Source organism: Camarhynchus parvulus, unplaced genomic scaffold, assembly GCF_901933205.1.
Source record: "Camarhynchus parvulus unplaced genomic scaffold, STF_HiC, whole genome shotgun sequence".
In the NCBI taxonomy this organism is placed as follows: domain Eukaryota; kingdom Metazoa; phylum Chordata; class Aves; order Passeriformes; family Thraupidae; genus Camarhynchus; species Camarhynchus parvulus.
The window spans coordinates 1-113,690 of record NW_022148677.1 but is presented as its reverse complement, the minus strand read 5'-3'; the positions used below and the strand labels follow the sequence as shown (position 1 = coordinate 113,690).

At 61.9% G+C, this 113,690-nt stretch overlaps 13 protein-coding genes across 13 annotated transcripts; 6 read left to right on the top strand and 7 right to left on the bottom strand.

The window, feature by feature from the left end:
- The first annotated feature begins 675 nt into the window (after positions 1-675).
- Positions 676-6,777, top strand: KEAP1 (kelch like ECH associated protein 1). The gene is given in 10 exon segments (XM_030970769.1): positions 676-923; positions 926-972; positions 974-1,276; positions 1,803-2,201; positions 2,254-2,293; positions 2,371-2,485; positions 2,487-2,906; positions 3,762-3,967; positions 5,213-5,389; positions 6,587-6,777. Coding segments are annotated over 10 exon segments (2,103 nt in total). The 5' UTR covers positions 676-718.
- A 247-nt stretch (positions 6,778-7,024) lies between these two features.
- Positions 7,025-8,302, bottom strand: SPC24 (SPC24 component of NDC80 kinetochore complex; the record flags this gene model as incomplete). Its single annotated transcript, XM_030970767.1, has 4 exons — positions 7,025-7,217; positions 7,302-7,378; positions 7,457-7,552; positions 8,184-8,302. Coding segments are annotated over 4 exons (444 nt in total), but the record flags the coding sequence as incomplete, so codon positions are not given.
- A 9,377-nt stretch (positions 8,303-17,679) lies between these two features.
- On the bottom strand, positions 17,680-23,738 carry BEST2 (bestrophin 2). Its single transcript, XM_030970766.1, has 9 exons — positions 23,632-23,738; positions 23,279-23,458; positions 23,104-23,198; positions 22,190-22,324; positions 20,152-20,306; positions 19,427-19,504; positions 18,899-19,051; positions 18,201-18,389; positions 17,680-17,880 (listed from the first exon to the last, which is right to left on the bottom strand). The coding sequence occupies exons 2-9, from the start codon at positions 23,428-23,430 to the stop codon at positions 17,680-17,682; spliced, it is 1,158 nt and encodes a 385-aa protein (XP_030826626.1). The 5' UTR covers positions 23,431-23,458; positions 23,632-23,738.
- Positions 23,739-24,819: 1,081 nt separating this feature from the next.
- GET3 (guided entry of tail-anchored proteins factor 3, ATPase) lies at positions 24,820-32,259 on the bottom strand. The gene is made up of 7 exons (XM_030970771.1): positions 32,084-32,259; positions 31,386-31,533; positions 30,486-30,634; positions 29,476-29,608; positions 28,551-28,658; positions 26,432-26,629; positions 24,820-24,973 (listed from the first exon to the last, which is right to left on the bottom strand). Exons 1-7 carry the CDS (start codon positions 32,245-32,247, stop codon positions 24,842-24,844), a joined length of 1,032 nt encoding a protein of 343 aa, XP_030826631.1. The 5' UTR covers positions 32,248-32,259; the 3' UTR covers positions 24,820-24,841.
- Positions 32,260-32,480: 221 nt separating this feature from the next.
- On the top strand, positions 32,481-33,855 carry TRIR (telomerase RNA component interacting RNase). The gene is made up of 3 exons (XM_030970773.1): positions 32,481-32,756; positions 33,048-33,125; positions 33,725-33,855. Exons 1-3 carry the CDS (start codon positions 32,502-32,504, stop codon positions 33,830-33,832), a joined length of 441 nt encoding a protein of 146 aa, XP_030826633.1. The 5' UTR covers positions 32,481-32,501; the 3' UTR covers positions 33,833-33,855.
- A 984-nt stretch (positions 33,856-34,839) lies between these two features.
- TNPO2 (transportin 2) lies at positions 34,840-52,393 on the top strand. Its single transcript, XM_030970765.1, has 24 exons — positions 34,840-35,037; positions 35,960-36,123; positions 36,829-36,904; positions 37,026-37,175; positions 37,951-38,057; positions 38,136-38,269; positions 38,807-38,888; positions 39,407-39,529; positions 39,617-39,735; positions 40,431-40,491; positions 42,399-42,564; positions 43,255-43,407; positions 44,086-44,311; positions 45,130-45,301; positions 45,763-45,849; positions 45,945-46,052; positions 46,146-46,304; positions 46,388-46,475; positions 46,549-46,647; positions 46,755-46,850; positions 47,858-47,933; positions 48,841-48,940; positions 51,359-51,481; positions 52,257-52,393. The coding sequence occupies exons 2-23, from the start codon at positions 36,025-36,027 to the stop codon at positions 51,464-51,466; spliced, it is 2,589 nt and encodes an 862-aa protein (XP_030826625.1). The 5' UTR covers positions 34,840-35,037; positions 35,960-36,024; the 3' UTR covers positions 51,467-51,481; positions 52,257-52,393.
- Positions 52,394-52,849: 456 nt separating this feature from the next.
- Positions 52,850-58,987, top strand: DHPS (deoxyhypusine synthase). Its single transcript, XM_030970764.1, is given in 21 exon segments — positions 52,850-53,119; positions 53,172-53,430; positions 53,696-53,835; positions 54,525-54,547; positions 54,549-54,654; positions 54,741-54,853; positions 54,929-55,020; positions 55,097-55,245; positions 55,340-55,453; positions 55,544-55,633; positions 55,725-55,790; positions 55,889-55,958; positions 56,018-56,610; positions 56,700-56,861; positions 57,351-57,472; positions 57,566-57,662; positions 57,826-57,912; positions 57,988-58,093; positions 58,171-58,274; positions 58,366-58,491; positions 58,568-58,987. Coding segments are annotated over 21 exon segments (2,991 nt in total). The 3' UTR covers positions 58,670-58,987.
- On the bottom strand, positions 58,984-60,936 carry WDR83 (WD repeat domain 83). Its single transcript, XM_030970777.1, has 9 exons — positions 60,803-60,936; positions 60,371-60,491; positions 60,180-60,285; positions 60,020-60,068; positions 59,786-59,912; positions 59,638-59,705; positions 59,454-59,562; positions 59,261-59,375; positions 58,984-59,190 (listed from the first exon to the last, which is right to left on the bottom strand). The coding sequence occupies exons 1-9, from the start codon at positions 60,903-60,905 to the stop codon at positions 59,038-59,040; spliced, it is 951 nt and encodes a 316-aa protein (XP_030826637.1). The 5' UTR covers positions 60,906-60,936; the 3' UTR covers positions 58,984-59,037.
- Positions 60,937-60,974: 38 nt separating this feature from the next.
- Positions 60,975-61,831, top strand: WDR83OS (WD repeat domain 83 opposite strand). Its single transcript, XM_030970774.1, has 4 exons — positions 60,975-61,042; positions 61,163-61,268; positions 61,513-61,610; positions 61,695-61,831. Exons 1-4 carry the CDS (start codon positions 61,008-61,010, stop codon positions 61,759-61,761), a joined length of 306 nt encoding a protein of 101 aa, XP_030826634.1. The 5' UTR covers positions 60,975-61,007; the 3' UTR covers positions 61,762-61,831.
- A 385-nt stretch (positions 61,832-62,216) lies between these two features.
- MAN2B1 (mannosidase alpha class 2B member 1) lies at positions 62,217-75,336 on the top strand. The gene is given in 24 exon segments (XM_030970763.1): positions 62,217-62,612; positions 62,950-63,052; positions 63,880-63,936; positions 65,741-65,934; positions 66,696-66,828; positions 68,896-69,006; positions 69,009-69,037; positions 69,679-69,795; positions 69,884-69,966; positions 70,044-70,164; positions 70,234-70,312; positions 70,441-70,550; positions 70,648-70,755; positions 70,845-70,961; positions 71,039-71,251; positions 71,374-71,471; positions 71,565-71,682; positions 71,745-71,863; positions 71,951-72,052; positions 72,611-72,776; positions 73,333-73,548; positions 73,933-74,082; positions 74,996-75,098; positions 75,176-75,336. Coding segments are annotated over 24 exon segments (2,850 nt in total). The 5' UTR covers positions 62,217-62,537; the 3' UTR covers positions 75,304-75,336.
- A 27-nt stretch (positions 75,337-75,363) lies between these two features.
- On the bottom strand, positions 75,364-80,002 carry TRMT1 (tRNA methyltransferase 1). The gene is made up of 11 exons (XM_030970770.1): positions 79,884-80,002; positions 79,651-79,799; positions 79,494-79,577; positions 79,337-79,406; positions 79,125-79,259; positions 78,868-78,953; positions 78,201-78,309; positions 78,022-78,098; positions 77,805-77,924; positions 77,447-77,558; positions 75,364-75,437 (listed from the first exon to the last, which is right to left on the bottom strand). Exons 1-11 carry the CDS (start codon positions 79,968-79,970, stop codon positions 75,381-75,383), a joined length of 1,086 nt encoding a protein of 361 aa, XP_030826630.1. The 5' UTR covers positions 79,971-80,002; the 3' UTR covers positions 75,364-75,380.
- Positions 80,003-83,689: 3,687 nt separating this feature from the next.
- MRI1 (methylthioribose-1-phosphate isomerase 1) lies at positions 83,690-88,721 on the bottom strand. Its single transcript, XM_030970772.1, has 6 exons — positions 88,554-88,721; positions 87,035-87,279; positions 86,003-86,175; positions 85,092-85,268; positions 84,221-84,445; positions 83,690-83,934 (listed from the first exon to the last, which is right to left on the bottom strand). The coding sequence occupies exons 1-6, from the start codon at positions 88,683-88,685 to the stop codon at positions 83,804-83,806; spliced, it is 1,083 nt and encodes a 360-aa protein (XP_030826632.1). The 5' UTR covers positions 88,686-88,721; the 3' UTR covers positions 83,690-83,803.
- A 293-nt stretch (positions 88,722-89,014) lies between these two features.
- Positions 89,015-97,029, bottom strand: CCDC130 (coiled-coil domain containing 130). Its single transcript, XM_030970775.1, has 6 exons — positions 96,974-97,029; positions 96,798-96,858; positions 94,982-95,124; positions 92,648-92,820; positions 90,638-90,776; positions 89,015-89,428 (listed from the first exon to the last, which is right to left on the bottom strand). The coding sequence occupies exons 1-6, from the start codon at positions 97,020-97,022 to the stop codon at positions 89,091-89,093; spliced, it is 903 nt and encodes a 300-aa protein (XP_030826635.1). The 5' UTR covers positions 97,023-97,029; the 3' UTR covers positions 89,015-89,090.
- Positions 97,030-113,690: the final 16,661 nt, after the last annotated feature.

Genomic DNA, 113,690 nt, shown 5'->3' with positions numbered 1-113,690 from the left:
CCCGGGGTCCCCAAAATGTCCCTGTGGTGTGAGGGGGGGGCTGCGTCCCCTTCCCCGCGCTCCGTGCCTCAGTTTCCCCTCTCGAACCCCCCAAATCCCACTCCAGGGAGTCCCTGTCCCCCCTCCCCACCCTCCGTGCCTCAGTTTCCCCACTCCAACCCCGTTTTTCTCTCCCCACAGCCTCTCCATCACCCCATAACCCACTCCAGGGAGTCCCTGTCCCCCTCCCCACCCTCCGTGCCTCAGTTTCCCTGCTCTAACCCTGTTATTTTTCCCCCCAAATCCCACTCCAGGGAGGTCCTGTCCCGCTCCGTGCCTCAGTTTCCCCGCTCTAACCCTGTTATTTCCTTCCCAAATCTCACTCTAGGAGGTCCTGCTGCCCCTCCGTGCCTCAGTTTCCCCCACTCCAACCCCGTTTTTCTCCCCCCACAGCCTCTCCATCACCCCATAACCCACTCCAGGGAGTCCCTGTCCCCCTCCCCACCCTCCGTGCCTCAGTTTCCCCGCTCTAACCCTGTTTTTTTCCCCCAAATCCCACCCAGGGAGGTCCCCTCCGTGCCCAGTTTCCTACCCTCACCCTGTTATTTCCTTCCCAAATCTCACTCTAGGGAGTCCTGCTGCCCCTCCGTGCCTCAGTTTCCCCCGCTCTAACCCCGTTTTTCTCCCCCCACAGCCCCTCCACCCGTCACTCCGGCCGCCTCCCACCGCCTGTCCCGCCATGTCCCGCCCGTCCCCGCCGCCCCCGGAGCTCGCGGCCGAGGTGACGCCGTCGCCGTGCTCGTCGCTGTCGCGCTTCACGCTCTCCGAGCACCCCGCGGCCGCGCTGGCGGCCATGAACGAGCTGCGCCTGCAGGGCCAGCTGTGCGATGTCACCCTGCGCGTCCGCCACCGCCGCGACCTGCCGCCCACCGAGCTGCGGGCGCACGCGTGGTGCTGGCGGCCGCCAGCCCGGTCTTCCGGGCCATGTTCACGGGCGGGGCTGCGCGAGCGGGGCCTGGCCGAGGTGCCCATCGAGGGCGTGCAGCCCGGAGCCATGGCCGGCCTCGTGGAGTTCGCCTACACGGCGGCCGTGGCCGTGGGCGAGCGCTGCGTGCTGCCGCTGCTGCACGGCGCCCTCATGTACCAGGTGCAGCCCGTGGTGCGCGCCTGCTGCGCCTTCCTGGGCGCGCAGCTGCACCCCAGCAACGCCATCGGCATCGCCGCGCTGGCCGAGCGCCTGGGCTGCCTGGAGCTGCTGCAGAGGGCGCGGGAGTACATCTACATGAACTTCGCTGAGGTGTGGGGGTTTGGGGGTTGGGGGGTTTTGAGGGGTTTTGGGGGGCTTTGGGGTGGTTTAGGGGTCCTATCAGCAATGGGGGTACAGCACAGAGGGACCCTGGGCTGCCTGGAGCTGCTGCAGAGGGCGCAGGAGTACATCTACATGAACTTCGCTGAGGTGTGGGGGGGGTTTTGGGGGGTTTGGGGGGATTAGGGGTTCCATCAGCAATGGGGAGACACCATGGACTGAGCACCTGGGCTGCCCGGTGCTGCTGCAGCGCACACGGGAGTACATCTACATGAACTTCGCTGAGGTGTGGAAAGGGTTTGGGGGGTTTTGGGGGGTTTGGAGGGGTTTTGGGGTCCTATCAGGGATGGGGGACATGGTGAACAGACCCCAGTGAGCGCCTGGGCTGCCTGGAGCTGCTGCAGCGGGCGCAGGAGTACATCTACATGAACTTCGCTGAGGTGGGTATGGGGGCTTTGGGGGGTTTCAGGGTCCTGTCAGCAATGGGGGGATCATCCCCTCATCTTTTCCCCTTCAGGTCTCCAAGCAGGAGGAGTTCCTGTCGCTGTCCCACTGCCAGGGTGCCAGTTTTGGGGTCGGTTTTGAGCCGATTTTTGTTAATTTTGCCATTTTTCTCCCCCTTTTCCCCCAGGTCTCCAAGCAGGAGGAGTTCCTGTCGCTGTCCCACTGCCAGGGTGCCAGTTTTGGGGTCGGTTTTGAGCCGATTTTTGTTCATTTTGCCATTTTTCTCCCCGTTTTTGTGCAGGTCTCCAAGCAGGAGGAGTTCCTGTCGCTGTCCCACTGCCAGGGTGCCAGTTTTGGGGTCGGTTTTGAGCCGATTTTTGTTCATTTTGATATTTTTCTCCCCGTTTTTGTGCAGGTCTCCAAGCAGGAGGAGTTCCTGTCGCTGTCCCACTGCCAGGGTGCCAGTTTTGGGGTCGGTTTTGAGCCGATTTTGCCAATTGCCATTTTCTCCCGTTTTTGTGCAGGTCTCCAAGCAGGAGGAGTTCCGCGCTGTTCCAGGCGCTGGCGCGGCTGCTGAGCGCAGCAGGACGAGCGCGCGCGCGTCCGGGGTGTTCCAAGCGTAGCGTGGCGTGCTGCAGCAGGACCGGGGCGGCGCGGCGCGTCCACGCGCTGCTGCGCGCCTGCAGCGCTCACGCCGCGCTTCCTGCGCGCCCAGCTCCGCCGCGACCTCGGCCGCGACGCGCTGCGCTACCTGGCGCGTGTTCCGCGACCTGTCCCTGCACAAACCCACGCCGGGCCACCCGCCCTGCAGGACGCCCAAGGTGCGGCAGCTCATCTACGCCGCCGGCGGGTACCTGAGGAGGTCGCTGAGCACGCTGGAGGCGTTCGACCCCGGGCGGGGCTCGTGGCTGAGGCTGGCCGACATGGAGACGCCGCGCTCGGGGCTGGGGGGCTGCGTGGTCGGGGGACTCTTCTACGCCGTGGGGGGAAGGAACAATTCGGCCGAGGGCAACACGGACTCGGCGGCCGTGGAGTGCTACAACCCCGTGAGCGGGCGCTGGGCGCCCTGCGCCGCCATGAGCGTGCCCAGGAACCGCATCGGGCTCGGCGTCATCGACGGGCTCATCTACGCCGTGGGGGGGTCGCACGGGTGCACGCACCACTGCTCCGTGGAGAGGTGAGAAATGGGGCTGGGGGGGGTAAAAATGGGGCTGGGGGAAATGGGGCTGGGGGGTCCCATGGGTGCACGCACCACTGCTCCGTGGAGAGGTGAGAAATGGGGGGAGAAATGGGGCTGGGGGGTAAAAATGGGGCTGGGGAAATGGAGCTGGGGAAATGGGGCTGGGGGGTCCCATGGGTGCACGCACCACTGCTCCGTGGAGAGGTGAGAAATGGGGCTGGGGGGGGTAAAAATGGGGCTGGGGGAAATGGGGCTGGGGGGTCCCATGGGTGCACGCACCACTGCTCCGTGGAGAGGTGAAATGGGAAATGGGGTGGGGCGGAAAATGGGGCTGGGGAAATGGGGGGGGTGAAAATGGGGCTGGGGGAAATGGGGGATGGGGAAATGGGGATGGGGGAAATGGGGATGGGGGGGCCATGGGTGCACGCACCACTGCTCCGTGGAGAGGTGAGAAATGGGGGGAAATGGGGATGGGGGCGTGAAAATGGGGCTGGGGGGGTAAAAATGGGGCTGGGGGGGTAAAAATGGGGCTGGGGGGGTAAAAATGGGGCTGGGGGGAAAGTGGGGCTGGGGGGGGGGGTAAATGGTTTTGGGAGGAGCCACATGAGGGTATCCAATAGGGAGCTGAACCCTTTTGGGGGGGGTCCCAGGGGGTCTCACAGTGGGGTTTGTGGGGTCCCTGGGGTCTCTGCCCTTTCTAGGGGAGGGGTCTCGGTGCTGAGGGGTCTCACTGCGGGGTCTGTGGGATCTGGGGGGTCTGTGGGGCTGCTCTGTGCCCCTCTGGGGGTCTCCCAATGGGGTCCGTGTCCCCCCGGGGGGGTGCCGGGCCCTGAGCCCGCCGCGCCCCCCCAGGTACGAGCCCGAGCGGGACGAGTGGGCGCAGGTGGCGCCCATGGGCACGCGGCGCATCGGGGTCGGCGTGGCCGTGCTGCACCGCCTGCTCTACGCCGTGGGCGGCTTCGACGGCAGCGCCCGCCTGAGCTCGGCCGACCGCTACCACCCCGAGAGGGATCGCTGGGAGCCCATCCCGCCCATGGCCACCGTCCGCAGCGGCGCAGGTGCGGCCGGGCAGGGGTCTGGGGGGGATTTGGGGGTTTGGGGGGTTTATGGGGGCTGATCCCACCCCGAGAGGGATCGCTGGGAGCCCATCCCGCCCATGGCCACCGTCCGCAGCGGCGCAGGTGCGGCCGGGCAGGGGTCCCGGAGGGGTCTGGGGGGTCCTGGAGGGGTCCCAGTGGGGTGTTGGGGGTCCTGGAGGGTCTCAGAGGGGTCTGGGGAGATTTGGGCGCATTTGGGGAAGATTTGGGAGGTCCTGGAGGGGTCTCGGAGGGGTCTGGGGGGATTTGGGAGGGGTCCAGGTGGGGCTGGGGGGTCCTGGATGGGTCTCAGAGGGGTTTGGGGGTCCTGGAGGCGTCCCAGTGGAGTTTGGGGGGTCCCAGAGGGGTCTCAGAGGGGTTTGGGGGGTCCTGGAGGGGTCCCAGTGGGGTGTTGGGGATCCTGGAGGGGTCTCAGAGGGGTCTGGGGGCATTTGAGAGGAGTCCCAGTGGAGTTTGGGGAGTCCTGGAGGGGTCCCAGAGGGGTTTGGGGGATCCTGGAGGGGTCTCAGGCCATTTGGGAGGGGTCCAGGTGGGGCTGGGGGGTCCTGGATGGGTCTCAGAGGGGTTTGGGGGTCCTGGATGGGTCTCAGAGGGGTCTGGGGGGTCCTGGATGGGTCTCAGAGGGGTTTGGAGGGTCCTGGAGGGGTCTGGGGCCATTTGGGAGGGGTCCAGGTGGGGCTGGGGGTGTCAGGAGGGTCCCAGAGGGGTCTCGGAGGGGTTTGGGGGGGATCTGGAGGAGTTTGGTCCTGGGCGGGGTCTCTGGGGTCGCTCACTCCGATTTTGGGGGTCCCGCAGGTGTGTGTGCCCTCGGGAGCTGCCTGTAGGCCATGGGGTGGGGGAGTTTGGGTTGGTTTTGGGTCAGTTTTGGGTCAGTTTTGGGTCATTTTTTGTTAGTTTTTCTCTATGAGTTTCTGGGGGGGGTCTCTGGTTTCTGGGGGGTCTCTGGGGGTTTCCAGGGGTGCCGAACCCGATTTTGGGGGTCCCCAGGTGTGTGTGCCCTCGGGAGCTGCCTGTAGGCCATGGGGGGGAGTTTGGGTTGGTTTTGGGTCAGTTTTGGGTCATTTTTGGGGTTTTGTGTCATTTTTCGTTAGTTTTTCTCTATGAGTTTCTGGGAGCTCTCTATGAGTTTCTGGGGGGGGTCTCTGGTTTCTGGGGGGTCTCTGGGGGTTTCCGGGGTCGCTCACCCCGATTTTGGGGCTCCCCCAGGTGTGTGTGCCCTCGGGAACTGCCTGTACGCCATGGGGGGGTACGATGGCACGCAGCAGCTGAGCAGCACCGAGCGCTTCCAGGCCGACACCGAGACCTGGAGCTTCGTGGCACCCATGGGGCAGCGCCGGAGCGCGCTGGGGGTGACGGCCTTCAGGGGCAGGATCTACGTCCTGGGTATTGGGGGGCACTGGGGTTGGGGGTCCTGGGGGGGTGAGGGGTCCTGGGGGGCATTGGGGGCTTTGGGGGGGCAAGTGAGGAGTTTTGGGGTCTGTTTTACCCTGGGGGTGACGGCATTCAGGGGCAGGATCTACGTCCTGGGTATTGGGGGGCACTGGGGGGGAATTGGGGGGTTTTGGGGGGCAATTGAGGGGTTTTTGGGGTCTGTTTTACCCTGGGGGTGACGGCATTCAGGGGCAGGATCTACGTCCTGGGTATTGGGGGGTACTGGGCAGGGGGCTTTGGGGGTCCTGGGGAGCATTGGGGGGCACTGGGGGGGCTTTGGGGGTCCTGGGGGGCATTGGGGGGTCCTGGGGGGTGGGGGGCATTGGGGGGCTTTCGGGGGGGCAATTGAGGGGTTTTTGGGGGTTTTGGGGTCTGTTTTACCCTGGGGGTGACGGCCTTCAGGGGCAGGATCTACGTCCTGGGTATTGGGGGGTCCTGGGGGGGAACTGAGGGGTCCTGGGGGGGATGTTCTGGGGTCCTGGGGGGGTTTGGGGGGTTTTGGGGGGCAATTGGGGTTTTTGGGGTTATTTTACCCTGGGGGTGGCGGCATTTTGGGGCAGGATCTACGTCCTGGGTTTGGGGGCACTGGGGGGGAATTGGGGGGTTTTTGGGGGGCTTTGGGGGGCATTTGGGGGGGGGGGTTTTGGGGGTTTTTGGGGTCTGTTTTACCCTGGGGGTGGCGGCATTTTGGGGCAGGTCTCCTGGGGTATTGGGTCCTGGGGGGGAATTGAGGGGTTTTTGGGGGATGTTCTGGGGCGATGTTTGGGGGAGTTTTGGGGTGGTTTTTGGGGTATTTTGGGAGGGTTTTTGGGGGATGTTCTGGGTGGGTTTCTGGGGAATTTCTGGGGTGGTTTTTGTGGGATTTCTGGGGCAGTTTTGGGGCGGTTTTTGGGGCAGTTTTCGAGGGAGTTTTGGGGCAGTTTTTGGGGTATTTTGGGAGTGTTTCTGTGGGATTTCTGGGGCAGTTTTTGGGGCAGTTTTGGGGCCGTTTTTGGGGGAGTTTTGGGGTATTTTGGGAGTGTTTCTGTGGGATTTCTGGGGCGGTTTTGGGGGCTTTTGGGGCAGTTTCCGAGGGAGTTTTGGGGCAGTTTTTGGGGTATTTTGGGTGTGTTTTGAGGGGCTCCCGGCTCACCCCTCACGCCCGGGCAGGGGGCTACGACGGCCACTCCTTCCTGGACTCCATGGAGTGCTACGACCCCGCGGGGGACGCCTGGACGGCGCTGGCGCCGCCGATGCCGTCGGGGCGCAGCGGGCTGGCCGCGGCCGTCACCGTGGAGCCCTGCCCCCCCCCGGAGCCCCCCCCCGGGGACGAGGAGCCCCCCCCGGGCGGGCCCTGCTGACCCCGGTGCCGCCGGGGGGGGGTTGGGTGGGGGGGGGGGGGTGCAGCCCCCGCACCCAAAATTCCGGAATTTTCCCCCAAAAATCCCCCCCACCAAAATCCATCCCCCCCGCCGGCGGCAGGGGGGGGGGGCACTGAGACCCCCTCCCCAAATAAAGGTCAAGGGGCTTTTCCCTCGCTCTCCTCAAGGCCACGTTTGGGGGTTTTGCTGATTCCCGACCACAAGAATAATAAAGAGATTTGTGGTTTAATGGGGAGGGGTCTCACGCCCTGGGTAACAGTGAGGGGGTCACGGTGCCAGCGGCTCCCTGGGCAGCACCGGGGGTCTCCGGGGTCGCCACTCGGTGGGCACCAGCCCCCAGAGGAAGTCGCTGACGAACGTCCCCGAGTGCTGAGCCCCGTCCAGGTCCAGGGGCACGGCGATGTCAGGGCCGTAGTGAACTGGGGAGGGGGCAAAACCCGGCGGGGTCAGGGGCTGGGGGGGTCCCTGGGGGGGTTTTTGGGGGGGGTTTTGGGGTCACTCACCCCCTCGGATGCGCCCGGGCTCGGCGCTGCAGTCCCAGTCGATCCGGCTGATCTCGTAGTACAGCTGGGCCACGTACCTGGGGAGGGGATTGGGGGGCTCAGGGGGGGTTTGGGGGGTGCTTGGGTGGGTCTGGGGGGGCTCTGTGCTCACTCACACGTCGGGAGGAAGGCTGTGCTCATCCTCCTCCTCCTGGTTCTGCTCCAGCTGCTGCAGCTGCGCCTGCAGCTCCTGCAGGGCCCGGCGCAGCGCCGTGGGGGGGTCAAGGCAAACAAAAAAAACCCCCAAAATCCCCCCAAAAAACCCCAAAATCCCCCCCCCAAAAAACCCCAAAATCTCCCCAAAAACCCCAAAATCCCCCCCAAAAACCCCAAAATCCCCCCAAAAACCCCCAAAATCCCCCAAACCCTGCCCCAAAATCCCCCAAAACACCCCAAATGCCCCCAAAACCCCCAAAATCCCCCCAAAACCCCACCCCCAAGGGTTCCCCAAAAACCCCAAATCCCCAAAAACCCCCAAAAAATCTCCCCAAAACCCCACCCCCAACCCCTCAAAATTTTCGGGAACCAAACTTTGCCCCTGGCACTACTCAGGCTGCCCTGGGCTTGGCACAGCGCTGTAGGGGAGTCAAGGCAAACACACACCCAAAAAACCCCAAAATCCCCAAAAACCCCAACCCCCCCCCCCAAAACACCCCAAAATCCACGGGACCCCCAAACCCAGACCCCCAGGATTTTGGGTTTTGTCCCTGGTACTGCTCAGCCTGCCCTGGGCTTGGCGCAGCGCCGTGGGGGAATCAAGGCAAACACACACCAAAAAACCCCAAAAACCCCAAAATTCACCCAGAAAAACCCCCAAATCCCCCCCCCAGCCCCTGAGGATATTGGGTTGTGTCCCTGGCGCTGCTCAGGCTGCCCTGGGCCCGGCCCAGCTCCGTGTCCAGCTCCTGCCCGCGGCCCCGGAGCCGCTGCCCGGCAGGGGCGCCCGGGGCCGGGCAGGAGCCCCCCCCTCGGCCTCGGCCAGACCTGGGGGAAACGGGGGAATTGGGGTTTTTCTGGGTGAATTTTGGGGGTTTTTTGGGGTTTTTTTGCCCCAGGGGGCACCCAGGGGGCAGGACAGGGGGCTGGGGGGGCACTGGGGGCGTTTTGGGGTCACCCACACTGGGCGGATCCTGGGTGAGCCCTGCGTGTCGGTGGGGGCTGCTTTGGGGTGTTTGTTTTGGGGTGTTTGTTTTGGGTTTTGGGATGTTTTGGGGTGGTTTTTTTGGGGTGTTTGTTTTGGGTTGCTTTTGGGGTGTTTTGGGGTGTCAGTGGTGGCTATTTTGGGGCTGCTTTGGGGTGGTTTTTTTGGGTTGTTTTGGGATGTTTTGGGCTGTTTGTTATGGGGTGTTTGATTTGGGTTTTGGGATGTTTTGGGCTGTTTGTTTTGGGCTTCGGGTCTGTTTTGGGGTGGTTTTTTGGGTTGTTTTGGGTTGCTTTGGGGTGTTGGTTTTGGGCTGTTTTGGGGTGTCTGGGGTGGCTATTTTGGGGCTGTTTTGGGGTGTTTGTTTTGGGGTGTTTTGGGATGTTTTGGGGGTGTTTGTTTTGGGTTGTTTTGGGGTGTTTTGGGTTGTTTTGGGGTGTTTGTTTTGGGTTGTTTTGGGGTGTCAGTGGTGGCTATTTTGGGGCTGTTCTGGGGTGTTTGTTTTGGGATGTTTTGGGTTGTTTTGGGGTGTTTGTTTTGGGCTGTTTGTTTTGGTATTGGACCTGTGCCAGCTTTGGGGGGCCTGTGGGCGCTGTTTTTGGTTGTGAGGGGTTGTGGGTGTTTGCGTTTGGGGGGCCGGCGCAGCCCCCGCCGCAGCATCTCCTCGGCGCAGCCCGAGCTCAGCTCCCGCAGCAGCTCCTGGCTCAGCGCCTCCACCTCCTCCACCGGCGGGAAACGCGCGGGCTCCTGCGGCGGCGGCGGCGGGAACGGCAACGGGAACGGGAGAAACGGGGGGAAATGGGGACGGGGAAGCGACAGGAACGGGCATGGGGAGATAACGGGGATGGAGAAATGCCAGGGAACGGGGACAAAACGGGAGAAACGGGGAGAGAACGGGGATGTTGAGGGAAAAGCGGCACCGAGGCCTGAGGGGGCCCGGACCCCCCCCGACCCCTCAGTGCCCGCACCGGAACCGCGTTACCTCCCTCCATCCCCGGGGCCAGCTCGCCTCCCTCCCCGCCCGTTTTTCCCTGTTTATTCCCCATTTTCCCCGTTTTTTCCCCATTTTTTCCCCGTTTTTTTACCATTTTTTCCGCTCTCTCCCGGCGCTCCCTCCCGCGCGCTGTTTGAACCGGGCGCCGCCGCCCCGCGCATGCGCGGCCCCGCCCCTCTCCCAGCATTGGTTCCGCCCACTCCCCCCCCGCTCTCCCCGCGATGGTTCCGCCCGCCCCGTGTGTCACCGCGTCCGCGTCCCGCCCGCCCCGCGGCCGCGGCGCTTTGGTTCCGGGCGGCGCGGAGCCTCTCCGGTGATGGCGGCGGCGGCGGGCGGGGCGAGCCGCGGGCTCTGGGGGCGCCTGGGGGACACGCGGCTCGGTGAGGGGGGCACCGGAGGCTCTCAGGGTGACGGGAATTCGGTGGGGGGCCGGACCCTTGCGGGGGCGGTGCTGCGGGGGGGTTCCGGTGAGGGGGCGGGGGCGATTCGGGCCCCCGGGAGGGTCTGGGGGGGGTTCCCGTAACCCAGGGGGGGTCTCGGGGGGTCCCCAGCCCCTCCCATTGCCCCGGCTGGCCCCGACTTGGCTGTGACCCCCCGTGACCCCTTTGACCCCTCGTGACCCCCCCGAGCCCCGTTCCCCGTTCTTCCCGGTTCCTCGTTCCCCCCGGGTTCCCCGGTTCCCGGTTCCCGTTCTCCCGCAGCTCTGTGGCTCCACGCTCTCTGATCCCCGGTTCCCATTCCCGTTCCCGGTTCCCGTTCCCGTTAACCCCCGTTATCCCCCGTTAACCCCCGGTAATTCCCGTTCTCCCGCAGCTCTCTGGCTCCGCGCTCTCCTCCGCGATTCCCGGTTCCCATTCCCGTTATCCCACGTTAATTCCCGTTATCCCCCGCAGCTCTGTGGCTCCGCGCTCTCTTTCCCGTTCCCATTCCCGGTAACCCCCGTTATCCCCCGTTAACCCCGTTAACCCCCGTTCTCCCGCAGCTCTGTGGCTCCGCGCTCTCTCCCGTTCCCGTTCCCATTCCCATTCCGTTATCCCCCGTTAACCCCCGGTAATTCCCGTTCTCCCCCCAGCTCTGTGGCTCCGCGCTCTCTCCCCGTTCCGTCCCATTCCATTCCGTTAACGCCCGTACGGTAATCCGTTCTCTCCTGTCATTCGTTCCTGTTCCCCCCGTTACCCGGTAATTCCGTATTCTTTCCCCGCTCTCTGGCTCGCGCTCTCCTCCCCATTCCGTTCCCATCCCGTTATCCCACGTTAATTCCCGTTATCCCCGCAGCTTGGCTCCGCTCTCTGATCCCCGTTCCCATTCCACCCCGTTATCCCCCGTTAACCCCGTTACCCCGTTCTCCCACCTGTGGCTCCGCGCTCTCTCCTTCCCGTTCTTCCCATTCCCATTCCCCCTTCCCCGTTAACCCCGGTAATTCCCGTTATCCCCCGCAGCTCTGTGGCTCCTCTCTCCTTCCCCTTCCCATTCCCGGTAACCGTAATCCGTTCTCTCCGCACCTGTGGCTCGCGCTCCCCCCGTTCCACCGTTAACCCCGGTAATTCCCGGTAATTCCCGTTCTCCCGCAGCTCTCTGGCTCCGCGCTCTCCTCCGCCATTCCCGGTTCCCATTCCCGTTATCCCACGTTAATCCCGTTCTCCCCGCAGCTCTGTGGCTCCGCGCTCTCTGTTCCCGGTTCCCATTCCCGGTAACTCCGTTATCCCCGTTAACCCCCCGTTAACCCCGTTCTCCGCAGCTCTGTGGCTCCAGCGCTCTCTCCGTTCCGTTCCCATTCCTACTCCCATTCCGTTATCCCCGTTAACCCCGGTAATTCCGGATTTTTTTTTCTCTCCCCGCAGCTCTGTGGCTCAACGCTCTCCCGTTCCCGTTCCCATTCCGTTACCCCCTTCAACCCCCCGTTCTCTCCTCAACCACCAGTTGGCCAAGCCCTCTCCCGTTCCCGTTCCCATTCCGTTAACCCCGGTAACTCCCGTTTCCGCTTCTCTCCGCGGCTCTGTGCCGCTCTGCCTCGCGATCTTTCCCCCATCGCGTGCCGCCCCCTCCTCCCCCCCCCGTCCACGCGCGGTGGCCCCCCCCCCCCCCCGGCTGCGCCTGGCGGCGCTTCCCGTGCCGGACTCTTCGAGCCGCGGCGGCGGCGTGGGGCACCGCTCCTGCGCATAAATTGCCCCGCGCCACGTGCAGCGGCTTCGTTAAGCGCAACGTGCGCCCCGCGGGCCCGTGGGGCCGCGGCGGGACGCGGGCGGCCGCTGCGCCCGGCCTACCGGCGCGCGCCGCATTCCGCGGCCGCGCGCCCTGGGTGACCGCTTGGGGCGCTTCGGACCTGGGGCTCCTGGGCCGCTGGTGGCTGCTGGGGCTGCCGCTGCGACCATCAACGCCGGGATTAGCGCTCCCGCCAGGCCGCGGAGGATGGAGCCGGGGACCTCCCGAAACGCGAAACAACGGCGCTGCACCGGGAGCGCGCCCCGTGGTGCTCAGCGAGGCGGACATCGGGGAGGACGGCGAGTGAGGGGTTAATAAAGGGCTTGGTGCGGTTCGAGGGTTGTGGTGGTTGGTGTGGGGTTTGTGGTTAAAAAAGCCACCAGAGAAACCCAATGGAAACGCAATAAAAAGGCAATAAAAATCCCCCAAAAAAGCAATAAACCACCCCCAAAAAACCCCAAAAAACCCTTAAAAAGCCAAAAAAAAAACCCAAACCAAAAAACCCCAATAAAGTCCCAAAAGCCCACAAAAAACCCAATGAAAACCCAATGAAAACACAATAAAAAGGCAATAAAAATCCCCAAAGCAATAAACCACCCCAAAAACCTAAAAAAAACCCTTAAAAAGCCAAAAACCCCAAACAAAAACCCCAATAAAACCAAAACCCAAAAACCAAGAAACAAGAACCAAGAAACCAATGAAACACGATAAAAATCCCCAGAAAAACCCCTTAAAAAGCCAAAAAAAACCCCAAACCATAAAACCCCAATAAAGTCCCAAAACGCCCACAAAAAACCCAATGAAAACCCAATAAAAATCCAATAAAAACCCCCAAAAAGTCAATAAACCACCCCCAAAACCCTAAAAGCAAACAAAACCCAATAAAGTCCCAACACACCCACAAAAACAATGAAACCCAGAAAACCCCCCAAAAAACCAATAAAACCACCCCAAAAAACCCAAAAACCCTTAAAAAGCCAAAAACCCCAAACCAAAAAACCCCAATAAAGTGGCGCCACAAAAAACCCAATGAAAACCCAATGAAAACACAATAAAAAGGCAATAAAAATCCCCAAAAAAGCAATAAACCACCCCCAAAAACCCCCAAAAACCCTTAAAAAGCCAAAAAAACCCCAAACCAAAAAACCCCAATAAAGTCCCAACACACCCACAAAAAACCCAATGAAAACCCAATGAAAATCCCCCCAAAAAACCAATAAACCACCCCAAAAAATAAAAATAAAACCACAACCCACACAATAAAAGGCATCCCAAAAACAATAACCACCCAAAAATAAAAAAAAAAACCCCAAACAACCAATAAACCAAAAAACCACAAAACAAGAACCCAATGAACCCAATGAAACAATGGCATAAATCCCGAAAACAAAAGCCAAAACAAACCATAAAACCCCAATAAAGTCCCAAAACGCCACAAAACCCAATGACCATAAAATCAAAAACCCCCAAAAAGTCAATAAACACCCCCCAAAAACCAAAAAGCCCAAAAAACCCCAATAAAGTCCCAACACACCCACAAAAAACCCAATGAAAACCCAATGAAAATCCCCCCAAAAAACCAATAAACCACCCCTAAAAAACCCTAAAAAAAACCCTTAAAAAGCCAAAAAAAACCCCAAACCAAAAAACCCCAATAAAGTCCCAAAACGCCCACAAAAAACCCAATGAAAACCCAATGAAAACACAATAAAAAGGCAATAAAAATCCCCCAAAAAAGCAATAAACCACCCCCAAAAAACCCCAAAAAACCCTTAAAAGCAAAAAAAACCCAAACCAAAAACCGCCAATAAAGTCCCAACACACCCACAAAAAACCCCGATGAAAACCCAATAAAAATCCAAAAAAAAACCCCCAAAAAGTCAATAAACCACCCCCCAAAAAACCCTAAAAAAGCCAAACCAAAAAACCCCAATAAAGTCCCAACACACCCATGAAAACCCAATGAAAACCCAATGAAAATCCCCCCAAAAAACAATAAACCACCCCCAAAAACCTAAAAAACCCTTAAAAGCCAAAAAAACCCCAAACCAAAAAACCCCAATAAAGTCCCAACACACCCACAAAAAACCCAATGAAAACCCAATAAAACAAATAATAAAACCCAAAAAACCCCTGAAACAAAACCCCAAACCATAAAACCCAATAAAACCAAAACACCCAAAACCAATAAACCCAAAAAAAATGAAAATCCCCAAAAGTCAAAAACCACCCCAAAAACTCTAAAAAGCAAAAAAAACCAAAAAACCCCCAAAACCAAACAAAAACCCCAATAAAGTCCCAAAAAAAACCCCGATGAAAACCCAATAAAAATCCAATAAAAAACCCCAAAAAGTCAATAAACCACCCCCCAAAAAACCCTAAAAAAGCCAAACCAAAAAACCCCAATAAAGTCCCAACACACCCACAAAAAACCCAATGAAAACCCAATGAAAACGCAATAAAAACGCAATAAAAATCCCCAAAAAAACCCCCTTGAAAAGCCAAAAAAAACCCCAAACCATAAAACCCCAATAAAACCCAAAACACCCACAAAAAACCCAATAAAACCCCAATGAAAACGCAATGAAAATCCCCCAAAAGTCAATAAACCACCGCCAAAAACTCTAAAAAGCAAAAAAAAACCCAAAAACCCCCAAAAAAACCAAACCAAAAAACCCCAATAAAGTCCCAAAAAAACCCAATGAAAACCCAATGAAAATCCCCCCAAAAAACCAATAAACCACCCCCAAAAAAACCTAAAAAACCCTTAAAAAGCCAAAAAAAACCCAAACCGAAAAACCCCAATAAATTGAGACTTTTTGGATGTTTATTGAGATTTTTTGGGGATGTTTTTGGGTGGTTTTTGGGTTTTTATTGAGATTTTTGGGGGTTTTTATTGACATTTTTTGGCGTTTTTATAGAGGTTTTTTTGGTTTTTAATTGACATTTTTGGGTTTTTTTATTGAGGTTTTTTTGGGATTTTTATTGACATTTTTGGGGTTTTATTGAAATTTTTTGGCGTTTTTATTGAGATTTTTTGGCATTTTTATTGACATTTTTGGGTTTTTTAATTGACTTTTTGGGGTTTTTATTGACATTTTTATTGACATTTTTTGGGGATTTTATTGAGATTTTTCGGGTTTTTTAATTGACTTTTTGGGGATTTTATTGCCATTTTTTGGGGTTTTATTGAGATTTTTTTGGGGTTTTTATTGACATGTTTATTGACATTTTTGGGGGTTTTATTGACATTTTTATTGCCATTTTTTGGGTTTTTATTGCCATTTTTGGCTTTTTATTGCCATTTTTGGGGTTTTTATTGCCATTTTTTGCATTTTTATTGCCATTTTTTGGGGTTTTTATTGCCATTTTTATTGCCATTTTTTGCATTTTTATTGCCATTTTTTGGGGTTTTTATTGACTTTTTTTGTGGTTTTTAATTGACATTTTTTGGGGTTTTTATTGCCATGTTTATTGACATTTTTGGGGTTTTTATTGCCATTTTTATTGCCATTTTTTGCATTTTTATTGCCATTTTTTGCTTTTTTGCCATTTTTTATTGCCATTTTTGGTTTTTATTGCCATTTTTTGGGTTTTTATTGACATTTTTTTGCGGCTTTTAACTGACATTTTTTGGGGTTTTTATTGACATTTTTATTGCCATTTTTGGGGTTTTTATTGCCATTTTTTGCATTTTTATTGCCATTTTTTGGGGTTTTTATTGCCATTTTTTGCATTTTTATTGCCATTTTTTGGGGTTTTTATTGACTTTTTTTGCGGTTTTTAATTGACATTTTTTGGTTTTTATTGCCATTTTTTGCATTTTTATTGCCATTTTTGGGGTTTTTATTGCCATTTTTTGCATTTTTATTGCCATTTTTTAGGGTTTTTATTGCCATTTTTATTGCCATTTTTTGCATTTTTATTGCCATTTTTTTGGTTTTTATTGCCATTTTTGGGTTTTTGTTGCCATTTTTTGGTTTTTATTGCCATTTTTGGGTTTTTGTTGCCATTTTTTGCATTTTTATTGCCATTTTTTGGTTTTTATTGCCATTTTTTGCATTTTTATTGCCATTTTTTGCATTTTTATTGCCATTTTTGGTTTTTATTGCCATTTTTGGGGTTTTATTGCCATTTTTATTGCCATTTTTGGGTTTTTATTGCCATTTTTTGCATTTTTATTGCCATTTTTGGGTTTTTATTGCCATTTTTTGCGTTTTTATTGCCATTTTTTGGTTTTTATTGCCATTTTTTGCATTTTTATTGCCATTTTTGGGTTTTTATTGCCATTTTTTGCATTTTTATTGCCATTTTTATTTAGGGTTTTTATTGCCATTTTTGCATTTTTTTTTTTTATTGCCATTTTTGCATTTTTATTGCCATTTTTTGCAGTTTTATTGCCATTTTTTGCGTTTTTATTGCCATTTTTTGGTTTTTATTGCCATTTTTTGGTTTTTGTTGCCATTTTTTGCATTTTTATTGCCATTTTTTGCAATTTTATTGCCGTGTTTTGGTTTTTGTTGCCATTTTTTGGGTTTTTATTGCCATTTTTTGCATTTTTATTGCCATTTTTTGCATTTTTATTGCCATTTTTTGGATTTTTGTTGCCGTGTTTTGCTGTTTGGTGGCCGCGGTTCGGGGTCCCCCTCAGAGCCCCAGCCCCGCCCGGGGCTGCAGCGGCCGCTGCTCCTGGGGCTGCCCCGGGGGGGGCTCGGGGTCGCTCTCGGGGGGGGGGTCCAGGGGGTCCCCGGGGGGGTCCCCGAGCTCCTCCAGGGGCTGCAACTGCAAATCCTCCTTGGCCAGCCTGTGGGAACGGGGGGGGAACCCCAAAAAAAACCAGAAATCGTCCCCAAAATCCTCCCCAAAAACCCAAAAATCCTCCCCAAAAAAACCCAAAAATCCTCCCCCAAAAAAACCCAAAAATCATCCCCTAAATACCCCAACATCCTCCCCAAAAAACCCAAAAATCATCCCCAAAAATCCTCCCCCAAAACCATAAAAAATCGTCCCCAAAACCGTAAAAAATCCTCCCCAAAAAAACCCAAAAATCATCCCCTAAATACCCCAAAAATCCTCCCCAAAAAACCCAAAAATCATCCCCAAAAACCCCAAAGCAAAAATCCTCCCCAAAAACCACAAAAATCTTCCCCAAAAAACCCAAAAATCATCCCCAAAAATCCCCCCCTAAAACCCCCAAATCCTCCCCAAAACCATAAAAATCCTCCCCAAAAAAAACCCAAAAATCATCCCCAAAAATCCTCCCCAAAACAACCCAAAAATCATCCCCTAAATACCCCAAAAATCTTCCCCCAAAAATTATCCCTAAATACCCCAAAAATCCTCCCCAAAACCATAAAAATCCTCCCCCCAAAAAACCCCAAATCATCCCCTAAAAACCCAAAAATCCTCCCCAAAACCATAAAAATCTTCCCCAAAAAAACCCCCAAAATCATCCCCTAAATACCCCAAAAATCCTCCCCAAAAAAACCCCAAAATCATCCCCAAAAACCCCCCAAAACCAAAATCTCCCCACAAAAATCCTCCCCCAAAAACCCAAAAATCATGGGCGGGGGTCCTCCCGAAAACCCCAAAATCCTCAAAATCCCACCCCTTACCCAAGACTCCCAAAACCCAAAAACCCCAAAAACTCCCCAAAGTCAAAAAAGCCCCCAAAACCATAACGGCCAAAAAAGCCCAAAACCCAAAAAAAAAACTATCCAAAATCCCCCCCAAAACCCAAAATATCCCCTAAATACCCCCAGGACCCCCCAAAACCATAAAAATCCTCCCACACACCAAATCATCACCTGGGGGCAAAAACCGCGCAAACCTGCGCAAAAAAAACTTCCCCAAAAACCCCAAAAACACCTAAATACCCCCAAAAAATCCTCCCCAAAAATAACCCCAAAACCCAAAAATCCTCCCCAAAAATCCCTCCCGCGTTTTGGGGGGGGACCTGGGGAGGACCGGGGGGGACTGCCCGATTGGGGGGGGGCACCTGCTCACGTGACGTCGAGGCAGACCGCGGGGGGCACCGGGGGGGCACGGGGACGGTGGGGGGCACCGGGTACCCAGACCGGGACCCCCCGTAGGCTCGCCACGCCGCATCGACACCTGGGGGCCCGGGGCACCTGGGTACCTAGGGGGGGCACCTGGGCACACCTGGAGGTACCTAGAGTCACCTCTGATACACCTGGGGGGCACTGGGGGGCACCTGGGCACACCTGGGGGCACCTGGGGGCACCTGGGGGATACACCTGGGGGGACACTGGGCACCTGGGGGCACCTGGGGCACACCTGGGGGCACCTGATACACCTGGGGGGGCACTGGGGGTACCTGGGCACACCTGGGGGCATGGGGGATACACCTGGGCACACCTGATACACCTGGGGGGACACCTGGGTACCTGGGGGGGCACTGAGGGTACCTGGGGGCACCTCGGGCACACCTGGGGGCACCTAGAGTCACACCTGATACACCTGGGGGGGCACCGGGGGCACCTGGGGTCCATCCCTGACACACTTGAGGGCACCTGGGGGTACCTCTGATACACCTGGGGGTACTTGGGGGCACACCTGGGCACACCTGGGGGCACCTGTGCCCCCCCTGACCCACCTGTGCCCCCCTCACCTGGAAGTTGCGGTCGATTAGGGTGTTGGTCTCGAAGTCGTCGTCGTCCTCCCCGAAAGGGTTAATGAGCTGCTCTGCCACCTGCGGGTGCCAGCACGGGGTCAGGTGTGCCCAGGTGTGTGCCCAGGTATGCCCAGGTGTGTGCCCAGGTGTGCCCAGGTGTGTGCCCAGGGTGTGCCCAGGTGTGTGCCCAGGTGTGTGCCCAGGGGTGTGCCCAGGTGTGTGTCCAGGTGTATCCCAGTTGTACCCAGGTGTGCCCAGGTGTGTGCCCAGGTGTGTGCCCAGGTGTATCCCAGTTGTACCCAGGTGTGCCCAGGTGTGTGCCCAGGTGTGTGCCCAGGTGTGTGCCCAGATGTGTGCCCAGGTATGCCCAGGGGTGTGCCCAGGTATGCCCAGGTGAGTGCCCCAGGTGTATCCCAGTTGTACCCAGGTGTGTGCCCAGGCCCCCCCCCAGGTGTATCCCAGTTGTACCCAGGTGTCCCAGTTGTACCCAGGTGTGTGCCCCCCCCCAGGTGTATCCCAGTTGTACCCAGGTGTGCCCCAGGTGTGCCCAGGTGTGTGCCCCCCCCCCCAGGTGCCCCCTGGCGCACCTTGAGCCATCCCACGTAGAAGAAGAACTGCAGCAGGGTGAACACGGGCACGCCCAGGTCCAGCTCGTGCCCGGGGTAGCCCTGGGAGGGGTCCAGGAACTGCCGCCCCACCAGGCAGGTGAGGAAAAAGGTGTACACGGCGATGGTCACCACCTGAGGGACGGACAGACACACGGACAGGTGAGGACAAAGGTGTAGGGCGGTGGTCACCACCTGAGGGACGGACAGACACACGGACAGGTGAGGACAAAGGTGTACAGGGCGATGGTCACCACCTGAGGGACGGACAGACAGACGGACAGACGGACGGACGCGGGCACCACTTGCTGGGGGGGCACCTCTCTGTCACCCCCGTGGCGCCCGCTGCCATTTCCACAGGTGTCCCCAGGTGCCCCCAGTGCCCCCAGTGCCCACCTGGTTGCCCCCCAGTGCCCCCCAGTCCCCCCCAGTGCCCCCCAGTGCCCCCAGTGCCCACCTGGCTGTCCCCAGTCCCCCCCAGTGCCCACCTGGGTGCCCCCCAGTGCCCACCTGGGTGTACACCAGCGGCACGCTGATCCAGTCGTAGTGGAACAGGAGGCTGCAGTGGGCCCGGAACCGGTTCAGCTCCTGGGGGGGGATGGGGGGGGTCTCAGGGGGTCCTGGGGGGTCCCAGGAGGGTCCCTGGGGGGGGTTCAGGGGGATCTCAGCAGGGGTTTGGGGAGGTTTAGGGGGGTTCAGGGGTGTCCCGGGTGTTTAAGGGGGTCCCAGGGGGGTTTTAGGGGTCCCGGGGAGGGTTCAGGGGGTCTCAGGGGGTTCAGGGGGTCCCAGGGGGGTTTTAGGGGTCCCGGGGAGGGTTCAGGGGGTTCCGGGAGGGTTTTTGGGGGTCCCAGGGGGGTTTTAGGGGTCCCAGGGGGGTTCAGGGGGTCTCAGGGGGGGTTCAGGGGGTCCCAGGGGGGTTTTAGGGGGGTCCCAGGGGGGTTTTAGGGGGGGTCTCAGGAGGGGTCTCAGGAGGGTCCCTGGGGGGTTTTAGGGGTCCCAGGGGGGGTCTCAGGGGGGTCCCGGGGGTGCCGTCACCTCCATGAGCAGCTTGAGCGCGCAGGGGGGTTTCAGGGGTCCCAGGAGGGGTTCAGGGGGTCCCAGGGGGTTTTAGGGGTCCCAGGGGGTTTTAGGGGGTCCCGAGGGGGTTTTAGGGGGGGTCCCAGGGGGGTTTTAGGGGTCCCAGGGGGTTTTAGGGGTCCCGGGGGGTCTCAGGGGGGTCCCGGGGGTGCCGTCACCTCCATGAGCAGCTTGAGCGCGCAGTCGTCCCCGATGCGCCCCTCCTGCCGCGCCCGGCCCGCCAGCGCCCCGAACCACACGCACGGAACCCAGAACTTGTTGTAGGGCGAGCGCAAAGCCTCGAGGCGGCGCCGCTCCTCGCGCGTCAGGAACCCTGCGGGACGCCCGGGCGGTGACGTCATCACCGGGCTGTGACGTCACGGCCGTTATGAGCCGTTATGTCATCCCTGAGCTGTGATGTCATCCCCGAGCTGTGATGTCAGTCCTGAGCTGTGACGTCACCCACTGAACAATGACCTCACCCCTGAGCCGTGACGTCATCCCCGAGCTGTGGTGTCACTCCTGGGCCATGATGTCATCCCTGAGCTGTGACGTCACACATGAGCTGTGACATGACACCTGAGCAGTGACGTCACTCCCTGAGCTGTGACGTCACCCCTGGCCCGAAGCGCAGTGGGCATGGTCACATGCACCAAGTACAATGGTCACTCACAGTAATCACTCAATGGTCACTCATTGGTCACTCATTGGTCACTCAGTGGTCACTCAGCGGTCACTCAGCGGTCACTCAGTGGTCACTCAGCGGTCACTCAGTGGTCACTCATTGGCAGGGTCACTCACGGTCACTCATTGGTCACAACGTAATCACTCATTGGTCACTCAGGGGTCACTCAAGGGTCACTCAGGGGTCACTCATTGGTCACTCACAGTAATCATTCAATGGTCACTCAGGGTCACTCAGCAGTCAACGGTCACTCAATGGTCACTCAGCGGTCACTCAGCGGTCACTCAGTGGTCACTCAGTGATCACTCAATGGTCACTCAGGGGTCACTCAGCGGTCACTCAGGGGTCACTCATTGGTCACTCATTGGTCACTCAGGGGTCACTCAGCGGTCAGTCATTGGTCACTCACAGTAATCACTCAATGGTCACTCAGTGGTCACGGGTCACTCAGCGGTCACTCAGCGGTCACTCAGGGGTCACTCAGGGGTCACTCAATGGTCACTCAGGTCACCACTCACGTAATTGTCACCAGGGTCACTCAGCGGTCACTCAATGGTCACCAGGTCATTGGTCACTCATTGGTCACTCAGCGGTCACTCAGCGGTCACCAGCGGTCACTCATTGGTCACTCAGCGGTCACTCAGCGGTACCAGGGTCACTACAGTAATCACTCAATGGTCACTCATTGGTCACTCATTGGTCACTCAGCGGTCACTCAGCGGTCACTCAATGGTCACTCAGTGGTCACTCAGTGGTCACTCAGGGGTCACTCATTGGTCACTCAGCGGTCACTCAGTGGTCACTCAGTGGTCACTCAGTGGTCACTCAGCGGTCACTCAGCAGGTCACTCAGCGGTCACTCAGTGGTCACTCAATGGTCACCATTGGTCACTCAATGGTCACTCATTGGTCAGCGGTCACTTAGTCACTCATTGGTCACTCAGCGGTCACTCAGCGGTCACTCAGCGGTCACTCATTGGTCACTCAGCGGTCACTCAGCGGTCACTCAGCGGTCACTCACAGTAATCACTCAATGGTCACTCATTGGTCACTCGGGTCACTCAGGGGTCACTCAGTGGTCACTCATTGGTCAATCATTCAATGGCCACTCATTGGTCACTCAGCGGTCACTCATTGGTCACTCACAGTAATCACTCAATGGTCACTCATTGGTCACTCATTGGTCACTCAGCGGTCACTCAGCAGTCACTCATTGGTCACTCAGGGGTCACTCAGCGGTCACTCAGGGGTCACTCAGGGGTCACTCATTGGTCACTCATTGGTCACTCAGTGGTCACTCAGCGGTCACTCAGCGGTCACTCATTGGTCACTCAGCGGTCACTCAATGGTCACTCAGTGGTCACTCAGCGGTCACTCAGTGGTCACTCAGTGGTCACTCAGCGGTCACTCAGCGGTCACCATTGGCCTCAGCGGCACCATGGTCGGTAGGGCACTCAATGTCACACGCGGTCTGGCCGGCACAGCGCACCCGGTCCACAGCACCACAGATCACCGGTCACCAGGGCCGGTCACCAGTGGCACCAGCGTCCCAGCGGCACCAGCGGCCCACCGGCCTGCACCAGTGCGGGAACCGTTTGTACGGCGGCGGCCGGCCCGTAGCACGGAACTGCCCCCACCAGCGCTCCAGCACCAGCGCCACGTAAAAACCTGCGGGCAACGGCGGCTGGGGCGGCTGGGGCGGCCCAGGGCCGTCGGGGCGGGGAATGGAGGGAATGGGCGCGAATGGGGGATAGGAGGAATGGGGAACTGGGGAGTGGGGGGAATGGGGGTGGGGGAGCTGGGGGGGGGGAGTGGGGGAATGGGGGGGATGGGGGGGAATGGGGGGAATGGGGGGAGTGGAGGGACTGGGAGGATAGGGGGGAATGGGGGGAGGTTGGGGGAATGGGGGGAGTGGAGGGACTGGGGGGATAGGGGGGAATGGGGGAGTGGGGGGGAATGGGGGGAGTGGGGGGAATGGGGGAGTGGAGGGACTGGGAGGATAGGGAGGGAATGGGGGGACTTGGGGGGAGTGGGGAACTGGGAGGGAATGGGGGGAATGGGGGAATGGGGGAACTGGGGGGAGTGGGGAGAATGGGGGGAGTGGGGGGATAGGGAGGGAATGGGGGTACTGCGGGGATAGGGAGAGAATGGGGGGAATGGGGGAGTGGGGGGATTGGGGGTACTGGGGGGAATGGGGAACTGGGAGAACTGGGAGGGGGCACAGGAGCTACTGGGAGGGGCAACGGGAGGGGCACTGGGGGTACTGAGAGAACTGGGAGGGTACTGGGAAGACAGGGAGCACTGGGAGGGGCACTGGGAGGGGAATTGGGGGCACTGGGAGAACTGGGAGCACTGGGAGGGGCACTGGGGGCACTGGGAGGGGCACTGGGGGGCATGGGGAAGTCGTGGGGGGTCCCGGGGGTCCCGGGGGGGTCCCGGGCTCTCACCGAGCACGAAGGACACGGGGATCAGCTCGGCCGATTTGTCACAGTACAGCACCAGCTTCTCGAAGAGGCGCCGCTGCTCCTCGGACAGCAGGAACCTGGCGGGACACGGGCGCTGTCACCGGCCCGGCCCCCCGGTGTCCCCCCCGGTGTCCCCCCCGGTGTCGCGGCGTCTCACCGGTAGGCCAGGCTGAGCCCCAGGTAGGCGGTGAGGAAGAGGAGCAGCTCCCGGTAGAGCAGTTTGTAGATGCTCCCGCGCCACAGCAGCAGCAGCCGCGAGAAGCCCCCGAAGCGCGCGGTGGCCACGCGGGACGTGTAGGTGACGGTCATGGGGACGGACGGACGGACAGACGGACACCTGAGGGACACGTGGACGTGTAGGTGACGGTCATGGGGACGGACGGACGGACGGACGGACGGACGGGACACCCGAGGGACAGACGGACACCTGAGGGACACAGACGGACACCGGAGACACCGCGGGGGACACGTCGGGGACCCCCCGCTCCCTCCCTTTGTCCCCCTCCTCACCTGCGGCCACCGGGGCTCCGAGCTCCGTGACCACCCCCGGCCCCGGTTCCGTGGTCACCGCCCCGGTCCCGGTCCCCGTTCCGTGGTCGGTCCCGGTTCCGTGGTCGGTCCCGGTTCCGTGGTCACTCCCGCTCCGGTCTCTGCGGCCACCCCCGGTGCCGGTGCCGGTGCCGCCGCCCCGCTCCGGCCCTTAAATCGCGGCGGGGCCGGGCCAACCCGCGGGGGGCGACCCCGAGGGGACATTGTGGGGGGAGGGGACACTGGGGGGGGGACACGGGGACAAAGTGTGGGGGGGGGGGTCGGGTCCTGCTCCGGCCCCCCCGGGAGTGACCGCGCCGCTCCGGCCGGTCCCGAACCGGCCCCGGGGGGACGAGGGGGGTAAATTTGGGGACAGGGGGGTAAATTTGGGGTAAATTTGGGGCTGAACGGGTTAATTTTGGGGCCGGGGGGGGTTAATTTGTTTCGGGCCCTCCCCCCCCCGCGGCTCCGGTGGCCTCGCGCCAGCGCCGGGGGCAGATCCCAGCGGGGGAGCCCCCAAAACAGCCCCGCACCCCCCCTGCCCCCCCCGGGCCCCCCCCCACCCCCATTAATCCGCTGTTAATGAGGCGCCCCCGGGGCCGCGGGCTCGGGGCCAGCGGTGCTGACGTCACCGCCCCCAAAATCCGTCCTGACCCCCCCAAATTCAACAAGATCCCCTGAAAATCCATCCGGACCCCCCCAAAATCCATCAAAATCCCCCCCCAATGCATCCGGACCCCCCAAATTCCATCAGGACCCCCCCAAATTCATCAAGATCCCCTGAAAATCCATCTGGATCCCCTCAAATTCATCCGGAGCCCCCTAAAATCCATCAGGACCCCCCAAATCTGTCCAGACCCCCCCAAATTCATCAAGATCCCCTCAAAATTCATCCGGACCCCCCCAAACCCATCCGGACCCCCCCAATTTCATCCGGACCCCCCCAAACCCACACCCCGCACTCATTTTTTGCTTCTCAAATTTATTATTTACACGCCCCCCTCCGGGAGGGGGTCCCACCTCCGCCCCTTCCCCTCCCCAAAATTTGGGGGTGCGCACAGCCCCGGGTGGGGGAGGGGACAGGGCAAAACCATCCCCCCCCCTCCGGGGGGGGGCATAAATAGGGGCTGTGCCCCCCCGGGAATGAGGGGCGGTTTTTGGGGTCTGGGGGGGTTTTTGGGGGTCGGGGGGGTTATTTGGGGCTGGGGGGTTGGTAGGGGTCCAGCAGGAGGGAGCTGAAGGTGTTGACCTTGTCCCCCCCCCGCACCTCGTGCGGCAGCAGCGGCAGCTTCACGATGTGGAAATCCTCGTACAGGTCCTCCATCTGCGGGGGGGGGGGCAGCGATGGGACCCCCGAAATCCCAACCCTGGGACCCCCGGCCGAAATTCCCCGCCCCCATCCCCGTTCTGGCTCCTCCCTCAATGTGGGCGGGGCCAACACCATAAAAACCCAAAAATCTCCATAAAAATCCAATAAAAACCCCAAAATCCAACCCTGGGACCCCCCGGTTCAAAATTCCCCGCCCCCCATCCCGGTCCCGGCTCCTCCCTCAATCTGGGCGGGGCCAACACCATAAAACAAAAAATACCTCTAAAAAACCCAATAAAAACCCCAAAAAACCCCAGTTAAACCCAAAAAAGCCCAATAAAACCTAATAAACCCCCCCAAAAAAACCCAAATAAAATCCCAGTAGAACCTCAATAAAATCCCAGTAAAAACCAAAAAAAACCCCAAAAAGTCAATAAAAACCCAATTAAAAAAACACCAACAAATCCCCTGGAACCTCCTTCCCCCTCCCCACACCCCCAGGTGCGCTCACCTGGTCCAGGTACTCGCCCTAAATTCCTTCTTAACCCTTCAAACCCCTTTTTAACCCCTTAAACCCCTTTTTAACCCCTTTTTTCCACCCCTTTTTAACCCTTTTTTAACCCATTTTCCACCCCTTTTCACCCCTTTTTAACCCCTTTTAACCCCTTTTTTTTTTAACCCCTTTTTTCACCCCTTTTAACCCCTTTTTTCACCCCCTTTTAACCCCTTTTTTCACCCCTTTTTACCCCTTTTAACCCCTTCTCGGCCGCCCAGGTGTGCTGACCTGGTCCAGGTACTCGCCCTAAACTCCTTTTTAACCCTTCAAACCCCTTTTATCCACCCCTTTTTTTCACCCTTTTAACCCCTTTTTTCACCCCTTTTTTCCACCCCTTTTAACCCCCTTTTTCCACCCCTTTTAACCCCATTTTCCACCCCTTTTAACCCCTTTTTTCCACCCCTTTTTCCACCCTTTTTAACCCCTTTTCCACCCCTTTTAACCCATTTTCCACTCCTTTCTAACCCCTTTTTTAACCCCTTTTACCCCTTTTTTCACCCCTTTTAACCCCTTCAAACCCCCTTTTAACCCCTTCTCGGCCGCCCAGGCATGCTGACCTGGTCCAGGTACTCGCCCTAAACCCCTTTTTAACCCTTCAAACCCCTTTTCCACCCTTTTAACCCCTTTTAACCCATTTCCCACCCCTTTTCACCCCTTTTCCACCCCTTTTAACCCCTTTTTCACCCCTTTTAACCCCTTTTTAATCCCTTTTCCACCCATTTTAACCCCTTTTAACCCCCTTTTAACCCTTTTTTCACCCCTTTTTTCCACCCCTTTTAACCACCTTTTAACCCCTTTTAACCCATTTTCCACCCTCTTTTAACCCCTTTTTTCCACCCCTTTTAACCCCTTTTCCACCCCTTTTAACCCCTTCAAACCCCCTTTTAACCCCTTCCCGGCCGCCCAGGCGTGCTCACCTGGTCCAGGTACTTGGCCTGGATCTTGTGGCGCGCCTCGCACATGCGGCAGGGCCGCAGCGGGTCGGGGAACACGAGCTGGTTCACCACGATGTTGTGCGTGTCGATGCGGCACTTGGCCAGCTCCTGGATCAGCCGCTCGGTCTCGTAGAGCGACAGGAACTCGGCGATGCACACGCAGATGAACGTGGTCTGCTCCTGGGGGGACAATGGGGACATTGGGGACATCATTGGGGACATTGGGGACATTGGGGACATCACTGGGGACATTGGGGACAGCATTGGGACACAGGGACACAGGGACAGGAACTCGGCGATGCACACGCAGATGAACGTGGTCTGCTCCTGGGGACAGCGGGACAGCATGGGGACATTGGGGACATTGGGGACATCATTGGGGACATTGGGGACATTGGGGACATTGGGACACAGGGACAGGAACTCGGCGATGCACACGCAGATGAACGTGGTCTGCTCCTGCAGGGACAATGGGGACATTGGGGACATCACTGGGGACATTGGGACACAGGGAACTCGGCGATGCACATGCAGATGAACGTGGTCTGCTCCTGGGGACAGCAGGGACAGCATTGGGGACATTGGGGACATTGGGGACGTCATTGGGGACATTGGGGACATTGGGGACATTGGGACACAGGGACAGGAACTCGGCGATGCACACGCAGATGAACGTGGTCTGCTCCTGGGGGGACAATGGGGACAGCATTGGGGACATTGGGGACATTGGGGCATTGGGACACAGACACAGGACAGGAACTCGGCATCACTGGAGATGAACCGCGGTGGCGGCCTGGGGGGGACAATGGGGACAGCATTGGGGACATTGGGGACAGCATTGGGGACAGCACTGGAGACATCACTGGGGACATTGGGGACATTGGGGACAGCATTGGGGGCATTGGGGACATTGGGGACAGCATTAGAGTCATTGGGGACATCACTAGGATCATTGGGGACATCATTGGGGACAGCACTGGGGACACTGGGGACATTGGGGACACAGGGACAGCATTGGGGACATGGGGACATTGGGGACATTGGGGACACAGGGACAGGAGCTCAGCGATGCACACGCAGATGAACGCGGTTTTCTCCTGGAGACATTGGGGACAGCATTGGGGACATGGGGACATTGGGGACATTGGGGACAGCGGCACAGTGACACCACAGCCAGAGGTACAAGGACACAGGGACAGCAGGGCAGAGGACACACGGACAGGGCTCTGAGGGCTCTGTGTCCTCAGCCCTGTGCTCGTGCCTTATCCTGTCCCCATCTCTAGCACTGTCCATGCCCCGAGGGCTCCTGTCCCTGTCCCCATGTCTGTCCCCATGTCTGTCTGTCCCTGCCCGTCCCCCCGGGCTCCATTCCCCTCAGGAATGTGCCCAGACTGGCTCAGCCCTGTCCCTGTCCCTCCCCAGTCCCTCCCAGTCCCCCCATTCCCCATCCCCTCCATTTCCCCCATTCCCCCCAGACTCTCCCAGTCCCCCCCAGTGCTCCCAGTCTCTCCCAATCCCCATTCTCCATTCCCCCCCAGTCCCTCCCAATTCCCCCCAGTCCCCCCATTCCCTCCCAGTCCCCCCATTCCCCATCCCCTCCATTCCCCCATTCCCCCAGTCTCTCCCAATCCCCATTCCCCAGTCCCTCCCAGTCCCTCCCAATGCTCCCAGTCCCCCCAGTCTCTCCCAGTGCCCCCAGTCCCTCCCAGTGCCCCCAGTCCCTCCATTCCCCATCCCCTCCATTTCCTCCATTCCCCCCAATCCCTACCAATTCCCCCAGTCCCTCCCAGTACTCCCAGTGTCCCCATTCTCCATTCCCCCCAATTCTCCTAGTTCCCCCCAGTTCCCCCCATTCCCCCCAGTTCCCCCCATTCCCCCAGTCTCTCCCAATCCCCATTCCCCAGTCCCTCCCAGTCCCTCCCAGTGCTCCCAGTCCCCCCAGTCTCTCCCAGTCCCTCCATTCCCCATCCCCTCCATTTCCTCCATTCCCCCCAATCCTCCCAATTCCCCCCAGTCTCTCCCATTCCCCACCCCCCAGTTCCCCCAGTTCCCCCCAGTCCCCCCAGTCTCCCCCCGTTCCCCCCACTCCCCGCGGCCTCACCGGGTCCTTGAACTGCTCGCTGACCGAGCGGATCACGGGCAGCGTCTCCTCCAGCTTGGACGCCAGCTGGTCGGCGTTCATGTCGCCCAGCCCCAGCATGTTACACATCTGTGGGGGGGGGCAGGGCTGGGAGACCCCCCCGGGAGCCCCCAGACCCAAATATCCCCTGCAGGACACCCCCGGCCCCAAATCCCACCCCAAATCCCACCCCAGAACCCCCCAGCCCCAAATCCCACCCCAAATCCCACCCCAAACCCCCCAGCCCCAAATCCCACCCCAAATCCCCCGCCCCAATCCCACCCCAAACCCCCGGCCCCATCCCCCCCACCCCGCCCCCATCACCCCAAACACCCCAATCCCACCCCATCCCACCCCAAACCCCACCCCAAATCCCACCCCAAATCCCACCCCAGAACCCCCAGCCCCAAATCCCACCCCAAATCCCACCCCAGAACCCCCAGCCCCAAATCCCACCCCAGAACGCCCCCAGCCCCAAATCCCACCCCAAATCCCACCCCAAATCCCCCCCGGCCCCAAATCCCACCCCAAATCCCCCCAGCCCCAAATCCCACCCCAGAACCCCCAGCCCCAAATCCCACCCCCAGAACCCCCCCCCCAAATACCCCCCCCCAAACCCCGCCCCAAACCCCACCCCCCAAACCCCCCAGCCCCAAATCCCACCCCAGAACCCCCCAGCCCCAGCCCTCACACATCTATGGGGTGGGCAAGTGTGAGACCCCCTGGGATCCCCCATGGGAGCCCCCAGCCCCAATCCCACCCTAGGACCCCCGGGACCCTCCCCAGCCCCTTCCCCTGGGACCCCCGGGACCCTCCCCAGCCCCGAATCCCCCAGGACCCCTCCCCAGCCCCAAATCCCTCCTGTGACCTCCCCCAGCCCCAAACACCCCCTGGGACCCCTCCCCACCTGCGAGATGAAGGGCGATCTGGTTCTTATCTCGAGCGGCCCGCCTCCACGATGGTGGGGAATGAGCAAATGAGCAGGGCCCGTCCGTCGTGAGACCCCAAACCCCACCGAGAAGTTCATGCCCTTCACCAGCCCTGGGGCGCCGCGGGGGCCCGGGACCCCTCCCCACGCTCAGGTGAGAGTTACCTGTCCGCTCAAACCCATCCTGGGAGCCCAAATCCCACCTGAGACACCAAATCCCTCCTGAGACCCCCAAATCCCACCTGAGATCCCCAAACCCCTCCTGAGACCCCCAAACCCCTCCTGAGACCCCCAAATCCCACCTGAGACCCCCAAACCCCTCCTGAGACCCCCAAACCCCTCCTGAGACCCCCAAACCCCTCCTGAGACCCCCAAATCCCACCCCACGCTCCCAGGTGCGCTCACCTGGCCCAGATACTTGACCTAAACCCCTTTTTAACCCCTCAAATCCCACTGAGCACCCCAAATGAGAGCACCCCACCCACCCCCAAACCCCCTGCCCACTCAAACGCCTTTTGAACCCCCCCCCAAAGCCCCTCCCAACACCTCCAGGTGAGCCCAGGTGAGCCCAAGGTGAGCCCAGGTAATACCCCCCCATCCCCAGGTGAGCCCAGGTGAGCCCAGGTAGGTAATCCCCCATCCCCAGGTGAGCCCCCCATCCCCAGGTGAGCCCAGGTGAGCCCAGGTGAGCCCCAGGTGAGCCCCCCCATCCCCAGTAATCCCCAGCCCCAGTGAGCTCACCAGGTGCAACCCATGACCCCTGGCGTAGGTCAGGCCCCAGGTGAGCCCAGGTGAGCCCAGGTAATCCCCCCCAGCCCAGGTGAGCCCCCCCAGCCCCACCTCATGACCTCGGCGTAGCTCATGGCCCCAGGTGAGCCCCAGGTGAGCCCCCCCAGCCCCAGGTGAGCCCCAGGTGCCCCAGGTGAGCCCAGGTGAGCCCCCCCAGCCCAGGTGAGCCCCCCATCCCCAGTAATCCCCCCCAGCCCCACCTCATGACCTCGGCGTAGCTCATGGCCTCGTCGATGCCCGGGAAGGCGCTCATGGCCTCCTGCATCATCTTCTTGCCCATGCTGAGCACGTTGTCCTCCTCGAAGAACTCGTCCGGCAGCTCGGCCACGCCCAGGCTGGGGTCGATCTCCTGCCGGGGACACGCAGGGGACACGCTGGGGACAATGGGGGGACAGTGGGGACATTGGGGGGACAGTGGGGACACGCTGGGGACAATGGGGACAGTGGGGACAGTGAGGGGACAGTGGGGACACACAGGGGACAGTGGGGGGACAATGGGGACATTGGGGGGACAGTGGGGACACGCAGGGGACAATGGGGACATTGGGGACATTGGGGGGACAGTGGGGACACACAGGGGACAATGGGGACACACAGGGGACAGTGGGGACAGTGGGGACAGTGGGGACAGTGGGGACACGCAGGGGACAGTGGGGACAGGTGGGGACAATGGGGACAGTGAGGGACAGTGGGGACAATGAAGGGATACTGGGGACATTGGGGGCATTGGGGACACTGGGGACAGTGAGGAGACAATGGGGACACTGGGGACAATGAGGGGATATTGGGGACACTGGGGACAGCGCGGGGACAGTGGGGACATTGGGGACAGTGAGGGGACATTGGGGCATTAGGGATGTTGGGGACATTGGGGACACTGGGGTGACATTGGGGGCAATGGGGACACACAGGGGAGATTGAGAACATTGGGGATGTTGGGGACATTGGCGACAGTGAGGGGACATTGGGGACACACACGGGATGTTGGGGACATTGGGGACATCCAGGGGCATTGGGGATGTTGGGGACACTGAGGGACATTGGGGACCCCCCCCCCCCCAGGACCCCCCCAAAACCCCTGTGTGCCCCCCGGGCCGCACCATGGCGAACAGGTTGTCGTAGCCGGTGACCTTGGTGGGCACTTTGGAGAACTTCTGGTCGAAGGCGTCCGAGATGTTGTGCGCGGGGTCGGTGGAGATGATGAGCACGCTCTCCCTGACCCGGGCCAGCTGCACGGCCAGGCTGCAGCTGGCGGAAATTGGGGAGGGGTCCCACGGGGGTCCCGCAGCGCGATCGGAGCCCCCCGGGCTCGGCTCCCCGCAAAAACGGGGCAGGGGGATCCCTGGGGGCTCCCCCGAGGTGTGTGCGACCCCCAGCGCCTCCCGGGCCGCTTCCCGGTGCCGTTAGCCCGCCCTAATCCCGGTATCCCGGTCCCGTTATCCCACCCCGGTCCCGGTGATCCCGACCCGTTCCTCCCGCCCCATCCCGATCCCATTTACCCCTTCCCGATCCCACTACCCCATTCCAACCCCGTTATCCCGCCCCGGTCCCGTTATCCCGTCCCGGTCCCACTATCCCATTCCCACCCCGTTATCCCGCCCCGGTCCCGGTGCTACCGTCTGCATCCGGTGCTCCCGTCCCGTTCCTCCCGTCCCGTCCCGTTCCTGCCGTGCCCATCCGATCATCCCATCCCGACCCCGCTATGCCATCCCGACCCCGTTATCCCGCCCCGATCGCCGCCCGTGCCGTTCCATCGCGGGGCCGCTCCCGGTGCCCGGTGCCGCTCCCGGTGCCTCACCTGCACGTGGTCTTGCCCACGCCGCCCTTGCCGCCCACGAAGATCCACTTGAGGCTGCGCTGCTCGATGATGTTCGCCAGCGTCGGCTCCAGCGGCTCCACGTCGGGCGCGTCCTCGAACTCCTCGGGGCCCTCGGCCGCCCACCCGCCCGCCGCTGCCGCCATCTTCCCCGCGCCACCGCCCGCCGCGCGCTGATTGGCCGCCGAGCCGCCGCGCCCTCCCTTTTTCCGTTTCCCATTGGTCGCCTCGCCTGTCAATCCTTGCTGGAGGCGGGGCGTAGCTCCGGGAGCCCCGCGCGTTGCCGGGCAACGCCGCCCCGCCGGCGGGGAGCTGCTGACGTCACCAAGAGGCGCCGCCGCCGCCGCGGAGGTCGCGCTGATGTCATCGGGCGGCGCCGGCGGCGGTGGCGGCGGACAAGATGGCGGCGCGCGGTGAGGACCGGGAGGCTCCGGAGGCGCCTTCGCCGCCCCCGCCGGGCCCGGGCGGCGGCGTCAACGTGTTCGCCAACGACGGCAGCTTCCTGGAGCTCTTCAAGCGCAAGATGGAGGCGGAGGAGCAGCAGCGGGAGCGCGAGGCGGCGGCGGCCGCGGAGGCGTCCGGTGGCGGCGGCGGTACCGGCACGCAGCGCGGCGGGGCTGACGGCGCCAAGAGGAGCGGCGGCACGCTCAGCTTCGTAAGGACGCGGCGGCCCGCGGGCCCCTCCCGGCTCCGCTCCCGCCGGCCCGGCCCGAACGCGTGAGGGGAGCACGGCCCCGGTACCGATCCCGGAGCTCCGGTGCCGCTCCCGGGGCCGCTCCCGGGGCTGCTCGGCCGTGCCCGGAGCTGCTCGGTGCCCATCTCGCTTATCCCGGTGGCTCCGCGCGCTCCCTCCGGTTCTTTCCCTCCCGAGCCCCGGTTCCGGTACCGGGCGGGTTCGGGGCGGGTTGGAGCTCCCGGTAACGGGGCAGGTTTGTCCCTTCCCCAGGTGGGGCGGCGGCGGGGCGGCAACAAGCTGGCCCTGAAAACCGGAGTGGTGGCCAAGAAGCAGAAAACGGACGAGGAGGTGGGGCCGGGAACCGGGGCCGGGGGGTTGAAAAGGGGGGGGCCGTTGGGGGATTTGGGGGCCGTTTGGGGGGGGCCGTTTGGGGGTTGGAGAAAGGGGATTTGGGGCTGTTTGGGGGGATTGGGGGGGGGTGATTTTTTGGGGCTGTTTTTTTGGTGATTTTGGGGTGATTTTGGGGGGCTTTTTGGGTATTTTTTGGGTGATTTTGGTGCAATTTGCGATTTGTGGCTGATTTGGGGCTGATTTTTGGGGCTGGGTTGGGGTGATTTGTGGGGCGATTTGGGGGGGGTGATTTGGGGGTTTGGGGGCGTTTTGGGGGTGATTTTGGGGTGATTTCTGGGTGGTTGGGCTGATTTCTGGCCGATTTGTGGCCGATTTGGGGGTGATTTTTGGGGCGATTTGGGGGCTGATTTTTGGGGCTGATTTTTGCGGTGATTTTTGGGCTGATTTCGGTGCGATTTGGGGGGTGATTTTGGGGGGGGGCTTTCCGGCTGATTTTGGGGGTGATTTTTGGGGCGATTTGGGGCTGATTTTCGGGGCTGTTTTGGGCTGATTTTTGGGGCTGATTTTTGGGCTGATTTCGGTGCGATTTGGGGCAGGTGCTGACGAGTAAAGGCGACGCCTGGGCCAAGTACCTGGCGGAGGTGCAGAAGTACAAAGCTCACCAGTGCAGCGACGACGACAAGACGAGACCCCTGGTCAAATAACCCCGGCCCCCCCCAACCCCTCCAAAAAAAAAACCACCCCAAAAACCCGCGGGGGGGTCGCAAACCCGGCCTGGACCCCCCCCCCACAAAAAACACCTGCTCAAATAGGCCCCGCCCCCTCCCCAAAATGAGCAGTGGGGCGGGGCTGCTGGCCACGCCCACCCCCCGAAATTATCCAATGAAACAGCGCTGACCCCCCCCCAAAAAAATCAAACAGTGAGGGGGGGTCCTGGCCCCGCCCACCCTGCAAAAATGCTGAATTAATTAACACTGACCCCCCAAATTTATGTGCGTGATGGGGGCGTGGCCTAAATGTGGCCACGCCCTTTCCCCAACAACGCATTTAAAGGTGGGGACCCCCCAAAAATCCCCGGGACCCCCCCGAGCCCCCCTGTAAATACCTATGGAAAGGTGGGGGCCCCGCCCCTTTTGTGCGGGCCACGCCCCTTTTCTATCGCCCCGCCCCAGCTGGATTTGATTGCCAGCGCTGCCCCCCGCCTCCCCCAGCCGCGTTTTGGGGGAATTTTGGGGGGGTTTGGGGGGGGCGGCGCGGAATTAAAGAGCTCTGAGGTTTCGGAGGTGCTGAGGAAATTTTTTTGGGGGGGTTTTGGGGAGGGGGAGCCCCCCAAGGTGCCCCCCCCGTTGTCACCTCTGTCCCCCCAGGGTCAAGGCTTTCTTTGGCCTCCCAGTTGTCCCAGTATGGGGGGTTTACTGGTTCGGGGGGTTCAGATCAATAAAGTTTGGGGGGACAACTGTGCTCTGAGCCCCCCAGTTCCCCCAGGACCGCCCTGAACCCCCCCAGTTCCCCCTCTCCACTTGGTCCCACCCCGCCGAGGGAGGGTTTGTTGTCCCCCCCCACCGTTGCCCCGCAATGGTTTCGCCTGCGCGCGGTGCACGCTGGGATTTGTAGTCCCCGCCGCCTCCCGAGGACTCAGCGCATGCGCGCTGCAGCTCCCTCCCCTTCCTGCCGGCGCTGCTCCTCCTTTTCCCCCGGAGGCCCCGCCCCCTTGCGCACGTGACGCGGCCGCGCGGGGCGGACGGTGGCCGGCGGGGGTCACGGGGGGCAGCGGCGAAACCCCCCCGGCCGCGCTCCGACCCCCCCCGGAACACCGGGACCCCCCCCCCCAAAAACACCGGGAACCCCATTCCCCCATTCCCCACCCCCCAAAACCACACGGGGACCTCCCCCGGAACTCAGCGGGCAGGTACCGGCAGCGCGGGGGGCGGCGGGAGCGGCGCGCGGGGCCTGAGGCGGGGGGGGGGGGCGCTGAGGGGAGAATGGGGGGGAAATTGGGGAGGGGTCCGGGGGGGGTTTGGGGGTCTCGGGAGGGGGTGGAACGGAGGGATCGGGGCACGGGGGTGGTTGGGGAGTGGGGGGGGGGCGTTGTGAGAGGGTTTGGGGGGGCGGGTCGGGGTTTGGTGGGGGGTCTGAGGGGATTTATGGGGGTCTGAGGGGTTTGAGGGGGTTTTAGGGGGGTCTGAGGGGTTTGAGGGGTCTGAGGGGGGGCTTGGGGCGCTCTGAGGTGTTCGGGGGGGTCTGGGGGCGGCCGGGGGTTCAAACCGGGGGGTGCTGGAGGTCGGGGGGTGATGAGGGGGGGGTTTATCGTGGGGAGGGGTCGCGGGGGCGGTCCCGGAGCGTCCCCTCCCCCCCCCGTCCCGGTTCTCCCGCCATTCCCGGGCCCGGCCCCACGTGCGCCGCTCCCGCCCCGCCCCCGCTCCTCCGATGGGGGGCACCGAATGGTCCGGACCTCCCCCCGACCCTTCCTCACATTTATCGACCCCAGGACCCCCCCCCGACCCTTCCTCACATTTATCGACCCCAGGACCCCCGCGCCCCTTTCCCCCCATTTATTAATTTCCCCCCCATTTACCCATTCTAGGACCCCCCCCCACGCCCCTTCCCCTCCCATTTCCTGACCTCCCCCTCACTCTCTCCCCCCATTTATTAATTCCCACCCCATTTATTGACCCCAAGACCCCCGTCATTTCCTGACCCCCCCCCACACCCCTTCTCCCCTATTTATTGATCCCTCCCCCCACTTATTAACCCCTCTGCTCCATTTATCGACCCCCCATTTATCCCCCCAGGACCCCCCCAGCCCCACTCCCCCCTTTTTCTCTCCGCAGCCCCCGGGACCGGAGCCCCCTCAGACCCCCGGGACCCCCCCCGGGCCCCCCCACGCCCCCGGGCCATGGACTGGCAGCCGGACGAGCAGGGCCTGCAGCAGGTGCTGCAGCTGCTCAAGGACTCGCAGTCGCCCAACACGGCCACGCAGAGGGTGGTGCAGGACGTATCCTGCCCCGGGGGGCACCGGGGGGCACGGGGGTGGGGCTGGGGGCATCGGGAGGGGGGTGGGGGCATCGGGAGGGGGGTGGGGCCACGGGGATGGGGCTGGGGGCATCGGGAGGGGGGGTGGGAGTATTGGGAATGGGGCTGGGGGCACTGGGAATGGGGGTGGGGGGGTCCCGGGGGGCACCGAGAATGGGGGGGTGGGAGCACTAGGAGGGACCCTCATGGGGCTGGGGGCAATAGGGATCACCAGGAATGGGGCTGGGGGGCACTGGGAGAGGGGTGGGACCCCCAGGATGTGATTGGGACCCCCAGGATGGGGTTGGGACCACCTGGAATGGGGTTGGGACCCCCAAGATGTGATTGGGACCCCCAGGATGGGGCTGGGACCCCCAGGATGTGATTGGGACCCCCAGGATGGGGTTGGGACCCCCAGGATGGGGCTGGGACCCCCAGGATGTGATTGGGACCCCCAGGATGGGGCTGGGACCCCCAGGATGTGATTGGGACCCCCAAGATGGGGTTGGGACCCCCAAGATGGGGTTGGGACCCCCAGGATGGGGTTGGGACCCTCCGAACGGGGGTTCAGACTTTGGGTCTTTGTCTTGCGGGGAAAAACGTGGGGTGGGTGATGTGGGGTTGGGGTCCCCGGGGGTCCCTGGGGGTCCCTTCGTGTCCCCGTCCCTCCTTGACCCCCCCTGTGCAGAAGCTGAAGCAGCTGAACCAATTCCCCGACTTCAACAATTACCTGATCTTCGTGCTCACGCGCCTCAAATCCGAAGGTGGGGGGGCCGGGGGGGCACAGGTGACCCCGGGGGCACAGGTGACCGGGGGCACAGGTGACCCCGGGGGGGCACAGGTGACCCCGGGGGGGCTCACGGACCCCGCTTTGTGCCCCCCCAGACGAGCCCACGCGCTCCCTGAGCGGGCTGATCCTCAAGAACAACGTCAAGGCGCATTTCCAGAGCTTCCCGCCGCCCGTGGCCGAGTTCATCAAGCAGGAGTGCCTGAACCACCTGGGCGACGCCTCCTCGCTGATCCGCGCCACCATTGGTGAGGGGGCACACCTGGGCACACCTGGGCACACCTGGGACACACCTGGGCACACCTGGGACACACCTGGGCACACCTGGGACACACCTGGGCACACCTGGGCACACCTGGGTACCTGTGGGGCACACCTGGGACACATCTGGGACACACGTGGGACACACTTGGGACACTCCTGGGCACACCTGGGCACACCTGGGACACATCTGGGCACACCTGAGCACACCTGGGCACACCTGGGACACACCTGAGCACACCTGGGCACACCTGGGACACTCCTGGGCACACCTGGGTACACCTGGGACACACCTGGGCACACCTGGGCACACCTGGGTACCTGTGAGGCACACCTGGGCACACCTGGGTATCTTTCGGACCCAAAATCCTGACCCCAAACGTCCCTGGGTAACACCTGGGTGAAGCCTCCTCGCTGATCCGGGCCACCATTGGTGAGGGGACACACCTGGGCACACCTGGGTACCTGTGGGGCACACCTGGGCACACCTGGGACACACCTGGGCACCTGGAGCACCCCCTCAGAACCCCCAAAACCCCTTCAAAACCCCCTCAAACCCTCCCGTTCCCAGCTCAGCCCGCACACCTGTCCCCAGGTATCCTGATCACCACCATCGCCTCCAAGGGCGAGCTGCAGATGGGACCCCAAAACTCCCCCCAAAACCTCCTCCAACCTCCCCAAAACCCCTTCAAATCCCCCAAAATCCTCCCAAACCACCCCAAAACCCCCCTGTTCCCAGCTCACCTGCGCACCTGTCCCCAGGTATCCTGATCACCACCATCGCCTCCAAGGGCGAGTTGCAGATGTGGCCGGAGCTGCTGCCCCAGCTGTGCAACCTGCTCAACTCCGAGGACTACAACACCTGCGAGGTGCACCTGGGGGGGGCAGCTGGGCGTGCCCGGGGGGGGCGTGGCCGCCGCTGACCCCGCCCTCACCTGTGCTCCCAGGGGGCTTTCGGGGCGCTGCAGAAAATCTGCGAGGATTCCTCGGAGCTGCTGGACAGCGACGCCCTGAACCGGCCCCTCAACGTCATGATCCCCAAATTCCTGCAGTTCTTCAAGCACTGCAGCCCCAAAATCAGGTGGGTGGGACAGGTGGGCACACACCTGTGCCCCTTATCTGGGAGAGGTGCTTCTGTGGTGTCCCCAAAAAATCCTGGTTTGCAAAAATGTTCTGGTTCCCAAATTCTGAGCCCCGAATTCCTGCAGTTCTTCAAGCACTGCAGCCCCAAAATCAGGTGAGCGCACACCTGTGCTCCTTTACCTGGGGGAGGTGTTTGTCTGGTGGCCTCAAAAAATCCGGGTTTGTGAAAGCGTTCTAATCCCCAAATTCCCAATTCTGACCCGAAATTTCCTGCAGTTCTTCAAGCACTGCAGCCCCAAAATCAGGTGGGTGGGACAGGTGGGCACACACCTGTGCTCCTTACCTGGTGGAGGGTGGGGATATGGGGGTGTTTCCCTGCTCTGGTGTCCCCTAAAAATTTTGCATTTCCAAAAATGTTCTGACCCCAGGTGAGTTTTAGGGAGTTCAGGTGGGTTTTAGGGGATGCAGGTGTCTCTAGAGGTGCCCAGGTGGGTTTCTGGGGGTGCCCAGGTGACCCCTGTTTCCCCCCCCCCAGGTCCCACGCCATCGCCTGTGTGAACCAGTTCATCATGGACCGGGCGCAGGCGCTGATGGAGAACATCGACACCTTCATCGAGGTGGGGGCACACCTGGGGGGGCACCTGGGGGGGCACCTGGGCCTGTCCCCAACCCCTGGGGGGCTCTGGGGGGTCCCCAGGGGTCTCACCTGTCCCCTCCCCAGCACCTGGGGGTCCTTGGGGGTCCCTGGGGATGGTTCTGGGTGTTCCTGGGGGTCTCACCTGTGCCTGTCCCCAGCACCTGGAGATCATTGGGGATCACTGGGTGTCCCTGGGGGTCTCACCTGTCCCCTCCCCAGCACCTGGGGGTCCTTGGGTGTCCCCGGGGGTCTCACCTGTCCCCCTCCCCAGCACCTGGGGATCATTGAGTGTTCCTGGGGGTCTCACCTGTGCCTGTCCCCAGCACCTGGGGGTCCCTGGGGATCACTGGGTGTCCCCGGGGGTCTCACCTGTCCCCCTCCCCAGCACCTGGGGGTCCTTGGGTGTTCCTGGGGGTCTCACCTGTGCCTGTCCCCAGCACCTGGGGGTCCCTGGGGATCACTGGGTGTCCCCGGGGGTCTCACCTGTCCCCTCCCCAGCACCTGTTTGCGCTGGCGGTGGACGAGGACCCCGAGGTGCGCAAGAACGTGTGCCGGGCGCTGGTGATGCTGCTGGAGGTGCGCAACGACCGCCTGATCCCGCACATGTACAGCATCATCCAGGTGAGGCTCCGGGGCTCACCTGCGCCCGGCTGAGGGGTTCGGGGGGGGTCACCTGTGCCAGGTGAGCTCACCTGTGTCCCCCCCCAGTACATGCTGCAGAGGACGCAGGACAGTGACGAGAACGTGGCGCTGGAGGCCTGCGAGTTCTGGCTGACGCTGGCCGAGCAGCCCATCTGCAAGGACGTGCTGACGGCGCACCTGGTGCAGTGAGTGACCCAAAATCCCCCAAATCCACCCCAAAATATACCCCAAATCCATCCTGAAATCCATCCTGAGCTGACGGCGCACCTGGTGCAGTGAGTGACCCGAAATCCCCCAAATCCACCCCAAAATATATCCCAAATCCACCCTGAAATCCATCCTCAGCTGACGGCGCACCTGGTGCAGTGAGTGACCCGAAATACCCCAAATCCACCCCAAAATATATCCCAAATCCACCCTGAAATCCATCCTCAGCTGACGGCGCACCTGGTGCAGTGAGTGACCCGAAATACCCCAAATCTACCCCAAAATATACCCCAAATCCACCCTGAGCTGATGGCACACGTGGTGCAGTGAGTGACCCTAAATACCCCAAATCCACCCCAAAATATATCCCAAATCCACCCCAAAACCCACAGCGTACCTGGTGCAGTGAGTGACCCTAAATACCCCAAATCTACCCCAAAATCCACCCCAAATCCCCCCCAAAACCCACAGCGCACCTGGTGCAGTGAGAGAACCGAAATCCACCCCAAATCTACCCCAAAATATATCCCAAATCCACCCCAAAACCCACAGCACACCTGGTGTAGTGAGTGACCCAAAATACCCCAAATCTACCCCAAAACCCACAGCGCACCTGGTGCAGTGAGTGACCCCAAAATCCCCCAAACTGACCCCAAATCCGCTCCTTGTCCAGGCTGATCCCGATCCTGGTGCACGGGATGAGGTACTCGGAGATCGACATCATCCTGCTCAAGGTGGGCACTGGTGGGGCTGTACTGGTGTGACTGGGAGCTGTACTGGGGCTGTACTGGTGTGACTGGGGCTGTACTGGGGGTACTGGTGTGACTGGGGCTGTACTGGTGTGACTGGGGCTGTACTGGGGTGTACTGGTGTGACTGGGGCTGTACTGGTGTGACTGGGGCTGTACTGGGGCTGTACTGGTGTGACTGGGGCTGTACTGGTGTGACTGGGAGCTGTACTGGTGTGACTGGGAGCACTGGGGCTGTACTGGTGTGACTGGGGCTGTACTGGTGTGACTGGGTGTACTGGGGCTGTACTGGTGTGACTGGGGCTGTACTGGTGTGACTGGGGCTGTGCTGGGGCTACTGGGGGTCTGTACTGGGGCTGTACTGGTGTGACTGGGAGCTGTACTGGGTTTGTACTGGTGTGACTGGGGCTGTACTGGTGTGACTGGGGCTGTACTGGGGCTGTACTGGTGTGACTGGGGCTGTACTGGTGTGACTGGGGCTGTACTGGGTTTGTACTGGTGTGACTGGGGCTGTACTGGTGTGACTGGGGCTGTACTGGGGCTGTACTGGTGTGATTGGGAGCTGTACTGGTGTGACTGGGGCTGTACTGGTGTGACTGGGGCTGTACTGGGGCTGTACTGGTGTGACTGGGGCTGTACTGGGGCTGTACTGGTGTGACTGGGGCGGCTGTACTGGGGCTGTATTGGTGTGATTGGGAGCACTGGGGCTGTGCTGGGGCTGTACTGGTGTGACTGGGGCTGTACTGGGGGGCTGTACTGGTGTGACTGGGGCTGTACTGGTGTGACTGGGGCTGTACTGGGGCTGTATTGGTGTGATTGGGAGCGGTGGGGCTGTACTGGTGTGACTGGGGGCTGTACTGGGGGGTGCATGGTGTTGACTGGTGACGGGGCTGTACGGGGGCTGTACTGGTGTGACTGGGGCTGTACTGGTGTGACTGGGAGCACTGGGGCTGTGCTGGGGCTGTACTGGTGTGACTGGGGCTGTACTGGGGGGCTGTACTGGGGTGTACTGGGGCTGTACTGGTGTGACTGGGGCTGTACTGGGGCTGTACTGGTGTGACTGGGAGCACTGGTGGGGCTGTACTGGTGTGACTGGGGCTGTACTGGGGGGCTGCACTGGTGTGACTGGGAGCGCTGGAGATGATGACAGCCTCACGCTGACCCCCCTGATGGTCACTTGTGTTCGTACTGTCTGATCCGCGGCGGGGGCTTTGTTGTGATGACATCATGTCGCGATACAGCGGTGCTGTGTCGCGATAGTACGATGCTATGTCGCAATGCGCCAGTGCTACGTTGCAATATGACAGTGCTGTGTCGCGATGCTATGATGTCATGTCGCGATACAGCGGTGCCGTGTCACGATACACCGGTGCCATGTCGTGATACACCAGTGCTATGTTGCGATACAGCGGTGCCGTGTCACGATACACCGGTGCCATGTCGTGATACACCAGTGCCATGTTGCGATACAGCGGTGCCATGTCACGATACTACGATGTCATGTCGCGATACGGCGGTGCCGCGTCGCAATGCAGCAGTGCCGTGTCACGATACTATGATGTCATGTCGCGATACAGCAGTGCCATGTTGTGATACAGCGGTGCCACGTCACGATACTGCGATGTCATGTCGCAATATGACAGTGCCATGTCACGATGCTATGATGTCATGTCGCGATACACCGGCGCCACGTCGCGATACATCGGTGCCATGTCACGCTACTATGTCGTGTCGCGATACACCAGTGCCATGTCACGATACTATGATGTCATGTCGCGATACATCGGTGCCATGTCGCGATACACCGGCGCCATGTCGCGATACTATGATGTCGTGTCGCGATACACCGGTGCCATGTCATGATACACCGGTGCCATGTCACAACATCCGCAGGGCGACGTGGAGGAGGACGAGGCGGTGCCCGACAGCGAGCAGGACATCAAGCCGCGCTTCCACAAGTCGCGCACGGTGACGCTGGCGCACGAGGAGCAGCGCGGCGACGGGGACGGCGACGGGGACGACGAGGACGACGACGACACGCTGAGCGACTGGAACCTCAGTAGGGACGGGGATGGGGGTTTGGGGTGGATCTGGGGGGTTTGGGGTGAATCTGGGGGGTTTGGGGTGGATCTGGGGGGTTTGGGGTGGATCTGGGGGGTTTGGGTCGCTGTGGCTTTTGGGGTCGCTGTGGCTTTTGGGGTCACTGTGGGTTTTGGGGTCGCTGTGGGTTTTGGGATATCTCTGATGATTTTAGGGCGGCCCCAGGGGTTGGGATATTCCTGCAAGTTTTGGGGTCCCTATAGGTTTTGTGGTCCCCGTGGATTTTGGGATATCCCTGCAGGTTTTGGGATTTTTATGGGTTTGGGGATGTGCCTGTAGGGTTTTGGGGTCCCTGTGGGTTCTGGGGTCTCTTCAGGTTCTGGAGTCCCTGAGGGTTTTGGGTTCTGGGCTGCCCCCGTGGGTTCTGGGGATGTCTTGGTGGGTTTGGGGATGTCCCAGTGGGTTTTGGGGTTGCCCCTGTTGGGGTGCCCCGGTGGGTTTGGGGATGCCCCTGTGGGTTTGGGGATGCCCCGGTGGGTTTTGGGGTTGCCCCGTATTTTGGGGTTGCCCCGGTGGGTTTCGGGATGCCCCTGTGGGTTTGGGGATGCCCCGGTGGGTTTTGGGGTTGCCCCCTATGTTGGGGTGCCCCGTGGGTTCGGGGTGCCCCGGTGGGTTTTGGGGGCGCCCCCGTTAACCCCTCGGTGCCCAGGGAAGTGCTCGGCGGCGGCGCTGGACGTGCTGGCCAACGTGTTCCGGGAGGAGCTGCTGCCGCACCTGCTGCCCCTGCTCAAGGAGCTGCTCTTCCACCTCGAGTGGGTGGTCAAGGAGTCGGGCATCCTGGTGCTGGGGGCCATCGCTGAAGGTGGGCACCCCAAAACAGCCTGGGGTACCCCAAACACACCCTGGGGCACCCCAAAACACACCACAGTGCTGGGGGACCCCAAACTGAGCCCCAAACCCATCCTGCTGGGGCATCCGCAAACACAGCCTGGGGTACCCCGAAAACACCCTGGGGTACCCCAAACACAGCCTGGGGGACCCCAAAAACACCCTGGGGCACCCCAAAAACACCCTGGGGGCACCCCAAACACAGCCGGGGTACCCCGAAAACACCCTGGGGTACCCCAAACACAGCCTGGGGGCACCTCAAACACAGCCTGGGGTACCCCAAAAACACCCTGGGGGCACCCCACACACTGCGTGCAGGGCATGGTGCCCTACCTGCCCGAGCTCATCCCACACCTGATCCCACACCTGATCCCACACCTGATCCCGCACCTGTCCCACACCTGTCCCACACCTGTCCCACACCTGTCCCACACCTGTCCCACATTTCAGGCGCATGCGTGTGGTGCGCTGCCAGCTCATCCGCCTCACACCTGTCCCACACCTGATCCCACACCTGTCCCACACCTGTCCCACACCTGATCCCGCACCTGTCCCACACCTGTCCCACATCCCACAGGCCCGGGGGGGGGGGGTGTCCTACAGCTCATCCGCACCTGATCCACACCTGTCCCACACCTGTCCCACCCCACAGGCTGCATGCAGGGCATGGTGCCGTACCTGCCCGAGCTCATCCCGCACCTGATCCGCTGCCTGGCTGACCGCAAGGCCCTGGTGCGCTCCATCGCCTGCTGGACCCTGAGCCGCTACGCGCACTGGGTGGTGGCGCAGCCCCCCGAGCTCTACCTGAAACCCCTCATGACCGAGCTGCTGCAGCGCATCCTGGACGGCAACAAACGCGTGCAGGAGGCCGCCTGCAGGTGGGGACAGGGACGGGGACAGGTGGCACAGGGGGGGACAAGTGGGACAGGGACAGGTGGGGGGACAGGACAGGGGACAGGTGGAATGGGGTGGGTTGGGATGGGATGAGTGGGACAGACAGGGGGGACAGGTGGGACTGGGGGGCACAGGTGGAATGGGATGGGATGGGGGACAGGTGGGACAGGGACAGGTGGGATGGGAGGGACGGGTGGGATGGGATGGGATGGGATGGGTGGAATGGGTGGGACAGGCAGGGGGGACAGGTGGGACAGGTGGAATGGGGTGGAATGGGTGGAATGGGTGGGACAGAGAGAGGGGAGACAGAGACAGGTAGGACAGGGACAGGTGGGATGGGATGGGACAGGTGGGATGGGATGGGATGGGATGGGATGGGATGGGACAGACAGCGGGGACAGGGACAGGTGGGACTGGGGGGCACAGATGGAATGGGAGGGATAGGACAGGTGAGATGGGGACAGCGCAGTGGGACAGGACAGGTGGCACTGGGGGGGACAGGTGGGACTGGGACAGGTAAGATGGGGGCTCTGGGATGGGACAGGTGACACAGGTGACACTGGGGACACTGCAGGGGGTGGGACTGGGGACACTGGGATGGGACAGGTGACACAGGTGACACTGGGGAGCCCCGCCGGGGGTGATGACAGCACTGCCCCGATCCCAGTGAGGACGTTCTGTGTTCGTACTGCCTGACCCGGCGGGGCCCCCGCGCTGCTCCGGGGGCGCTCTGAGCTTTTGGGGGATTCTGTGAGGTTTTGGGGCGTCCCTGAGGCGTCTTTGGGGTGTCCCTGGCCCGCAGCGCTTTCGCCACGCTGGAGGAGGAGGCGTGCACGGAGCTGGTGCCGTACCTGAGCTTCATCCTGGACACGCTCGTGTTCGCCTTCGGCAAGTACCAGCACAAGAACCTGCTCATCCTCTACGACGCCATCGGCACGCTGGCCGACTCCGTGGGCCACCACCTCAACCAGCCGGTGCGTCCCCGTGTCCCCAAACCCCCTGACACCCCTTGGTGTCCCCAAATTTCCCCCCCGGTGCCCCCCAATGTCCCCAGACCCTGCTGCGTCCCTGCCCGGTGATGACCACAGACATTCGAATCCCGAATTCCCCCTGTGGATCTCTGTGCTCTGAGGGCCTCGGGGGCATGGCAGGTGGCACCTGCTGGCTGTCCCCAACCCCCCTGGGGTGTCCCCAACCCCCCCGGGGTGTCCCCAACCCCCCCAGGGTGTCTCCAACCTCTCTGGGGCGTCCCCAACCCCTTTGGGGTGTCCCCAATCCCTGCTTGCTGTCCCAAATCCTTGCTGCGTGTTCTCAACCGCTGCTGGCTGTCCCCAACCCCTCCTGCTGTCCCCAACCCCCCCGGGGTGTCCCCAACCCCCCCGGGGTGTCCCCAACCCCTGTGGGATGTCCCACCCCAGTGTCCCCCTGTCCCCAGGAGTACATCCAGAAGCTGATGCCGCCGCTGATCCAGAAGTGGAACGAGCTCAAGGACGAGGACAAGGATCTGTTCCCCCTGCTGGAGGTGGGGCAGGGCCGGCCCCGGGGGGGCAGGGGGGGGGGGTGGCCGTCCCTGAACTGTCCCCAGCATGTCCCCAGCGTGTCCCCTGCTGTCCCCAGTGCCTGTCCTCGGTGGCCACGGCCCTGCAGAGCGGCTTCCTGCCCTACTGCGAGCCCGTCTACCAGCGCTGCGTCACCCTGGTGCAGAAAACGCTGGCCCAGGCCATGGTGAGCGCCCTCCCCACGCCCTGGGGGGGTCGGGGGGGTGACGGTGACAGTGACAACGGTGACAGTGACAACGCCGCCGTGCCCCCCCCCCAGATGTACAACCAGCACCCCGAGCAGTACGAGGCCCCCGACAAGGATTTCATGATCGTGGCGCTGGACCTGCTCAGCGGGCTGGCCGAGGGGCTGGGCGGGCACGTGGAGCAGCTGGTGGCTCGCTCCAACATCATGACCCTGCTCTTCCAGTGCATGCAGGTGAGCGGGGGGGGGACACCCCTGAACCCCCAAAGCGCGGGGGAGCCCCCCCAGCTCAGCTGCGCCCTCCCCACCCGCGCCAGGACACGATGCCCGAGGTGCGGCAGAGCTCCTTCGCCCTCCTGGGTGACCTCACCAAGGCTTGCTTCGTGCACGTCAAGCCCTGCATCGGTGAGTCCCGGGCTTCCCCGGGGCTGGGGACGCCCCCAAATTCACCTGGGCTCACCTGTGCCCCCCTCCCCAGCCGAGTTCATGCCCATCCTGGGCACCAACCTGAACCCCGAGTTCATCTCCGTGTGCAACAACGCCACCTGGGCCATCGGCGAGATCTGCATGCAGATGGGTGAGAGCCCCCCGAGCCCCCCCCGGGCACCCCCAAACCCCCCCGGGGCACCCCCAAACCCCCCGGGCACCCCCAAACCCCCCTGAGCCCCCGTTTGTCCCCCCCAGGCTCGGAGATGCAGCCCTACGTGCCCATGGTGCTGCAGAACCTGGTGGAGATCATCAACCGCCCCAACACCCCCAAAACGCTGCTGGAGAACACCGGTGAGCCAGGGGGACCCCAAAACCTGGGGGGGACCCAAAATCCTGCTGGGGACAGGGCTGGGGGACCCCAAAACTGATGGGGAAAGCCCAAAACTGATGGGGAAAGCCCAAAACTGATGGGGAAAGCCCAAAATCCTGCTGGGGACAGGGCTGGGGGACCCCAAAACCCTGCTAGGGGGACCCCAAAACTGATGGAGACCCCAAAACTGATGGGGAAACCCCAAAACTGATGGGGACAGGGATGGGGGACCCCAAAACTGATGGGGACCCCCAAAAAGCCCAAAAACCTGCTGATGAGACACAGGGGGACCCCAATTGTAATTTTTACTACGTGCTCCAAAATGACGAGTGCATAAGTACGTGGGTATTATAAAAATAGATTTATGGCATTAATATTATAAATATGTATTTATGTATATTGTATACAATATAATTAATACAATAATATATCTACTATATACAATAATAGGTATATTATAAATACAATAATAGATATTCTATAAATACAAGTGTATAAAATGATACAGAATTAAATAAATATATGAATAGATTACTATAAATACAAAGACATGAAATATATGTTATAAATATAGGAATGAAATAAATACATAGATTACTATAAATACAAATATGTAAAATATATAAATTATAAATATACAAATGAAATAAATAAATATATAGGTTACTATAAATGCAAATACATGAAATATATAAGTTATAAATATATAAATGAAATAAATAAATATATAAATAGATTACTGTAAATACAAATACATGAAATATATGTTATAAATATACAAATGAAATAAATAAATATATAAATAGATTACTATAAATACAAATACGTAGAGTATAGAAATTATAAATATGCAAATGACATAAATACATAAACATAACGAATATATACGGATGTAAATATTAAGGATATATCCATAAATGTATAAAACATCAATAAATGGATAAAAATAAATCAATATAAATGTGTAAACTGCCCCTTTCCCCCGCAGCCATCACCATCGGCCGCCTGGGTTTCGTGTGTCCCCAGGAGGTGGCACCGATGCTGCAGCAATTCATCCGGCCCTGGTGAGCCCAAAATTCCCCTTTTTCACCCCAAAAATCCCCCCTTTATTCCCCCCAAAAATCCCCTTTTTTCACCCCAAAATTCCCCTTTATTCCCCCCAAAAATCCCCTTTTCTCACCTCAAAATTCCCTTGATCCCCCCAAAGCTGCATCTCCCCAAAATTCCCCTTTTTCACCCCATTTTTCCCTCCAAATCGCAGTTTTTGCCCCAAATCCCCATTCTTCCCCCCCGAAAACCCCTGGTTTTCACTCCCAAACCCCCTTTTTGCCCCAAATCCCCGTTTTTCAGCCCAAATCCTCGTTTTTCCCCCAGGTGCACCTTCTCAAAATCCCCATTTTTCCCCCCAAAATCCTCATTTCCCCCCCATACTCCCGTTTTTGCCCAAAATCTCCATTTTCCCCCCAAAATCCTCAATTTCCCCCCAAACTCCCCTTTTTTGCCCTAAATCTGCATTTCCCCCCCCCAAAAATCCCCATTTCTCACCCCAAACTCCCCCTTTTTACCCAAAATCTCCATTTTTCCCCCCAAAATTCCCATTTCTCACCCCAAACTCTCCTTTTTTGCCCAAAATATCCATTTTTCCCCCCAAAATTCCCATTTCTCACCCCAAACTCTCCTTTTTTGCCCAAAATATCCATTTTTCCCCCCAAAATTCCCATTTCTCACCCCAAACTCCCCCTTTTTACCCAAAATCCCTATTTCCCCTGGTTTTGCCCAAAATCCCCGTTTCTAACCCCAAAACCCCCATTCCCCCCCTCGCCCCAAACCCCCATTTCCCACCCCAAAATCCCCGTTTCTCACCCCCCAAAATCCCCGTTTCTCACCCCGTTTTTCACCCCCCAAAATCCCCGTTTCTCACCCCGTTTCTGTTTTTTCCCAAAATCCCGATTTTTCGCCCCAAAATCCCAGGTGCACGTCGCTGCGGAACATCCGCGACAACGAGGAGAAGGACTCGGCTTTCCGGGGCATCTGCGTCATGATCGGGGTCAACCCCGGCGGGGTCGTGCAGGTCCGGGGGGGTCCCGAAATTTGGGGAGGGGGTCCCCAAAACCTGGGGGGAGGGGTCCCCAAAATCCAGAGGAGGCAGGGGGTCCCGAAATTTGGGGAGGGGTCAAAGATCAGGGGGGCCAAAATCAGCGAGTGCCAAAAATGGTCCCAAAAATGGGGCAGGGGGCCAAAAATTCCAAAAATTTGGGGTGGGGTCAAAACTTGGGGGAGGGGCCAAAATGGGGGTGGGGACAAAAATGGGGGAGGGGCAAAAATGGGGGAGGGGTTAAAAATGGGGGTGGGGTCAAAAATTAGGGGGAGGGGCCAAATGGGGGTGGGGTCAGAAATTAGGGGGAGGGGCCAAAAATGGGGGTGGAGTCAAAAATAGTGGGGGGGGTCAAAATGGGGGTGGGGTCAAAAATTGGGGGGTTTCAAAATGGGGGCGGGGTCAAAAATAGTGGGGAGGGGGCAAAAATGGGGGCAGGGTCAAAAATTAGGGGAGGGGCCAAGAATGGGGGCGGGGCTAAAAATTGGGGGGAGGGGACTCAAAATTGGTAGGGGTCCAAAATCAAGAGAGGACCCCAAAAGTGAAGGGGGATCCCCAAAATATTGGGGGGGGGGGGGAAAATCCAAAATGTTGGGGGGGATCCAAAATGTTGGGGGGTGGGCCCGAGGGGGCAATGTGGGGTGAGAAGAGCTGGATTTGGGGTCACCCTGGGGGTCCCAGGCCCTACAAGGGGGGCATTTTGGGGAGGGGTCTTTCCTTCTCCAGCTGACCTTGGGGGTCCCTGCTTCCCCCACCCCCATTTTTGATGGGTTTTCCCCCCAATTTTTAGGGGTTTTCCCCCCATTTTTTAGGGGTTTTTCCCCCATTTTTTAGGGGTTTTCCCCCATTTTTTAGGGGTTTTTTTCCCCCATTTTTGATGGGTTTTCCCCCCATTTTTTAGGGGTTTTTCCCCCCATTTTTTTGGGGTTTTCTCCCCCCATTTTTTAGGGGTTTTTCCCCCATTTTTTGGGGGTTTTTCCCCCATTTTTTAGGGGGTTTTCCCCCATTTTTTAGGCGTTTTTCCCCCCATTTTTTAGGGTTTTTTCTTTTTCCCCATTTTGGATGATTTTCCCCATTTTTGATGGGTGGCCCCCATTTTTGGGGGTTTTTCCCCTTTTTTTGGGCTTTTCCCCAGTTTTTTAGCGGGGTTGTTCCCCATTTCCATTTCATTGCCATTTCATTGCCATTTCATTTCTATTTTGTTTCTATTTCATTTCTATTTCATTTCTATTTAATTTCTATGTAATTCCTATTTAATTTCTATTCAATTTCTATGTAATTTTTATTTAATTTCTATTTTATTTCTATTTCATTTCTATTTCATTTCTATGTCATTTCTATTTCGTTTCTATTTAATTTCCATTTAATTTCTATATATTTCTATTTGATTTCTATGTAATTTGTATTTGATTTCTATGTAATTTCTATTTAATTTCTATTTAATTTCTATTTAGTTTTCATTTAATTTCTATTTAATTTCTATTTTTATTTTATTTCTATTCAATTTCTATTTCATTTCTATGTTATTTCTATTTAATTTCCATTTAATTTCTATTTAATTTCCATTTAATTCCTATTTAATTTCTATGTAATTCCTATTTAATTCCCATTTAATTCCTATTTAATTTCCATTTAATTTCTATTTTATTTCTATTTAATTCCCATTTAATTCCTATTTAATTCCTATTTAATTTCTCTGTAATTTCTATTTAATTCCTATTTAATTTCTATTTCATTTCTATGTAATTTCTATTCAAATTCTATTCAACTTCTATTTCATTTCTATTTCATTTCTATGTCATTTTTATTTCATTTCTATTTAATTTCCATTTAATTTCCATTTAATTTCCATTTAATTTCTACATAATTCCTATTTAATTTCCATTTAATTTCTATTTAATTTCTATTTAATTCCTATTTAATTCCTATTTAATTTCTCTGTAATTCCTATTTAATTCCCATTTCATTCCTATTTAATTTCCATTTAATTTCTATTTAATTTGTATTTAATTCCTATTTAATTTCTCTGTAATTCCTATTTAATTCGTATTTAATTCCTATGTAATTCCTATTTTATTTCTATTTAATTTCTATTTAATTCCTATTTAATTTCTATTTAATTCCTATGTAATTCTTATTTAATTTCTATTTAATTCCTATTTAATTTCTCTGTAATTCCTATTTAATTTGTATTTAATTTCTCTGTAATTCCTATTTAATTCGTATTTAATTTCTATTTAATTCTTATTTAATTCCTATTTAATTTCTCTGTAATTCCTATTTAATTCCTATGTAATTCCTATTTAATTTCTCTGTAATTCCTATATAATTTCTATTTCATTCCCGTTATTTGGGGAGGGGTCTCTGCCCTGACCTGCCCCTCTCTCCCCGCAGATCCTGCACGGCTTCAAGGCGCAGGTGGGCGAGGGGAATTGGGCGCATTTCTCGGAGCAGTTCCCGCCGCTGCTCAAGGAGCGCCTGGCGGCGTTCTACGGGCTCTGAGAGCACCTGGCGCAGGTGAGCGGGCTGGCAGCACCCAAAACACCGAAAAAACCAAAAAAAAAACCAAAAAAATCACCAAAAAAAACCCAAAAAAAAACCCCCAAAAAAACCCAAAAAAACTCAAAAAAACCCCACCAAAAAACCAAAAAAAACCCAAAAAAACCCAGAAAAACCAAAAAAAAACCACCAAAAAACTCAAAAAAACAAACAAAAAAAAATCACCAAAAAAACCCCAAAAAACCAAAAAAAACCCCCAAAACCCCCCCCAAAAAATCACCAAAAAACCCCACAAAAAAACCCAAAAAAAACCACCAAAAAAAGCCCCAAAAAAAACCCCCAAAAAGCCCCCAAAACCTAAAAAATGAAAATCCTCCCTAAAAAAAACCAAAACCAAAAAAACCCCAAAAAACCCCCGAAAAAACCCCGAAAAAAACCCCCGAAAAAAACCCCCAAATAAACCCAACTAAACCCAAAAACCTCCAAAAACAAAGAAAAAAACCCCCAAAAATCCCCAAAAAGCAAACCACCGAAAAAACCCCAAAACATCCCAAAAAATAACCCCCAAACCCTCCCCGATAAAACCCTCCCAAAAACCCCAAAAAAAAACCCCATAAAACCTCCCCAAAAAACCCCAAATCCCCCCAAAAACCCCAAATCCCCCCCAAAATCCCCAAAAAACCCCCAAAAACCCAAAATCCCCAAAAAAACCCCAAATCCCCCCAAAAAATCCCCAAAAAAACCCCAAATCCCCCAAATCCCCAAAGTCTCCACCTCTCTCCCCTCCCCCCAGGTCGGCGCTCACCGGGACGGACCCGGAGCGGCCCCGCGGTGCCCCCGGGGGGGGGAGGGGGTCCCGGTACCGGGGGGGGGGGAGGGGTCCCCAAGAGGAGTTTGACTTTTGACCCCCGAAGGAATTGGATGGGGGAGGGGCGGGGTGGGGGAGGGGCGGGGCCGGGGGGGGGAGGGGCCGTTCCCGTGTGTGTCCCCTCCCCCCCCCGCCCCTCCCCCCGCGCGAGCCCCGGGCGGGGGTGGGGGAGGGGCCGAGCCGCAGCCGTTGTGCTTCGTCGTGAGCGGGGCGGTGCCGCGTCCCGCGTGTCCGGTTCGTTTCCCCGTGCCCGTTTCCGTTCGTTTTTTTGGTTTTTTTTTTTTTACCGTTTCCGAGGGCGGGGATCGGGGTGGGGAGGGGAGGGTGTGGCGGGGGAGGGGGAGGGCAGGACCCGCTGGTGTCGCGCCGGGCGGCACAAAGAAAAGGCCGTTGTGCACCGTGCGCGCTGTGTCCGTGTCGTTTGTTACCGGGGACGGGGGGGGCGAGAACCGGGGAGGGCTCGGGAGGCTCCGTGGGCGCCGCCATTACTGCAAGCGGTTCACTTCCGGCGCCGCCCGATGACGTCACGGGGTACTCGCATCGCCATTGGCTGGTTCGTGCGGCGCGCCGGAAGTGGCTCCCGCCGTGGCCGTAGCGACCGGGACGCGGCGGGGCCGGACCCGGTACCGGGGCAGGGGAGGTGGGTGGGGAGGGGGCGGCGCTGGGGCGGCTCCCGGTACCGCGGCGAGCCGGATGAGGAACCCCCGGTAGCACCGGGGATTGGCGGCGCGGCCGGTTCCGGTTTGAGCGGATCCCGGCGGGGTGGGGCAGCACCGGTGGCTGTCCCGGTACCGGGAACGGGGAGCAGCGCTCGCCGCTGACCGCCCGCCCCCTCCGCAGCCATGGACGGGCCCCCCGCGCCCGCCGCCCCCGCTGCTCCCGCGGAGCCCCCGGGGCCGGCGGCGGGCGCGGGGGGCCCGGGGGCTCCTGGCGCTGCCCCCGGAGCTGCTGCTGCGGATCTGCGGCTTCCTGCGGGCCCGGGACGTGCGGCGGGTGCTGCCCCGCGTGTGCCGCGCGCTGCGGGACCTGGCCCGGGACGCGGTGCTCTGGCGGCTCCGCCTGCAGCGCCGCGCCCGCCGCCCGCTGCCCGTGCTGCCAGGTGGGTCTGGGGGCCCCCGTGCCCCCCAGCCCTTCATCTGGGGTCTCCCCACTGTGGTTTTGGGGGTCCCCTTGACGCCCCCCACCGCCATTCCCCCCCCAGACTCCAAAAGGTTTCTCAGGGATCAACCCCCGAGGGCTCCCCCAGCATTTTGGGGACCCCCTGACCCCCCAAACCCACCTTGGCTTGGACTCTGCCCTCTGCGGGGGTCCCTGCCATGGGGTCCGGGATCTCCCCGATAATTTTGGGCCCCGCCCCCCCCCAGAGGACGGGTTTGATTGGGCGGCCGCGTGCGAGGACCTGGAGGAGCACCTGGAGCGCTGGGGGGCCGGGGGGGCCCCCATGGAGCATTTCTCCCTGGACGAGGGGCACTTCGCCTCCGTGGACTCCGTGCTGCTGCTGCAGGTGGGACCCCCGAAAATGGGGGGGGAAACGGCCAAAAAATGGTGGGGAAATGGCACAAAAATGGGGGGGGAAAAACACCTCCAAAAATGGGGGGAAAGGCCAAAAAATGGTGGGGGGAAACGCCCCCAAAAATGGAAATATGGGAGGAAACGACCCGAAGTGGTGGAGAAAGTGCCCCCCAAAAATGGGGGGAAATTTGGGGCGAAAATGGGAGGAAACAGCCCAAAAATGGGGGGGAAATGGCCCAAAAAATGAGGGAAAGGACCAAAAAATGAGGGGGGGAACTGCCCCCAAAAATGGGGGGAAATGGCCCCAAAATGGGGGGGAGAAACGCCCTCAAAAATGGGGGGGAACGGCCAAAAAATGGGAGGGAAATGGAGGGAGGGAAACGCCCCAAAAAATGGAAAAATGGGAGGGAAGGACCCAAAATGGTGGAGAAAATGCCCCCAAAAATTGGGGGCAAAATGCCCCCAAAATTGGGGGGAAACGGCCCCAAAATGGGGGGGAAATGACTCAAAAATGGGGGGCAGGAAACGCCCTCAAAAATGGGGGGGAACGGCCAAGAAATGGGGGGAAACATCCCAAAAACGGGGTGCAAATGGGGGGATAACTCCCCAAAAACGAGGGGGGGGGATCTCCTCGGGGCGGGGGGGTCTCCCCAGCTCAGCCGTGCCCCCTCCCCGTTTCAGGGCGGCTCCCTGTGCGTCTCGGGGGCGCGACCGCAACGTGAACCTGTGGGACCTGCGGGAGCTGGGCCGGGGCCCCCCCGGGAAGGTTCTGGTCAAAGCTCTGGGCTCGGGGCGCAGCGGAACCCACAAGGTGGGCACGGACCGACCCCACCCCCCCAAATAAACCCCTTGAGGGGGGGGTTCGGGGTCTGGCAGCCTCTCTGTCCCCCCAAGCAGGGCTGGGTGTGGTGCTTGGCTGCGAGGGACGCCCGGGTCTGCTCCGGCTCCTGGGACAGCACCGTGAAGCTCTGGGACCTGGCGGCCGAGGGGCAGCAGTTCGGGGAGATCCGGTACGGCCCGGGGGGGGCTTTGGGGGGTCCCCTAAACCCCCCTGAGCCCGCCCTGAACCCCCTCCCCTCCCGCAGAGAGAAGGCGGCCGTGCTGTGCCTCTCGTACCGCGCCGACGTCCTCGTCACCGGCACCTACGACAAGACGGTGACCGTGTACGACCCGCGAGGTACCCGGGGAGGGGTTTTGGGCAGGGGCGGGGGGTCTGGGGGATCCCCGTGACCCCTCCCACGCCCCCTCCCCAGCCGGGCAGGCCCAGGTGAGCAGCTACAAGCCCCACGCCAGCGCGGTGCTGTCGCTGGCGGCCGACGAGCGGCTGATCGTGTCGGGCAGCGAGGACCGGACGCTCGTGGTGTTCGATCGCCGCGCCGGCTCCGTGCGCCAGCGCCTGCAGGTGGGCGCTGTGCCCCGATCCCCGCGCTCAGAGCGTCCCTGTCCCCTCCACGGTGACATCCAGGCTGCCTCTTCATCCTCCTCCTCCTCCCCAGCTGGACAATTACCTGCTGTCCATGTCCTACCGGGGCTCGCAGCTCTGGGCTGGCGACAACCAGGGCCGGGTGTATTTGTTCGGCAGCGGCGGCGGCAGCTTCCAGCCCGCCCGGGTAGGGGATTCTGGGGGTTCTGGGGGGGTCCCGAGGGGCAGGACCCCCCCCCCGGGGCTCACCAGGGGTTTCTGTCGCCCTTCCCTGCAGTATTTCGACGTGGGGCACCGGCTGCAGATCACGGGGCTCTGGCACTCGCTGGGCTCGCTCTACACCACGTCCACGGACAGGACGCTGCGGGTGGGGGTCCCCGCGGGGCTGGGCTGGGTGGGGGGGTCCTGGGGGGGTCCCGGGGAGTTCCTGCGGACCCCCAGCTCCTCCTCTCCCGCAGATCCACGTGCCCACGGATCCCCCCCGCACCATCTGCTCCTGGACGCACGACGATGTCCTCAACGGGGTGAGGAGCCGTCCCCAGCCCTTGCACGCGCGTGTGCACACGCAGCCCCCCCCCGGGATGCTCCCCCAGCCCCCCTGGCGCTGCTCTGCCTCCCCCAGATCAGCGTGGATGGCGACGTGGTGGCCGCGGCCTCGGGGGGACTCTCGGTCGAGGTGTGGAGGCTCCGGACCTGACACCGGCAAAGGGGGGGGGCAGGGGGGGCTCCGACCGCGCCCCGCGGGGTCCCCCCTGCGCCCCCCGCTCCGGCAGGGCCGGGCCCGCATCCGGGACCTGGGTGGGGCTGGAAGCTGCCGCCTGTTCGTGGATATTAAAGGATTGGACTGGAACGGAGCTTGTGTGCCCCCGAGGGTTTGGGGCGAATTTGGGCGGGTTTGGGGCGCTGCGACCATTTCGGGGCTCCCTCGGTGCAACGGCGCCTTTTCGCGTCCTCGAGTTTCTTGTCCCTCCACGGCCGCCGTCCCGCCAAGATGGCGGCGCGCGGCTGTACGGAAAAGGCGGGCGGGAGGGCCGAGCAAGATGGCGGCGCGCAGCCGTACGGAAAAGGCGGGAGACGCGCGCAGCCGTACGGCGCGGGGGGCGTGGCCCAAGATGGCGGCGCCCTGAGCGGCCCGGCCGAGCCATGGCGGCGCCGGGAGAGGCGCCGGGAGAGGCGCTCCGGGCCGTGCTGCGGCCCAGCGGGGCCCTCCCGGCCGAGGCCCTCCCGGTGCGCGGTTACGACTTCTCGGGCGGCGCGGACCACGCGGCGCTGCTGCGCTCCTTCCGCACCACCGGCTTCCAGGCCACGAGCTTCGCGCAGGCCGTGGCGGAGATCGAGCGGATGGTGCGGCCCCGGTGTGGCGGGCGGGGTTGGGGTCACACCGGGAGGGTGAGGAGGGGTCCCGGCCCGGTGTGACCGCTCCCTCCCCGCAGATCGCGGCCAAGCTGGAGCCGCTGAGCGCGGAGCAGCGGGAGCGAGCGGCCATGGCCGGGCCGCGGGCGGCCTCGGGCTGCACCATCTTCCTGGGCTTCACCTCCAACCTCGTCAGCTCCGGCGTCAGGGAGAGCATCCGATACCTCGTGCAGAACGGCATGGTGACAGCCTGGGGACAGGGGGACAGCCTGGGGACATGGGGACAGCCTGGGGACAGCCTGGGGACAGGGGGACAGCCTGGGGACAGGGGGACAGCCTGGGGACAGCCTGGGGACATGGGGACAGCCTGGGGACAGGGGGACAGCCTGGGGACAGCCTGGGGACAACCTGGGGACATGGGGACAGCCTGGGGACAGGGGGACAGCCTGGGGACATGGGGACAGGGGGACAGCCTGGGGACAGGGGGACAGGGAGAGCATCCTCTCGTGCAGCAGGGAATGGTGACAGCGTGGGGACAGCCTGGGGACAGGGGCAGGGGACAGCGAGGGGACACCTCAGAATGGCACAAGGATGAGTGGGGATGGTGACAATGGCGTGGGGACATCAGGCAGTGACCCTGCCCTGCTGGCCCTGGGTGTCCCTGTGAGGTTCTGGGGGGTCAGGGGGTCACACCTGGGGGTCCCTGAGCTGCTGACCCCCCCCTCGGACAGGTGGACGTGCTGGTGACCACGGCCGGGGGGGTCGAGGAGGACCTGATCAAGTGCCTGGCCCCCACCTACATCGGGGACTTCCACCTGCGGGGCCGGGACCTGCGGGAGAACGGCATCAACAGGTCCGGGGGGGGGTGCTGGGGGGCTTGGGGACACCGTGGGGACACCTTGGGGACACCTCAGCGTCACCTGGGGGTCGCTTTGGGGTCCCTCAGGATCGGGAACCTGCTGGTGCCCAACGATAATTACTGCAAGTTCGAGGACTGGCTGATGCCCATCCTGGACAGGATGGTGGACGAGCAGGACACGCAGGTGAGAGGGGGACCCCAACCCGGGACCCCCAGTGCTGGAGGGGGCCTTAGGGGGTCCCTGGACACTCGGGGTGGGGTTTGGGGGTCCCTGGAGCCCTGGGGTTTGGGGGTCCCTGCACCCCTGACTCCCCCTGGCCGGGTTCCTGAGCTGGGTTTCCCCGCAGGGCGTGCGGTGGACGCCGTCCCGGATGATCGCCCGGCTGGGCAAGGAGATCAACAACCCCGAGTCCATCTGTTACTGGGCCCAGAAGGTACTGGGGGCACTGCTGGGGGGCACTGGGGGGGTGTCACCGCAGCTGTCACCGTGTGTCCCCCCCTCCCCACAGAACAACATCCCGGTGCTGAGCCCCGCGCTCACCGACGGCTCCCTGGGGGACATGATCTTCTTCCACTCCTACAAACGCCCGGGGCTCGTGCTGGACATCGTGGACGGTGAGTGTCCATCCCCCCGGGGTGCCCCCAAAGATCTGGGGTGCCCTGAGGGCGCCCTGACCCCCCTGTGCCCGCAGACCTGCGCCTCATCAACACCCAGGCCATCTTCGCCCACAAGACCGGCATGATCATCCTGGGCGGGGGCCTGGTCAAGCACCACATCGCCAACGCCAACCTCATGGTGAGGGGGTGCCCGTGCTGGGGAGGGGGCTTGGGGACCCCCCGAGGTGAGGAGGGGCCGGGGGGCTCACCCCGCTGTGTGCCCCGGGCAGAGGAACGGCGCCGATTTCTCCGTCTACGTCAACACGGCGCAGGAGTTCGACGGCTCCGACTCGGGCGCGCGGCCGGACGAGGCCGTGTCCTGGGGCAAGATCCGCGTGGACGCCACCCCCGTCAAGGTGGGGGGGTCCTGGGGGGGGATTTGGGGAGCCCCAAGGTCGGGGTTTCCCCCCTGACCCTGCTGCTCTGGGCCAGGTTTACGCCGACGCCTCGCTCGTGTTCCCGCTGCTCGTGGCCGAGACGTTCGCCCGGAGCGCCGACGCCTTCGGGGGGCCTGCGGGGACCCCCGAGGCGTGAGGGACCCCCAGGAGGGACCCCCAGAGGGACCCCCGAGGCCTGGGGGACCCCCAGAGGGACCCCCGAGGTCTGGGGCACCCTCAAGGCCTGGGGAGCCCCCAGGTTTGAGCCCTGAGGGACCCCCAAGGGACCCCCCAGCTTTGGGTGTGCTGAGCCCCCCGACCCCCTCAGGAAGGTGGGGGACAGTGGGGTGAGTCCCCCTGGGGGGGACAGGGGGGATCCCCCCCCAGACCTGCACCCCCTGTCCGTGTGTTCCTCTGTCCCCCTCCCCTCCATGGCTGTGTTTATTTATTCGAGCTCCCAATAAAGCACGGCAGGGTCTCCATGGGGGTTTATTCCTCGTGTCACCGGGCTCCCCCCGGTGCCCCTCAGGTGTCGGGGTCCCCCTCGGGCTGGAAGGTGTCCTCGCGCCACAGCGTCACCTGGCCCTGCGTGGCCACCAGCAGGCAGGGCAGGCCGGGGTGGAAGGCCAGGGACTGCACCACGCCCTGGCCCACGGGCAGCCTGAGCGCCAGAGAACCCTGCGGGGACACCGGGGGGGTCAGGGGGGTCGGCAGTGTCCCCAAAGCCCCCCTGGGGACCCTCGCTCACCTCCAGCAGGTCCCAGAAGTAGACGTGGCCGTCCTCGGAGGCGCAGCCCACGTGCGTGTCCAGCTCGTTGAGGACGCAGTCCAGCCTGTACGTGGTGCTGCGGTGCCCCGTGTACCTGGGCAGGGATGGGGGCTCAGGGGGGGTTCCCCAAAGCCCCCGGGGGGTGCAGGGACTCTTTGGGGGGGTCCCATACTCGCCCAGCAGCTCGCCGGTGTCCTTGTCCAGCAGCCTCAATGTGGAGTCCAGGCTGGCGGCCAGCACGCACTGCCCGTCCTTGCTGAAGCACACGCTGGTGATGGGGCCTGGGGGGCACACGGGGGGTTTGGGGGGTCCCGCCGAGCCCCCCCAAGCTTTGGGAGCCCCCCAGCCCCACTCACTGCCGATGTAGTCGGAGCAGAGCTGCCCCGTGCGGAGGTCGTAGCGCCGGACTCGCCCGTCCACGGAGCTGTGCGGAGGGATGGGGGAGGTTTAGGGGGTCCCCCCCAATTCTGGGGGTGTCCCGGTGCTGGGGGGCTCGCTGCTCACCCCGTCAGGATCTCGTGGGCTGAGAGCTTCACGCTGGAGATGCCGTCCTTGGCCTCGTCCAGCACCTGGATGGGGTCGGGGCGGCGGGAGCGGCAGTCCCAGCAGCGCACCGTGGAGTCGATGGAGCCTGGGGGAAAAAGGGGGTTCGGGGGGGAAAAAAAGGGGGGTCAGGGTGGGAAAAGGGGGTGCAGGGTGTCCCGGGGCTTGCAGGGTGCCCCGCAACCACTCCCTCACCGGACACAATGACAGTGGCTTCCTCGTTGAACTGCACGCAGTTTACCTTCTGTGGGACAAGCAAGGAAATCAGAACGTCGATCCGCACGCAGGGTCCCAAATCCCCCTCCCCAGATCCCACCCCGAGACCCCCCAGCTGCCCCCGCGGACCCCTCCTCACCCCGGCGTGTCCCCGGTACTTGCGGACCACCTGGCCCGTGCTCACGTCCCAGAGCGCCACGGCTTTGTCGGCGCCGCCGGAGCAGATCTGGCTGTTGTCGAAGGATCTGCGGGGGGATCCCGTCCCGTGAGCGCGGCTGGGGAGGGGGGGGGTCCCCGAGGTGGGGAGGGGTCCCCGAAGCCCCTCCTTACCCGGCGGCGTCCAGCACCTCGTAGCCGTGGCCCTGGTAGGTGCGCAGGGCTGTGCCCTTGTGCGGGTTCCAGAGCTTCAGCGTCTTGTCGCTGCCGCACGTCAGGCAGTAATTGCCGTCGGCTGCGGGGTGAACGGCCGTGAGCACCGGGACACCCTGCCCGGGACACCGGGGAATCCCGGGACCCCTGCCCCGGCTCCGGGGAATCCCGGGACCCCCACACCGGACACGGGGGGATCCCCGGGACCCCTGCCCCGGACACGGGGGGATCCCGGGACATCCACACAGGGACACCCTGCCCGGGACACCGGGGAATCCCGGGACCCCCACACCGGCACTCCCCGCCCGCTCCCAAACCTCCATCCCCGGCTCGTGCTCTCTCCCCCCGCCCCGTTTCCCCCCGGTATCTCCGTTCTTCCCCCCCCGGTCTCACCGTTGAAGCGGGCGGCCCGCACCGCTCCCTGCCCGCACTGCAGGCTCTGCACCCGCTGCCGGGGCAGCTCGGGCCGGGCGGGCCGCGGCCTCGGGAACGCCATGGCGGGACCGGAGCCGGCACCGGGGGCGGGACCGGAGCCGGCACCGGGGGCCGGGCTCCTTCCGGCGGCGGCGGCGGAAGAGCCGGCGGCGGCGGCGGGGCCATGGCGGACCCGCGGAGACCCGGCAAGGTGGCCAGGTGGGACCGGCGGCCCCGGGAGAGGAGGGAGCGGCAGAACCGGGACCGGCAGAACCGGGGGGAGATCCGCGGGGGTCCCGGTGCCCCGGCCCGCCTGACGGAGCCCCCGTTTTCTGCCAGGTACAAACCCCCGGCCACCGAGACCAACCCGGCGCTGGAAGACCCGACCCCGGACTACATGAACCTGCTGGGGATGGTGTTCAGCATGTGCGGGCTCATGCTCAAGGTGGGACACCGGGGACACCGGGATGGGCACCGGGAGGGAACCGGGCGCTGTTCTGAGGGGAATTCAGGGCAGGGAGGATCAGAGAGCCCCTGAGGGGCTCGGGACCATCCCCAGGGGTCTCTGGGCTCTCCTGCCCATCCCGGGGGTCCCAGGCCCCATCGCCGCCGGGGCTCTCACGGGTTTTTCCCGGGGGTCTCACGGGTTTTTCCCGGGGCTTTCACCGGTTTTTCCCGGTGCTCCCCAGCTCAAGTGGTGCGCCTGGATCGCCGTTTACTGCTCCTTCATCAGCTTCGCCAACTCGCGCAGCTCCGAGGACACCAAGCAGATGATGAGCAGCTTCATGTGAGTGCCGGGGTGGGGGTCCCTGGGTGGGGGTCCCGGGTTGGATTTTGGGGGGTCTCTGACTGCTGTGTGTGCCCTTCGCAGGCTCTCCATCTCGGCCGTGGTCATGTCGTACCTGCAGAACCCCCAGCCCATGTCCCCGCCGTGGTGACGGGGACGGGGGGCTCCCCATGGGGGGCAATAAATGGGGGGGTCCTGGCACGGCTGTGGTTTGTTTGTACCTGAACGGGGCACCGGGGAGCCCCCCGGGAGAGGGGGAATGGGGAAGGGGAGTCCTGGGGGGCTCCAGGGGGAGTCCTGGGGGGTCTGAGGGGCTCTGAGGGGGCTTGGGTGGTCTGAGGGGCTTTGAGGGACTCTGAGGAGGCTGAGGGGGCTCTGAGGGAGTTCTGAGGGTCTTAAGGGTCTCTGAGGGGCCCCTGAGGAGCTCTGAGGGGCCTCAGAGGCTCTGAGGGGATTTGGGAGGTCTGAGGGTCTTTGAGGGAGCTCAGAGGGTCTTAGGGGACTCTGAGGGGGCTCTGAGGGGATTCGGGAGGTCTGAGGGGACTCTGAGGGAGCTCTGAGGGAATTCAGGAGCTCTGAGGGGGCCCAGGGGCTATGTGAGGACTCTGAGGGAGCTCTGAGGGGGATTCGTCGTGGGCGGGGCCTCGGGAGCCGCCGCTGTTCAGTGGCCACTGTCGTTTCCCGCCGTTGCAAACGCCTTCCCAGCGAGCTGTCAATCACGCGCCCCCTCCTCTACCTCATTGGCTTCCCTCTGTAGTCGGTCCCGTCCTGCCTTCCTTACGCTCCGCCCCTTAGAGCAGCATCAGCGAATCAGAACGCGGGGCGTGGCCACAACACCGCTTCCCGACCACCCATTGGCTACCGCGCATGGGGGACGGGGCGAGCCCGCGTGTCATGTGAGGGCGCGGTCACGTGAGCGCGGGTGTCATGGCGGTGCCCGGGGCGGCGGCGCTGCCGCTGCTGCTGCTCCTGAGCGGGGCGGCCGCGGGCTGCGGGTACCAGGTGGGGCCGGGACACCGGGGACACACGGGCTGGGGGCTCCGGGCTCCGGGGGACTGCCCGGAGATATGGGCCAGCCGGTGGGGGCTGGATAACGGGAGCTGCCGTAGGCGGGGTACACCGGGAAGCGCTGAGGGGGGAGCCGGGGCGGTCTGAGGGAACGGGAACTGGGCGAACTGGGAGCGCTGGGGCGGGCTGGGGACGGCTGAGGAAACGGGAACTGGGAGCATTGGTTGTGCAACCGCTTCCGGAGCTCAACGGCCACGCCGCGGGGGGGTTCCGCTGGGTCCCGGGGGTGCCGCGGGCCCGGCCCGGTGCGATTTCCCCCGAACCCCCCCAGTCGTGCCCCCCGACCCGGCCGGACATGCTGAACGTGCACCTGGTGCCGCACTCGCACGACGACGTGGGCTGGCTCAAGACGGTGGATCAGTATTACTATGGGGGTGCGTGGGGACACCGGGGACACCGCGAGGTCCCCAGGGCTGCCGCGGTGGCACCTGCGGGGGACGCCGAGTGACACCTGCGGCTGCCCTTTGTCCCCCTGGGTTTGCCACGTGGCGCTTGGTGCGCGTCCCCTCTGGGGCCAGCACAACCCCCCCGGGGGTGTCCCCTGTCCCTAAGATGCCACCGTGTCCCCAGCCCGGGGTTTTGGGGTGACCGGTGCCCCCCCATGTCCCCAAGATGCCCCTGTGTGCCCAGGCCAGGTTTTGGGGTGACCCAGTGTGCCCACCCAGGGTTTTAGGGTGACACGGTGTCCCCAGCCCTGCCCCAGGGTTTTGGGGTGTCCTCATGTCCCCACCCCGGGGTTTTGGGGTCACTCAGTGTCCCCCTGTGTGTCCCCAGTACGGAACAGGGATCAGCACACAGGGGTTCAGTGCATTGTGGACTCGGTGGTCGCCCACCTGGCTGTTGTCCCCATCCCTGTCCCATGATTTGGGGTGTCCGGTTTTTGGGGTGTCCCCCTGTCCCCACCCCAGGGTTTTGGGGTGTCCCCCGTGTCCCCACCCCAGGGTTTTGGGGTGTCCCCCGTGTCCCCACCCCGGTTTTTGGGGTGTCCCCATGTCCCCACCCCGGGGTTTTGGGGTGTCCCCGTGTCCCCAGCCCGGGGTTTTGGGGTGACCCCGTGTCCCCATCCCGGTTTTTGGCGTGTCCCCGTGTCCCCACCCCGGGGTTTTGGGGTGTCCCCCGTGTCCCCAGCCCGGTTTTTGGGGTGACCCCGTGTCCCCATCCCGGTTTTTGGGGTGACCCCGTGTCCCCCGTGTGTCCCCAGTGAGGAACGAGGATCAGCACACAGGGTTCAGTACATCCTGGACTCGGTGGTGGCCCTGCCCCAGGGTTTTGGGGTGTCCCCATGTCCCCAGCCCGGATTTGGGGTGTCCCCATATCCCTATCCCGGGGTTTTGGGGTGTCCCCCGTGTCCCCACCCCAGGGTTTTGGGGTGTCCCCATGTCCCCACCCCGGGTTTTGGGGTGACCCCGTGCCCCAGCCCTTTGGGGTGTGTCCCCCAGTTGAGGTAACGCGGACCAGCACGCGGCGTTCAGTACATCCCTCCGGGGTTTGGGGTGACCCGTGGCCCACCCCGGCTTTGGGGTGTCCCGTCCCCCCCCCCGGGGCTTTGGGGTCCCACGTTGAGGGTTTGGGGCCGTTCCCCACGGTTTTGGGGTGCCCGCCGTGTGTGCAGCAGCAGGAGCCGCCATCCTGGACGCAGGCTGGTGCCCAGGGGAGCTGGTGCAGCGGAGGGGTATTTTTCGGGGTTTGGGAGGGACTGGGGGCACTGGGAGGGTATTGGGGTGACCCTGGGTTTTGGGTTACTCCGGGGTTTTGGGGGGCACTGGGAGATACTGGGGGGCACTGGGAGGGACTGGGAGGGAATGGGAGATACTGGGGGGCACTGGGAGGGACTGGGTGGGAATGGGGGGCACTGGGAGGGACTGGGTGGGACTGGGGGGCACTGGGAGATACTGGGGGGCACTGGGGGGGACTGGGAGGTACTGGGGGGGCACTGGGAAGGACTGGGTGGGACTGGGGGGCACTGGGAGATACTGGGGGGCACTGGGGGGACTGGGAGGGACTGGGAGGGAATGGAGGGCACTGGGAGGGGCACTGGGGGCATTGGGAGGGACATTGAGGCACTGGGATTTTGGGGTGCTGTGTCTATCCCCTGAGTGGATTTCGGGGTTCTGTGTCTATTCCCTGATGGGATTTCGGGGTTCTGGATGTCCCCTGAGTGGATTTTGGGGTGCTGTGTCTATCCCCTGATGGGATTTTGGGGTGCTGCATGTCCCCTGAGTGGATTTCGGGGTGCTGGATGTCCCCTGAGCAGATTTCGGGGTTCTGTGTCTATTCCCTGATGGGATTTCGGGGTGCTGTGTCTGTTCCCTGATGGGGATTTTGGGGTTCTGTGTCTATTCCCTGAGGGGATTTTGGGGTTCTGGATGTCCCCTGAGTGGATTTTGGGGTTCTGTGTCTATTCCCTGATGGGATTTCGGGGTGCTGGATGTCCCCTGAGTGGATTTTGGGGTGCTGTGTCTGTCCCCTGAGTGGATTTTGGGGTTCTGTGTCTATTCCCTGATGGGATTTTGGGGTTCTGTGTGTATTCCCTGAGTGGATTTTGGGGTGCTGGATGTCCCCTGAGTGGATTTCGGGGTTCTGGATGTCCCCTGATGGGATTTTGGGGTTCTGTGTCTGTCCCCTGAGTGGATTTTGGGGTGCTGTGTCTATCCCCTGATGGGATTTTGGGGTGCTGCATGTCCCCTGATGGGATTTTGGGGTGCTGTGTCTGTCCCCTGATGGGATTTTGGGGTGCTGTGTCTGTCCCCTGAGTGGATTTTGGGGTTCTGTGTCTGTCCCCTGAGTGGATTTTGGGGTTCTGGATGTCCCCTGATGGGATTTCGGGGTTCTGTGTCTGTCCCCTGAGTGGATTTCGGGGTTCTGTGTCTGTCCCCTGATGGGATTTTGGGGTTCTGTGTCTGTCCCCTGAGTGGATTTCGGGGTTCTGTGTCTATTCCCTTATGGGATTTTGGGGTTCTGGATGTCCCCTGAGTGGATTTCGGGGTTCTGTGTCTATTCCCTTATGGGATTTTGGGGTTCTGGATGTCCCCTGAGTGGATTTCGGGGTTCTGTGCCCCCAGGGAGGCTGGAGCTGGTCGGGGGGGGCTGGTGCATGAGCGACGAGGCCGCCGCTCACTACCGGGGCTCCCTGGAGCAGCTGGCCCTGGGCCGGCGCTTCCTGCGCCGCCTCTTCGGGGGCTGCGGCGCCCCCCGCGTGGCCTGGCAGATCGACCCCTTCGGGCACGCCCGGGAGCTGGCTGCGGCCTTCGCGCAGGTGGGGCGCCCCCAGACCTTCCCGGGCACCCCTGGGGCTTCCTGGGCACCCCCAAACCTCCCCGGGCACCCCCAAACCTTCCCGGGCACCCCCAAACCTCCCCAGAGCCTTCTAAACCTTCCCGGGCACCCCCAAACCTCCCCGGGCACCCCCAAACCTTCCCGGGCACCCCTGGGGCTTCCTGGGCACCCCCAAACCTTCCCGGGCACCCCCAAACCTTCCCGCACCCCCAGACCTCCCCAGAGCTTCCCAAACCTTCCGGGCACCCCTGGGGCTTCCTGGGCGCCCCCAAATCTTCCTGGGCGCCCCCAAATCTTCCCGGGAACCCCCAAACCTTCCCGGGCACCCCCAAACCTCCCCAGAGCCTTCTAAACCTCCCCGGGCACCCCCAAACCTCCCCGGGCACCCCCAAACCTTCCGGGCACCCCCGGGCTTCCTGGGCACCCCCAAACCTTCCCGGGCACCCCCAAACCTCCCCAGAGCTTCCCAAACCTTCCTGGGCACCCCTGGGGCTTCCTGGGCACCCCCAAACCTTCCTGGGTGCCCCCAAACCTTCCTGGGCACCCCTGGGGCTTCCCGGGCACCCCGAAACCTTCCTGGGCACCCCCAAACCTTCCCTGGCACTCCCAACCTCTGCGGCACCCCCGAAATCCCCTTTGGCATCCCCGGATGGGCTCCGACGGGCTGTTCCTGGGGATTTGGGGACCCCCCGTGCCCCCCAGATGGGGATTTGGGGACCCCCGTGACCCCCGTGCCCCCAGATGGGCTACGACGGGCTGTTCCTGGGCCGCGTGGATCACCAGGACAAGTGGGCTCGGCTGCAGCGCCGCGAGCTGGAGCTGATCTGGAGGGGCAGCGACAGCCTGGAGCCCCCCCGCGAGGACATCTTCACTGGTGACCCCCCGGGACCCCCAGACTGCCCCTGGGACCCCAAACTGCCCCTGGGACCCCCTGCTAGGGACCCCCAAACTGCCCCTGGGACCCCCTGCTAGGGACCCCCAAACTGGCCCTGGGACCCCAAACTGCCCCTGGGACCCGTTCACCCCCCAAACTGCCCCTGGGACCTCAAACTGGCCCTGGGACCCCCAACTGCCCCTGGGACCCCCTGACAGTGACCCCCAAACTGCCCCCGGGACCCCCAAACTGCCCCTGGGACCCCAAACTGCCCCTGGGACCCCCGGGACCCCCAAACTGCCCCTGGGACCCCAAATTGCCCCTGGGACCCCCAAACTGCCCCTGGGACCCCCTGCTAGGGACCCCCAAACTGGCCCTGGGACCTCAAACTGGCCCTGGGACCCCCAAACTGCCCCTGGGACCCCCTGACAGTGACCCCAAACTGCCCCTGGGACCCCCAAACTGCCCCCGGGACCCCCAAACTGCCCCTGGGACCCCTGACAGTGACCCCCAAACTGCCCCGGGACCCCCAAACTGGCCCTGGGACCCCAAACCCTGGGACCCCCAACTGGGACCCCTGACTCCCCCAAACCCCCCGGGACCCCCCAGCCCTGGATCCCCCAAAGGCCCTGGGACCCCAAACTGGCCTGGGACCCCAAACTCTGAGGGACCCCCAGACTGCCCCCAGGACCCCAAACTGGCCCTGGGACCCCAAAATGGCCCTGGGACCCCAAACTACCCCTTATCCTCCCTGCCAGGGACCCCCAAACTGGCCCTGGGACCCCAAACTGGCCCTGGGACCCCCTGACAGTGACCCCCAACCTGGTCCTGGGACCCCAAACTGCCCCTTATCCTCCCTGCCAGGGACCCCCAAACTGCCCCTGGGACCTCCAAGCTGCCCCCTGTATCCCCTCCTCACAGTGACCCCCAAAATGGCCCCGGGACCCCCAAACTGCCCCCGTCCCCTCCCAGGACTGACCCCAGCCCCTCCCGCTTGTCCCCATCTGTGTCGCTCTCAGTGTCCCCAACGCCTCCTGTCCCCATCCGTGTCCCCGTGGGTGTCCCCTTCCCATTTCTCCCCCTTGGCGCCATCCCAGCTGTGTCCCCACCTGTGTCCCCTGTCCCCCCTGGCCGTGTCCCCAGCCCCGATGACCAGGAGGTGACACTGCTGTCCCCAGGGATCCTGCCTGACGTGTACAACCTCCCTCCTGTCCCCAACCATGTCCCCAGCCCCGATGACCAGGGAGGTGACAGCCCTGTCCCCAGCCCTGTCCCAGCCCTGTCCCCAGCCCTGTCCCCTGTCCCAGCCATGTCCCAGCCCTGTCCCCTGTCCCCAGCCCTGTCCCCTATCCCCAGCCCCAATGACCAGGGAGGTGACAGCCGTGTCCCCTGTCCCCAGCCCTGTCCCCTGTCCCCAGCCCTGTCCCAGCCATGTCCCAGCCCTGTCCCCAGCCCCGATGACCAGGGAGGTGACAGCCCTGTCCCCAGCCCTGTCCCCTGTCCCAGCCATGTCCCAGCCCTGTCCCCTGTCCCCAGCCGTGTCCCCTATCCCCAGCCCCAATGACCAGGGAGGTGACAGCCGTGTCCCCTGTCCCCAGCCCTGTCCCAGCCATGTTCCACCCCTGTCCCAGCCCTGTCCCCAGCCCCGATGACCAGGAGGTGACACCGCTGTCCCCAGCCCTGTCCCAGCCCTGTCCCCTGTCCCAGCCCTGTCCCAGCCGTGTCCCCAGCCCTGTCCCAGCCCTGTCCCGTGTCCCAGCCCTGTCCCAGCCATGTCCCCAGCCCCGATGACCAGGAGGTGACACCGCTGTCCCCAGGGATCCTGCCCAACGTGTACAACCTCCCTCCTGTCCCCAGCCCCGATGACCAGGAGGTGACACCGCTGTCCCCTGTCCCCCCTGGCCATGTTCCCTGTCCCCTGTCCCCAGCCCTGTCCCCAGCCCCGATGACCAGGAGGTGACAGCCCTGTCCCCAGCCCTGTCCCAGCCGTGTCCCCAGCCCTGTCCCAGCCATGTCCCAGCCCTGTCCCCAGCCCCGATGACCAGGAGGTGACACCGCTGTCCCCAGGGATCCTGCCCAACGTGTACAACCCCCCCGCGGGGCTGTGCTGGGACCAGCTCTGCACCGACCCCCCCGTGGTGGACGGGGACGGCCCCGGGCGCAACGTGGACGCCGTGGTCACGCCTTCCTGCGGGCAGCGGCCATGCAGGTCCTGGCAGGGTGACACAGGGGGGGACACCTGGGGGGGCCGTGGTCACGTCCTTCCTGCGGGCAGCGGCCATGCAGGTCCTGGCAGGGTGACACAGGGGGACAGGGGACACCCGGGGGCGGTCACAAAGGTCCCTGTCACTTGGGGTGGGTTTTTTGGGTGTCCTTGTCCCCCTGGATGGGATCCTCAGGTGTCCCTGAGTGTCCCTGTCCCCCTGGAATGGGTGTTTTGGGTGTCCCTGTCCCCCTGGATGGGATCCTCAGGTGTCCCTGAGTGTCCCTGTCCCCCTGGAATGGGTTTTTTGGGTGTCCTTGTCCCCCTGGGCTGGGATTTCCAGGTGTCCCTGTCCCCCTGGGATGGGTTTTTGGGTGTCCTTGTCCCCCTGGACTGGGATTTCCAGGTGTCCCTGAGTGTCCCTGTCCCCCTGGGATGGGTTTTTGGGTGTCCCTGTCCCCCTGGGATGGGTTATTTGGGTGTCCCTGTCCCCCAGATGGGATCCCCAGGTGTTCCAGGTGTCCCTGTCCCTTGGGATGGGTTTTTGGGTCGCCTTGTCCCCCAGGATGGGATCCCCAGGTGTCCCAGGTGTCCCTGTCCCTTGGGATGGGTTTTTTGGGGGTCCCGAGCCGTGCCCCCCTCCCCAGGCCCAGCAGTACCGCACCAACCACATCCTCATGACCATGGGCTCCGACTTCCACTACGAGAACGCCCACCTGTGGTTCAAGAACCTGGACAAGCTCATTGCCCACGCCAACGCCCGGGTGAGGGGCTGTCCCCAACCCCCCCACGGTGTCCCCAAACCCCCGCCGATGTCCCCAAACCCTCCCCCTGACCCCACTGTGTCCCCAGCAAGCCAACGGCAGCCGCGTCCACGCCCTGTACTCCACCCCTTCCTGTTACCTGCGGGAGCTGCACCGCGCCAACCTCACCTGGTGAGGGCGGGGCCGAGGGGCAGGGGAGGGGCCCAGGGGCACGGACGGACAGACAGACAGCCGGGCTGTCCCCCCAGGCCCCTGAAGACGGACGATTTCTTCCCTTACTCGGACGGGCCCCACCAGTTCTGGACCGGCTACTTCAGCAGCCGCCCGGCCTTCAAGGGCTACGAGCGCCTCAGCAGCGGCTTCCTGCAGGTGGGGGCGCACCTGGGGGACCCCTGAAGCTCTTGGGGACCCCCCCTCAAGCACCAATCCCACCCCCAGATCTGCAGCCAGCTGGAAACCTTGGCTGGACCCTCAGTGCGGGACGGTCCCTACGGGCCTGGGGACAGCTCGGTGCTGCGTGAGTACCTGGGGACACCTGGAGGGCACCTGGGGACCCCCGTGACACCCCCCAGACGCCCCTGACAGCCCCCAGACCCCCCTGACAGCCCCCAGACCCCCCTGACAGCCCTTTTTCACCTGCCCAAGGTGAGGCTGTGGCCGTGGCCCAGCACCACGACGCCGTGGCCGGCACCGAGAGGCAGCACGTGGCCGATGACTACGCCCGGCAGCTGGCCAAGGGCTGGGACAGCTGCCAGGTGAGCCCCACACCTGCCCGGGTGTCCAGGTAGGGTTTGGGGGATATGGGCAGGTCCCAGAGACCCCCCCTGCCCAAATTCTGACCGGCCCTGGCAGGTGCTGGTGGCCAACGCTCTGTCGCTGCTGGGCGGCACCAAGGAGCCCCTGGTGTTCTGCAACGCCCTCAACATCAGCGTGTGCCCCCTCAGCGAGGCCACCGCTCACGTGAGCACCTCTGGGGGGCGTTCGTGGGGGTGTCCCGGGGGTCTCCAGGGACTGACACCCCCTCCCCACACCGTGCGACCCCTCCCCAGTTCACTGTGATCCTCTACAACCCCCTGGCCTGGGACGTCACCTGGCCCGTGCGGCTGCCGGTCAGGGCCACCTCGTACGCTGTCACCGACCCCCAGGGCCGGCCCGTGGCCAGCCAGGTGAGCCCCCCGCCCACCTGTACCCCCCACCTGTGACCCCTGTGACCCCCTGACCTGTCCATGTCACCCCTCCCCAGGTGGTGCCGGTGTCCGGTGTCACCCGGCGGCTCCGGGGCGGCGCCGGGGGGGCCCCCGGGGAGCTCCTGTTCCAGGCCTGGGCCCCCCCTTTGGGCTTCAGCACCTTTGAGGTGAAGCAGCTGAGCCCGGGGAACGCCGGGGACACCCCCAGGTGGCCCCTGGGGACCCCCAGGTGGCCCTCAGGTGACCCAGAGCCACAGATCGAGAACGAGGTAAGGGGACATGGTGGATTTGGGGAGGGGGCTGACTCCCAGCTCCCAGTTAAACCAGTCAGGGGGTGACCTGCAGAGGTGGGGAGGGGGTGACCCACCTGTGTCCCCCCCACCCCGCCCAGCACCTGCGTGTCCGCTTTGACCCCATCACGGGGCACCTGCTGGAGATCCAGAACCTGGCCAAGGGCATCTCGCTGCCCGTCTTCCAGAGCTTCTACTGGTGAGTCTGGGGGCGGGAATTTGGATTTTGGGGAGGGGTCCCAGGTGGGGAGGGGATCCCCTGACCCCTCCTGACCCCTCCTGACCCCCCCAGGTACAACGCCAGCTCCGGGGACAGGCTCAGCCCCCAGGCCTCAGGCGCTTACATCTTCCGGCCCGACGCCCCCACGCCCATCCCGGTGGCCAAACGCGCGGCCACGCACCTGCTCAAGGTGGGCGGGGGTCCCCGGGGTTTGGGGAGGGGTCTGCAGGTGTCGCTGAACGTCCCCCGCAGACGGCGCTGGTGCAGGAATTGCGGCAGAACTTCTCGGAGTGGTGCTCGCAGGTGCTGCGCCTGCGCCCGGGGCAGCCTTACCTGGAGCTGGAGTGGACAGTGGGGCCCATCCCCGTGGGGTGAGCCTGGGGAGGGCTCTGGGGACCCCCCCTGCCCCGCACACCTGTCCTGGGGGGGGTGACACACCTGCGTTCTCCTCACCGAAGGGACGGCACGGGCAAGGAGGTGATCAGCAGGTTCGAGACCCCGCTGCGCACGGCCGGGCGCTTCTACACCGACTCCAACGGGCGCCAGGTGCTGGAGCGCAGGTGAGGGGCTCAGGTGACTCCCCCCGGGGATCAGGAGACCCCCAGGACCACCCCCAGAGGCTCAGGTGACTCCCCAGGGGCTCAGGTGACCCCCAGGACCCTCCCAGAGGCTCAGGTGACCCCCAGGATCACCCCAGGGGCTCAGGTGACCCCCAGGGGCTCAGGTGACCCCCAGGGGCTCAGAAGACCCCCAGGACCCTCCCAGGGGCTCAGGTGATTCCCAAGGGGCTCAGGTGAACCCCAGGACCACCCCAAGGGGCTCAGGTGAACCCCAGGACCCCCCCAGAGGCTCAGGTGACTCCCCAGGGGTCTCAGGTGACCCCCCCAGGGGCTCAGGTGACCCCCAGGACCACCCCAGGGGGCTCAGGTGACCCCCAGGACCCTCCCAGGGGCTCAGGTGACCCCTGCGACCACCCCAGCCGCTCAGGTGACCCCCAGGACCCTCCCGGGCTCAGGTGACCCCCAGGACCACCCCAGGGGGCTCAGGTGACCCAGGACCACCCAGGGGCTCAGGTGACCCCCCGGACCATCAGGTGACCGCCCGCAGGGGGGGCTCAGGTGGCCCACCCCGGCGGGCGCAGGTGACCCCAGGACCCTCCCAGGGGCTCAGGTGACCCCTGTGCCAAACCCCGCCCCCCAGAGCAGGACTAAGGCCCAGCTGGAACCTGACGGATCGAGCCGTGGCGGGGCATTGCACCCTGCAGGACCGCGGATCTTCATCATGGTGAGCTCACCTGGGGCACAGCTGGGCATACCTGGGCAAGGCTGGCCCCATGGAGGGCACACCTTGGGCTAGGCAGGGCACACCTGGGGCACACCTGTGGCACCTGGGCAGGACGGTGGGTACACCTGCTGCGGCCACGGTACGCCTGGGGGCTGGGCAGGGCACACCTGGGCACACACCTGGGCAGGGGTGGACATACCTGGGGCACACCTGGGCACACCTGGGCAGGGGTGGGCACACCTTGGGCTGGGCAGGGCACACCTGAGACACACCTGGGCAGGGGTGGGCACACCTTGGCCCATGGAGGGCACACTTACACCTGGGCGAGGGGTGGGCACACCTGGGGCACACCTGAGTGCACCTGGGCAGGGGTGGGCACACCTTGGGCTAGGCAGGGCACACCTGGGGCACACCTGGGCAGGGGTGGGCACACTTGGGCGGGGGTGGACACACCTGGGGCACACCTGAGCACACCTGGGCAGGGGCTGGGCACACCTTGGGCTGGGCAGGGCACACCTGGGGGCCCTTACCTGTGCCATCACCTGCGCCCCTCCAGGTGCACCGGCGGCTCCTCCACGACGACAAGCGGGGCCTGGAGGAGGCGCTGGACGAGCCAGGTGCGGATGGGCGGGGCCTGGTGGTGCGGGGGCGGCACCTGGTGCTGCTGGACACGGTGGAGGCCTCACCTGAGCAGCACCGGCCGCGGGCACAGGAGATGGTGACACCGCCCACCGTGGTGCTGGCACCGGGCACGGGGCCTCACCTGCGACAGGTGAGTGTGGGGCTCACCTGTGCCAGGTGGGCAGGGAGGGGCTGCACGGTTACCTGGGCCAGGTGAGGGGTTGTGGGATCACCTGTGCCAGGTGAGCAGGGTGGCCTCTCCTCACAGCCTCACCTGTGCCAGGTGAGGGGTTGTGGGGTCACCTGTGCCAGGTGAATGGGGGAGGGTGTGGGGGGGTCACCTGTGCCAGGTGAGCAGGGCAGGCTCTCCCCACAGCCTCACCTGTGCCAGGTGAGGGGTTGTGGGGTCACCTGTGCCAGGTGAGCAGGGCGGGGCTGGGGTTAGGGGTTCACCTGTGCCAGGTGAGAGGTTCTGGGGTTCACCTGCACCAGGTGCTCAGGGCAGGCCCCCCCCAGCCTCACCTGTCCCCCGCAGGTGTCGGGGCTGCGCCGGGCGCTGCCCCCCAACGTTCACCTGCTGTCGCTGGAGCCGCGCGGGGCCGGCGCCGTCCTGCTGCGCCTGGAGCACCTGTACCAGGTGGGGGAGAGCCATAGCGGCTCCCGGGCGGCCACCGTGGACCTGACGGTACCTGGGGACCAGGGCACACCTGGGGACCGGGGCACACCTGGGGACCGGGGCACACCTGGGCATGAATGGGGACACACCTGGGGAATAGGGGCACACCTGGGCATGACGGGGCACACCTGGGCATGAATGGGGGCACACCTGGGGACCAGGGCACACCTGGAATGGGGGCACACCTGGGCATGAATGGGGACACACCTGGGCATGAATGGGGGCACACCTGGGAAAGGGGACACACCTGGGCATGAATGGGGACACACCTGGGGACCGGGGCACACCTGGGGACGGGGCACACCTGGGGACTGGGGGCACACCTGGGCATGAATGGGGGCACACCTGGGCATGAAGGGGACACACCTGGGCACGGGGGGCTGGGGGTCACTGCTGGGGGGGCGGGGCTGAGCCTGTGGGGTCACCTGTGCCAGGTGACCATTTTGGGGGTCCTCAGGCTGCTCCAGGGGGTCCTGGGGGTCTCTGGGGTATTTGGGGAGGGGTCTCTAACACCCCCCCCACCCTGGGCTGGGGTATTTGGGGGGGGTCTCTAACACCCCTCCCACCCTGGGGTATTTGGGGGGGGGTCTCTAACACCCCCCACCCTGGGGTATTTGGGGAGGGGTCTCTAACACCCCCCCACCCTGGGCTATTTGGGGAGGGGTCTCTAACATTCCTCAGACCCTGGGCTGGTCCCTGGGGTATTTGGGGAGGGGTCTCTTAACATCCCTCCCATCCTGGGCTGGGGTATTTGGGGAGGGGTCTCTAACACCCCCTGGGCTGGTCTCTGGGGTATTTGGGTTATTTGGGGAGGGGTCTCTAACACCCCCCCCACCCTGGGCTATTTGGGGAGGGGTCTCTAACACCCCCCCACCCTGGGCTATTTGGGGAGGGGTCTCTAACCCCCCCCCACCTCCCCCAGACCCTTTTCTCGGCCTTCACCGTCACCTCGGTGCAGGAGATGGCGCTGGGCGGGGACATCCCCCTGCCCGCCGTGTCCCGCCTGCTCTGGAACACCCCCACAGGTACGGGGGGTTTTGGGGAGGGTCCCGGGGGTCTCACCCCCCCTCGCCCCCTCCTCACGCCCCCCGCCCCCCCCCAGGTACCCCCAGAGGGCGGCGGGGGGCTCGGCCGGACCCTCGGCGCGTGCGGCTGCAGCCGATGGAGATCAGAACCTTCCTGGCCTCTGTGCGGTACCGGGGGCTCGGGGAGGGGCCGGGGGGGCCCTGAGGGACGCGCCCCCCACCCCAAAAAAAAAAAAACAACGACAACAAAAAAAGCAAATTTCAATTTGGGTAAAATTTGTTTTAATGGGGAGGGGGCTCGTGGGAGTAGCAGCACTGCTCGCCGTGGGGACAGGCGCCCTGTGGGGAGGGGGGCAAAAAGTGGGGGGGGTTAAACCTGCCCCAAACCCCCTCTTTGTGTTCAGCCCCCCTGCATTCACAGACCCCTCCTCAAATTCCTGCACACCCCCCAAAATTCCCAGACCCCCTCCCCCCATATCCCCACCCCCATTTTTATTCCACATTTGATTTCTCCTTTTATCTCCTGGACCCCCTTTCATTCCTGAACCCCCCTGCCTATTTTAGGGATCCCCTCATTATTTTAGGGACCCTCCCCATATTTTGGGACCCCTCCCCATATTTTGGGACCCTCCCATATTTTAGGCCCCTCTCCCCATATTTTAGGACCCCTCCCCATATTTTGGGACCCCTCCCCATATTTAGGGGACCCCTCCCCATATTTTAGGACCCCTCCCCATATTTTGGGACCCCTCCCCATATTTGGGACCCCTCCCCATATTTTGGGGACCCTCCCCATATTTTGGGACCCTCCCCATATTTTGGGGACCCCTCCCCATATTTCGGGACCCCTCCCCATATTTTAGGACCCCTCCCCCATATTTTGGGACCCTCCCCATATTTTGGGGACCCCTCCCCATACTTCAGGACCCCTCCCCATATTTTAGGCCCCCTCCCCATATTTTAGGACCCCTCTCCATATTTAGAGGCCCCTCCCCATATTTTAGGACCCCTCCCCATATTTAGGGGACCCCTCCCCATATTTTAGGACCCCTCCCCATATTTTGGGACCCTCCCCATATTTTAGGGACCCTCCCCATATTTGGGACCCCTTCCCATATTTTAGGACCCCTCCCCATATTTTGGGACCCCTCCCCATATTTTAGGACCCCTCCCCATATTTTGGGACCCCTCCCCATATTTTAGGCCCCCTCCCCTTATCTTCCATATTTAGAGCCCCTCCCCATATTTTAGGACCCCTCCCCATATTTTGGGGACCCCTCCCCATATTTTGGGACCCCTCCCCATATTTTGGGACCCTCCCCATATTTTAGGCCCCCTCCCCATATTTTTGGGACCCTCCCATATTTTGGGGACCCTCCCCATATTTTAGGACCCCTCTCCATATTTTGGGACCCCTCCCCATATTTTAGGACCCCTCCCATATTTTTGGGACCCCTCCCCATATTTTGGGACCCTCCCCATATTTTAGGCCCCCTCCCCATATTTTAGGACCCCCCCCATTTTTGGGACCCCTCCCCATATTTTAGGACCCCCCCCCCATATTTTGGGACCCCCCCCCATATTTTAGGGATCCTCCCCATATTTTAGGACCCCTCCCCATATTTTGGGACCCCTCCCCATATTTAGGGGACCCCTCCCCATATTTTGGGACCCCTCCCCATATTTTGGGACCCCTCCCCATATTTTAGGACCCCTCCCCATATTTTAGGACCCCTCCCCATATTTTGGGACCCCTCCCCATATTTTTAGGCCCCCTCCCCATATTTTAGGACCCCTCTCCATATTTAGAGGCCCCTCCCCATATTTTAGGACCCCTCCCCATATTTAGGGGACCCCTCCCCATATTTTGGGACCCCCTCCCCATATTTTGGGACCCTCCCCATATTTTAGGCCCCCCCCCCATATTTTAGGACCCTCCCCATATTTTTGGGACCCCTCCCCATATTTTAGGACCCCTCCCCATATTTTTGGGACCCCTCCCCATATTTTGGGACCCCTCCCCATATTTTGGGACCCCTCCCCATATTTTTGGGACCCTCCCCATATTTTAGGCCCCCTCCCCATATTTTAGGACCCTCCCCATATTTTGGGGACCCCTCCCCATATTTTAGGACCCCTCTCCATATTTTTGGGACCCCTCCCCATATTTTAGGGACCCTCCCCATATTTTAGGACCCCTCCCCATATTTTGGGACCCCTCCCCATATTTGGGGACCCCTCCCCATATTTTGGGACCCCCTCCCCATATTTTTGGGACCCCTCCCCATATTTTGGGACCCCTCCCCATATTTTAGGTCCCCTCCCCATATTTTGGGACCCCTCCCCACCTCCTTGAAGCGTTTGCAGGGGAATCGTTTCAGCGCGGCCCCGTCCGGGCGCTGCCTCCTCTTGTTCTGCAGCCTCTCCCTCTTCTCCTGCAGGGAGGGGGCGATGCCCCCCCTGGAAAGGACGGGAATGAGCTGGGGACCCCCCCCAAAAACAGGGGAGAGAGCGAGGAAACCCCCACCCCAAAAAAGGGGAGAGGGTGAGGGACCCCCCCCCAAAAAGAACAGGGGGAAGGGATGAACCCCGAGCTCTTTTTAAGGGGGGTTTCTGCCCCACCCCGAGTGAGAAAAGGGGGGAATGTTCCCCTTAAAAAGGGTGGGGGGCGCCTGAACCCCCGAACCGAGCCCCCCCAGGCCTCACCCGGGCTTGGCCCTGGCCTTGGGACCCCAAAAAGCTTCGGGGTTCTCGGGGAATCGCTTGAGGCCGCGCCTGCGCGAGCTGGGGTTGGCGTCCTCGTGGAGGGCGAAGGAAGCCTGGAGCCTGGCAAAGGGGGGCGAAGGAAGGGGGGGGGTCAGGGGGTCTGGGGTCTCCCGAAATGGGTCTGGGGTCCCCCCAAACCCCACCCCGGGGGTCCTACGTGGGCTCCACCGAGAGGATCCGGGCGGCCGGGCTGGACTCCGGGAGCCGCTCCAGCTTCACCGGGTGCAGCTTGGCCTGCGAAAAAGCGGGAAAAAATTGGGAAAAAATTAGGGAAAAAGGGGGGTTCATCCCCCCCAAGAGCGTGGGGAGGGGTCCCCGAGCCCCCTCCTCACTGACCCAGCAGCGCATGATGTCCCAGAGCACGGCCGGCGGCGCGTCCGTCTTGACGGCGTTGCGGCAGGCGTGCGACAGCGAGACGCGGAACCCCGCGTGCAGCAGGGCCGACCTGGGGGGGCGGGATGGGGTTTGGGGGGTCCCCGAGAGGGTTTGGGAGGTCCCTGATGGGGTTTGGGGGGTCCCTGATGGGGTTTGGGGGGGCCAGGATGGGGTTTGGGGGGTCCCTGATGGGGTTTGGGGGGGCCAGGATGGGGTTTGGGGGGCCAGGGTGGGGTTTGGGGGGTCCCCGAGGGGGTTTGGGGGGTCCCTGATGTGGTTTGGGGGCTCCCCAAGGGGGTCTGGGGGGCCAGGATGGGGTTTGGGGGGTCCCCAAGGGGTTTGGGGGGTCCCAAAAGAGGTTTTGGGGTCTCTAAAGGGATTTGGGCTCCCTGAGGGGGTTTTTGGAGGGTCCCCGAGGGTCCTTGAGGTGTCCCAAAAGAGGTTTGGGGTCTCAAAAGGGATTTGGGGTCCCCGAGGGGGTTTTCAGGGGTCCCTGAGGGGGTTTGAGGGGTCCTAAAAGGGATTTGGGGTCCCCGAGAGGGTTTTTGGAGGGTCCCTGAGGGGTCCCAAAAGGGTTTGGGGTCTCTGAAGGGATCTGGGCTCCCCGCGGGGGTTTTGGGCTGCCCACCTGAGCTGCAGCAGCGCCGGCGTGTTGCTGCGGATGGTGCTGCTCAGCCCGTCCAGCGTGTAGTACAGGGGGACATCGCTCAGCTCCTGCCCCAGCAACGCCCCCGGGGTCACAGCCGGCCCCAAACCTGGGCTGTCCCCATCGAGGGCTGTCCCCTGTGCCCCCAGGGCTGTCCCCTGTCCCCAGGGGTGTCCCCTGTCCCCAGGGCTGTCCCCTGTGTCCCCAGGGGTGTCCCCTGTCCCCAGGGCTGTCCCCACCTCGGCGATGACGCTCAGCATCCCCCGCATGCGCGGCTCCGTCGCGAAGCGCCCGGGGCTCCTCTCCAGCGCCGCCAGTACCCCCTCCACAAAGCTGGGGTCGTGCAGGGGCTCAGCCCACACCGGGCCCCCCACCTTTAGGGGGGGAAAAAAAAGGGGGTTCAGGGGTTTTTTTGGGTTTTTTTTTGGGGGGGAGAGGGGGCTGCACGCACCTGGTGGCGCTGCTGGCAGAACTCGCAGGTGGGACCCACGGGCGGCCCCGTGGCTGGGCTGTACTTGAAGCTGGTGTTGAAGAAATGGTTAAACCCCCCCAGAAAAACCACGGGAACCCTCTTGAGGAACCCCAAAAATGGCTCCTGGGCGCTCTACCTGCTGCCGTGGCCGGCGGCCCTGCCCAGGCGCTGCAGGTGGTGCGAGCCGCAGCCCACGCAGTGGAACACCAGCGCCTGCTTGCTGGGAAAAAAAACCACGGTCAGGGAAAAAACCACGCACAAAAATCCCCCCCAAAAAAACCTCCCCAAACCACCTGGAAGACGCCTTGACCTTGGCCTGGCCCGTGAAGACCCTGACGAAGACGCGCACGTAGAAGTCGGCGCTGACCGACAGCAGCGGCACCACGAAGCGCTGGTAGCAGTTGGCGCGCAGGTCCAGGCTGTGCAGCACGATCCTCAGCGCCTGCCCGGCCCCAAAAAGGGACACCGAGGGGGACGTGGGGCACCCCCAAAGGAGCGGGGGGACCCCCCAAAACCCAGCACTGACCATCTCGTGGCAGAAGTTGCCCTTGAGCGACACGGCGCCGTATTTGCTGTAGCACGTCTCGGCGCTGTTGCCGGCCAGCACCGCCATGTCCGTGCACGTCACGCACAGCAGGCCTGCGAAAGCGGGGTGCGGGGGGGTCCCCGAAGGGGTTTGGGTGTTCCTAAAGGGGTTTTGGGGGTCCCTAAAGGGTTTTGGGTGTTCCTAAAGGGGTTTTGGGTGTCCCTAAAGGGGTTTTGGGTGTTCCTAAAGGGGTTTGGGGTCCCTAAAGGGGTTTGGGTGTTCCTAAAGGGGTTTGGGTGTTCCTAAAGGGGTTTGGGTGTCCCTAAAGGGGTTTTGGGGTCCCTAAAGGGGTTTGGGTGTTCCTAAAGGGGTTTGGGTGTTCCTAAAGGGGTTCTGGGTGTTCCTAAAGGGGTCTGGGTGTTCCTAAAGGGGTTTGGGGTCCCTAAAGGGGTTTGGGGTCCCTAAAGGGGTTTGGGGGCTCCCCGAGGTGGTTCTGGGTGTCCCTAAAGGGGTTTGGGGTCCCTAAAGAGGTTTAGGGGCTTCCCGAGATGGTTTTGGGTGTCCCTAAAGGGGTTTGGGTGTCCCTAAGGGGTTCTGGGATCCCTAAAGGAATTTGGGGATCCCTGAGAGGGTTTGAGAGGTCCCAAAGGGGGTTCTGAGTGTTCCTAAAGGGGTTTGGGGTCCCTAAAGAGGTTTGGGGCTCCCTGAGATGGTTCTGGGTGTCCCTACGGGGTTCTGGGTGTCCCTATGGGGTTCGGGGTGTCCCTAAAGGGGTTCTGGGTGTCCCTAAAGGGGTTTTGGGTGTCTCTATGGGGTTTTGGAGTCCCAAAGGGGGTTCTGGGGTTCCCTGCGGGGTTTTGGGGTCCCTGCGGGCTTTGGGTGCCCCTAGTTGGGTCCCTAGCTGGGTGACCCTACGGGGTGGGGTCCAGGAAGGGGGCTTCCGGGATGGTAGGGGTCCAAGGAGGTGGCGTCCCGAAGGGGGGGGGCTCCCGGCTTTGCTCTGGTACATCAGCATCCTGGCCAGGGGGACGCGGGGGTCCCCAGAGACCCGGAGCCCTAAACCCCTGGGGCCCACGGTTTGGGACCCCTGAGGGGCAAGCTGGGGCCAGGCGCTTCCGGGCACATCGGGACAAATTCTGGGGGAAAGGGTTTGGGGACCCCCCCAGAGAGCCCAGAGGCAGGGGTGCGGGGTCCGTGGGGACGCTGTGGGGACACTTTGGGGACACTGTGGGGACACCGTGGGGACACCTCCCAGCAAAGCCCCAGGCAGTGCCAAGGCGGTCGGCCCCGTTCCCAGTAAGGGTTTGGGGTCACCAAGTGTGATCCCAATGGGATTTGGGGTTTTGGGGACCCCTGGCACAATCCCCTTTGGGATTTTGGGGACCCCTGGCACAATCCCCATTGGGATTTGGGATTTGGGGTTTTGGGCTCACCTGGCACAATCCCCAATGGGATTTGGGATTTTGGGCTCACCTGGCACAATCCCATTGGATTTGGTTTGGGCTGGCACAATCCCCATTGGGATTTGGGATTTGGGGTTTTGGGCTCACCTGGCACAATCCCCATTGGGGTTTTGGGCTCACCTGGCACAATCCCCAATGGGATTTGGGGATTTTGGGTTCACCTGGCACAATCCCCATTGGGATTTGGGGTTTTGGGGACCCCTGGCACAATCCCCATTGGGATTTGGGATTTTGGGACCCCTGGCACAATCCCCATTGGGATTTGGGATTTTGGGACCCCTGGCACAATCCCCATTGGGATTTGGGGTTTTGGGTTCACCTGGCACAATCCCCATTGGGATTTTGGGGTTTTGGGGGGTCCTGGCTCACAATCCCCTTAGGATTTGGGATTTTGGGACCCCTGGCACAATCCCCATTGGGAATTTGGGATTTTGGGGGTTTGGGCTCACCTGGCACAGTCCCCATTTGGGGTTTTGGGGACCCCTGGCACAATCCCCTTTGGGATTTGGGATTTTGGGGTTCGGGCTCACCTGGCACAATCCCCATTGGGATTTGGGGACCCTTGGCACAATCCCCATTGGGATTTAGGGATTTTGGGGATTTGGGCTCACCTGGCACAATCCCCATTGGGATTCTGGGGTTTTGGGGTTCGGGCTCACCTGGCACAATCCCCATTGGGGTTTTGGGGTTCGGGCTCACCTGGCGTCGGCCAGCCGCGGCGTCACCAGCGCCCCCACGCCGTTCCTGGCCACGTTGCGCGCCATCAGCTCGGTGGCGCGGGCCGAGCGGTCGCTGGCCACGACGGCGCCGAGCCCCGGAACCTCCCGGGCGAAGCGCACGGAGCGCAGCCCCGAGGCTGCCAGGGCCTCCAGCACCCGGAGCCCGCCCTGGGGGGACAGGGAACCCCAAAATCATCCGGGGGGGTCAGGGAACCCCAAAAAAACCTCCCTGGGGGGACAGGGAACCCCAAAAATCATCCTAGGGGAAAACAGGGAACCCCAAAATTTATCCTGGGGGGATCAGGGAATCCCAAAATCATCCTGGGGACACAGAGAACCTCAAAATTCATCCTGAGGGGGACACAGGGAACCCCAAAATCACCCTGGGGGAAAAGAGGACCCCAAAAATCATCCTGGGGGAAAACAGGGAACCCCAAAATCACCCTGGGGGAAAAGAGGACCCCAAAAATCATTCTAGGGGAAAAGGGATCCCCAAAATCACCCTGGGGCGGACAAGGACCCCCAAACCCCCTCCTTGAGGGTACAGGGGGGGCTCAGGACCCCCCAGGACCCCTCCCCACCTCACAGGGCTCTCCCGGCCGCGCCGGCCGCGGGGCCTCGGGGGGGCTCTGGGGGCTCCCCCCCGGCTCCTCCTCCTCCTCGCCGGGAAGAACGACTGGAAAAGAGGGGAGGGGCTGAGGGGACCCCAAAAAGGGGCTCTGAGGGGGGGGGGAAGGGATGGGGACCCCCCCAAAGGCGCCGTACCCCGAATTCCTTTGGGGCGCAGCCAGAGCCGGGCGAATTCCGTCAGGACGGCGCAGCTGGGGGGGGGGCAAAAGGCGGGGGGGGGCGTCAGGGGTCCCCTCATGGTGGGGAGACACCGAACCCCCCCCCAGGACCCCCCCAAATCCCCCCCGGCTCACGTCAGGTCGCGGTTGAAGCCCTGCACGGGGTTGTAGAAAACCTCGTTGGCGCCGGGGAAGACGATGGTGGCGCTGCCCTCGGTGATGAGCGTCTCGCCGGTCCCGGGGGGGCTCCGCTCGCTGCGGGGGGGGCCGGCCGAGCCCTCGGGGGTCGCCCCCGGCCCCTCGGGGGTCGCCACGCCGTTGGGGGAAGCTCCGTCCATGGCGGGGGGCACCGGGGGGGCTCTGCAGAGGGTCCTGAGAGCGGCGGCTGTGCCGGGGTGGGGGGGTCGCGGCAGCACCGGAGCCGTTTTGGGGGAAAAAACGGCGGAATTTGGGCGCGGCCCCTGGAGGGCGGGAAAAGGGGAGGAGACCCCACCCCACCCCCAAAAACCGGGACCGGGGGTCGCACCGAGCCCCCCGCCGCCCCCTCCCCAGCACGTGGCGAGGCCGGGGGCGGGGCCAAACCCCCGGTGTGCCCCCCCCGCTCACCCGCGCGCGCCGCCCCGCGCATTCCCCTCACATGGGCGCCGCCATCTTGCGGCGCAAAGGGTGCCGGGATGTACCGGGGCGGAACTACCGCAAAGGACGTCGGGATATACTGGGGCCCCATAGTGACGCAAGGGCTGGCGGGATATACCGGGGCGGAAACTGCCGCAAAGGATGCGGGGATATAGCGGGGCGGAAACTGCTGCAAAGGATGCCGGGATTTATTGAGGCCACAACGACGCAAAGGCTGCCGGGATACACCGAGGCCATAATGACGCGAAGAACGCCGGGATATACGGAGGCTTTATTGCCGCAAACGCTACCGGGATACACCGAGGCGGAAGCCGTCAGCGCTCCCCGCGCTCCGCCAGCTCCCGGCAGAGCTGGGACGGGGGGAACACCCCCCACTCGGTGATGATGCCCCCCGTGATCAGCTCGTGCGGCGTGACGTCAAACGCCGGGTTCCACACGTCCACCTCTGCCCGAGGAGGAGGAAGGGGAGGGGGTACATGGGGTCAGGTGGGCTCTGGCAGCGACCCCAGCCCCCCTGACCCATCAGGGAACCCCAAGACCCCTCTGAGAACACCCCCAGACCCACTGGCACCCCCAAGATCACCCCCAGACCCACCAGGACCCCCAAGACCCCCCAAGAACACCCCCAGACCCACCGGGACCCTCCCCATGACCCCCCGCACCACACCCCCCAGCGATGTCTCTGTGCCCCCCCCCCGTGCTCCAGGCCCCCCTCCCAGCCCGGCACCCACCGGGCTCAGCCAGCAGGACGTCCCCGAGCTGGGTGAGCTCGGTGCCCGGGCGCTCCTCGATGGGGATCAGGGACCCCGAGGGCAGCGAGGGGTCGCAGCTGCTGCTGGGGGCGGCCACGTAGAAGGGGATGCGCAGGTGGCGCGCGGCCAGCGCCAGCTGGAACGTCCCGATCTTGTTGGCCACGTCACCGTTGGCGGCCACGCGGTCGGCGCCCACCACCACGGCTGGGGAGGGGGACACAGGAGGGGTGGGCTGTGTCACCTGTGTGTCACCTGTGCGCCGTCACATCCCGTCCCCGCGCCCTCATCTTTGTGCCTGTCCTTCCACCTGTCACCGGCCCGTGTCCCTCTTCGTTGTCCCCATCCCATTTGCTGTGCGTCCCCATCCTGTCCCCTCCCCGTGTCCCTCCTGTGTCCCCATCTCGTGTCCCTTTTCCTTGTCCCCATCCCCTTCTGCGTCCCCATCCATGTCGCCCCATCACTCAGTCCCCATCCTGTTCTGTGTCCCCTCCCCATGTCCCCTCACCCTGTCCTGTGTCCCCATCCTGTCCCCACCCCGTCCTTGTCCCCATCCCATTCTGTGTCCCCTTCCCTTGTCCCCATCCTGTCCCCTCCCCGTGTCCCGCTGTCCCCTCCCCGTGTCTCTCCTGTGTCCCCATCTTGTGTCCCTTTTCCTTGTCCCCATCCTGTTCTGTGTCCCCTCCCCGTGTCCCCCACCTCGTCCCCATCCCGTGTCCTGTTTCCCCCATGTCCCTGCCCTCCTTGTCCCCACCCCGTGTCCCTTTTCCTTGTCCCCATCCTGTTCTGTGTCCCCTCCCCATGCCCGCCCTGTCCCCTCCCCGTGTCCCCGCCCTGTCCCCGTGCCCGGTACCGTGCACGCCGCGCTCGCGCATGGCGGCGGCGGCGGCGCTGTCGGCGATCAGGGTCACGGGGACGCCGTCGTGCCGCAGCTCCAGCGCCGAGAGCCGCGAGCCCTGGTGGAACGGCCGCGTCTCGGTGCAGAACACGCGCGACAGCGAGCGCCGCTCGTGCAGGGCCCGCACCACCCCTGGGGACACGAGGGGACACTCAGGGGACACGGGGGGGGGGACACCCCAGGAAAAGCCCCGCGGGTCAAAAAGGGGGCAGGGAGACCCCCCAGTGCTCCCCCAGTCCCCTCCGAGTCCCTCCCAGTGCCCCCATTGCCCCCTATTGACCCCATTGCCCCCCAGTTCCCCCCATTGCCCCCCAGTCCCTCCCAGTTCTCCCTATTGCCCCCCCATTGCCCCCCAGTTCCCCCCATTGCCCCCCAGTGCCCCCTATTACCCTCCCATTGCCCCCCCAGTTCCCCCAGTCCCCCCCACTGCCCCCCAGTGCCCCTATTGCCCCCCCAGTTCCTCCCATTGCCCTCCCAGTCCCTCCCATTTCCCCCCCAGTTCCCCTATTGCCCCCCCATTGCCCCCCAGTTCCCCCAGTTCCCCCCATTGCCCCCTAGTTCCCCCATTGCCCCCCAGTCCCCTCCGAGTCCTTCCCATTGCCCCCCCATTGCCCCCCTATTGCCCCCCAGTCCCCCCACTGCCCTCCCAGTCCCTCCCAGTTTCCCCTATTTCCCCCCTATTACCGTCCCAGTGCCCCCCAGTTCCCTCTATTGCCCCATTACCCCCCATTACCCCCCATTGCCCCTATTGCCCCCCATTGCCCCCCATTGCCCATTGCCCCCCCAGTGCCCCATTGCCCCCCATTACCCCCCATTGCCCCCCATTGCCCCCCTAGTTCCCCCCATTGCCCCCCATTGCCCGGTACCCAGGGCGGTGCCGTAGCCGGCCGTGGCGAGGGTCCCGGTGTTGCAGTGGGTCAGGAGGGTGACGGGGCCGCCCCCCGGGACCCCCCCCAGGATGTGCTCGGCCCCGTGGGCGCCGATGCTGCGATTGTCGCGCTGGTCCTTGGCCAGCAGCCCCTCGATGTACTCGATGATGCTGGGGGGGGGAAAACGGGCGTGGGGACCCCAAAATCCTGACCCCAAATCCACCCGAAATCCTGACCCCAAATCCACCCAAAATCCACCCGAAATCCTGACCCCAAATCCACCCAAAATCCTGACCCCAAATCCACCCAAAATCCACCCGAAATCCTGACCCCAAATCCACCCAAAATCCTGACCCCAAATCCATCCCAAATCCACCCCAAAATTCATCCCTAACATATCCTAAAACCTAGCCCAAAATCCACCCCAAATCTACCCCAAAATTCATCCCTAATATATCCTAAAACCTGCCCCAAAATCGACCCCAAGTCCATTCCAAAATTCATCCTTAATATATCCTAAAATCTACCCCAAACCCACCCCAAAATTCATCCCTAACATATCCTAAAACCTGCCCCAAAATCGACCCCAAACCCACCCCAAAATTCATCCCTAACACATCCTAAAACCTGCCCCAAAATCCACCCCAAATCCACCCCTAATATTTCCTAAAATCTACCCCAAAATCGACCCCAAACCCACCCCAAACCCATCCCAAATCCACCCCAAAATCGACCCCAAATCCACCCCTAAATTCATCCCTAATACATCCTAAAATCTGACCCAAAATCGACCCCAAAATCGACCCAAAATTCATCCTTAATATATCCTAAAATCTACCCCACAATCGACCCCAAACCCACCCCAAACCCATCCCAAACCCACCCCAAAATTCATCCTTAACACATCCTAAAACCTGCCCCAAAATCCACCCCAAACCCCCCCAAATCCGCCCCAAATCCCCCCCAGGAACCCCAAAATCCACCCCAAACCCCCCAAACCCCCCAAATCCCCCAGGCCACCCCCGTTACCCGTGGCGCAGCTGCGGCGCGCTCAGCCCGGGGCTGTCCCGCAGCCTGGCCCGCACCCAGCCCCGCAGCCGCCGCGCCTCCGTGCCCAGGTTGGCGGCCGTGGGGCGCGCGCTCTGCAGCAGCGCCAAGCGCTGCGCCACGAACTCCTCGAGCGCGCCCGGATCCTCGCGCGGGCCCGCGCCCCCCGCCAGCTCCACGGCCAGGCTGAGGCAGCCCAGCAGCGCGATGGCCGGAGCCCCCCGCACCTGGGGAGAGAACAACAGTGAGACCCCTGCCCAAAATGGGTCTGGGGTCCCTGAAACCAGCCCAGCAGCGCGATGGCCGGAGCCCCCGCAGCCTGGGGAGATAACAGTGAGACCCAAAACTGGGGCCAAACCAGCCCAGCAAGGAGATGGCTGGGGAGATAACAGTGAGACCCCTGCCTAAAATGGGTCTGGGGTCCCTAAAACCAGCCCAGCAGCGCGATGGCCGGAGCCCCCCGCACCTGGGGAGAGCAGTGAGAACCCTCCCCCAAAATGAAAACGATGGCGGAGCCCCCGCACCTGGGAGAGAACAACAGTGAGACCCCTGCCCAAAATGGGTCTGGGGTCCCTGAAACCAGCCCAGCAGCGCGATGGCCGGAGCCCCCCGCACCTGGGGAGAGAGCAGTGAGACCCCTCCCCAAAATGGGTCTGGGGTCCCTAAAACCAGCCCAGCAGGGAGATGGCCAGAGCCCCCCGCACCTGGGGAGGGGGAGATAAAATGGGTCTGGGGTCCCTGAAACCAGCCCAGCAGGGAGATGGCCGGAGCCCCCCGCACCTGGGGAGAGAACAACAGTGAGACCCCTCCCCAAAATGGGTCTGGGGTCCCTAAAACCAGCCCAGCAGCGCGATGGCCGGAGCCCCCCGCACCTGGGGAGAGAGCAGTGAGACCCCTGCCCAAAATGGGTCTGGGGTCCCTGAAACCAGCCCAGCAGGGAGATGGCTGGGGAGATAACAGTGAGACCCCTCCCCAAAATGGGTCTGGGGTCCCTGAAAGCCGGGCGGTATGGAAACACTGCTGAGGTCCCAAAGAAATGGGTCTGGGGTCCCTAAAACCCCAAAACCCCAAAAGTCGGGGAGGGGACACAGAGAAACCCCTGAGACCCCCGGCCCCGAGAGGATTTGGGGGTTCCCCAAATAAGGGGGGATGGCCGGAGCCCCCCGCACCTGCGGGGGGAGGAACGCACCTGAGACCCCTCCCCAAAAAAGGATTTGGGGTCCCCAAATAAGGCGTGGGGGCTTTGAGGGGGGGGATGGGGTGGGGGGGGTATGGGGGTCCGGGGGTTTTGGGGCTGGGGGTATTTGGGTCCGGGTATTTGGGGTCTCGGGTATGGGGGTCTCGGGGGTATTTGGGGGGGGATCTCGGGGGTATTTGGGGGTCTCGGGGGTATTTGGGGGGGTCTCGGGGGGTATTTGGGGGGGGTCTCGGGGGTATTTGGGGGGGTCTCGGGGTATTTGGGGGGGATCTCGGGGGGTATTTGGGGGGGGTCTCCCCTCACCTCCATGTCGCGGATGGCGCCCCAGGCCCGCTCCACGCCCCCCACCCGCTCGTAGCGGAGCTGCCCCGGCAGCAGCCGCTGGTTCAGAATCTCCAGCGAACCGCGGCGGTAGCGGAGCGACTCCAGCGCCATCGCGACAGGAACGGCGACAGAAACCGCGACAGGAACCGCGACAGCAACCGCGACAGGAACCGCGACTGAGCCCCGCCCCTTCCGGGAGCCCCGCCCCCTACGCGAATCCCCGCCCCTTACGAGACCACTGGCCTCACAGGAAGCCCCGCCCCCTCGAAGCCCCGCCCATTCCAGGAGCACAGCCCCCTACGCGAAGCCCCGCCCCTCTCAGGAGGACCAAATGCGCATGAAGCCCCGCCCCCCTCCGGAAGCCCCGCCCCCACCGCGCCACAATCCCGGAAATCGCGGCAATTTTTAATTTTGATTTTAATTATTTTGGGGGGGGGATAAATAGCGATAAACTGGGGAGGGGGTCTCGGGAAGGGGGGGGGACTCGGAGACCCCTCCCCCCCCCCCAAATCCCCCTCAGGGGCTGTCGGAACCGGAGTCGGAATAATCGGCGACCAAAGATGGGGCGGGGGGTCCCGCAATTTGGGGGGGGTCCTGGGGGGGTCCCGCAATTTGGGGAGGGTCCCGGGGGGGTTCCCCAGTTTGAGGGGGGGTTCCCCCATCCTGGGGGGGGTCCCGCGGTGTCCCCGCCCCCCTCCGGACGATGCCGAGCCCGGCGGGGGTCGGGGGCGGTCCCGGGGGGGTCCGTGACGCCCCCAGCCCCAATTTTTGGGGAGGGGTCCGGGAGGTGCCGGCTCCGAACCAGGAGCGCTGGGAGATCTCGGAGCGCTTCAGGCGCTGCCGCTGCTCGTAGGCTGAGGAGGTGGGAGGGGGGAATGGTGACCCCAAAATCTCACCCCAAAATCTGACCCCAAAATCTGAGCCCGAAATTCCCTGAAACCTCCCGAAATGGGGACTAGGACCAAAATCCTGGGACCCCAAAAGGACCCCCAAATGCCCCCAAAATTCCCCAAATCCCCCATCCCCCCAAAACCTCCCCTAAACCCCTTCCAACCCCCCTTAGGACCCCTCTAAATCCCCACCTGGGACACCAAACCCCCTCGGGACCCCCCAAATCCCCCCAAACTCCCCCAAATCCCCCAATTCCCCTCGGGACCCCCTCAAATCCCCCTCAAATCCCCCCCAAAACCCCTCCAAATCCCCCCAATCCCCTCAAATCCCCACCTGGGACCCCCAAACCCCCTTGGGACCCCCCAAACCCCCAAACCCCACCTGGGACCCCCAAATCCCCAACGCCCTCAAGGCGCCCCCTCAAATCCCCCAAAACCCCTCAAATCCCCCCCAGGACCCCCTCAAATCCCCCAATCCCCCAAATCCCCACCTCGGGACCCCCAAATCCCCCCAAAACCCCCCAATCCCCCCAAATCCCCACCCCTCAAATCCCCACCTGGACCCCTCCCCCAATTCCCCCCAAACCCCCCTCAAACCCCCCCAAACCCCCTCGGGACCCCCTCAAATCCCCCCAAATCCCCCCAATTTCCCCTCAAATCCCCACCTGGGACCCCCAAATCCCCCCCAAATCCCCCCAATTTCCCCTCAAACCCCCTCGGGACCCCCCAAATCCCCCCAAATATTTCCCTCAAATGCCCACCTGGGACCCCCAAATCCCCCCCAAATCCCCTCAATTTCCCCTCAAATCCCCACCTGGGACCCCCAAACCCCCTCAGGACCCCCAAACCCCCCAAAAACCCCCAAACCCCCAACCTGGGATTTCCCCCCAAATCCCCCCAAATCCCCCCAAATCCCCCAATTTCCCCTCAAAACCCCTCAGGACCCCCCTCAAATCCCCCCCAATTTCCCCAAACCCCTCAGGGACCCCCCAAATCCCCCCCAAAACCCCTCCAAATCCCCCCAATTTCCCCTCAAACCCCCTCGGGACCCCCCCAAATCCCCCCAATCTCCCCTCAAACCCCCTCGGGACCCCCCAGATCCCCCCCAAATCCCCCCAATTTCCCCCAAACCCCCTCGGGACCCCCCAGATCCCCCCTCGGCCCCGCGCTCACAGTCGGGGGCGCGCAGGCTGAGCAGCGCCGCCAGCCGCCGATCCTCCTCCTCCTCGCGGAGCAGCGCGATGCCGAGCCCGGCCTTCCTCGCCAGCGCCGCCGCCTCCTCCTCCTCCTCCCTCAGCGTCTTCTTCTCCTCCTGAGGGCGGGAAAAAAACGGGGCTGGGGGCGAGCGGCGGGGCTGAGCGGGATCGGGGGGGGAAGGAGCGGCTTGGGGGGAGTTTTGGGGTTTTTGTGGGTTTTTTGGGGTTTTTGGGGTTTTTTTGGGGGTTTTTTTGTGGGGGTTTTGTGGGGTTTTTTGGGGTTTTTTTGTGGGGTTTTTTGGGGTTTTTTGTGGGGTTTTTGTGGGGTTTTTGTGGGTTTTGGGGTTTTTGTGGGGTTTTTGGGTTTTTTTGGGGTTTTTTTGTGGGGTTTTTTGTGGTTTTTGGTGGGTTTTGGGGTTTTTGGGGTTTTGTTTTTTTTTTTTTTGGTTGTTTGGTTTTGTTGGGTTTTTTGTGGTTTTTTTTTTTTTTTTTTGGTGTGGGTTTTTTTTTGGGGTTTTTGGGGTTTTTTGGGGTTTTGGGTTTTTTGGGTTTTTGGGTTTTTTTGTGGGTTTTGGGGGTTTTTTTTGTTTTTTTTTTTGGTTTTAGGGTTTTTGTGGGTTTTTTGTTTTTTGTGGGGTGTTTTTTTGGTTTGGGGGGTTTTTGGGGTTTTTAGTTTGTGGGGTGTTTTTTTGTTTTTGGTGGGTTTTTTGGGTTTTTTAGTTTTTTGTGGGGTTTTGGTTTTGGGTTGTGGTTGGGGTTTTTTGGTTTTTTTTGGGGGTTTTTGGGGTTTTTGGGGTTTTTTGGGTTTTTTTAGGTTTTTGTGTTGGTTTTTTTTTTTTTGGGGTTTGGGTTTTTGGGGTTTTTGTGGTTTTTTTTGGGTTTGGGTTATTTGGGTTTTTTTGTGGGGTGTTTTGGGGTTTTTGGGGGTTTTGTTTGGTGTGTTTTTTTTTTTTTGTGGTTTTTGGGTTTTTTTTTTTGTGGGGGTTTTGGGGTTTTTTATTTTTTGGGGTGTGGGGTTTTTTTGGGGGGGGTTTTAGTTTGGGGGGTTTGGGTTTTGGGTTTTGTTTTTGGGGTTTTTTTTGTGGGTTTTGGGGTTTTTTTGTTTTTTTTTGGGTGGTTTTTTTTTGTTGTGGTTTTGGGTTTTGGGGTTTTTGGTTTTTTGGTGTTTTTTAGTTTTTGTGGGGCGTTTTGGGGGTTTTTTTAGGGGTTTTTGTGGGGTGTTTTGGGGGTTTTTTAGGGTTTTGGGGGTTTTTGGGTTTTTTAGGGGTTTTTTGGGAGTTTTTGGGGAGTTTTTTGGGGTTTTTGTGGGGTTTTTGGGGTTTTTAGGGTTTTTTTGGGGGTTTTTTTTTTTTTGGGGTTTTTTGTGGGGGGTTTTGGGGGTTTTTTAGGGTTTTTTGTGGGGTGTTTTGGGGTTTTTTGGGGTTTTTTGGTGGTTTTTGGGGTTTTTTAGGGTTTTTTGTGGGGTGTTTCAGGGAGGTTTTTGGGGGATTTAGGGGAGGTTTTTGGGGGATTTAGAACAGTTTTTTAGGGGATTTCAGGGAGGTTTTTAGGGGGGGGGTGTTTTAGGGGGATTCAAGGGTTTTTGGGGGTGTTTCAGGGAGGTTTTTGGGGTGTTAACAGGGGGGTTTTTAGGGGATTTCAGGGAGGTTTTTAGGGGATATCAGGGAGGTTTTTGGGGGATATCAGGGAGGTTTTTGGGGTGTTTCAGGGAGGTTTTTGGGGGTGTTTCAGGGAGGTTTTTGGGGGTGTTTCAGGGGGGTTTTTGGGGGATTTAGAACAGTTTTTTCAAGGGGTTTCAGGGAGGTTTTTGGGGGTGTTTCAGGGAGGTTTTTAGGGGATATCAGGGAGGTTTTAGGGGATATCAGGGAGGTTTTGGGGTGTTTCAGGGAGGTTTTTGGGGGATATCAGGGAGGTTTTTAGGGGATATCAGGGAGGTTTTTGGGGTGTTTCTGAGGGTGTTTTGGGGCTCCCAGAGCCCCCCGCTGACCCGGAACCTCCTCCTGAGGCGGCTGTTGAGGCCGAAGTCGTCCTTCCAGGCGCTCTGCGCCTCCTGCAGCCGCGTCAGCGTGGGCGCCGCGCGCTCCAGGGCGCCGCGGTCCGACACGCCGTGCTCCAGGCGGAACATGGCGTCCGTGGCCAGGCGCTGCCGCTGCTCCGGGGCTGGGGGCGACACACTGGGGGTACTGGGGGGACTGGGGGGACTGGGGGGACTGGGATGGACTGGGGGGACTGGGGGACTGGGGGGTACTGGGGGACTGGGATGGACTGGGGGGACTGGGGGGACTGGGATGGACTGGGGGGACTGGGGGCTGGGGGGACTGAGATGGACTGGGGGGACTGGGGGGACTGGGGGGACTGGGATGGACTGGGGGGACTGGGGGGACTGGGATGGACTGGGATGGACTGGGGGGCTGGGGGGGACTGGGGATGGGGGACTGGGGATGGACTGGGGGGACTGGGATCACTGGGATTGTGACTCCGGTACTGGGGCAGAGGTTACTGGTCGATACTGGTCCATACTGGTCGGGCACTACTGGGGACTGGGGGGACTGGGGCACTAGGAGGGCAGCACTGGGCACCGGCTGGGGCTGGGGCTGGGGCTGGGATGGACGGGCCAGGTACGGGGTCACTGGGGTACGGGAATGGGGGACTGGGATGGACTGGGATGGACTGGGAGGGACTGGGATGACTGGGATTGTGACACTGGGGGGATGGGGAGGTTGGGGGTTACTGGTCCGTACTGGGCGGGATGGACTGGGTCACTGGGACTCACACGGGAGGGCAGCACCTGGTCCATGCTGGTCCCGGGCTCCCAGCACCGGGAATGGGGCACTGGGATGGACTGGGATGGACTGGGAGGGACTGGGATCACTGGGATTGTGACACTGGGATTGTTGGGGGTTACTGGTCCATACTGGGCCGTACTGGGCCATACTGGGACTCACAGGAGGGCAGCACCTGCTCGCAGGCCCCGGGCTCCCAGCACCGGGAATGGGGCACTGGGATGGACTGGGATGGACTGGGATCACTGGGATTGTGACCCCGTGGGGGTTACTGGTCCATACTGGTCCATACTGGCACTCACAGGAGGGCAGCACCTGCTCGCTGTCCCCGGGCTCCCAGTGCTGGGAATGGGGCACTGGGATGGACTGGGAGGGACTGGGATCACTGGGATTGTGACCCCAGGACTGGCAGAGGTTACTGGGCCATACTGGGCCATACTGGGCCATACTGGGCCATACTGGGACTCACAGGAGGGCAGCACCTGCTCGCTGTGCCCGGGCTCCCAGCGCTGGGAATGGGGCACTGGGATGGACTGGGATGGACTGGGATGGACTGGGATCACTGGGATTGTGACACTGGGATTGTTGGGGGTTACTGGTCCATACTGGGCCGTACTGGGCCGTACTGGGACTCACAGGAGGGCAGCACCTGCTCGCTGGCCCCGGGCTCCCAGCACCGGGAATGGGGCACTGGGATGGATCGGGGCGGACTGGGATGGACTGGGATGGACTGGGATCACTGGGATTGTGACCCCGGCACTGGCAGAGGTTACTGGTCCATACTGGGCCATACTGGTGCATACTGGGACTCACAGGAGGGCAGCACCTGCTCGCTGTGCCCGGGCTCCCAGCGCTGGGAATGGGGCACTGGGATGGACTGGGATTGTGACACTGGGATTGTTGGGGGTTACTGGGCCATACTGGTCCATACTGGCACTCACAGGAGGGCAGCACCTGCTCGCAGGCCCCGGGCTCCCAGCGCTGGGAATGGGGCACTGGGATGGACTGGGAGGGACTGGGATCACTGGGATTGTGACACTGGGATTGTTGGGGGTTACTGGTCCATACTGGTCCATACTGGGCCATACTGGGACTCACAGGAGGGCAGCACCTGCTCGCTGTGCCCGGGCTCCCAGCGCTGGGAATGGGGCACTGGGATGGACTGGGGGTTACTGGTCCATACTGGTCCATACTGGGCCGTACTGGCACTCACAGGAGGGCAGCACCTGCTCGCAGGCCCTGGGCTCCCAGCACTGGGAATGGGGCACTGGGATGGACTGGGATGGACTGGGAGGGACTGGGATTGTGACACTGGGATTGTTGGGGGTTACTGGTCCATACTGGTCCATACTGGTCCATACTGGTCCATACTGGGACTCACAGGAGGGCAGCACCTGCTCGCTGTGCCCGGGCTCCCAGCGCTGGGAATGGGGCACTGGGATCACTGGGATTGTGACACTGGGATTGTTGGGGGTTACTGGTCCATACTGGTCCATACTGGGCCATACTGGTCCATACTGGGCCATACTGGGACTCACAGGAGGGCAGCACCTGCTCGCTGTCCCCGGGCTCCCAGCGCTCCTCCTTGCGCCGGGCGCCGCTGACGATGACGTAGTCGCAGTTCCCGGGGTCCGTCTGCAGCTCGATGTGATTCACGCACAGGTGGCACTTCATCCTGAACCTGGGGGGGGTCGGGGTCCCCGAAATCCACACACACCCGGCTCTGGGTGCCCCCAGAATCCACACACCCGGCTCTGGGTGCCCCCAGAATCCACACACACCCGGCTCTGGGTGCCCCCAGAATCCACACACGCCCACCCGGCGCCCCAAAAATCCCAAAAACCCAAAAATCCCCAAAAAACCCCCCAAAAAAACCCCAAAAATCCAGTTCCAGCCCCCACCAAAACCCCCCCAAAATCCCCCCCAAGAAAACCCCAAAACCCCTCCCCAAAAAACCACCGAAAAATCTCCAAGCATTCCCCAAATCCCCCCAAGCCCCTCCCCCCAAAAAAACCCCAAAAAAACCCCAAAAATTCCCCAAATCCCCCCAAGCCCCCTCCCCAAAAAAACCCCAAGAAAACCCCAACCCCCCCCCAAAAACCCCAAAATCCCTGAAAAACCCCCTAAAAACCCCCCAAAAAACCCCCAAAAAGACCCAAAATCCCTGAAAACCCCCCCAAAAAGCCCCCAAAAAAACCCCCAAAAAACCCCAAAATCCTGAAAAACCCCCAAAAATTCCCCCAACCCCACAAGCCCCCTCCCAAAAAACCCCAAGCCCCCAAAAAACCCAAAAATCCTGAAACACCCCCCAAAAAACCCCCAAAAAACCCCCAAACCCCCCAAAAACCCCCAAAAACCCCCAAAAATTCCCCCAAACCCCCAAAAACCCCAAAATCCCTGAAAAACCCCTCAAAAAAACCCCCAAAAAAACCCAAAAATTCTCCAAATCCCCCCCAAACCCCCTCCCCAAAAAACTCCTGGACACCCCCAAACCCCCTCAAAAAACCCCCAAAATCCTGAAAACCCCCCAAAATTCCCCCAAAATCCCCAATCCCCAAAGCCCCCTCCCCAAAAAAACCCCAAGAAAATCCCAAAAAAACCCCCCAAAAAACCCTAAAATCCCTGAAAAACCCCCCCCAAAAAACCCCAAAAAAACCCCCAAAACCCCCCCAAAAACCCCCAAAAACCCCAAAAAACCCCAAACCCCAAAAAAACCCCTAAAAACCCCCAAAAAACCACCAAAAAAAGACCCAAAACCCCCAAAAACCCAAAAAACCCCCCAAAAAACCCCCAAAAATTCCCCAACCCCCCCAAACCCCTCCCCAAAAAACTCCTGGACACCCCCAAACCCCCAAAAAAACCCCCAAAATCCCTGAAAAACCCCTCAAAAACCCCAAAAACCCCCAAAAAACCCCAAAAACCCCAAAAATTCCCCAAATCGCCCCCCCACCCCACCCCCCCAAAAGAACCCCAAAAAAACCCCAAAATCCCTGAAAACCCCTCCAAAAACCCCCAAAAGCCCCCAAAACCCCCAAACCCCCAAAAATGCCCCCCAAGCCCTCCCCAAAAAACCCCAAAATCCTGGAAACCCTCAAAGACCCCCAAACCCCCCAAAAACCCCAAAAACCCCAAAACCCCAAAATTCCCCAAATCCCCCCAAAAAACCCCCAAAATCCCTGAAAAACCCCTCAAAAAAACCCCAAAACCCCCAAAAAAACCCCCAAAAACCCCCAAAAAACCCCCAAAAATTCCCCAAAAATTCCCCAAAATTCCCCAAATCCCCCCCAAGCCCCCTCCCCAAAAAAACCCCAAAAATTCCCCAAACCCCCCCCCAAAAAACCCCCCAACCCTCACCTGTACACGGGCGTGGTGTAATAATTCCCCACCTTCTTCTTCTCAGCGTTGTACCTCACACCTGGGGGGGGGGAATTTTTAAGGGGGGGGGTCTCAAACCAACCCCTCCCCCACCCAAATTTGGGGACCCCCCCCCCCAAAAAAACCCCTCCCCCAAAAAAGGGGGCGGGGCTCACCCATGCCGATGTGGTTGTGGCAGCCGTCGCACCAGATGTTGAACGGCATCTCGAATCTGGGGGGATTTTTATTTTGGGGGGGGGTCAGGGGGGGTTTGGGGGGGCTCGGGGGGGGTTTGGGGGTGGTGAGGGTGGGCGGGGCTTTGGGGAATTTTTTGGGTTTTTTTGGGGGTTTTTTGGGGGGGATTTGGGTTTTTTTTGGGGGTTTTCAGGGATTGGGGGTTTGAGGGGTTTTGGGGTGTTTTTGGTTTTTTTTGGGGGGGTTTTTGGGGTTTAGGGTTTTTGGGGTTTTTCAGGGGTTGGGGTTTTGGGGTTTTGGGGGTTTTGGGGTTTTGGGGTTTTGGGTTTTTGTGGTTTTGGGGGTTTTTAGGGGTTTGGGTTTTTGGGGGGTTTGGGGTGTTTTGTTGGGGGGGGTTTGTTTGGGTTTGGTTGGTTGGGGGTTTGGGTTTGGGTTTTGGGGTTGGGTTTGGGTTTTTGGTTTTTGGGGGTTTTGGTTTGGAGGTGGGGTTTGGGTTTTGGTTGGGGGTGTGGGGTTTTGTGGTTTGGTTTTTGGGGTTTTTGGGTTTTGGGTTTTGGGGTTTTTGGGTTGTGGGGTTGGGATTTGGGTTTGGGTGGGTTTTGGGGTTTTGGGGGTTGGGGTTTTGGGGGGTTTGGGGGGTTTTTTTGGGGATTTTGGGGTTTTGGGGTTTGGGGGTTGGGGGGTTTGGTTTTGGATGGTTGGTGTGGTTTGGGTTGGTGGGGTTTTGGGGGTGATGGGTTTGGGTGGTTTTGGGGTTTTTGGGTTTTGGGGATTTTGGTTGTGGGGAGGGTGGGGTGTTGTTTTTTTGGGGGTTTGGGGGTTTTTGGGGTGGGTTTGGTTTGGGGTTGGGGTTTTGGTGGGTGTGGTTTTTGGGGTTGGTTTGGTTTGGGGGTTTTGTTTTTTTTTTTTGGTTTGGGGTTTTTTTTTTTAGTGGATGGGGGTTGGGGGTGTTGGCCACAAATTGTTTTGTTTTTGGGGTTTTGGGAGAAGCCCCACCTGATCCCCAAAAAGGATGCCCTGGCTCAAAAGCCCCAGATGCTCCAGCAAGCCCTGGTGGCTGCCCAAGAACCCCGTTCCCCGCAAAGGAGCCCAAAGCGCCGCGAAAGAGGGGGGAAAAAACGGGGGTGGGGGCACCCCCAAAACCCCCAAATCCCGAACTCCGGCCCCCCCAAATCCCCACACACCCCTCAGGACCTCCCCCCAAAAATCCAGAATCCAAACAATCCCCAAAATCCATTTTCAACCCTCCCGAAAAAACCCCTAAAACCTCCCCCAAAAACCCCAAATCCCCCCCAAAAACCCCCAAATCCTCCCCAAAAAACCCCAAATCCTCCCCCAAAAAACCCCAAACTCCTCCCCCAAAAACCCCAAAATCTTCCCCAAAAACCCCAAATCCCTCCCCAAAAAACCCCAAATCCTCCCCCAAAAACCCCAAAACCTCCCCAAAAACCCCAAATCCCCCCCAAAAAACCCCAAATCCCCCCAAAACCCCAAATCCCCCCCAAAAAACCCCAAATCCTCCCCAAAAAACCCCAAATCCTCCCCAAAAAACCCCAAAACCTCCCCAAAAAACCCCCAAATCCTCCCCCAAAACCCCAAAATCCCCAAAACCCCCCAAAAACCCCAAATCCCACCCTAAAACCCCAAATCCCCCCAAAAAACCCCAAACCCTCCCCCCCAAAAACCCCCAAATCCCCCCCAAAAACCCCAAACCCCCTCCCCCCAAAAAACCCCAAATCCTCCCCAAAAACCCCCAAATCCTCCCCCAAAAAACCCCCCCCCAAGCCCCCCCAAGCCCCCCCAAGCCCCCCCAGGAACCCCCAGCCGCCCCCAGCCCACCTTGGCGGGGTCGAAGTCGGGCGGGTAGTATTTGTTGGTGCCCTTGCGCGCCCTGCGGGGCGACGGGGGGGGTCAGGGCGTGACCTCGGTGTGACCCCGCTGTGACCCCTGAGTGACCCCGCTGTGACCCCTGAGTGACCCCGCTGTGATCCCGCAATGCGATCCCTGCGTGACCTTTGTGTGACCCCGGAGTGTGACCCCACAGTGACCGCTGTGTGACCCCTGTATGACCTTTGCATGACCTCTGTGTGACCTCTGAGTGACCCCGCTGCGAGCCCAGCAATGCGATCCCTGCGTGACCTTTGTGTGACCCCAGTGCAACCCCGCTGACCCCTGTGTGACCTCGGGTGACCCCACAATGTGACCCCTGTGTGACCCCACAGCGTGACCCTTGTATGACCTTTTCATGTCCCCTGTATGACCCCCACAGTGTGACCCTTATGTGACCTTTGCATGACCCCTGTGTGACCCGTGTGACCCTTGCGTGACCCTTCTGTGACCCCACAGTGTGACCCCTGTATGACCCTTCTGCGACCTCTGTGTGACCCCCACAGCGTGACCCTTGTATGACCTTTTCATGACCCCTCTGTGACCTCAGTGTGACCCCACAATGTGACCCCTGTATGACCTTTGCATGTCCCCTGTGTGACCCCTGTATGACCCCTCTGTGACCTCAATGTGACCCCACAGTGTGACCCCTGCATGACCTCAGTGTGACCCCACAATGTGACCCCTGTATGACCCCTCTGTGACCTCAATGTGACCCCACAGTGTGACCCCTGCATGACCTTTTCATGACCCCTGCATGACCTTTTCATGTCCCTCATGTGACCCCTGTATGACCTCTGCATGACCCCTGCGTGACCCCTGTATGACCTCTGCATGACCCCTGCGTGACCCCGCCCCCACTCACCATGGCTGATCTCTCCGGCGGTCACCGGGGAAGCGACGACGGGCACTGGTTTGTACTGGGACAGAGATAACGGGCACTGGTTTGTACTGGGAGCGAGATAACGGGCACTGGTCTGTACCGGGACGGGCACAGACGTTACCGGTTCGCCCCGCGCTGTTCCCGGGCCGCTACCGGGCTCTAACCGGGCAGGGCCGCGCTGTTACCGAGCCGTACCGGGATATTACCGGGCAGTTCCCGAGCCGTTCCGAGCCGCACCGAGCTGTTCCGGGCTATTACCGGGCTATTACCGGGCTATTACCGGGCTATTACCGGGGTATTACCGCGATATTACCGCGATATTACCGCGATATTACCGCGCTGTTCCCGCTCCGTCCCGCTCCGTCCCGGGCCCGCCCCTCACGCACTCCCCGCTCCGCTTCCGGCTCCGCTCCTCAGGCCCCGCCCCTTCCTCCCCCGTCACCGCCAGCTGATTGGCTCAGCCGTGAAGAAGGAGGCGGAGACTTTTCGCCGCGGCCCCGCCCCTCCGGAGGCGCCGCAGCGCGGTGACTTCCGGCTGCCCATAGCAACGGGAGCGCCATGGCAACGGGGGGGGGGGGGTGCCAGGGACGTGTTGCCATGGCAACGGGGCACATTGCGGCGAGGGCTCCATGGCAACGGGGTCCTTAGCAACCGGGGGCCCCAGGGCGGTGGGCTCCATGGCGACGGCGTTCGGAGCATCTGTCTCCATAGCAACGGGCTTCAAACTGACAGGGGCTCATGGCAACGTGGTCCATAGCAACGGGATTCCATAGCAACGGGGGTCCATAGCAACGGGGGAACATAGCAACGGGGGTCCATAGCAACGGGGGTCCATAGCAACGGGGGTCCATAGCAACGGGGGACCGTAGCAACGGGGGTCCATAGCAACGGGGGACCATAGCAACCAGATTCCATAGCAACGGGCTGCTCCCCACCATCACCTCGTTGTCCCCATGGCGGTGGCAGTGTCCCCATCCCTGTCCCCATTACCGTCCCCATCATCCAGTGTCCCCTCCGTGTCCCCTCCGTGTCCCCATCAATGTCCCCATCAATGTCCCCATCCTGTCCCCATCAATGTCCCCATCAATGTCCCCATCAATGTCCCCTCCGTGTCCCCATCAATGTCCCCATCAATGTCCCCATCAATGTCCCCTCCGTGTCCCCTCCGTGTCCAGGCCAGGCTGTGCCCACCTGCCCAGGTGTCCTGCAGGATGACAGCCGGACATGGCCGGTGGCACCGTGGTGGCACCGGGGACACGGCAGTGGCATTGGTGACACAGCGGTGGCACAGCGGCGGCATTGGTGACACAGTGGTGGCATTGGTGACACAGCAGTGGCACAGTGGTGGCATTGCTGACATGGTGGTGGCACAGCAGTGGCATTGGTGACACAGTGGTGGCATTAGTGACACAGCGGTGGCACAGCAGTGGCATTGGTGACACGGCAGTGGCCCTGGTGACACAGCGGTGGCACAGCAGTGGCATTGGTGACACAGCGGTGACACAGCGGCGGCTCGTTGTCGCGTCCCTGTGATCAGGCGGTGCCACCTGCAGGGCCCGATCAGACGCTGCCGCCGCTGCGGTGGCACCGCGGGGACACGGGGACAGGGGAGGGGACACGGCCACCGCCTTGGGGACACGGAGGGGACACGGAGGGGACATTGATGGGGACATTGATGGGGACACAGAGGGGGACATGGAGGTGACATTGATGGGGAGATGGGGTGAACGAGGGGACAATGGGGACACGGGGGGGACATTGATGGGGGATGGAGGTGACACGGAGGGGACATTGATGGGGACACGGAGGGGACATTGATGGGGACATGGAGGGGACATTGATGGGGACATTGATGGGGACACAGAGGTGACATTGATGGGGACAGGGATGGGGACACGGAGGGAGTGGGGAGGGGGAGAGGGACTTGATGGGACACGGGGGAATTGATGGGGACACGGAGGGGGGGACGGATGGGCCGAACATTGATGGGGACAATGGGGGGGACATTGATGGGGACAGGATAGGAGGTGGGGACACGGGGGGACATTGATGGGGACAGGGATGGGGACACGGAGGGGACATTGATGGGGACACGGAGGGACATTGATGGGGACATTGATGGGGACATTGATGGGGACATTGATGGGAGGGACACGGAGGGACATGATGGGGACATTGATGGGGAATTGATGGGGAATGGAGGTGACATTGATGGGCATTGATGGGGACATTGATGGGGACATTGATGGGGACATGGAGGTGACATTGATGGGGACATTGATGGGGACATTGATGGGGACATTGATGGGGACACGGAGGGGACACGGGGGGACCTGGCAGCCTTTGGGGACAGCGGGACAGGGATGGTGACACCCGGGAGAGCCAGGCACAGGTGCCCAGGTGTGCCCAGGTGTGCCCAGGTGTGCAGGTGTGCCCAGGTGTGCCCAGATGTGCCCAGCTGTGCCCAGCTGTGCCCAGCTGTGTCCCAGGTGTGCCCAGCTGTGCCCAGCTGTGCCCAGCTGTGCCCAGCTGTGTCCCCACCCCTCCCAGGTGACCCCACCCCCGCAGCCTCCCCCCCCCCCCGGGGGGTGGCACCGCCAGGGCCGCGTGCGCGGGGGACAAAAGCGACACTGGGGACAAAGCGCCGTGACGTCAGCGGGGGGGGGGGGGGCGGCCGTGACCCAGATGGGCCTTTGGGGGGGGGGGGGAGGGGCTGAGTGAGGACAGGGTCCGGGGTGGGGGAGGGGAGGGGACAGGGTCAGTGTCCCCAAATTGGAGGGGGAGGGGAACAGCGGGTTGGGGAAACTGAGGCAGCGGGAGGGGAAGGGGGGGTGATTAAAGCGCGGTGGGTAATTAAGGGGTAATTAAAGGGGGGGGGGAAGTCCCAGATATTGGGGGGGGGCAGAAGGAGGAAGAGGAGAGGAAGAGGAGGGAGAAGAGGAAGGTGCCGGGTTTTTGGGGAGGGGGAAGAGGAGGAGGAAGAGGGGGGAGGAAGAGGAAGAGGGGGGAGGAAGGTGCCGGTTTTTGGGGGGGGGAGGGAGAGGACAAGGAGGAGGAGGAGGAGGAGGAAGGTCCTGGGTTTTTGGGGAGGGGGAGGAGGAGAGGAGGAGGGGGAAGAAGGTGCCGATTTTTGGGAAGGGGGAAGAGGAGGAGGAAGAGGGGAGGAAGGTCCCGGTTTTTGGGGAAGGGGAAGAGGAGGAGGAGGAAGGTCCTGGGTTTTTGGGGAGGGGAGGAGGAGGAGAAGGGGAGGTGAAGGAAGAGGAGGAAGATCCCGGGTTTTGGGGAGGGAGGAAGGAGAAGGGGAGGAGGAGGAAGAGGAGGAAGATCCTGGTTTTTGGGAAAGGGGAACAGGAGGAGGAAGGTCCTGGGTTTTTGGAGAGGGGAGAAGAGGAGGAGGAAGAGGGGGAGGAAGGTCCTGGGTTTTTGGGGAGGGGAGGAAGGAGAAGGGGAGGGGAGGAGAGGGAGGAAGAGGAGGAAGATCCCGGTTTTTGGGGAGGGGAGGGAGAGGAGGAGGAGGAGGAAGATCCCGGTTTTTGGGAAAGGGGAAGAGGAGGAGGAAGCTCCTGGGTTTTTGGAGAGGGGAGAAGAGAAGGAGGAAGAGGGGGAGGAAGGTGCCGGTTTTTGGGGAGGGGAGGAAGGAGAAGGGGAAGGGAGGAGGAGGAGGAGGAGGAGGAGGAGGAAGGCGCCGGCGGGCTCGGGGGGGTGCCGAGGAGGAGGAGCAGCAGCAGCAGCAGCAGCGCGAGCTCTGCCGCAGCCCGGCCCCATGGGCCCCCCCTGCCCGCTGCTGCCGGGGGGCTGACGGCGACCCCCGCCCGGCCCCGCCGCCCCCAGGGGGGGGGGGGCACCACCCCCGACCCCCGCCGCCGCCGCCGCCTTTTTATTTTATTGCATTTTTATTCCATTTTTAATTCATTTTTTTTTTTCTCCTCTCCTTTGGATTTTTTTGAGATTTTGGAGGGGGGGGGAAATTTTTTATATTTATTTTTTTTTCCCCCCCTTCCCCCCCCCATCACCGCAACCTCACGGATGCTCCGAACCGGAGGGGGCGCGCCGGGATGAGCTGAGAAAAACCCCCCCCGGATTATTTTTAATTTTTATTTTATTTTATTTTTTTTTTCTCCGCTCTTTTTTCCTCTCCTTCCTCTTCCTCCTCCCCCCCGCCCCAAATTACCGCAGGGGGAGAAACCAACGAGAACCGCAGCGCCGGGACCCCCGCAGCCAACGGAGCCCCCCCCCCACACACCGGAGCGCCGCAGCGGGGGGGGCTCGGCCCTCCCCATCACCGGGACCCCCCCCGGGAACCGGAACCGGAACCGGAACCGGAACCGGGACCCCCACGAGCTGCAGCACCAGGACCCCCCAATCCGGGGCAGCGTCGGAGACCCCCGTTCTACCGGGGGGGGGGCGGAGGGAGCGCCCCCCCCCTTCCGTTACCGGATTGCTTGGGCAGAGAGGAGAGAAGAGACCCCCCCTCATTTCGGGGCACCGCAACGGACGCGCAGAGAGAGAAGAGAAAAGAGAGACCCCCCCTCATTTTCCCGCTGCGCACCGGAGGATGCTCGCGGCTCCCCCCGCTTGTCCCTGAGCGCGCTGCCGGCTCTTTCATTATTTTATTAATTTTTTGGTTTTTGGGGGGTTTCCCATGGGATGTGATGCGCTCCTGCCCGGTACCAGCAGCAGCAGCAGCAGCGTGACCCCCCCGCCATGCCGCGCTTCTCCGACGAGCTCGCTCCTTCGGGCCGCTACGGCGGCGGCGGCCCCGGGACGGCCCCGGGCGGGGGTCGCGGGGCCGGGGGGGGCCCTCGGCAAGGAGCCCCCCCCGGGGCGCAGCGGCTCTACAAGCAATCCATGGCCCAGCGCGCCCGCACCATGGCCCTGTACAACCCCATCCCCGTGCGCCAGAACTGCCTCACCGTCAACCGCTCGCTCTTCCTCTTCAGCGAGGACAACGTGGTGAGGAAATACGCCAAAAAGATCACCGAATGGCCATATCCTTGGGTTTTATTGGGGGGGGGCAGCGAGCACGGTACCGGGCACCCCTCGGTATTGGGGGGGCCGGGGGGACGGACTCGTTTATGGTACCCCGGGATGGGAATGTGGGGCTGCAACGGGGAGCCCGAGCCCCCAGCGCGATTTTGGGGTCACCCTGTCCTGCATTGGGGTCCCCGGGCCCTTTTGGGGTCCCCAACATCATATTGGGGTCACCCTGTCCTGGATGGGGTCCCCGGGACCGTTTTGGGGTCACCGGGCCCGTTTTGGGGTCATCCTGTCCTGCATTGGGGTCCCCAGACCTGTTTTGGGGTCCCCAGGCCTTTTGGGGTCCCCAGACCCGTTTTGGGGTCCCTAACCCCATATTGGGGTCACCCTGTCCTGCATTGGGGTGCCCGGGCCCGTTTTGGGGTCCCCAGGCCCTTTTGGAGTCCCCAACATCATATTGGGGTCACCCTGTCCTGGATGGGGTCCCCAGGCCCTTTTGGGGTGCCCGAGCCCGTTTTGGGGTCCCCGGGCCCGTTTTGGGGTGTCCGGGTCCGTTTTGGGGTCCCCAACCCCATATTGGGGTCACCCTGTCCTGGATGGGGTCCCAGACCGGAGGGACATTGATGGGGACATTGATGGGGACACAGAGGTGACATTGATGGGGACAGGGATGGGGACACGGAGGGGACATTGATGGGGACACGGAGGGGACATTGGGGACAGGGATGGGGACACGGAGGGGACATTGATGGGGACATGGAGGGGACATTGATGGGGACATTGATGGGGACACAGAGGGGACATTGATGGGGACATTGATGGGGAGATGGAGGTGACACGGAGGGGACATTGATGGGGACATTGATGGGGACATTGATGGGGACATGGAGGTGACATTGATGGGGACATTGATGGGGACATTGATGGGGACATTGATGGGGACATGGAGGTGACATTGATGGGGACATTGATGGGGACATTGATGGGGACATTGATGGGGACACGGAGGGGACACGGGGACCTAGGCGCCTTTGGGACAGGACAGGGATGGTGACAGGCGGGGAGAGCCAGGCACAGGTGCTCAGGTGTGCCCAGGTGTGCCCAGGTGTCCCAGTGTGCCCAGGTGTGCTAGATGTGCCCAGCTGTGCCCAGCTGTGCCCAGCTGTGTCCCAGGTGTGCCCAGCTGTGCCCAGCTGTGCCCAGCTGTGCCCAGCTGTGTCCCCACCCCTCCCAGGTGCCCCCACCCCCCGCAGCCCCTCCCGGGGGTGGCACCGCCAGGGCCGCGTGCGCGGGGGACAAAAGCGACACTGGGGACAAAGCGCCGTGACGTCAGCGGGGGGGGGGGGGCGGCCGTGACCCAGATGGGCCTTTGGGGGGGGGGGGAGGGGCTGAGTGAGGACAGGGTCCGGGGTGGGGGAGGGGAGGGGACAGGGTCAGTGTCCCCAAATTGGAGGGGGAGGGGAACAGCGGGTTGGGAAACTGAGGCAGCGGGGAGGGGGGGGGGGTGATTAAAGCGCGGTGGGTAATTAAGGGGTAATTAAAGGGGGGGGGGAAGTCCCAGATATTGGGGGGGCAGAAGGAGGAAGAGGAGAGGAAGAGGAGGGAGAAGAGGAAGGTGCCGGGTTTTTGGGGAGGGGGAAGAGGAGGAGGAAGAGGGGGGAGGAAGAGGAAGAGGGGGGAGGAAGGTGCCGGTTTTTGGGGAGGGGAGGGAGAGGACAGGAGGAGAGGAGGAGGAGGAGGAAGGTCCTGGGTTTTTGGGAGGGGGAGGAGGAGAGGAGGAGGGGGAAGAAGGTGCCGATTTTTGGGAAGGGGGAAGAGGAGGAGGAAGAGGGGGAGGAAGGTCCCGGTTTTTGGGGAAGGGGAAGAGGAGGAGGAGGAAGGTCCTGGGTTTTTGGGGAGGGGAGGAGGAGGAGAAGGGGAGGTGAAGGAAGAGGAGGAAGATCCCGGGTTTTGGGGAGGGGAGGAAGGAGAAGGGGAGGAGGAGGAAGAGGAGGAAGATCCTGGTTTTTGGGAAAGGGGAACAGGAGGAGGAAGGTCCTGGGTTTTTGGAGAGGGGAGAAGAGGAGGAGGAAGAGGGGGAGGAAGGTCCTGGGTTTTTTGGGAGGGGAGGAAGGAGAAGGGGGGGGAGGAGAGGGAGGAAGAGGAGGAAGATCCCGGTTTTTGGGGAGGGGAGGGAGAGGAGGAGGAGGAGGAAGATCCCGGTTTTTGGGAAAGGGGAAGAGGAGGAGGAAGCTCCTGGGTTTTTGGAGAGGGGAGAAGAGAAGGAGGAAGAGGGGGAGGAAGGTGCCGGTTTTTGGGGGGGGGAGGAAGGAGAAGGGGAGGGGAGGAGGAGGAGGAGGAGGAGGAGGAGGAAGGCGCCGGCGGGCTCGGGGGGGTGCCGAGGAGGAGGAGCAGCAGCAGCAGCAGCAGCGCGAGCTCTGCCGCAGCCCGGCCCCATGGGCCCCCCCTGCCCGCTGCTGCCGGGGGGCTGACGGCGACCCCCGCCCGGCCCCGCCGCCCCCAGGGTGGGGGGGGGCACCACCCCCGACCCCCCCCCCGCCGCCGCCGCCGCCTTTTTATTTTATTGCATTTTTATTCCATTTTTAATTCATTTTTTTTTTCTCCTCTCCTTTGGATTTTTTTGAGATTTTGGAGGGGGGGGGAAATTTTTTATATTTATTTTTTTTTCCCCCCCTTCCCCCATCACCGCAACCTCACGGATGCTCCGAACCGGAGGGGGGGGGGGGCGCGCCGGGATGAGCTGAGAAAAACCCCCCCCGGATTATTTTTAATTTTTTTTATTTTATTTTTTTTTTCTCCGCTCTTTTTTCCTCTCCTTCCTCTTCCTCCTCCCCCCGCCCCAAATTACCGCAGGGGGGGGGGGGAGAAACCAACGAGAACCGCAGCGCCGGGACCCCCGCAGCCAACGGAGCCCCCCCCCCACACACCGGAGCGCCGCAGCGGGGGGGGCTCGGCCCTCCCCATCACCGGGACCCCCCCCGGGAACCGGAACCGGAACCGGAACCGGAACCGGGACCCCCACGAGCTGCAGCACCAGGACCCCCAATCCGGGGCAGCGTCGGAGACCCCGTTCTACCGGGGGCGGAGGGAGCGCCCCCCCCCTTCCGTTACCGGATTGCTTGGGCAGAGAGGAGAGAAGAGACCCCCCCTCATTTCGGGGCACCGCAACGGACGCGCAGAGAGAGAAGAGAAAAGAGAGACCCCCCCTCATTTTCCCGCTGCGCACCGGAGGATGCTCGCGGCTCCCCCCGCTTGTCCCTGAGCGCGCTGCCGGCTCTTTCATTATTTTATTAATTTTTTTGGGTTTTTTTTGGGGGGTTTCCCATGGGATGTGATGCGCTCCTGCCCGGTACCAGCAGCAGCAGCAGCAGCGTGACCCCCCCGCCATGCCGCGCTTCTCCGACGAGCTCGCTCCTTCGGGCCGCTACGGCGGCGGCGGCCCCGGGACGGCCCCGGGCGGGGGTCGCGGGCGCCGGGGGGGGCCCTCGGCAAGGAGCCCCCCCCGGGGCGCAGCGGCTCTACAAGCAATCCATGGCCCAGCGCGCCCGCACCATGGCCCTGTACAACCCCATCCCCGTGCGCCAGAACTGCCTCACCGTCAACCGCTCGCTCTTCCTCTTCAGCGAGGACAACGTGGTGAGGAAATACGCCAAAAAGATCACCGAATGGCCATATCCTTGGGTTTTATTGGGGGGGGGCAGCGAGACGGTACCGGGCGCCCCTCGGTATTGGGGGGGGGGGGGACTCGTTTATGGTACCCCGGGATGGGAATGTGGGGCTGCAACGGGGAGCCCGAGCCCCCAGCGCGGTTTTGGGGTCACCCTGTCCTGCATTGGGGTCCCCAGGCCCTTTTGGGGTCCCTAACCCCATATTGGGGTCACCCTGTCCTGGATGGGGTCCCCGGGACCGTTTTGGGGTCACCGGGCCCGTTTTGGGGTCATCCTGTCCTGCATTGGGGTCCCCAGACCTGTTTTGGGGTCCCTAACCCCATATTGGGGTCACCCTGTCCTGCATTGGGGTGCCCGGGCCCGTTTTGGGGTCCCCAGGCCCTTTTGGGGTCCCCAACATCATATTGGGGTCACCCTGTCCTGGATGGGGTCCCCAGGCCCTTTTGGGGTGCCCGAGCCCGTTTTGGGGTCCCCGGGCCCGTTTTGGGGTGTCCGGGTCCGTTTTGGGGTCCCCAACCCCATATTGGGGTCACCCTGTCCTGCATTGGGGTCCCCAGACCCGTTTTGGGGTCCCCAATCTCATATTGGGGTCACCCTGTCCTGGATGGGGTGCCCGGGCCCCTTTTGGGGTGCCTGAGCCTGTTTTAGGGTCCCCAACCTCATATTGGGGTCACCCTGTTCTGCATTGTGAGGTCCAGACCCATTTTGGGGTCCCCAGGCCTGCATTGGGGTGCCCAGGCCCGTTTTGGGCTCCCCAACCCCATATTGGGGTCACCCTGTCCTGCATGAGCTCCCCAGCCCCATTTTGGGGTCCCCAGGTCCCGTATTGGGACCCCCAGCCCCATTTTGGGCTCCCAAAGCCACCGCTCCATCCCCTGACCTGTTTTTGGGGTTCCCCTGACCTCTTTTGGGGTCCCCCGAGCCCTGACCTCCCTGGGGGTCCCCGTTTTCCTGCCCCGGGCCCGAATTGGGGTCACCGGCCCCGGGCTGGGTCACCCTGTCCTGCACCGGGGTCCCCGAACCCCTTTTGGGGTCCCCGAACCCCTTTTAGGGTCCCCAACCCCATTTTGGGGTCCTCAGCCCCATTTTGGGGTCCGCGTCCTGCACGGGTGACCCCATTTCCCTCCCCCTTTTTAGGCTCCCTGACCCCCTTTTGGGGCTATTTTGGGGTTTTTGGGGTTTTTGTGGGTTATTTTTGGGGGGCTGCAGCCTCCCCCTGCTGCTCTCGGGGTCCCTCCGAGCCCCTTCCCCCTTTTCCTGCCCCCCTAAAACGCTCGACCCCAAAAACGCCCCCAAAAGGACCCCCCCGCCATCCCAAAACGGCCCCTGGCACCCCACAAACAGCTCCTGGTGGTTTTGGGGGGTTCCCTGTGCGATTTTAGGGTTCCCATGTGATTTTAGGGGTCCCCGTGTGGTTTTTAGGATCCCTGTGCGGTTTTGGGGTTCCCCGTGCGGTTTTAGGGTTCCCTGTGCGGTTTTGGGGGGTGCTCTGTGCGATTTCGGGGTTCCCCGTGTGGTTTTGGAGTTCCCTGTGCGGTTTTAGGGTTCCCATGTGATTTTAGGGGTCCCCGTGCGGTTTTGGGGGTCCCCGTGCGGTTTTGGGATCCCCGTGCGGTTTTGGGGTTCCCGTGCGGTTTTGGGGGTTCCCGTGCGGTTTCGGGGGTCTCCTCCACCCCCCGTTTTTGGGGACCCCCCCCCCAGACCCCCGCGGGTGCCTTTTTGGGGGTCCCAGGGTTGCGGTTCGGGGGTCTCGGCCGCTGCCGCAGCGGGGCCGGGGCGGGGACGGCAGCTCCGGTTCCGCCCCCCGCTACCGGGGCCGGGGGGGCTCCGGGGGTCTCGGGGTGTCCGGGGGTCTCGGGGGTGTGGGGGGATGGGTGATGCATCGCCCCCCGCCCGGTGCGGGTCCCATCCTGCGGCACGCGGAGCCTCCCACGCCGGTGCCGGTACCGGGGGCGGCGGCGGCCGGGGCTCGGTGGTCCCGGTGCCGCGGCGCCCCAAAAATCCGTCCCGGGTTGGGGGGGGGGGGAATGAGAGGGGGAACCCCCCAGGGTTCGGTTTGGGAGGTTGTGCCGTGCCGAGCCGTGCCGAGCCGTGCCGAGCCGAGCCGTGCCGAGCCGCGCTGCAGCGCCGGGCTCCGCTGGCCCCGGGAACCGGATCCCGGTACCGGGAGCCATCCCGGAGCCGTGCCGGGCTGGAATGCGGCGCGTGCCAGGGAACCGGGCCGGATGCCGGTACCGGGAGCCGTGCCGTGCCAGGGAACCGTGCGGGATGCCCGGCTGTGCCAGGGAACCGGGCCGGATGCCGGTACCGGTACCCGTGCCACGGTGGGGGCACCAGCAGCGGGTCCCGGCTGTGCCAGGGCCGGATCCCGGTACCGGCAGCGGCGCTGGAGCCGTGCTGGGCCGGATCCCGGTGCTGGCACCCGTGCTGTGCCAGGGAGCCGTGCTGGGCGGCATCCTGGTACCGGGAGCCGTGCTGTGCCAGGGGAACCGTGCTGGCCCAGATCCCGGTACGCCGGTTGGCAAGGTACCGCCCATGCGGTGAGGCACTACGTACGGCGCCATGAGACCCCGCCAACCAGTACGGGTACCCATGCTGTGCCAGGCTTCCACTCTGAGCCGGATCCCGGTACCGTGCTGTGCCAGGGGAACGCTCTGGCCCAGATCCCGGTACCGGTGCGTGCCAGGCTTCCATTCTGGGCTGGATCCGGTACCGGTGCCAGTGCTGTGATAGGGGAGCCGTGCTGGGCTGGATCCCGGTACCGGTACCGGTGCCCATGCCAGGGATCCGCTCTGGTCCAGATCCCGGTACCGGTGCCCATGCCGTGCAGGGAGCCCTCTGGCCCAGATCCCGGTACCGGTACCGGTGCCATGCCAGGAACCCACTCTGGCCCAGATCCCGGTACCGGGAGCCGCATTGTACCGGCTGCCCGTGCCCGTGCCGTGCCGTGCCAGGGCAGCAGCAGCAGCGTCTCCCCGTGCCAGGGCCGTGCCCGGTGCGCGGTGCCCGTGCCAGGCTGGCCGGGCAGTGCCGCGCCGCAGTGCCCGCGTGTCCAGCTGGCCGGGGCCGTGCCCAGGCCGGAGATCCCTGCGGGACACCCGGGCCGTGCCAGGCCGGCCGCGTGCGGGGACGGACAGACGGACACGGGACAGGCGGCACGGGACAGGCGGGCACGGGACAGGCGGACGCGGGACAGACAGACACGGGACAGGCGGACACGGGACAGACGGACGGGACAGACGGACACGGGACAGACAGACGCGGGACAGGCGGACACGCGGGACAGGCGGACGCGGGACAGACAGACGCGGGACAGGCGGACGCGGGACAGACGGAGTGGGACAGACGGACACGGGACAGACAGACACGGGACAGGCGGAGGGACAGGCCGACGCGGGACAGGCGGACGCGGGACAGACAGACACGGGACAGACGGACACGGGACAGACGGACACGGGACAGATGGGCGCGGGACAGACGGACGCGGGACAGACGGACACGGGACAGACGGACACGGGACAGACGGACACGGGACAGACGGGCGCGGGACAGGCGGAGTGGGACAGACGGACACGGGACAGACGGACACGGGACAGGCGGACACGGGACAGGCGACGCGGGACAGACGGAGCGGGACAGACGGACACGGGACAGACGGACACGGACAGGCGGACAGACGGACGCGACAGCGACACGGACAAGCGGGACGCGGGACAGGCGGACACGGGACAGACGGACGTGGGACAGACGGACACGGGACAGACGGACACGGGACAGACGGACACGGGACAGACGGAACGGGACAGACGGACACGGGACAGGCGGAACGGGACAGACGGACACGGGACAGGCGGACGCGGGACAGACGGACAGGGACAGACGGACACGGGACAGACGGACACGGGACAGGCGGACGCGGGACAGGCGGACGCGGGACAGACGGAGGGACAGACGGACACGGGACAGACAGACAACACAGGCGGAGGGACAGACAGACACGGACAGACGGAGTAGGACAGGCGGCGCCTTGGACAGACAGACACGGGACAGACGGACACGGGACAGACGGACACGGGACAGATGGGCGCGGGACAGACGGACGCGGGACAGACGGACGCGGGACAGACGGACACGGGACAGGCGGAGCGGGAGGACGTGGACGCGGACAGACGGACACGGGACAGGCGGACGCGGGACAGACGGACGTGGACAGACAGACACAGGACAGACGGACACAGGACAGGCGGGACACGCAGACACAGACAGGCGGGACAGGCGGACGCGGGACAGACGGACGCGGGACAGACAGACACGGGACAGGCGGACGCGGGACAGACGGACGCGGGACGCGCGCGCCAACCCGCGGCGCCCGCGGCCGCTCCCGCTGCGCCCGCAGCGCTTTGATCGCGCCGCTTTGATGAGGGAACTCATTAATTAATTCATTAACGCGGCGGCGCCGACCCCGGGGGCACGGAGAGCGCCGAGGCCCCGCCCCCGCCTGGCGCTCCGCTCGTGCCTCAGTTTCCCCCAGGCCCCAGCGCGGTTTGGGGGGGGGTCTCCCAGCCCCGTTTTTTTTTTTGGTTTGGCCTTGACTCGCCTCCCCCGCGCCGCACTCCTTTTGAATACATGATTTTAGCCACCATCATCGCCAACTGCATCGTCCTGGCCCTGGAGCAGCACCTGCCCGACGAGGACAAGACCCCCATGTCCGAGCGGCTGGTGAGGGGGGGGCCTGGGGGTCCTGGGGAGGGTCCCTGTTCCCTTTGGGGGTCCCTGTCCCCTTTGGGGGTCCCTGGGGGTTCTGGGGAGGGTCCCTGTCCCTTTGGGGGTCCCTATTCCCATTTGGGGGTCCTGGGGAGGGTCCCTGTTCCCTTTGGGGGTCCCTGTCCCATTTGGGGGTCCCAGGGAGGGTCCCTGGGGGTCCTGGGGAGGGTCCTTGTCCTCTTTGGGGGTCCTGGGGAGGGTCCCTGGGGGTCCTGGGGAGGGTCCTTGTCCCATTTGGGGGTCCTGGGGAGGGTCCCTGTCCCCTTTGCGGGTCCTGGGGAGGGTCCCTGTCCCCTTTGGGGGTCCTGGGGAGGGTCCCTGTCCCCTTTGGGGGTCCCTGTCCCATTTGGGGGTCCCAGGGAGGGTCCCTGGGGGTCCTGGGGAGGGTCCTTGTCCTCTTTGGGGGTCCTGGGGAGGGTCCCTGTCCCCATTTTGGGGGTCCTGGGGAGGGTCCCTGTCCCCTTTGCGGGTCCTGGGGAGGGTCCCTGCTCCCATTTGGGGGTCCCTGTCCCATTTGGG

Coding starts and splice junctions, on each gene's coding strand:
- WDR83 (XM_030970777.1), bottom strand. CDS start 60,905: ATGGCGTTCCCGAGGCCGCGGCCCGCCCGGCCCGAGCTGCCCCGGCAG. Junction 59,706..59,785: donor GCCCACGAGATCCTGACGGG/GTGAGCAGCGAG, acceptor CCCTCCGCACAG/CTCCGTGGACGGGCGAGTCC. Junction 59,191..59,260: donor ACTTCTGGGACCTGCTGGAG/GTGAGCGAGGGT, acceptor GTGTCCCCGCAG/GGTTCTCTGGCGCTCAGGCT.
- WDR83OS (XM_030970774.1), top strand. CDS start 61,008: ATGGCGGACCCGCGGAGACCCGGCAAGGTGGCCAG. Junction 61,043..61,162: donor AGACCCGGCAAGGTGGCCAG/GTGGGACCGGCG, acceptor GTTTTCTGCCAG/GTACAAACCCCCGGCCACCG. Junction 61,611..61,694: donor CAGATGATGAGCAGCTTCAT/GTGAGTGCCGGG, acceptor TGCCCTTCGCAG/GCTCTCCATCTCGGCCGTGG.
- CCDC130 (XM_030970775.1), bottom strand. CDS start 97,022: ATGCCGTTCAACATCTGGTGCGACGGCTGCCACAACCACATCGGCATG. Junction 96,859..96,973: donor CCACAACCACATCGGCATGG/GTGAGCCCCGCC, acceptor CCCCCCCCCCAG/GTGTGAGGTACAACGCTGAG. Junction 90,777..92,647: donor GCCTCAGGAGGAGGTTCCGG/GTCAGCGGGGGG, acceptor TCCCGCCCTCAG/GAGGAGAAGAAGACGCTGAG.
- BEST2 (XM_030970766.1), bottom strand. CDS start 23,430: ATGACCGTCACCTACACGTCCCGCGTGGCCACCGCGCGCTTCGGGGGC. Junction 20,307..22,189: donor CTGGGACGCTGGTGCCACTG/GTGACCGGCCCT, acceptor GGCGTCCCGCAG/GGTTCCTGACGCGCGAGGAG. Junction 19,505..20,151: donor CGCTCAAGCTGCTCATGGAG/GTGACGGCACCC, acceptor ATCCCCCCCCAG/GAGCTGAACCGGTTCCGGGC.
- MRI1 (XM_030970772.1), bottom strand. CDS start 88,685: ATGGCGCTGGAGTCGCTCCGCTACCGCCGCGGTTCGCTGGAGATTCTG. Junction 87,280..88,553: donor GCGCCATCCGCGACATGGAG/GTGAGGGGAGAC, acceptor TTCTCTCCCCAG/GTGCGGGGGGCTCCGGCCAT. Junction 85,269..86,002: donor CGGCTACGGCACCGCCCTGG/GTACCGGGCAAT, acceptor TCGTGTCCCCAG/GGGTGGTGCGGGCCCTGCAC.
- TRIR (XM_030970773.1), top strand. CDS start 32,502: ATGGCGGCGCGCGGTGAGGACCGGGAGGCTCCGGAGGCGCCTTCGCCG. Junction 32,757..33,047: donor GCGGCGGCACGCTCAGCTTC/GTAAGGACGCGG, acceptor TCCCTTCCCCAG/GTGGGGCGGCGGCGGGGCGG. Junction 33,126..33,724: donor AGCAGAAAACGGACGAGGAG/GTGGGGCCGGGA, acceptor GATTTGGGGCAG/GTGCTGACGAGTAAAGGCGA.
- TRMT1 (XM_030970770.1), bottom strand. CDS start 79,970: ATGGCGGTGCTGGCCGGCAACAGCGCCGAGACGTGCTACAGCAAATAC. Junction 79,578..79,650: donor AAGGTCAAGGCGTCTTCCAG/GTGGTTTGGGGA, acceptor TTTTTTTCCCAG/CAAGCAGGCGCTGGTGTTCC. Junction 78,099..78,200: donor GGGACATCATGCGCTGCTGG/GTCAGTGAGGAG, acceptor GCTTTTTCGCAG/GCCAAGCTGCACCCGGTGAA.
- GET3 (XM_030970771.1), bottom strand. CDS start 32,247: ATGGCGGCAGCGGCGGGCGGGTGGGCGGCCGAGGGCCCCGAGGAGTTC. Junction 29,609..30,485: donor AGCTACGCCGAGGTCATGAG/GTGGGGCTGGGG, acceptor CGGCGCCCCAGG/GCTGGTGAAGGGCATGAACT. Junction 26,630..28,550: donor GCGAGCAGTTCAAGGACCCG/GTGAGGCCGCGG, acceptor TTGTCCCCCCAG/GAGCAGACCACGTTCATCTG.
- TNPO2 (XM_030970765.1), top strand. CDS start 36,025: ATGGACTGGCAGCCGGACGAGCAGGGCCTGCAGCAGGTGCTGCAGCTG. Junction 44,312..45,129: donor GTGCAGGAGGCCGCCTGCAG/GTGGGGACAGGG, acceptor CCTGGCCCGCAG/CGCTTTCGCCACGCTGGAGG. Junction 46,851..47,857: donor AACGCTGCTGGAGAACACCG/GTGAGCCAGGGG, acceptor TTTCCCCCGCAG/CCATCACCATCGGCCGCCTG.